This window comes from Natator depressus, chromosome 9, assembly GCF_965152275.1.
Source record: "Natator depressus isolate rNatDep1 chromosome 9, rNatDep2.hap1, whole genome shotgun sequence".
Lineage (NCBI taxonomy): Eukaryota > Metazoa > Chordata > Testudines > Cheloniidae > Natator > Natator depressus.
This window is the reverse complement of record NC_134242.1, coordinates 62,004,468-62,148,062: the sequence shown is the minus strand read 5'-3', so window position 1 is coordinate 62,148,062 and position 143,595 is coordinate 62,004,468. Positions and strand designations below refer to the sequence as shown.

Below are 143,595 nucleotides of genomic sequence, written 5' to 3'. Positions count from 1 at the left end.
TGTCATCCTCTGTCTTTTGTTGTAACTGTAGTTATTGAGTACAATAGAGCAATGAGACTCCACACCTAGAATGCTGGCTTGTGTGGCGTGCATTCCTGGGCTCCAGTCTCTGCCCATGCAGTATGTCGAGAGCCAAGGCATCTACCAAGGCTGTGTCGAGCACAGTGTGTTGCGATGATTTTTCTAGGTAGCTAAAAGTTGGGCAGTGTGCTGCTCAGCCTTGCGAGGCCTAAATCTCTTTGTGGATCTCACTTCCCACACCAGTAGGCCCCGAATTTTCAGGGTTGCAACCCCTTTACCTCTGTCTGCAGGCCCCTCCCTCGCCCAGGAGCCAGGGTCAGGAGCGGGGCCACAGCTTCTCCCAGGGGTGGGAGGCAAACAGGGCTAAGGGGGCTGCCACTGGGGTTGGATCTGGGGCTGCAGTTGGGGGCCAAGGCCGGGGGTGGGTCTGGACACGGGACTGGGAGCCAGGGCCGTGGCAGGGGATGGGGCGGACGTTGGGCTGGGAGCCAGGGCTGCGGCAGGGGATGGGGTCAGAGCAGAGCTGGGGTTGGATGGCGTTCCCGCCCCACCCCCTGTGGGGGCTGGCCTCGGCACTGCTGCCCGCCGCCTCGAATGTTCCTCCACACCCCCTAGGGGACTGCACCCCGCAGTCTGGGGACCTCTGCCTTACACAATGTTTTTTGGGTATTACTGTAACCCACGATAGGAGAGTGTGGATTATGAGCGCCCTCTACTGGCTGGTTCCCCACAGGTTTGAGTTTGTTACTATTTCCCACTAAAGGATTTAGGGACAGATTTTTCATGGTAATCAGGTGCCTACTGATTGAAAAATCCCACTATCGGCATCTTTAGGTACCGAAATGCCTTTACAAATTTGGCTCTTTGCCTTTTCATTTAAGCAGCAGAGGCTTATGGTTTAGCTCTGGAGCCCCAGCTTTGTCATCTAAGCGTGACTGCCCCATTTTGGTAGGACATTCCTTTGGAAAGTTAGCTCAGTCTTTTTTCAAGCCCTTCAGAGCTGTTGCAACTTCCAGCCACTCACTTTTCTTTCTTCTTTGCCCTTGTCACCAGCAAAAAGGTTTCTGGCTTGCTCTGACTTCTCCAGCCACGCCTCTGGACCCCACCCCCTGCCTGCCAATCACTACTGCCCATCCCCTTTCTCTGATTAAAGTAGTGCCACTCCAGGTGGGAAACTCCTTAAACATTGATATCATTTTCTCACGCACCACAGGAGGGCACCATGGATTAGTATTTGGAATGCCACAGGCAGCTAGTTCACACAGTACTGTACAGCAGTGCTGCTCAAACTAGGGCTGCCGCTTGTTCAGGGAAAGCCCCTGGCAGGCCGGGCCGGTTTGTTTACCTGCCGCGTCCGCAGGTTCGGCCGATCGCAGCTCCCACTGGCCGCGGTTCACCCCTGCAGGCCAATGGGGGCTGCGGGAAGCAGCGTGGGCTGAGGGATGTGCTGGCCGCCACTTCTTGCATCCCCCATTGGCCTGGAGCGGCGAACCGCAGCCAGTGGGAGCCGCGATCGGCCAAACCTGCGGACGCAGCAAGTAAACAAACCGGTCCGGCCCGCCAGGGGCTTTCCCTGAACAAGCAGCGCCCATAGTTTGAGAACCACTGCTGTACATGACTGTATTGTACATGACCCCAACCTGACTTTGTTTTTCCTCCTAAAAATGAAAAAGAAAGGACATTCCATTGACACTGATGTGGTGGGGAAAGTGGGGGATAAAGCCAGCTGTCTGTGGTCTGATTTTTTGATTGGGTTTTCATTCACAATATGTACAAATTACAATGATACGCAGTGTTAGCATGACATTTTATTTGAATATTGGTTAAAAAAAAGTCTACATAGATTTGAAAAAACTAATGTATTTACATAGAAATCACATTGTCAAAGCTAAAGTATAGAAGTGGTGAGTACCACATTGTTTCCACCTATAAGTAAAACTGGACAATGGTTACTTTGTATTTTTAAGTGACTTGGGTACATTTAGCATCTTGTGTGAGCAAATGCTGTAACACCATAGCTGCAAGTTTTCATGTGTTTGCTTTATGCATTATTGTGACAATATTAAGTCCCAAGCAGAGCTATTGTACCACAAGAATTAAAATTTAAATATTTTTATTTTCTTTGCGAACACAGCAATGGCCTGTGTCTGTTCTTTCTTTGGTGTGAATAAGGAGTAACTCCAAAGTTACCAGAGCTGCACTGGTGTAATGTTGGGGAGATCAGAATCAGGGCTTAACATTTTGCTCTTTGGAAAGGAAGAAAAGTACATCTACATTTTCTTGCAATTGCATTTATTAAAAACAACTAATGCTGTGTGGATTTTTTGTGAGCCTTTTAAAGGCTGAGCTCTCTACAAATGACCCAGGGACTTTTGCCATTGACATCAGAGCAACAGCAACAGGACTGGTGCAACAGAGGCTGGTCTTTAATGTTTACATTTCAGCCTCGCCCCAGTGTTTAGGTTTTTTATTCTATCGAGGCATGAACAGTCTGCAACAGGAATCACATCATGTTAATTTTGGGGTTGTATTTTCCAGCCACAAATGGCACATGGAACAAGGAGGAGTGAAGGCTGCCAGTGTAGGGGTGAAATTCTTAAATTAGATCTGATGAATGCGACTCTTGTATGTGTATTACAGAGTCTCATTCATCAGATATAGTTTAAGATTTTACCCCTACTAGCAGCCTTCACTCCTCCTTAGGCCATATTCCATTCATAGCTGGAAAATATATTCTATGAGTGCTTTTTCCAGCCCATTAAAACAAGGGAGGTCCAGGTGGGAGAGAAACTTCTTGCCTTTGGCTTCGACAGTGAAAGTTGGGGCTGCTTGAACCACTCACAGATCAAACTGGGAAAAGTTTTCCCCAAGTTTTGTTTTTTCAAACAGACACAGAATGTTTATTGCAGTTGGAGAGCAGCTGTTGGCCACCTCAAGGTGCAAACACACCCAACAGAGATTTACAAAGTCTGGGAATGTTTTGATTTCTCAGAGAATAGGTTCCTAGGGCTGTGCAGTATGCAAACTGAAAAGCTGCTTTCAGGAGGAGGTTGGGGAAGGGCTCACAATATCCCAAGACCTTACACAACAGACCTGCTGTGACACTGAGCACAGCCTTCTGGATCCCCATTTGAGTAGGAACAGATGAACTACACACTGGTCTCCTCCTGCAGGTTCTGAAACACATGTTCTCCAGCAGATGAAGCATTAGACTGGGTATAAATGTAAATTTGTTATATCCTTCTCCAATACATAGAGCCAAATTCCCCACCACCACACTCCATAGGCATGGAAAGTCTATGCAGGGGACTGTGACAGGCAACTGAGTAGCTGGAAGGAGGCCACTATATGCCATAATGAAGGGATTTGCGGTGGTTCTTGCGGCATCACCAGGTGATGGACTATTCCCCCAGTTGTCAGGAACTTCCTGGAACCCTCTTCTTGCAGGTTCCTGTTTGCAGCACTCCTTTTGACCCTGGGAGGCCAGAAGCAGTTATTTCCAAACAAAGCTGTTAATTCTGCTAAGGCATTAAGAAAAAACATATTTCACTTCAGTCCAGGGCCAGCCTTGGTTTCAAAATGTTCTTAAGTGCACTTAACCTGGCACTCTGCACAGAGGTGAGCTTTGCTCACACGGCTTTCAAGGAAACTGGGCTACCAGGGTTAAGGACTCATGTAGATTCAAGTTTCTCTAGCAACCACACTTTGTAAACATAACATGGCCAAAACACACACAGCCCAATCCCTTTTTCCCTATGCTATGATTTTCAGCCTCAGTGTTACAAGCTGTGTTTCCCATTGTAGCTTGGAGATAGGTTTTTAATAACTTTAAGTGCCCGTGTACTATGCAAATAGACAATATATTTAGAGAGAGAATATAAGTCTGAGAACTTATAATCTTAAAGCAGGGGTGGCCAAACTGCAGCTCGTGAGCTACATGCAGCTCTTTTACAGTTAAAGTGCGGCTCACAGAGCCCCCCAAACTTCTCCCATTCTCCGCCTACCAGACTGGGAGCGGAGAACTCGGGGCTTCTGCCCTGTAGTGGGGCTAGGGGCTTTGCAGAGACGACGGTGCTGGCTGAGGGAGGCCCTCAGGGGCCTTTCCCTGCAGCTCCCAGGTGTTAGTTCCACATGTGAGACAGCAGCAAACAGGTGGGAGCTGCAGGGAGGGGCCGCTGCTTTAGCTCTCCCTGCAGCTCCCAGCTGTTTGCCTCTGCCTCTCCCCACGGCTGCAGGTCCCACTTGTCGGCTCCAGCAGCTGCCGGGCAGAGAGAGGGCCTGGTGGCACCATGAGACTGACTTGGGCCAGCAAACCCTGGAGAATATATGGGGAGGCACATGACCCCACATGCCTCCCCCCACACACTGCCTCTGGCAGCGGGGAGGGGAGGCCTTGGGGCTTCAGCCCCGTGGGACGCACCTGCTCTCCAACTTCTGAAGTTTGTCATATGCGGCTCGGAGGATCAGTAAGTTTGGCCACCCCATTATAAAGCACACTATGAGCATCCAGCCAGCCTCAATAAATCAGGAGTCATCAAGTAATAAATTAATCCCATGCATCCCAGCTCACCATCCGGTCTCAAAAGCTCAAACAAATAGCTACACCTTCCAGTATGCTGCAGAACACATCAGACTGGAAGCAAGAGTGTGAGTTCCAAAAATCAAGTGGCCTGATGGAACATCTTTAAAAAAGGGAAGAAGGAGGATCCTGGGAACTACAGGCCAGTCAGCCTCACCTCAGTCCCTGGAAAAATCATGGAGCAGGTCCTCAAGGAATCAATTCTGAAGCACTTAGAGGAGAGGAAAGTGATCAGGAACAGTCAGCATGGATTCACCAAGGGCAAGTCATGCCTGACTAATCTAATTGCCTTCTATGACAAGATAACTGGCTCTGTGGATGAAGGGAAAGCAGTGGATGTGTTGTTCCTTGACTTTAGCAAAGCTTTTGACATGGTCTCCCACAGTATTCTTGCCAGCAAGTTAAAGAAGTATGGGCTGGATGAATGGACTATAAGGTGGATAGAAAGCTGGCTAGATTGTTGGACTCAATGGGTAGTGATCAATGGCTCCATGTCTAGTTGGCAGCTGGTATCAAGTGGAGTGCCCCAAGGGTTGGTTCTGGGGCTCGTTTTGTTCAATATCTTCATAAATGATCTGGAGGATGGTGTGGATTGCACTCTCAGCAAGTTTACAGATGACACTAAACTGGAAGGAGAGGTAAATACGCTGGAGGGTAGGGATACGATACAGAGGGACCTAGACAAATTGGAGGATTGGGCCAAAAGAAATCTGATGAAATTCAACAAGGACAAGTGCAGAGTCCTGCACTTAGGACAGAAGAATCCCATGCACCGCTACAGACTAGGGACCGAATGGCTCGGCAGCAGTTCTGCAGAAAAGGACCTAGGGGTTACAGTGGACGAGAAGCTGGATATGAGTCAACAGTGTGCCCTTGTTGCCAAGAAGGCCAATGGCATTTTGGGATGTATAAGTAGGGGCATTGCCAGCAGATTGAGGGACGTGATCATTCCCCTCTATTCGACACTGGTGAGGCCTCATCTGGAGTACTGTGTCCAGTTTTGGGCCCCACACTACAAGAAGGATGTGGAAAAACTGGAAAGAGTCCAGCGGAGGGCAACAAAAATGATTAGGGGACTGGAACACATGAGTTATGAGGAGAGGCTGAGGGAACTGGGGATGTTTAGTCTACGGAAGAGAAGAATGAGGGGGGATTTGATAGCTGGTTTCAACTACCTGAAAGGGGGTTCCAAAGAGGATGGCTCTGGACTGTTCTCAGTGGTAGCAGATGACAGAACAAGGAGTAATGGTCTCTAGTTGCAGTGGGGGAGATTTAAGTTGGATATTAGGAAAAGCTTTTTCACTAGGAGGGTGGTGAAACACTGGAATGCGTTACCTAGGGAGGTGGTGGAATCTCCTTTCTTGGAGGTTTTTAAGGTCAGGCTTGACAAAGCCCTGGCTGGGATGATTTAGTTGTGGATTGGTCCTGCTTTGAGCAGGGGGTTGGACTAGATGACCTCCTGAGGTCCCTTCCAACCCTGATATTCTATGATTCTATGATTCTATGAACATGCACTGCTTGCCTGTCTCTCTCCATTAACAGAGGAAAAGCCAGCTGAAGCAGCTCTGAGTGACCGCATCTGTGGCAAGGCTACACTGGGAGAGCGAAGGGCTCTCATGTCAGCAGGTTCAAGGCCATTTCGGACTTTGGTGTCAAAGCCAGCACTATACATTCTATGCAGAAGCCAACCAGCGCCTATGGAGTCCCTGATGCAACAGTCTATATAGATTTCAGCAAGGCATGTAAGACTATGGTTTGCTGAATTGGAGCCTGAGTCTGCCGCCTCATTATGCAGCCGTTTCAGCTTCTGAACAGTCTTAAGAAGTAGGCATATTTCAGTGCTTAGATCTGAGGTGACAAGGCAGGGATGCTGGAGGCAACAAGTTCCACATGCGGGGCAGCGGGTGTCAAAGGCCAGGGAGGCTAAGCCTCCCCTAACCCAGGCCCATGTTCTGCATCTAGGCCCCACCCTCACTCGCCCTTGAAGCTGGCAGGGGTTCAGCTCCAGCCAGCAGCCTGGAGCTTGGGCAGCCAAGGGCAGCTCAGGCCGGCCCGGGGGTTGGGCCAGCGGCCTTGGGCAGAAGGGGCAGGGCCAGCAGGTGGGGCCTCAGGCAGAAGGATCGGAGCCAGCGAGCTAGCTTGCCCGAAGGCAGGGGTCCACCTGCCGCCCATGTCCACAAGCGAGAGAAAAAGCAGTGCTCTTCCTGACTTCACCCACTGCTTCATAATTTAAACACAATTGTTGGTTCAACCAATGTCCCCCTCCGCCCTCACCTCCAATTTCTATACTTAGGTAACAAATACGGATGGTGACCGTAAAGGCTAGAAAGTTCTGCCACAGCTGCTGGTTGTTTTCCCAGCCAATCAAGGTCAACACAATGTCTAGCAAATACTCACCAGCAACTACACACCACACCACAGAAACACTAACCCAGGAACCAATCCCTGTAACAAACCCCGTTGCCAGCTCTGTCCCCATAGTTACTCTAGCCACACCATCACAGGACCCAACCACACCAGCCACATCATCAGGGGCTCATTCACCTGCACATCTACTAATGTGATATATGCCATCATGTGCCAGCAATGCCCCTCTGCCATGTACATTGGCCAAACCGGACAGTCTCTACACAAAAGAATAAATGGATGTAAATCAGACGTCAGGAATGGTAACATACAAAAGCCAGTAGGAGAAAACTTCAACTTCCCTGGACATTCTAGAACAGATTTAAAAGTAGCCATCCTTCAACAACAAAAACAGACTTCAAAGAGAAACTGCAGAGCTACAATTCGTTTGCAGATTTAACACCATTAATTTGGGCTTGAATAGGGACTGGGAGTGGCTGGCTCACTACAAAAGCAATTTTCCCTCTCTTGGTATTGACACCTCCTCATCAATTGTTGGGAGTGGACCGCATCCACCCTGACTGACCCTGTCAGCACTGGTTCTCCACTTGCAAGGTAACGCCCTTCTCTTCATGTGCCAGTATATTTATGTCTGTATCTGTAATTTTCACTCCATGCATCTGAAGAAGTGGGGTTTTTTACCCACGAAAGCTTATGCCCAAATAAATCTGTTAGTCTTTAAGGTGCCGCCGGACTCCTCATTGTTTTTGCGGATACAGACTAACACGGCTACCCCATGATAAGTAGCATAATAGCACCTGTGCAATGAGTACAGCCAGTAAAGTAGCTCAACACTGCAGCCCTTGCCCAGCTCAAAAACCTCATACACTCATTCCTGCCTGTACAGCCTAGCAAACTGATCATGTGTGCCCTTAAAGGCCAACAGCCTGGTTCTGGACGTGATTGCTTCCTCTTGGGCCAAAGGAGCCTCATCTTTACTAAAAGAGCCAGCTGGCTAAAAAATGTTCACATCAAAAAACAAAATTTTTGCAAAAAATGCTGGGCCAAAGAATGCAAACTGCATCATGAACCATCATGAGTTTTTCAACATTCTCATTTTTGTCAAACAAAAAAACGAAAACCAGTGGCACATTAATAAAGCGGGGGGCTGGGGGAGAGTTTTCCTTCTCTCTTCCCCCCACCAGTGAAAGTTCTGATGTATTGCTTGAGCACTGAACTGATTCTTACTGGTTGGTGCGGATTTAGTGATGAGGAGAGGTGTACCTTTATACTGTCATGTATGGAGCAAGTTTATGCTCCAGGTACCCAGTGTAAATGGCATGCCACAATCCCGCCCAAAATATGACAGAACCCTATATTTTATTTTTAAATGTGTTTTTACTCAACCAAAAAGACAAAAATCTCAAGAAATTAGTCTACCAGATTTTGGATGTGATTAAGAAACTGTATCAACAAATGAGCCAGTTAAACAAACAACCATTGTTCGAACTAGTAGCCCTACATCACTGTACTTGTTCTAGCTACTTTGTGGTCACTATAAGTGTAGAATCATCATACAGCCCACCAATATACTGTACCAATATGAGTACCTCTCATTAGGATTTCTATCATGTTTATAGTCTCCCCACAGCAGCTCCTTTATTTGGTTCCTTGGCCAAAATTTGCACCTGCCTGGGTATGACTCGAGTAGCAGCTTAAAATACCCAGAAGGTGCAGATTCTCTCAGCTAATGGCATATTCAGCGCGATAGCGAGCATTCTTGAGAGTAAAAAGCCCCCCACCCCCACCCCGAGCCTGCTGCTTCCAGTGGGAAACGATGCAGCAGCATGTGTCCACACGAGTTCAAAAAGCCGTGAAACAAATGTTCATATGGGCTAATTAGGAGAATTCAGTTTGTAGAGCAGTTGCTCAAGGGTAAGTACAGGCGAGAGAAGGAATTGCCATTGTCATGCCTGCTGTTTCCAAAGGTGTGGGCCTTGCTGCCACCCCTGGAAGATGAGACGGGGCCCAATACAGCAGTCCTTTGCTACCCAACGCCCCAGCCCCACTTAGAGGCTAGGCCCCGGGCTTGCCTTAGTCAGGCCCTATGTTCCAGCAAACTGAAGTCTGCCAGTGCTGCACTAGGCATGCCCCACTGCTGGTCTAGACTCCTCGGCAGACGCAGATGTAGGATTCAAGCTGTTTTTAAAAAGACTTTGGATTAGCTTTGCAAATCACGCCGTTGAAGATGGGGACAGGGTAGGTTGTTCTGCATGGGGGGCTCCAGAATCATCACGTGTACACACATGTGGAATTGTTCCCTGCAGCAGCACTAGGGCTTCTGCAGAGACAGGGGAGGTAGCTTGCACCTCTCCTATTAAGGCATTGCTGGGACTTGACTTAGCTCCTGGGCTGCATTCATTTACCTGCCCTGCTGCTATAGCTCCTCGGGGACTTGTGGCAGTGGCAAGGTACTGGGGAGCTGGACCAGCCAAGCCATGGTTCTTGCTACCTCCATCCTTCCTTACCCTCCTTCAGACTGCCCTAGAAGGTTGCATGACCCAGAGCATCTGACAGGTAGATGCAGTGCCAACTCTGTGCCAGGCAGGGGGATTCACTAATGGGGGCCCCAGGGGGCCACTTTGCATCAGTAACACCCGTGTGAAGTGACTGCAGCACAGGGGAAAATCCTCTCAGGCAGGCTTGAGAATCCCAATGCACCTGCAAGGAACCCCTTGTCTGCCTGATTTAGGCCCAGATCTTGGAATTAACACTACACCTGCAGGTCCCTGGTACCCGTGCAGGATGTAGGAGACCCCGAGTTTGTCACCCCTCTGCTTGACAGGGATCTGCCACTTCTCAGGTGTGCCCTAGCCACTGCTATGGACAGATCCCTGCACCTATTGACATCGAGGCACAATAATGCTGCAGCCACATGGAGGTCATTGCAGGCTGTGGTCCTAAATGTGGGGCAGGTAATCCCCATCACATGGTGAGCAAAATTGTCCGTGTGTGTCTACAATGCAAGGAGAATACTACACAAACTTTGACACACTCACACAATTGTCTTTTATTCTGCACTTTTATCATCACTTTATCATGGAGCTAAGCAAGAAACTGCTTCCCCAGGAGCAGAACTATGCAGCCATAGAGAAAGTATGTCTGGCCATGGTGTGGGCTCTTAAAAAGCTGCAGCCGTATCGATATCAGTGGTGTGTTACTGTGTATACAGGCCACTCTCCTCTGACATGGCTAATGCCAAGCTGCTGAGATGGTGTCCAATCCTCCAGGATTATGATATGGAGATGGTTTGTGTTAATGGGAGTTCAAATGTTATAGCTGATGCGCTGTTATGGAAAGGGGCACCTGAACTTCCACCTGAAGTGACCCTGCTCAGTTCAGATGCGAAGGGGTGAGAGATGTGACAAAGCAGGGGGATTTTCTTAATGGTTTGCAAGACTACTGTGTGCTGCATTGTTAATGTGGTGGTAGGAGAGGGTGTTTGTTGTTGCAGAGGATCAGGTTTGACCTAACCTAGCAGCTGGGACCCCATGCCTGGAGATTGGGTACCCTAGCAACTGGTGACCGGGAGGGCTACCCCAAGTTGGAAGTAAGTCAGTTCTGGGCAGTGGGAGTACAAGGGGCTGAGCAGAGTGGCCATTGCGGGAACAAAGGATGGAAGAGAGAGGACCCAGGGATCAGAGACAAGTATCTTCCTGCCTGTTACTAAACTGCTGCTTTATCAGTAGAGGGCACAGCACACCCTTTCTCATCTAGTTATGTTAGAATGTATTGAGCTATGTCCCCTGGTAGAACACCATACAGTTGGATAGACATGGGCGGCGCATGGCATGACACCCCCACTTTAGGGAGGTTAGCCTCCCCTTCTGCCTGAGGCCCCACTAGGGTGACCAGATAGAAGTGTGAAAAATCCGGACGGGGTGGGGGGTAATAGAAGCCCATATTTTAAAAAGCCCCAAATATCAGGACTGTCCCTATAAAATCAGGACATCTGATCACCATAGGCCCCGCCCCAACCCACCCCTTCTGACCCACTGCCCACCAGAGCTCCAAGTACCCACACACACACGCCTCCTGAGACTTACAAGCCCTGTGAGGTTAACCAATTAAATTGACACGATCAGTATGTTTCTGAGACACGGAGCGTATCATTTTAATCTGAACTGCCTTGTATTTCATTAATAGCAAAGCAGACAGGTATTTCCCTCCCACTGAGAACAACATCCTGGAATTGTCTTTAGAAGTACAAGGATGGGCTGTGATCCGGAAATAAGCTGCTAAACATGCACTATAGAGAATAACCACCCGGATGTTTTAGGTAGATTTTAGAGCAATTTCTAATCTTCACACACGATTTCCACCCTCTCCAAACCCCAGATAATCGATGATAGAACAAGAAACGTCATGTTAAATTTGGGATAGTTATTTAGTGGTTGTTATGATGTCTTTGGTCACTAAGTGTTAAAGCACTTGAAAGCCCATCTCCAGCTCTTATTTCTCAGGCAGTAGTGGGTGCTATTGACACACTGTGGGATAGCTCAGTGGTTTGAGCATTGGCCTGCTAAACCCAGGGTTGTGAGCTCAATCCTTGAGGGGGCCAGTTAGAGATCTGGAACAAAAATTGGGAATTGGTTTTGCTTTGAGCAGGGGGTTGCACTAGATGACCTTCTGAGGTCCCTTCCAACCCTGATATTTTATGATCAGCAGTACCCGGGGAAGCAAGAGAGATAATCAATCTTTATTGATTAATAACCGATTTGTTCTCTCTGGGCACTTCTATGGGGTGCACAGAAGGAGAAAGGGAGTTCCCCAGCATGGATGGGTCCATGGAACAGGCTGCATCAGAACAAATCTGCAGGATGGATAGAGGAAATGTGCATATGTCCAGCCCCTCTCTCCCCAGCACACTCACTCCTAGCCTGGGCTGCCCACACAGCCTGCTCCCTCCCTGCTCTGAGGCCAGAAAAATGCATGGAAATCTGGGTTGGGGAGAAAGAGGCAAAATCTGTCTCTAAGTCTAATATTAATACATCTAAAACCAGTCTCTAACCTGTTCTGCAGCTCGTTCAGCCTGACTGTTAGTTTAGTCAGGCATAAGACTTCAGTACTGGAAAGCTGCTATGCAAAGCTCAGCCCCCATGACTCCACGCAAGCTCCAGGGAATTAGCTTATCCCAAACACCCACTCATATTTGGAATCCTATGGCCACCTAGTTCATTTACCAGCCTTTATATTACAGATCAAAACTGAGCTTTATAAAATATATTCTATTGACTTATGGGGTCATATTGCGTCTTTGTCACTGGGTGTACGGGTATAGAACAGTCAGCAAAGTATTTTAAAATTAAAGCCAAAAAAATTATAACACAACAAAACATTTCTATATTACATAATCATAAACCAGGTTTGCTTTAGATGTTCCGCACAGAACCTGCCTGGAACCTGCCACAGGTTCATGATACTTGAGAGTTGCATGGGTTTTCAGTCACAGATCACAATCATAAAACATTTAATTTGAGGATTAGTAAAATGGTCAATAGTTTTAATCCAACACTTTTCCAAATTTATTTACAGAAGATACAGTATATTTACAATCTACTAGCTGAGATATTTGGCGACAGTTTCTATCTATAACCCAACTAAGACAGCAGGCAGTTTGTTAGTTTATTAGTTGATTTAAAACATTCTGGAACCTTTTGAGTTTGCGAGTAGCAACACAATGAACATGGCTTGTTTTATTACATTTTTTGCAATGAAGTTAAGTAGCTCCAGGAAGCGTGAGAGTCCGCTGCTCAATGGAAAAGTTGAGCTTGTAACAACTGATAGGAAGGCAGAGCAGCTCAATGTTTATTTTCCTTCAGTCTTCCCACAAAAAATAACGTGACTGGACACCTCGCAAAGTTACAACAGACAATAAAGGGAAAAAGGTGTAGATCGTGATAAATAAAGAACACATCAGAGATCTTCGGAGCAATTTGAATGAATTGAAATCAGCAGGGCCAGACACTATTCACCCACGGGTACTGAAGGAATTAGCTGAAGAAATCTCGGAACCACTGGCAATAATATTTACAAATGCATGGATGAGAGGAGAGGTCCCGGAAGACTGGAGAAAGGCTAACACAGTGGACATCTTTAAGAGGGGGAAAAAAGAGGATCTAGGGAAGCATAGACCAGTCAGCCTGGGAAGCTACTAAAGCAATGTGTAAAACATTCAATTTGCTAATACCTGGAGGATGAAGGGGTGATCACTAGCAGCCAGCATGGCTTTACTAAGAACAAATCATGCCAAATCAGCTCGATCCCTTCTTTGACAGGGTAATTGGTTTGGTGGATAGGGAGAATGCAGTGGACATAATATTCCTGGACTTCAGCCAGGTTTTTGACACAGTCCCACATAACATTCTGATAAGTTAGCAGGAGATATGCAGGTCTGGTGGAACTACTGTTAAGTGGATACATAATTGATTAAATAACCACAAACAAAAGAGTAGCCATTATTCAAATGATATCAGATTGGAGGGAAATCTCAAGTGGGGTCCACAGGGATCTATTCAGGGGCCGGTGTTGTTTATCATCTTTATTAATTGTTTGGATATAGGAATAGAGAGCATACTGATCAAGGTTGTAAATGACACACAATTGGGGGGAGGGTAAGCAAACACTTTGGAGGCTAGAGCTAAAATTCAGAGGGACCTTGATAAACTGGAGAACTGGGCTATAGCCAATAAAATGAAATTAACAGACAAATGTAAGGTGTTACACTTCCCTAGCGCACAAATACAGAGTGGTGGATAATTGGCTTGGCAGCGAGAACGATCTGAGAGTTCTAGTGGATCACAACCTCACCATGAGGCAGCAATGCAATGTTGTCGCAAAAAAAGCAAATGCAATTTTAGGTTACATTAACAGAGACATAGGATGCAAGTCACGGGAAGTGATAGTCCCACTCTACTCAGGGCTGGTTAGGCCTCAGCTGGAATACTGTGTCCTGTTGGGGTCACCTCTGCATAGAATGTAGAGAAACTGGAAAGGGTCCCGGGACAAATGACAAAGATGAACAAAGGGATGGAATGCAAAGACTGAAGGACCTGGGTATGTTTAGTTTGGAAATAAAGGAGATTAAGGAGGAAGGACATTATAGCGGTCTTCATATACTTGAATGGCTGCCATAAAAAAGGTGGAGAGAATTTGTTCTCTTTTGCCACAGAGGGCAGGGCAAGAGGCAATGCATCAAACTACAGCATCGTAGATTTAGATCAAATCTCAGGAAAAACTTCCTAACTGTAAGAACACTAGGACAATGGAACAGATATCTAGGGGGGTTGTGGGAGCTCCTTCACTGGAGGTTTTCAAAGGGAGGCTGGATACCCATCTATCTGGGATGGTTTAAACACAACAAATCCTGCATCTTGGCAGGGGGTTAGGCTGGATGACCCTTGCAGTCCATTCTAACTAGGGTTGTCGATTAATCACAGTTAACTCACACGATTAACTCAAAAAAATTAATTGTGATTAAAAAATTAATAGCAATTAATTGCACTGTTAAACAATAGAATACCAACTGAAATTTATTAAATTTTTTTGGATTTTTTCTACATTTTCAAATGTACTGATTTCTATTACAATCCAGAATACAAAGTGTACAGTGCTCACTTTATATTATTTTTATTAGAAGTATTTGCACTGTAAAAATGATAAACAAAAGTAGTATTTTTCAATTCACCTCATAAGTACTGTCTTGCAATCTCTTTATTGTGAAAGTGCAATTTACAAATGTAGATTTTTTTTTTGTTACATAACTGCACTGAAAAACAAAACAATGTAAAACTTTAGTGCCTACAAGTCTACTCAGTCCTACTCCTTGTTCTTAGCTAATTCCTAAGACAAACAAGTTTGTTTACATTCACAGGAGATACTGCTGCCTTCTTCTTATTTACAATGTCACCTGAAAGTGAGAACAGGCATTTGCCTGGCACTTTTGTAGCCGGCATTGCAAGGTATTTACATGCCAGATATGCTAAACATTCATATGCCCCTTCATGCTTCAGCCACCATTCCAGAGGACATGCTTCCATGCTGATGATGCTCATTAAAAAAATAATGCTGTCATAAATATAAAGGGAAGGGTAAACACCTTTAAATCCCTCCTGGCCAGAGGAAAAATCCTTTCACCTGTAAAGGGTTAAGAAGCTAGGATAACCTTGCTGGCACCTGACCAAAATGACCAATGAGGAGACAAGATACTTTCAAAGCTGGAGGGTGGGGGGAGAAACAAAGGGTCCTCTCTCTGTCTGTGTGATGCTTTTGCTGGGACCAGAGCAGGAATGCAGGTCAGTACTCCTGTAAAGAGTTAGTAAGCAATCTAGTTAGATATGCGTTAGATTCTGTTTTGCTTAAATGGCTGATAAAATAAGCTGTGCTGGAGGGAATATATATTCCTGTTTTTGTATCTTTTTGTAACTTAAGGTTTTGCCTAGAGGGATTCTCTACATTTTGAATCTGAGTACTCTGTAAGGTATTTCCCTTCCTGATTTTACAGAGGTTTTTCTTTTACTTTAATTAAAATTCTTCTTTTAAGAACCTGATTGCTTTTTCATTGTTCTTAAGATCCAAGGGTTTGGGTCTGTGTTCACCTATGCAAATTGGTGAGGATTTTTATCAAGCCTTCCCCAGGAAAGGGGGTGTAGTGCTTGGGGGGATATTTGAGGGGGGGGGGAGACGTTTCCAAGTGGGCACTTCCCCTGTTATTTTTGTTAGACACTTTGGTGGCAGCATAAAGGTTCAAGGACAAAAGGTAAAACAGTTTGTACCTTGGGGAAGTTTTTAACCTAAGCTGGTAAGAATAAACTTAGGGGGTCTTTCATGCAGGTCCCCACATCTGTACCCGAGAGTTCAGAGTGGGGAAGGAACCTTGACAGAATGCATTAATTAAATTTGTGACTGAACTTCTTGGGGAAGAATTGTATGTCTCCTCTTCTGTTTTACCTGCATTCTGCCATATATTTCATGTTATAGCAGTCTCGGATGCTGACCCAGCACATGTTCATTTTTAAGAACACTTTCACAGCAGATTTGACAAAAAGCAAAGAAGGTACCAATGTGAGATTTCTAAGGATAGACACAGCACTCAACCCAAGGTTTAAGAATCTGAAGTGCCTTACAAAATCTGAGGGGGATTATGTGTGGAGAATGCTTTCAGAAGTCTTAAAAGAGCAACACTCTGATGCAGAAACTACAGAACCCGAACCACCAAAAAAGAAAATCAGCCTTCTGCTGGTGCCATCTGACTCAGATGATGAAAATGAACATGCGTCAGCCTGCTCTGCTTTGGATCATTATCAAGCAGAACCCATCACCAGCATGGATGCATGTCCTTTGGAATGGTGGTTGAAGCATGAAGGGACATATGAATCTTTAGTGCATTTGGCACGTAAATATCTTGCAATGCTGGCTACAACAGTGCCACACGAATGCTTGTTCTCACTTTCAGGTGACACTGTAAACAAGACGTGGGCCGCATTATCTCCTGCAAATTGTAACCAAACTTGTTTGTCTGAGCCAGGGGTGGGCAAACTTTTTGGTCCTAGGGCCACATTGGGTACAGAAATTGTATGGAGGGCCGGGTAGGGAAGGCTGGGGGAGGCTATGCCTCCCAAAACAGCGAGGGGTGGCCTGGCCCCGCCTCCATTCCAGCCCCCTAGAACCCCCACCCAACACCCCCCCCCACTCCCCACCCCGACTGCCCCCTGTATCCTATCCAAACACCCCGCTCTCTGCCCCTGACCATCCCCCTGGGACCCCTGCCCCTATCCAATCTCCCCTGCTCCCCACCCACTGACCGCCCCCCTGGGCCTCCCCCACCCCTATCCAACCCTCCCTGCTCTCCCCACCCCACAGGTAATGTGGGGTGGGGGAAAGGGGGGCTCAGTCCTTTCCCTGTGCATTTCCCCTGCTCGTTTGGCTGCTCTCCCTAGCAGTCGGACAGGTCTCGCTCCCTGTCTGGGCTTGGCTGCTGGAGACAGGGGCCAAGCATGCTGAAGGTGGAGAGGGGCCCTGGCTTGCTCTGCCCCGTCCCCTGCAGCAGGGCCCAGGCCCCTTGACCGCCCCCCCAAACTCCCCCTGACCATGCTGCCCTGGAGCACTAGGTCTGGTGGCACTATAGCTGTGTTGCCTGGGCAGAGCTGCAGCCACTCTGCCCAGGTGCTGGGGGAACTGTGACTGTGAGGGAGGGAGGCAGGGGAGCAGAAGGGGAGGGGCCAGGGGCTAGCCTCCACCCCGCTCCCTGTGCTGCCGGGGAGTTGGGCTGGCTCCTCTGCAAGCCTGTCCTGACCCCGCTCCCTGGCAGGAGCTCAAGGGCCAAAGAGAAGGGTCCTGCGGGCTTGATGTGGCCCACGGGCCGTAGTTTGCCCCCCTCTGGTCTGAGCGAAGGGCTAAAGTAGGACTGAGTGGACTTGTAGATTCTAAAAGTTTTACATTGTTTTATTTTTGAATGCAGTTATTTTTTGTACATAATTCTACATTTGTAAATTCAACTTTCATTATAAAGAGATTGCACTAGAGTACTTGCATTAGGTGAATTGAAATATACTATTTCTTTTGTTTTTTATAGTGCAAATATTTGTAATAAAAATAAATATAAAGTGAGCACTGTACACTTTGTATCCTGCGTTGTAATTAAAATATATTTGAAAATTTAGAAAGCATCCAAAAATATTTAAATAAATGGTATTCTATTGTTTAACAGTGCAATTAATCACTTATTAATTTTTTAAACATGTGACTAATCACAATTAATTTTTTTAATTGCTTGACAGCCCTACTTCTAACCCTATGGTTCTATGAGTCCTTGTACCTTAATTACCAGCATTTAAATGCATGCTTTATTTTCCTGTACTGAAAAGAACTAAGCACCGGATGCTGTTCTATCTTACTCCATGTTAATAATGAGCTAGTGGGATTACAGTGGTTTGTAATTTTAAAAATTTACAAAAATCAGACAGATCAGAATCAGGCCCAAAACTGTCAAGTTTTTAAAAGGTGCCCACACTCACATTTTCTTGACATTTCAAAGAGATTAAATTCTAAAACAGTTTTAATCTGGATTTTTAAATGATTGCTCTATTAATAACCCACTGAAATTGATGGGACTTTTACCATTATTGATGTACATTTAATTACTACTGCCTCACTGCCCCAGATCATAATTTCAGCCTCTCCAGCTGTGTTTGTTTCATATCAGGTCAAAACGTGAATAATCCTGGAATAGAAAAGGGAATTCAGGTGATGTAATTTTTTCCCCCATAGACGTGAATGATCAATACCCATGTAATTTTTTCCCCCATAGATGTGAATGATCAATACCCATGACTCATTCTTTATGAGATTTTTTTTTAAACTCCAACATCTTGGCAGCTTGCAGCTGTCCCCCATGCAGTGATACGGTACTGATCTGCCATGAAAGCAATGGAGAAGTGGTTAAAAGATGCACAAGCCCAAGGCAACTCATTTAAATTGTGTTCAGTGCTGAAAGAAAGGGCATGACTTCACTGAAAAAACCAGGTGTATTTTTACATTGAGATGCTACATCTCACTGTAAACTCTGGGGAGGGGGGAGAGACAAAGGGCTGTACTTTTTACCAGGTGTAGAGACAGAGGGTTAATCTTGATTAGGTACATTGGGTGTGGAGGAGGAAAAAAACCCCACCTACCTGAGAAGATATGGCCAGAGTTTACAAATCCACAGGTGGCAGTGTGAAACCCTCAAACGTAGCATGCAAACAATATATACTCTCTTGTATGGTGGAGATTCTACAAGAACCTGGGCTATTGAAGAACACAGAGAAGTCCTGAGGATCCTATGCAATTACCAGCACCAGGTGCCTGAGCACCTTAGCTTGTGGATATTTGTAGTAACAGAAAAGTGTGAGAGTATTAAAACTATCACTGGGACTCCCATTGGCTCCCTTTCAGATACTTAATGCAACCCACCTTTACATGTGCACAAAGTTAAACATTCTGAGGCCAGCTGCTGGTGTCCTTAGGATAGAAATGCACCCAAAAGTAGTGTAGAATTATTAGCACAGTGTTTCGTTTTCACTGGGGATACAGCCCCAGTGCTATGTACATTCAGATGAAAACCTGTAACTTCTTTCTCAGTTACTATTTTATTTTAAACCATCCTTTCTATAAATAGAACAAAGAAAAGATTCCAAGGGAAAGAGCTGGGATCTAGAGACAAGACAGAAGCATGGGGTTGGAAAACCAGAGTTCTACATTCTATTCCCAGTTCTGACACTGATTTGTTCGGCTAACCCCTTCACTGCTCTCTCAATCCTCATGAATAGAAGAAAGAAACAAACTGAATATACTGGTTTCCTCCTCCAAATTCTCCTTCTTCGAAAGGTGTTCAATTAGCCCTAAATATCACTAGGGTAGCAGTGCCTTTTCCCAATACATTTTAAAGATCAAATCCTACCCTTCCCCTCCATGCTGTAGAAAGCCCTGACTGTACCAGAACTGCCATGGTTGGGCCATGAACTGAGCAGTAACAGCAGGTTATTGTGAAACTGCTTGAAGGACCATAAAGTGCATCACTGAACTTCTTGGCGAGGTAGCCAGCACAAGGCAGAAGCACATTTGATAATACAATCTGTTCCATTACACTCCTGTTGGCATTTACTTCATGCTCTCCATGAAGGCAAGGCTGGATCAGTCAGTATCAAAATAGTTTCAGATTTGGTACCTACCAGAAGGAAAGTTTCCTATAGCTTCAAAAGTCAGAAGTAAACATTCCGATTATCTTCTGACCTCCTGCCAACTACAATAAAATCTGCAAAACTTTTAGTATTCTCCAAGTAACAATTAGTAGAACAACAGAGTTATTCATTGCCCTTTGTTCTGGTGGTGGCTGGCAGACTGTAGAAGATTAACCAGCAAAAGTTGGCACTGCACAAGCATATTCATGATACAAAGGTCTGCTCTTTGGATTATTATGAAGGAAGATTTGGACTCAGAAAACATATACTAGAATAGGGCTGAAATGAACTACGAAGAGCAGGGGAATGAAAGCAGAAGTGGGAAGAGAGGTTTTTATTATTATGGGGGTCCAGTCACATGATGGGAGAAACACTTGGACCACCTGGCCTATCAGGATACAAGATCCGAAACATAAAAACAAGAGGAGATACTTTCATTTAGTATGTGGCGGTGTGTTGAAAAGGGGCTAAAATGTTAATGAAACCTTTGTTGACTATTAAACATTCATTGGAATACCACCACTAAGAAGCTCTTTAACCTTTCCTTAGAGACACAGAAAAAAGGAAAAACAGTATTTGGAATAAAAAGCATTAATTAACACTTTCCTTGTAACACTGTCCTTTATTTCCTTTAGCTGTGTAGAATTCTTTTTCAAGGGAGAAACCCATGTTTGACAGTTGTTTAAATAGCATGAAAGGTGGTATGGATTGTCCTTTAGGGGGAAGAGAAAAAGGTTGTTGAGGTGATTCAGAATGCTCCTGTTAAAGTCTGATTCTGTTTTCCTGAAGACAAAACAAAATGCACACAAAGACAGGAATAAAAGAAGAGCAAAGGGAGAAGATGCAGCTTCAGCCTTGTGCTTGATTCTTAGGCCAGGTCCACAATACATGCTTACTGTGGCATGACTACATCATTCAGGGGGGAGGGGGGGGTGTGTGAAAATCCACACCCCTGAGCAACGCAGTTATACAACCTAAACTCCCATGTAGGCAGCGCTATATTGATGGGAGAGCTTCTGCCGCAGACATAGCTACCGCCTCTCCGGCAGCTGGAGTACGGCCACGTCTGCATTACAAAATTAAGTCGACGTACAGCCACCGCAGTAATTAAAGCAGTGTTTCAGGTCCACGCTATGCTCCTCCTGGCGGCAGTGCGCACACTCACCAGGAGCGCTTCCACCAACTTAAGTGGGGCATTGTGGGGCACTGCCAGCCGCCAGGCTGCTAACAGGCCATGTAAGTAACACACTGTCTACATGGATACTGGGTTGCCCTAATTACACTGACCAAAGAGCTATGCCTCTTGTGAAGATGGAGTTAAGTCAATGTAGTGGACGACTTACATCGGTGGGTGCCTTATGTCGGTGCCCTACATTGACCTATCTCTGCAGCGTAGACCAGCCCTCACTAAGCTGACAGGAGAGCTCTCTCCCATTGGTTTAGAGCATCTTCATCAAAGGTTTATAGGATAGACCTGCCCTTAGCGATCTCTTCACTTTATAGCAGTGGTTCTCCAACTTATGTATTGACGACCCCTTTCATAGAGCAAGCCTCTGACTGCAACCCCTCTTATAAATTAAAAACACATTTTTTAATATTTAACACTATTATAAATGCTGGAGGCAAAGCGGGGTTTGGGGTGGAGGCTGACAGCTCGTGACCCCCCGCATAATAACCTCACGACCCTCTAAGGGGGTCATGACCCCCAGTTTGAGAAGCCCTGCCTTACAGAAACCTGAGCTCTTCATGGGGTTTAGCCCAAATCCCCTACCATCCACAAAGAAAAATCTCTGATCCAGGTTTGGAGGTACTTTAAGCCCATGCTAGCTGACCTAGCTGGGTGGGGTGAATTAGAACTAGGGGTACCAACCCTCCAGGGTTGTCCTGGAGTCTCCAGGAATTAAAGATTAATCTTTCAAGAAAGATTATGTCATGTGATGAAATCTCCAGGAATTTGTCCAACCAAAGTTGGCAACCCTAATTAGAACCCAGTCTCCTGTGTCACTCAGGCTGGAACCCACACACTTTGCAGTGAGGACCCAGACTAAAATCACTTGAGTGCTGGCAGTCCTCCAATGCCTTTCCACAACTCCCCCTAAAAGACACACAAGTTCTCCCATGATTGACACAGTTGCTCAGGAAAGAGTCCTAGAGCGTCTCAGCACAAAGAACCATGGGCTATGCCCCCAGACATGCACAGACAAGTGCAGAAACAGTGAGGACACAATCACATGAGTAGGGCTTTGCTGTGGGGAGGCTTGCAACTGGGCTCAGCTAACCTGGCTGGCAATTACTGGGTCTAACTGTGCAGACAAACCTTTACTCACAATCTTGCTGCTGCAGAAACAAGCACTGCCCTCATTAGGCACCCCAAGACTTGGCAAATGTGTACCAGCACTGGGCTGTAGAGGGCATTTCTTTTAGCTGCTGCTGGTCATGGGCTCACAGCTGTGTTGCAACAACAACAACAAATGCCGTCTTGGCCAGCTAAGCCAAACTCTTCTTAAACAGATGGCCCAAAGGAGAATGACAGGAAAGTGACAAAATAAGGTGGGGGAAGGAAAAAGGACACAAGAGGGTGTGACAGCAGGAACCCAGGTGTTATTCAGGACTCAGCTGAAGCCTGGTTAGGAGGCCTTTCAGAATCAAGAGGATTAAGGTCCAAGAGTGCCGCAGTGGTTTCTGGGGTCCCAGAAGATGGTGATGTTTGCTCCTTACAGTCCACGTGTCCCCCTGGTCCACTTGAGCGACCGCCAGAAAAACAGCGTCTAAGAGCTTTAAAATAAACCAATTGAAAAATAAACTGTTTGGTCAATTTCTACGATAAATATGTCTGCACTATTTCAGCTCATTGTCACGCCAGCCCATGACCTCACCAGAAGCCCTGCAGCCCCTTCACAGGTTTTGTTTCTTTGTTGTTTACGTTAAAAAACAATCCAGCTTGTCCCAGTCTATTTGTCTTTAACTTCTGCTGCCAACAGCTGCACAGAACCGGCTGTGTTGGACTCTTGTTACCTTGGGCCCTGGAGAGACCAGGTCTCGGCTCAGCAGTGCCCACCTCCCCCTCAGCCTCACTTCACAGCTAGCACAGCCCTGTTACAAAAGCCAGAGAGGCCGGTTCTCCCTCATCTCGTGGAACCCACGCCTGCTTGTCCCCCTCTAGTGGCACCCAGCCCAGCTAGCGACCGATGAGACTGTTACAGCTTTGGCTGAGAGCCGCATGGCTTTTACCTCACGCAGCGGAGGCTTCTACGCTGAGCTTCAGAGCTCCCATGTTTGATCCTGCCCGCTGACAACCGGGGTCTGTCAGCGTTACACTCATACCTTGTGCAACCAGTTGCACCCGTGCAAAGTGGAGATAATACTAGGGGCTTACACTTCTCAGTTTATATAGGCCAACCTCCATTCCACCTGCACAAGCCCCCTGCGTGCCACCCTCCCATCCCCCTCCATTTCAGGGACTCTCTGTCACTCCCCGCAATTTCCCCCCTGCCAGGGGTTCTATGCCCCCCATTCCCTCCTCCTCCTGCATGCCAAGCAGCTCTGTGTTTCCCTCAATCCCACTTCTTTCCATGCCCTCCATCCACATTCCCCCAATGTTTGAGGCTTGTGTGCATCCAATACCACCACTCATTTGACATCCACTTGGCACAGGTATACATGCTGGCAGAAAGTTCCAGGCAGTGGAGAACCGGGCCCTTTCCCTCCGTCTCCCATGCCAATACAGACCACCAGCAGATTTTGTAGCAAGATTTCAATCATTTTTCCCACATTATGAAAATTTCTCAACCATGACCAAACAGTGGATGTATTTATCCAGGAGCAGCAAACTCCTCTGAGCCACACAGCACACGTAACAAAGGGCTTGTCTATACCAGGAAGTTATTCCAGAATAAGGCACAGTTTGAGTTTAGAGTACTAGAACTATCCTGGAATAATTCCCTGTGTGGATGCTCTTATTCCAGAGTAAGAGTGCTTTTTTCTGAGTTAGCTTAATCCAAAAGTGGATTAATTTAAATTCAGGAATTCCCGAATAAGAGTGTCCACACAGGGAGTTATTCCAAAATGGTTTATTCTACTATAGTTATTCTGGTCAATTTCCCCATGTAGAAAAACCCCAAATGGCGTTAAGAAGCTAAATCGAGCCACTCATTTGTTGGAATACTTTGGCAGGCTTGGAAGTCTCTTGTAACAATGACCCTTTGTTTCCGTGCAGGCATCCCAATATCAACCCACCAAATATTTTCTGATTCTTATAAATGTCTCTCCATCAGGCCAAAAGTTATGCTGTGCAGCAGCTTTCCATTCCAATCCCTCATCCCCATTAAGAAAAAAAATGGAAGGCACACCATCAACTTAGAGAGAGAGAGAGAGAGAGAGAGAGAGAGATCACACTCTGCTGGAAGTTGGGGGGGGGGGTTGTTTTTTTCTAAACGTACTATTGTCAAAGTAACGATTAAAAAGTCATAGCAAAATCATTTCTCTGTTTCCAGTGTGTTTTCTTTGTGTAACTGTCAGAACTCTTCATCTAGCCAGTTTCACCCTTTTCCTGTATAGTCAGCAGTTTGCACTTCTGGTCATTGGTGTCGGTATGTCACAAAGGAACAGGTGAGGAAAAGAAAATATATACACGCACGCACACACAGGAAAATGTGATTGTAAAAAAAAAAAAAAGAAGAAGATTGGCAGGGGACTCAGAGCAAAAGTAGGCACTTTGAACTCATCTTTTGGGATGTAGTAGATTCCAAATGGACAGTTTTCCTTGGAAGAACATCTGATTTAATAATGAGGAAAAAAAACCACACACACACACAAAATGGAGTTACCAAAAAACACAAGCCCCCAAAGCAAGCAAAGGGATTATTTTAGGATATTTAAATACAGCTTACCAGAGTCTCCACAGAAGCACTGTGTTGGACACCTGAGATGTTTCCTTGAAACATATAAAACAGCAACTAAAAAACCAAAACAAAAGTAGTTGTAATTTTCCTGAAAGTTGACACTTGATACTTCAAGTCAGCACAGCCCAGAAAACCCCAGGTTCCTCTTTCTGTTGCAATTAGAAGTGGAGAGTGTGGAAAGCGGAGAAACTATATAAGTAAAGGAGTTAAAAGCAATCACTCGCTTACACTTGCAAAAAAGGGGATTTGATTGATTTGTTGTGTGTCTTGTTTTCCTTCATGAACATGTCACTGGTGAAACTTTCCCATCACTTTGCAGCAGCCACCTCCTGACTGGACCTGCAAGCCTTCTTAAGGCTCAAAACTCAGTAGAAATACTACAGCCCTGATGCGTAGAGAGCCAGCAGCTGAGAAAGTGCACATGGACACTCCCCATGCCACAGAGCCACGCAGCAGCTCTGAGCACAGCACCACAGAGAGGGCAAACAAGTGGCAGCAGGGCTCTGTGGACTAAAGCAATGGTTAGCATTGAAAGCGCAGATCACAGAAAATGCTAGGAGTCTCCCTGACAGTCCCAGAGTTGCCAGCTCTCGTGATTTCATGGTCACTCTTATGATATTATTGTTTTCCTTAGAGCACAGCTTCTGGAGCTGAGAATCTCAGCTTTCATCTCTCTCTCTCTCTCTCTCACACACACACACACACACGTTTCTGTGCCTCTGGTTACAGAGAAAAGCCAGAAAACAGGATACAAAACTAAGGCTCATAACAAGAAATTAAAAACAATAATAATCAAAAGAACCCCTCATTCACATTTATTATTGTTTAAAACTCTTTATTTTTGGTCCTGACTCTTGGGTTTTGAACTCTTGGGGCTGGTAATACCACAATCTGCCTTCCACTTGGGAAAGCAGCTCCACTTCAACGTGGCTGCTCTTGCATAAGTCAGCATACCGTGGGTGGCCCTAGAGAGTTCTCTCGTGGTCTCTGGTTTGGGGCATGGAAAACATAACAGCTGGGAATGTGCATAGCCAAGATGCACGGTACTTCCACTTCAATTAAATCCCATTGGACACATTCTGCAGTACTCACCCCTGCTAACTCCTGGGCAAAACTCCCAATGAAGGCCCACAAGTAAAGATTGCCGGATTAGGTCCCATGACCCCAAATTCTCTCTCCCTGATCTGGGCACACAGAGGACCTACTGTGTGATACCGCCCACCCTCAGCTCTGACTCGCAGAGGCCTCTCCGTGGGTCCAGCATCCACAATGGGAGGGGGAGAGACTGGGCCAGCCAATGTGGGCACACAACAGCCCTCCTTCAGAGGATGAGCAGAGGGGATCAGAGAGTCCAGGGGCTTTTTCCTAGAGACCGTCCACCCAGCTCTTCTATGTGGCTGCTGCAGCTTCCCCAGACACAGGGGCTGCAGTTGTACCTGTCCATTATTCAGGGAGTGCAAGTGACAGTGAGGGGAGGCAGCTGGTGCCCTGCCCACACACCCCCATGACAGGGGTTAGGCACTATCTAGCCCTCAAAGATCATCATGCTTTTGCTGCAAAGATCTGGCCATAAGTGGAGTCAGTGGCAAAGTCCCGTCAACTTCAGCTGGTGCCCGGGTTTGGCCTTAAGCCTCAACATGTACGAATATGTAACAATCAGAACTGATATGTGCAGCTGTGACAGCCATGTTTCTGTGTGTGAGATTTGGCAGTGTAAATACGACTTGCATTATTTCTGGGTCACTTATCCCATCTCTATTTGGCAAGCCTCCTGGAATTGATCTGCCATGTGAACTGCCAGTGGCACAATCGCAAAGAGGAAGCCACAAAAAAAGAGAAAACATATTACTTACCTAGTACAAAAATGACAATCACCACAACGACTCCCACAACCACATTTGAAGGATCTGTGAAAAATATATTGCAAGATCAGCCTCACTTGGGACATGGCCAGTAGAAAGTATCTTCTTCCCTACCTCCAGCCCCCACCCCCGAGCAAATCTTTGCGACCTGACTCTTAGAGATTTCAATATTAAATGTTGGTCTATAAAGGGTTTTGGAAACTAGAGTTGCAACCAGCCTCTCACACACTCAGAATTCCAGCTGCTCCCATCACTCAACCCTCCACGTTGAGATGACCTGCTGTTCTGGGGCTGTCTGGCTGTCCCAGACACTTGATTAGACCAAAGTTTTGAATTCATTTCAGTAGAACCACTTGGGAGAGTTACTAGCCCGTCCACCTCCCATCAAGGTTCCTCCAGTGCTTCCTCAACCACTGCTTCCCACCACCCCTCCTTATTGCTAAAGCCAGGCCCAGCTGCTAGCCTTGTGCTGGGTCCTTCTGGGTGTCCACACTCACCAGCCCTAATCTCCTGCCCCCACCTCCTCCTTCTGCCACCACACTTCAACTTGTACTCCAGAGTCCTTGAAAGAAGAGGTGTCAGCAGCTGACAAAAAGGCAACACATGAAGCCCAGTATAGAAGACGCTGTTGTGGTCAGCTTTGATCAGTAAAGTAGGAGGAGGTAGATATAGAAGCAGAAAGCAAATGAACCCAAGAGGAAGCTGGAAGGCAGTGGTGACTGATGGGGACAGGCCACATGTCCATCCCCCTAAATGTTACCTTCCCTAACCACACCCCATTCACAATGTCTCCCAGCTTGCCCTTCACCCACTTCTAAAGCTCCTCTCAATTACCAAACTCTCTAGCTCATCATGTGCTTGTCCCTCTCCAGCCTTTTGGCTTGTCATTCCCAGAAAGACATCCCAGATCTGAAACCCCTGCTTGATCTGGGAATTTACGTACATGGAGGAGAAAAGCTGTGTATATGTTATGAACTGATTATTTCATCAAGACCCTACAGTGAAAGTTCAATAGCCATAAAACATACAAAAACCAGAACTTGAGACACCCAGGCTTAATTATGATGCCTCCCACCCACTCCCAAAAACCCACATATGGCCAAATCATTCAAGAAATAAAATAAGCTAAGTAATGCACCAAAACACTTGGGGGTGGCTTTTTGTTATTTTTTTTCCAAATGTGGGTGCCAAGAGTTAAATTTAGGCACCTAAATCCTGCAGTAATTTCATTAGTAAGAAACCATGAACAAAGTATTGCAAAATGGTTTAATCAGACAAAAGCCTCAAGCACAAAGTCTGGGATGGGTCTCAAGTTCTCTCAGATTCTGGGTATATTTAGATTTGGACAGGTTGGTTCAGGTTTATTTAAATACATCCTCATTACTTCTGAGTGCAAATATATCACCTAAGCACAGATACTTGGTTTAGGTGTTAGATTATTTCAGGGTGCATCTACATCTTTAAATTAATGTCCACAAGTGAAGATAACCCACTTAAAATAAAAGAGGCACTTAGGCATGTGCTTATCTTCAAAATGCGAGTAATCCCATTGTCAGACTACTCAAATGCTTAAAGTTAGGTACGTGCTTAAGTGCTTTGCTGAGTGTTTTAATAATTCAGGGCCGTATTTAGGACCACAATAAGTGTTATGCTCTGAAGCACTGAATTACATGTATGTGCAATTGTGCATCAATAGATAAACAGTAGAGCAGATTGGTGGAAAAAAATCCTGCAGAAAATTTTGACTTTTCCTCAAAACAACACACATGTGCACATACGCACGCGCGCGCGCATACACACACACACACACACAAAACTTTTCAGGTTGTCTTGTGGGCGTTGGGGGGAATTAAAAATTTTTGCTTAAAAATTTTCATTTAGCCTAAAAAGACTTGATGGTAAGTTTTCAACCAGCACTAGTGCACAGCTCCAACATATCCACAATGCAATGGCTGGAAGCTGAAGCTAGACAAATTCAGACTGGACATAAAGGTGTAAATTTTTAATGGTGAGAGAGTAATTAACCACTGGAACACTATACCAAAAGCCGTGGTGGATTCTCCATCACTGACCATCTTTAAATCAAGACTGGATGTTTTTCTGAAAGATCTGCTCTAGGAATTGTTGTGCGGGAAGTTCCCTGGCCTATATTACACAGGAGGTCAGACTAGATGATCACAATGGTCCCTTCTGGCCTGGAATCTATCAATCTTCTTGAAAATGTAACCAAGTGTTATTCAACAACCTCTGATCATTTTCCTCCTCCTCCTCCTCACCACCGCTCCCCACCCCACCCAGAAATACCATTGGGGTCATTTGTTACTGGAATTTGATTTGATTGGCAATTCTGTTTCTTGCATTAAAATTAAATACCCACTTACTCTGGATGTCTAGTTTCAGGGAGGTTTCATTCCAGCTGACTTGATTGCTGACTTCGCAGGTGTACACCCCATTGTCAGACAGTGTTGTGTTCAGTATACGTAACATGCTGTCATTCTGAAAGAGCAGGAAGCGACTGTCTTCAGGGAGATGCTTGCCATCCTTCTTCCACTGATAGGAATCAACTTTCCCTACTGGCACCTTACAGACAACTTCGGTGGTGGAGCCCACCAAGGAAGAGTTGCTCCGGAGCTCTGGCTGAGACAAGGGCTCTGGGCGAGAGGAAACATTAACATTTCCAAATAAGGCCTTTGTTTTTAAGGGTCTATTAATTTCACTGGGGGTGGGGGGTGTTTTTAGCAATTTGAGTTTATTATAAAATTGGGGGGGTGGGAGTTGGTCTCTGTACATACTGTAATGAGTGCTCTCTTTGTAATGTCCCCTAGTGCGTTTTAACCAGGGGCACCGGAACGGGGGGGGGGGGGGGGGGGGGCGGAGGGGGTGTGCACTGGGCCAGGCATTGTACAAACACAGAACTAAAAGACTGTTCCTGACAAAGAGAGTTTATAATCTCACTCCTAGTTTCCAACCAAAGCAGATTTATGCACCTGTAAAAATAATAAATTACTTCTGTATTTGCAGGAAGGAAGCACAGTAGCTTTATGCAATACCACTCAGCTTCAAAAACCAAGGGAGAATTAAAAAAGTACTTGTCTCTCATGTCATTAAAAATTAGTGCAACATTTCTGCCAAAAATTCCACCCCCAAATCACAACACCACTTTGCAAAACTGGGCAAGCATAGCACAGTTCAAAAACAAAGTTTCAGGAAATAAAAACCCTTCAATATTTATAAAAAAAATATTTTTAAATCAAAAGCTTAGCAGTGCAAACAAAAAAACTCCTGTCTCTAAAGCTAAATCTGATCGGCTTAGAGCATTATGAAATAAGCCATTGTGCAACAAGACAAGTCATGGTGTTTGGAGGGAAATTCCCCATCATAATCAGAAGGGTAACTTCCCATTCATGCTCCACCTATAGGACACTTCCTGATTGCCACATCCAATGGTCTTGATAACTTTCTCCACGTCTATACTAATTCTTATTCAACCCTTGAATTAGATAAGAATGCACAACATAGCCCATGGAAAAAGCATCAGTACAGCTCTGTAACTCTACATTCCACTTGCCCATGGTGCACCTATAGACATGCACAGTTCCGTAGCACTTACCAATAACCCCGAGCTGGAACCAATTAGTTTCGTGGGAGCTTGTTCTAAATCTGTACAGTCCTCCATCTCCCAACTGCAATTTTATTTGGAGAGTCCAATTGGTTTTGCTGAACTCAACGTTCCCATTATATGAAGGATGCAAATCAACTTTTGATTGGTCCTTAAAATATACTAAGATGGACAGAACTGTGGAGGAGACATTTTTATAATCCCAGCGTACAATCCCAGTGCTAAAATTCAGGCCTGGTGGAGAGAACACCACAGTGCAGCCTACAGCAGAGATTAGCCTGTCTGATGTTGGTGTAAGATTAGCAGAGTAACATGGAGAAAGAGTCCGTGCTGAAAGACAAGAACACAGGATATTTCAGGTTAATTATTGTTCTGCACGATCCTTCATGTGGCGAAAGCTGGGGATCTAACAGCTCTGACCACAGAAAGCGTCCCCAGCTCAGTTGCACTGTGAGTCATGCCAAGACTAGAGTGAACTGGAGCTCTGTGAACAACAGGTTGGGTTTTTTTTGAATCACTGGCAATCAGGAAATAAAAATTCATTTTGGTTTAAGCCAAACACAACATTTTTCAAAATATTTGGTAAATCACAAAAATTTGAAATATTATTTTAATTCCAACCATTTTGATTTTCTTTTGGGGGCTGGGGGAGAGAATTAAGTTATACATGGCTAGATCCCACTCATATGAAGAAACTCACATGGGGCCAGGAAAATCCAAAGTTCCTTCTTCTGAATCATTCCATTTTTTCTGATGAAGAAACCAGGATAAAAGAGTGTCATGCAAGTCATCATTAGAAGATACTTGAAAAATGGGTGCACTCGACAGAAGTGTTTTTCTTTGGTTTTAAAAGGCCTAGTGCTAGTTACTGCTTGGGTAAGTGCTCTCCAAAAAAAAAAAAAAAAAAAAAAGGGGGGGGGGGGGTCTGGAATGTGTGCTTTGTGCCCCCCTTACAGGCGACAAGGAGGATTAGTAAGTGTAGACTCTCCCTTAGCTTGAGAGGTGTCCGTAATACTATTGGATGTACGGCCCAGAGGCTCAGCTGATGTAAACTACGTGCAGCCAGATGCCGATTTATCAGTTGAGGTGCATTGTTGAACTGATTCTCAGCACACGGTTATTTGGATACCTTCCTGGACAGTGCAATGCAAATGCATTAACACGAAGGATTTTTTCTTTTTTAAATACCTTCCCTAAAAGTCAGGAAATTCCATTGTTACAATGTCCATAACCATGGAACTCAGCCACATTACACAAACATGATACATATCCATTAAACAGCATTGGGCAATAATGAACTACGACTACATGGGCCCCCATTCTGCCTTCAGCTACATCTCTGCAACCCCCGCATTGGCTTCACTAAAATAAACCATGGTTGTTCGTATCTGAGAGCAGAATTTGACCTGCCATCTGCAAAAGGATCCCTTCAGCATTGCTGTGGGAACCATGACCTACATTTTCAAGTTACTAGTGATTTTGGGTGCTGGCCAAGCACCCAAGGTCAGAGACACCTAAAAATATTAGTTGATTTTGGAGATTTATCTTTTAGAATTTCCTGACTGTGGTGCTTATATTCTCAACCCGAACACTGCAATGAACAAGAACTGTGATGTGGCATTTTGCAGTAGTTTTCAAGCACTGCTATGTATTCTTGTCTACGTGCATGCGGACAGCTTGAATTAGTTTTTACCTGTAATGTGTGTGAAGTTTACTGCTGGAATTTCATGGACCCAGATCAACACCATGAGGAGAAAACAAACCAGCAGCTATGAGGAAGAAACAAAGTTGTTTTAGTGAAAAATTAGTAAAATATTTAAAGGCTTGTATGTAGAACCAGATATTTACACAGTGCTGCCTGAAGATTAAGATAAACTACTTGCTCCATGAAAACAGAAAACTCCAAAAATCTGCAAAGCCCTTCTATAATGTCATTGTCAGAGTAATGTGTGAATGCAGTATGTCAAAATGATAGCTATAATATGTATAATACTTGAGCATATACAAATTCATTGGCTAGGCAAACTTACAAACTAAGGTGAAAATGGCGTTATATCTAACCCCACAATCCTGCAAAGACAGTTAGGCATGTGCTTAGCTATATGAATGGAGTAATCCCACTGAAGCAAATAGGAGCACTTGCAGCATGTAAAGTTAAGCGGGTTGATCCCAGTGGGGTTCATTGCAGGATTGGTGCACTTTGGTCCCTCCTCTCCTCTACCTATGGCACACAATAGCTGAGTGTCCCTTGGTCTAATTACCACTGTTGGGTTTGATAAGGGATAGTATCAATGAAGCCGGTGGTGTTGGTGACCCCTTCTGGCCTTAAACCAATGTTTCCCGAACTGTGGGTCACAACCCTACATGGGGTCATAGCACCAGCAAATGGGGTTGTGGCTGGGCAGAGGATACTACACAGCATGATCGCTCACGTACAGTGCATGCGAGGCCATGATGCACAGAAGATGCGATTTTGCTCTACAAAATGGCATCCTCCATGATGTCTGTGGTCCTGGGAGGAATTAATTAATTAAAATGGGGTCATGTTGGCAAAAAGTTCGGCAACCCCTGCCTTAAACTCTATGATTAAGGTCTAAATAATCTTTCACTCTACATCCCTCCCTCAAAACTAATCAAAGAGAACCAATTTCCAGGCCCATCAGGACGGCTCACATTTGGTATGGCTAGGCCAAGATGCTTTGGATATTGTATGATGCAAGGAAGAGAGACGTTTCAGACAGAAGCGCCACCGTGCTTTTGCACCCCCCGTCTCTTCAGACTAACGAGTAAAATTTGCCCCAAGCTCTAAAAAAGTAAGTTCTACCGTGGACTAAGATGTGGCATGTGACATTTCCAATGGACCAGTTTGATTTTGGAGAAATTAGGCTAGGGAAGTATGCATGCACAAAGACTTTTCTTATAACAGGAATCTAATGCCCACCTTAACCACAGAGAGAGGACATCTCTCCATAACACAATGACAGACTGTTTGCACATTTAAAATACCATATTATGCAAAGTGTAATTTCTTATTTATTTTAATGTTTGCACAACAGTTTATTTTTCTCTTTAAAACCAGGAATTTTAGCCAGGCCTCAGGCTGATTGCAGAGGCCACACTGAGCCTACCATTTTGAGTGTGTGTGCAAGTGCATTTCTTTGCACCTTACATTCACATGGCTCACACACAGTTAGAAACCTAACCATGTGACTCACTGATACAAATAGACAGACTTAAAGGGCAAAACTCTGTCCTGAAATAGCCACAAAAAAAACTTTGATTGCAGCACAAATAAATATGCCTGAAGTTTTGTACCATCCACTTTTAAAAAAAAGCTTGCAACACTCATTTCCTGCTTTCAAAGCACTTCACTTTTTAACCTTTGGGCCAAATCCTGCAAACATACATACATAAATACATAGTTAATTTTACTCACATAAGTAAAAGTGCTTAAATGTTTGCAGCCATTCTTAAATATGAAGTGTGGGTACAAGGGTTGCAGTTTTACTAAATCCGGCAAGCACTTATTTACATGCTTAACTTTATGCGTGCAGGAAATGCCAGCTACACATGCAGGATCTGGCCCTAAAGTTCCACAAAGAAGTATTTTGGGAAAAAAAAAAAAAAAAATCAGAAAATGAGAAGACAGTAAGATGATGCTGTAATTATTATAGCTTCAAGACATGCCTGCACAGGTGAAGAGTGGCAGCATAGCAGAACTCATTTTCAAAGCACACTGCATGATTTATTTGCTCTGTAATTGGCACCCACCCAACCTGCAGGATGCCGAAGATGCCATTCCATTCTGAAACCTGCTTATTTCTGGTGTGATATGAGAGGAGTTCTGTGCTGTTCCCAGCCTCAGACTTTGGGGCATGGACTTTGTGTATAAACAGAGGCAGGGTGATTAAGATAACAAAAAGGTCTTATTAAATTAAATTAGGATCCTTAGATGATCCTGAAAGCATTGCCAGGCACTCCAGTTAAAAGATAGGAAACAAAGGGTAGGAATAAATGGTGAGAATGGAGAGAGGTAAATAGTGCTGTCCCCCAAGGGTCTGTACTGGGACCAGTCCTATTCAACATATTCATAAGTGATCTGGAGAAAAGGGTAAACAGTGAGGTGGCAAAATTTGGAGAGGATACAAAATTACTCAAGATAGTTAAATCCAAAGCTGACTGTAAAAAGTTACAAACCTCACAAACCTCACAAAACTGGGTGACTGGGCAACACAATGGCAGGTGAAATTCAATGTTGATAAATGCAAAATAATGCACATGGCAAAACATAATCCCAACTATACATACAAAATAATGGGGTCTAAATTAGCTGTTACCCATCAAGAAAGAGATTTGGGAGTCATTGTGGATAGTTCTCTGAAAACATCTGCTCAATGTGAAGTGGCAGTCAAAAAAGCTAACAGAATACTGGGAATCAGTAGGAAAGGGATAGATAATTTGACAGAAAATATCATATTGCCTCTATATAAATCCATGGTATGCCCACATCTTGAATATTGAGTGCAGATTTGGTTGCCCCATCTCAAAAAAGATAGACTGAATTGGAAAATGTACAGAGAAGGGCAGCAGAAATTATTAGGGGTATGGAACAGCTTCCGTACGAGGAGAGATTAAAAAGACTGGGACTTTTCAGCTTGGACAAGAGATGACTAAGGGGGTATATGATGGAGGTCCATAAAATCATGACTGGTGTGGAAAAATTGAATAAGGAAGTGTTTTTTATTCCTTCACATAACACAAGAACTGGGGGGGGGGGGGGGAAAAGGGGGTCACCCAATGAAATTAATAGACAGCAGATTTAAAACAAAACAAAAGAAAGTATTTCTTCACAGTCAACCTGTGGAACTCTTTGCCAGAGGATGTTGTGAAGGCCAAAACTATAACAGGGTTCCAATAAGAACTAGATAAGTTCATGGAGAATAAATCCATCAATGGCTATATTAGGCAGGATGGACAGGGATTCAACACCATGTTCTGCATGTCCCTAACCTCTGTTTGCCAGAAGCTGGGAGTGGGTGACAGGGGATGGATCACGTGAGGATTCCCTGTTCTGTTCATTCCCTCTGAAGCACCTGGTATTGGCCACGGTTGGAAAACAGGATACTGGGGTAGATGGACCATTGATCTTACCCAGTATGTCCATTCTGATGTTCTTATATAAAACCCAGATGTACCTGCCCCCTGCTGTAACCCACCAGGTCCCACCCCCCTCCCAGAGCTGAGATCAAACCCAGGAGTCCTGATGAGGTCTCTCTCTCCACAGAGTTAGTAACACAGTAAGGTTTAAAATGTTAATGTATATCTCTACAGCCTCCTGAAAAAGAGAGATCCCAGCTGCCTGGTCTTCGCCACGCTCTTCAACCAGTGTAAGCGATTCTGCCAGACTCCCAGCTCCTGGAAGAAGGCCATGACGGTGCTGGTGTACAGGAAGGGCGAGCAAGATGAGCCCAGCAACTGGAGGTCCATTTCCTTCTGCTCCCCAATGTACAAGCTCTATGCCAGCTGCCTGGCGTCGAGGATCACGGAGCAGTCGGTGAGCGGGGGAGCCATCAGCTCCATCCAGAAAGGCTTCATATCCTGTGAGGGCTGCTATGAACACAACTTTGTCCTCCAAACCACCATAGAAACGGCCAGAAGGGAGCGACCTGGCTAATGCCTTTGGGTCCATGCCCCACCACCACATCTTTGCCACGCTCCAGGAGTTTGGGATGCCAGAGAACTTCCTTCGTGTGATCCGAGAGGTGTACAAGGGATGCAGCACCACCATTTGCTCGGTCGAAGGGGAGATCGCCAAGATCCCGATCCGGAGCGGAGTTAAGCAGGGCTGTCCCCTCAGCCCCATCACCTTTAACCTCGCCATGGAGCCGTTGCTGCGAGCAATCTCCAATGGCACAGATGGCTTCAACCTCCACGGTGAGAGGGTGAGCATCCTGGCTTACGCGGACAACCTGGTCCTGACTGCGGATGACCCAGAGAACCTCCAAGGTATGCTAGATGCCACCAGTCAAGATGCCGATTGGATGGGGCTCTGCTTCAATGCAAAGAAGCGCACAACTCTCCACATCGACGGCAGCAAAAGGGACTCGGTGCAGACAACGGGATTCCAGATCCAGAGCGAGCCCGTCATCCCCCTGGCAGAGAGGCAGGCGTACCAGCACCTTGGCATGCCAACGGGTTTCCGTGTTCGGCAGACATCCAAGGACACCATCCAGATCTTGCAGGATGCCGCCAAGATCGACGCCTCCCTGCTAACACCGTGGCAGAAGATAAATGCCCTGAACACCTTCCTGATCCCCTGCACCTCGTTCATCCTAAGGGGATCCGCTGTGGCGAAGGTACCCCTCAACAAGGCAGACAAGATCGTCCAGCAGCTGGTGAAGAAGTGGCTGTTCCTTCCCCAAAGAGCCAGCAACGAGCTGGTCTACGTCGCCCACAGGCATGGCAGTGCCAATGTCCCCTGCATGGGCAACCTGTGTGACATTGCGGTGATCACCCACACCTTCCGCCTGCTGACATTTCCTGACACCACGGTAAGGAACATCGCAGCAAACGCCCTCCATGGCGCAACAAAGAAGCGGATCGGCAAAGCCCCCTCCAACCAAGACACTGCCACCTTCCTGAGCGGTTCCCTGGATGGCGAATTCGGACAGGACGGGCGCGACATCGCTTCACTGTGGTCCCGCACTCGCAATGCCACGCATTGCCTGGAGAAGCGCATCGGCTGCCACTGGGAGTGGTGTGAGTAGCGCCAGGAGCTAGGAGTCCTGGTGCCACAGATCAGGTCCGACGACAACACCATCACTCCGAGCACCAGGGGCATGCTGGAGAGGACCCTGAAGGCAGCCATCTACTCACTGTACATGGAAACCCTGAAGCGTAAACCGGACCAGGGTAAAACCTTCGAACTGAGCAGCAAGTGGGACGCCAGCAACCACTTCCTTGCCGGGGGCAGCTTCACCCGTTTCGCCGACTGGTGGTTCATCCGCCGTGCTCAGCTCAACTGCGTCCCGCTCAACGGGGCCGTCCGCCACGGGAACCGAGACAAGCGTTGCAGGAAGTGCGGCTACTCCAACGAGACCCTGCCCCACGTCCTGTGCAGCTGCAAGCCCCACTCCTTTTACCCCCAATCGGGGAGACTGCAGATTATGTATTCCTTACGCCACCCGCTCCTAAACCGAATTTCGCACCCCTTGATAATCTGTACCTTATTCCCTGATAACCAGAAACTTCTATGCTTAAACTCTGTCCCGTTTTCTTTTTACTTCAACATCATCTTAATCAAATTATTAAATCTAACCAGTGTCCCTTCAGTGACTTGCCACAAGATGTCAGAACATGTTAGAATTAGAGCTGAGTGGGTCTAATATTCATTTAATTTTCTTTTTTTGTATAGGAATTAGATGCAGTGTTCCTGTCAGCTAATTGCTAAATTATCTGGCAAAAAAATAGAGTTTTCAAGTGCCTAACTAGCCCCTGGAATCATGGCTCAATTCCCTCCCCCCTCTGAGATGATTTATTTCTCCCCTAACTACTCCACTCGGAGACAGCCATGGCCTCAGCAGGAACCGGTGCGAGGTTACAGCTTACCCACCTTCGAGCCAGGAACTGCTATTCCCCCCTAGGGAGGGAGACGCTCCTCCTGGAAAGTCACAGCCCGGGAACGCAAGGGCTGGGGGAAGGGCAGCGGACCAGAGACCAGGTTTTGCTTCTCAGCTACTTCTCTCGGCCGTGGTCACCGCACGCGCTGCGCCCCGGATCCCCGCCCGCGAGGGCTCAGCCCGGCAGGGGATTCAGAGCGCTAGCGATCGGCCCTGCCCCAGCTCCGCGCTGACCAGCGGAGACTCGCAGCCAGCCCCGGGGCCCGGCGCGGGGAGGGGGAGGGGGTCTCACCGGAGCTCCGGAACGCTCCATGCTGCCCGACCTCGCCGGGCTCAGCTCCCCGGCGCTCCCGCCGCCGCCGCCGCCAAGCCCGATCGGCTGCTCCCCAGTTCGCACTTCCCAGGTGCAGCCGCCTACGAACTTCCTCCAGTCCGAAGCAGAACCTGCCCTGCTCCGGTGGAGTCCAGAGCCAAGCCGCGGTACCTCCCTGAACTCCGAGCTCGCCCGAGGAAGCAGCGAAGTAAATACTGGCTTATTGTCTCCCCGCCCCCACAATAAATCGGTGAGGCTGAGGTCATGAGGCCAGCCCCACCCATGCCTTCCACCCAGCAACAAGGGCCTTGGAGGCCGTGGGAATTATCCCTGGTCTGACTGCAGGTCATGCTGCCCTAATTTTAGGATTGCCACCTTTGAGGTACAAAAACCAGGGCATCTGGTATGCTCCTCAATCCATAAAACCGGACAGCTGACCATGGTACTAAGTGTAAGCGGGGGAATGGTCCCGTTATTGTGGGGAACTTTCCTGGCTTCTGCACTACCCCGGTGAAGTGGGCTAGTAAAAGGATCAGAGTCCTCGCTCCCACTTCCTTTACCCAGTGGCCTCCCTGCCCTTGAGGACTCCCCTTCCACTCTCCTGTCTGGCAGAGTCCTCCTAACCCCAACAAGGCTGGGCCCAGGATTCCTGGGAGGCTTGACCCCCAACCCTGCTGTGGTCACCTAGGACAGGGGCTAGGGTGTCCCCACTCCGGGGTACTCTCTCTGCCCTGGGCACGTCTCTGACCCACTGACCATTACATACAAGTTAATGCAAATACAAGTTGTTTAATTAACAATTAATTTAAAAAAAAGAATAAGGAAAAAATGAGAAAGGTTAAAGGAAACACTTCACCCCGCTCTGTGGCAGGGAACATCACAAACAGTGTCTTTGGAATGTTAGGGCAATTCACAGTCTGTTCCTTGTAGATCCCAGGCCTTCTTCTCAGGCCCTGGCTGTGCTGCAGGGATGCTGTGGGTTGGACACTTCCAATGGCGGTGGCCACACACCTCTGGGCTTTGGGTGGTGGGACCCTTCTTCCCAGCATCAGCCCTCCCATCGGGTTAAGATCCCCCTCCCAGTCTGGCCTGCAAGGACCCTTGGCTGGGGGTGTCTTTCTGCGCTGGACCCTTTGCCCAGGGTCCCCCCTTGGCTGGACCCTGTTGCTCACCACACCTGGCTCTGTGCCTGCAGCTCTGCTCCCAGCACAGGATCTGCTCTCCATGGGCTGTGTCTCTGGCTCTGTGGCTGCAGCTCTGCTCCCAGCACAGGGTCTGCTCTCTCCCTGGGCTGCTTCTGTGACTCTGCTCCCAACTCTGACCTGCTTCCTGGGCTGATATTCTGGCTCCTCTGGATCTGGCCTGGCTCTGCTTCCCAGCTCATCTTGGGCCCCTGCTTTCTCCTTAGCTCAACCCCACTCTGTCTGAGCGAGACAATTCCACTCACATGGAGGATGGGACCCACACTGGCCTCCTGATTAGCCTGCCAGCCCTGTCAATCAGGCTGACCTGGAGCATTGGCCTCTCCCCATTGTTCCTGGGGACTGTCAGTCTCAGCTTCCTGATTTCCCATCAACTCTTCCCCTTTCTTTTGGTACTGGGAGCTAGCAATCAAAACCCCCGCACTGAGTTTTAGTAAGGGGACAACAGTCCCCTTACATAAGCATCCTGACAGATTTCCCTCCCCACTCCCCAAAAAAGGAAAACACCTTGAGAACAATGGTACAACCAGCAGTATTCCCAGCAGTTGCCAATTTGGATGCAAAAAGAGAACAGGTAGACAACTTAGCTAGTATGGGGCCTGATCCAAATCCCATTGAAATAATGGGAATCTTTCAGTTGATTTCAATGGGCTTTTGACTATGTTGAAGTACTGCAGAAAGGGATCTGGGGGTCATAGTAGATCACAAGTTAAGTATGAATCAACAGTGTAACACTATTGCAAAAAAAAAATGAAAACATCCTTCTGGGATGTATTAGCAGGAATGTTGTAAGCAAGACATGAGAAGTAATTCTTCCACTCTACTCCGTGGTGATTAGGCCTAAACTGGAGTATTGTGTCCAGTTCTCGGCGCCACATTTCAGGCAAGATGTGGACAAACTGAAGAAAGAGAAGAGCAACAAAAAAGGACTGGAAAACGTGACTTATGAGGGAAGATTGAAAAAATTGGGTTTGTTTAGTCTGGAGAAGAGAAGACAGAGGGGACATGATAATTTTCAAGTATATAAAAGGTTGTTACAAGGAAGAGGGAGAAAAATTGTTCTCCTTAACCTCTGAGGATAGGACAAGAAGCAATGGGCTTAAATTTCAGCAAGGGGCAGTTTAGGTTGGACCCAGGAAAAAATTCTTAACTGTCAGTACAGTTAAGCACTGGAACAAACTGACTAGGGAGGTTGTGGAATCTCCATCATTGGAGATGTTTAAGAGCAGGTTAGACAAACACCTGTAAGGGATAGTCTAGATAATACTTAGTCCTGCTTTGAGTGTGGGGGACTGGACTAGATGACGTCTTGAGGTCCCTTCCAGTCCTATGATTCTATGATGTTAGGACCCCTTTCTTGACTGCAACAGAAGATTTTTCCAACAAGCAGGAATAGCTGAACATTACACAAATTAAACATCTGTATGGGCAGTTTTTAGACTATAGAGGATCTGGAGAAGAATCATTAAAAGCTTCTTGCAGGTGCACAAGACAAACTTCACAAAGAAATGGCTGTTACAAAGGACCATTCTGATGGCCACTCAATACCAAGAGGTGGCAACTGTGAGAATGTCTCGAGTCCATGTTATTCTAATGGTTCATCGAAGAATGAATTTGTATCCTAAGGTCCTGCAAGCATATATGGACACATTTAGCTTAGCCATTTGCAAGTTGACTTCAGTGGGGCCATTCACATAACTAAGCCTTTGTAACAAACATTTATTATCCATGAAAAAATGGATCCATTTTTGTGGCTTTAAAATCCCAAGTTCTGTAAAAGTTCCTATGAATCAAACTATTACATGGATTCTTTCAATATTTCATGTTCAATAATACTGTTAATGAAATTGACCAAAGCCACAGTCTTATAAATGGAAGAAATTGATAACATGTTTTTTTTCTTTGAAAAAAGGTATTGTTTAATATTTCTTTAAATAGAAATAGAAAGCGTCTGAGTTGTGACACTAGCAGAAAGGAGGTTAATAGATGTTCACCTCCTGGAACAGGTTTTAATAAATAACTATGAATTGTTAGACCGTATGTAGCCCTATCATCAAATATAGAATCACAAAATTCCTCTCACACATTAGCAGCTGTCATAAAAATAAAGGGAAGAGTAACCACCTTTCTGTATACAGTGCTATAAAATCCCTCCTAGCCAGATGCAAAACCCTTTCACCTGTAAAGGTTTAAGAAGCTAAGATAACCTCGCTGGCACCTGACCAAAATGATCAATGAGGAGACAAGATACTTTCAAGTCTGGAGTAGGGGAGAAACAAAGGGTCTGTCTGTCTGTGTGATGCTTTTGCCAGGAGCAGATCAGGAATGCAGTCTCAGAAACTCTATTAAGTTAGTAAGTAATCTAGCTAGAAATGCGTTAGATTTCCTTTTGTTTAATGGCTGGTAAAATAAGCTGTGCTGAATGGAATGTATATTCCTGCTTTTGTGTCTTTTTGTAACTTAAGGTTTTGCCTAGAGGGATTCTCTATGTTTTGAATTTGATTACCCTGTAAGGTATTTATCATCCTGATTTTACAGAGGTGATTCTTTTATCTTTTCTTTAGTTAAAATTCTTCTTTTAAGAACCTGATTGCTTTTTCATTGTTCTTAAGATGCAAGGGTTTGGGTCTGTGTTCACTTGTACAAATTGGTGAGGATTTTTATCAAGCCTTCCCCAAGAAAGGGGATGTAGGGATTGGGGGGATATTTTGGGGGAAGACGTCTCCAAGTGGGCTCTTTCCCTGTTCTTTGTTAACACGCTTGGTGGTGGCAGCGTAGGGTTCAAGGACAAGGCAAAGTTTGTACCTTGGGGAAGTTTTTAACCTAAGTTGCTAAGAATAAGCTTAGGGGATCTTTCATGCAGGTCCCCACATCTGTACCCTAGAGTTCAGAGTGGGGAAGGAACCTTGACAGAAGCTTTGAAAAAACCCCACACAAAATGCATTTATGGAAAGATTGCAATTTAAATTTTCTTAACTAGAGCCCAAGGCTTTGTTCCCAGCTCTGTCTCTCACTTTTTACATGGTCCGTGGCAGGTCTTCTAAATTCTGGCCAAAATTTTCACACTAGAAAATGCCTGAGTTAGGCCACAAAATAAGTAGCCTTGTTTTTAGCAGATGCTAAGCACATGCCGCTCCAGTGAAGTCAACTTTAGGCATGGAAAAATTATTATTTTGGTCTTAATGTGATGCTGTATTTTAATTTTGAGCCCAGTCTGTCAGTAAATTAGGAGAGGTGCCTAGAAGGGAAAAAAAATCTGAGTTGCAAAATTAAGTTAAAATATTTTATTGAACAATTTTACAGGCACTTTTGCAGCTTTTTTTAAAAGGCACAATAAATTAGGTTAATAGCTAACACTATACTGACAATGAAATGTCTTTTTTTAAAAAAAGCATATAGGTGAGATTAAGTACAAGTTTATTTAAACACTAACAGGAAATCATTGATGGTATTGTTTCATGGGACAACAACAACAGAAGCAAACAGTGGAAGGAAGTGATAAAATATTTTTTTTATTTAGATTTAAATCTACCAATCCAAAACTCTAGGTGCCCTTACATAATTAATTACACAATAAATACCACTGAGTCTCAGCAGCATTAAAATTAGTTCCACAGGAACTTGGCCAGCTGGTCACCTCTCCACATTGTTTCCAGAGCCCTTATCAGAGAGATGTCTTTTGCAGCATGCCTAGGAAGTTACCAAATGTGGGCTATTTCATACCAAGAGGAGCAGGTTCCAGAGCCTTCACAGAGAATGCGCTGCCAGCTGCCGCCTCTCTTTTATAGGGATCCAGTCTGAATGCCCCTGCTGACTGCAGCTCCGGCAGCATGGCATGGCGAGAGAAGCAATCCCTCAAGCAGGCCAGCACCAAGACAGTTAGCCCTTTGTAGGTCATAACCAACACTTTAAATTCCACCAGAGACCAAGAGGCAGTCAGTGCCACTCTCCTGCTGACATAGCTACTGCCACTTGTTGGGGGTAGTTAATTATGTCGATGGGAGAGCTCTCTCTCGCCAGCATAGGGCGGCTACATGGGAGACCTTCCGGCGGTGCAGCTGCATTGGTACACCTGTGCTGCTGTAAAGTCTCTAGTGTAGACATAGCCTCAGTCTCCGACTGGTTTTAAAGTCTAGCCACCTGCAGAGTGCGCTGCAGTAGTCTAATCTCAAGATGAGAAAAGCCTGGATAACAGTAGCAAGGTCTGCATCCAACAGGCAAGGTCACAGCCTCCTACCCTGTGATGTGCCCAGTTTATAAAAACCCCATAAAAACAACAAACCTGACACTGACTGGGTTACCACTGTCATACAATCAAACAGCAGTTTGGGGTCTAAAAATCATCCCTAAGTAGCAAACTCTAAATAGACGAATTCCCCCAGAAGGGCTGATACTACCTCTTCCACTTCTCCCAACCCTCCATCACCTCTGGGTTTGACCCTCATCCATGCTCAGCTAGACACCAGCTGAGGTGAGCGGAACTCACTGCTATGAGATATCATTAAGGCCAGGACTCCGCTTAGAAGAATTAAAAACGGTTTGGATATTTATATGGAGAACAGAAACATCCAGCATTATAATAGTGAGGATTGAACACACAAGTGTTGAAATGGCTACTTCAAACCCTCCTTGACACTCAAGCCTTAATTCTTCACAGTATATGTTAATCCAACAATTGAGAGTTCAGAGACCTCCTTGCGAACGGATTGTCCCATAACTGCTTACTGCCTGGTTTCTTGCATCTTTCTCTGAAACATCTGGTTCTGCTCACCATAAAGTGCTTCATTAATTATTCCAGAAATTGACTAGGACACCTGTAATGAAGCTGCCTTTGGTGGGACACACCTGAGCATATCAATTCAGGACAAATTGCTTAGAGCAGGGCAGTTACAGCCCCAGGTTGGTGGTTCTCCACCTCTAAGGCACATTGAACCAGCCAAACAGAGAGGACTTCAGTTTCACCCCACTGGCTAACCGTAAGTCATACAAGCAATTCCCTTAGACACTCCAGTTTCCCAGTATCACTACCAGTGCCACTCATTATAGGGACGAATGGTTATGAAAACCAATGCCCCAGTAAAAGAAAAAAGGTTCTCTCGATCCCAAAGGGCCAAGCCCCAGACCCAGGTCAATATACAAATCAGATCTTACCCACAAATCACGCTGTTGCCAATCCTTTAGAATCTAAAATCTAAAAGTTTATTCATAAAAGGGAAAAATATAGATGAGAGCTAGAATTAGTTAAATGGAATCAATTTCATACAGTAACGGCAAAGTTCTTGGTTCAGGCTTGTAGGAGTGGTGTAATAAACTGCAGGTTCAAATCAAGTCTCTGGAGTACATCCATAGCTGGGATGGGTCATTCAGTCCTTTGTTCAGAGCTTCAGTTTGTAGCAAGGTTCCTCCAGAGGTCAGAAGCAGGATTGAAGACAAGATGGAGCAGTTTCCAGGGCCTTTTATATTCTCTGCCCATGGAAGGACACTCCTTTGTTCTTACTGTGGAAAAATCACAGCAGCAAGATGGAGTCTGGAGTCCCATGGGCAAGTCACATGCCCATTCATGACTCAGTCTGCAGGCCGATGCCATTGTTTACATGTTAGTTTGAACGTTCCCAGGAAAGCTCAGATATGGATTGGCGTCTCCCCAAATCTATTGTCAGTTAAGTGTTTCTTGATTGGGCACTTCATCTGCAAATTCCTTTCTCAAGAAGCTGACCAAATGCTTCACTGAGTCTACTTAGAATCAAAACACATTGAGATACAAGTACATAGCCAATTTTCATAACTTCAACTACAAAAATGATACACACATACAGATAGCATAACCAGCAAATCATAACCTCTTTACAGACACCTCACATGACAACCTTTGTACAATATTTGCTGCACATATATAACAGTGGTTGCAACAATGATCTATACAGTCACAGTTTATGTCAATAATATCACAGAGAGTTCAGAGACCTCCTTGGGAATGGATTGTTCCGTAACTGCTCACTGCATGGTTTCGTGCATCTTTCTCTGAAGCATCTGGTTCTGCTCACCATAAAGCGCTTCATTAATTATTCCAGAAATTGACTAGGACATCACACAAGACAGTCAAGGAAGTTCTGTTGCAAGCTCTTTTCCCCAAAAGATCCTTCTTCTGATAAAAGTCAGAATTTAAAAAAAACATACTCATGAGCTGGATTTAAAAATGAAGAAACCTGGAGAGAGAGAGAGAGATTGCAACAAAATGGATGCTTGCACGTTAGAGTTAAATGAAATGATGTAAGAAAACCTAACCCCCAGTTTTAATTAGTTAAAAACCTTCTTACCAGTGACAACATAGGCAATCATACATATTCCAACTGAGAGCAGCATCCATATTCTCTTTCTGTATTCTGCAAATAGAAGTTTTAAAAATGTTTCAGATTCAGCAATAGATTTTACTGAAAAATGTGAGATGTAAAATATTAAACCGTTTTGGTAACACTCTCTTTCCAAGCCAGGAAAGATATCTAGTGGCTTCTGGAGGGGATGGAACACACTCAACTCTTATTACAGTTAGACCTTAGATAAGTAAGAAATTCTCACCACAAATCTTTAAGTATTTCTGGGCAGAGATAGAACCAGACCTAATGCATCCAGTACCTTTGCCCCGCCCCTTTCCCGAGGCCCTGCCCCACCTCTTCTGAGGCCCTGCCCCTGCTCACTCCACCCCCCCGCCCACACTCACTCACTTTCACCAGGCTGGGGTACAGGAGGGGGGTGAGGGCTTCAGCTGGGGGTGCAGGCTCTGGGGTGGGGCCAGGGATGTATATTTATACATGTAAATCAGGTCCTTACAAAAAGTCAAGTAGTGTAAAATGTATTTTTGGAAAAGTTTATGTGCATTCTGCATGCAAAGTTCAATAATGTTGTTGTAAACTGGGACCAAAAATCCATTGTTAACAATTTATTGATAGCCTTGCTACCAGTGCTTCACAATTTCAGTTTAAAAGGTATATATGTCTGCCTGTTTACGGATATAGATGTAAAAATAAGCTAGATAGCACTGCGCAAGAATCTGGACATATTTGCAAAAGCCCCTCTCCCAAGAGACCAGGGTGAGAGCTCGTATACACTTAGTGATATTTTCTCCACACCTCCAAATATTTTTCAAAAAGTTCTTTGAAGTTTTCCTGTTTGCACAGCTTTACATTTTAGTAATGTAAGTTGTAGATATTGCAAATGCTTTCTCCATTCGTTATTTTAAGAGGGTAATTATGAATAGTAAAAGAGTAATAATACAACTGTGACATTGCACTCCATATGTTTTATGGAAATATGCTTATGAGTGTGAATATGATGTAACTGGAATATGCTTTATGCAAAAGGTCTCTTGTAAGGTATCATAAAAGTCTAAAACCTACTGAATATATTCCTCCTATTTCTATGTATGTATCATTCTTGTATCTGAAGCTAGAAATATGAAGTATAATTCTGACGTCCTATTGTAATTATACAAAGTATAGGCCATTAATGGTGGCTTAGAATCTTGATGGCTCCCATTGACTAGGACAACTGGTTGTGAATGAGTTTATTTACCTGCAAGCCTTCCTGTGTACTGTTGTAGGAGCAGCAGTGATCTGTATGCTCTGTATGATTATGCTATGTATAACCTCTATGCTGAAAAGGTCTCTTACACTCCCCTCCCGCCCCCGGTTTTGTCTCCTCTCCCTCTTTGAATACCTGTGAAGTGGCTTTCCCCCTCCCCCTCCCCCTCCCCCTCCCCCTCCCTCCTGGAATGCTTGTGGGATGAATGGGCTGCTTCAGAAGAGCTCCAAGGTAGACAACGTGTCTGGGACTCTAATTAGGCAGTGATCACACACCCAATGCATGGACACTGCCTGAGGTGGAGTGTGACCAACCAGATGCGGCCAAGTTATCTCTAGTTGCAGGCCATTGAGGAGCAGGTCCTTAAAAGGGGAAGTGGCCATGTGCTCAGGAGTGCACTCATAAAATTGTACCTCCCATGAAGGCCCTTTGCCCAGACCACCTGGCCAGTGTTCTGCTGCATTGCATTCCATCATGCCTTGGGAAGACTTACTTTCATCACACCATCCATTGCTGTGCTGTGGAACACTTACCTTGAAGGATCCTGACATCTCCAGTGTCGTGCCTGTCCTGGGAGCGTGAGTATGTGAGCATGACCCCGCCCCCTTTTCTTTTGAGCTTAGCTATCAGAATAATAAACGTGCTGCTTTCTGCCAAATTCTGGTGAGTCATTAGTCCTCCCTAAGCTTACTAGCTGGCCCAATTTCGGGTAACGTGTACATGTGGGCCAGCCTGTGGGTAATGAAGAATAAGGTCTCACAGGACATGTGACCATGTCACGTGATACTAGAATCCATCATAAAACTGGTACTTTTCCATTTAGAAGGAGGGGTGAGGACCCAGAGAGACAAAAGATTCCTGCCTTTTGCCAAAGCTATAAAAAGGGGGTGGAACAGAAAAAAGGAGGCTGCCAGTCATGAGAAAGCCCCTGCTTTCCACCTGAGATGTCTGCTGGAACTAACAAGGACTGTACCATGGGAAAGGATTGGGCCCAGACTAGGAAGGAGTCTAGTCTGTGAAAGAAGCTTATTGGAACATCTCTGAAGGTTAGATATTACCTGTAATCAGTTTCTTAATGTATTAGGCTTAGACTCGCATGTTTTTGCTTGGTGACTTACTTTGTTCTGTCTGTTACTACTTGGAACCACTTAAATCGTACTTTCTGTATTTAATAAAATCACTTTTGTTTATTAATAAACCCAGAGTAAGTGATTAATACCTGGAGGAGCAAACAGCTGTGCATATCTCTCTATCAGTGTTATAGAGGACTGACAATTTATGAGTTTACCCTGTATAAGCTTTATACAGAGTAAAACGGATTTATTTGGGGTTTGGATCCCATTGGTAACTGGGTGTCTGGGTGCTGGAGATAGGTGACCTGCTGAGCAGTTTTTGGTTAAAGTCTACAGATTTGGGGGCATGGACCAGACCTGGGTCTGTGTTTCAGCAGGCTAACGTGTCCAGCTCAACAAGGCAGGGTTCTAGAGTCCCAAGCTGGCAGGGAAAACAGGCTCAGAGGTAATTTCAGCACATCAAGTGACAGTCCCAAGGGGGTCCCTGTGACCGAACCCGTCACAACAACTATTTCCTTTTTGCCTGTTAAAGCATGTGTAACTAAAAACACTCATGCTGAGTTATTTCTGGGGCCAGACCTCCTGCATTCATGTTAACCACAGAGCTAGGAACATAACGAGTGTGAAGTTAATTAAAGTTGGGTATTTTTTAAAGAATTTTTTGATTGCATCTAATGTATTTTATTACTTCAGTTGCAAAAACATATGCACTCTACAGAACTGGAAAATAAGAACTGAGAGAAATGGAATGATTCATTTACTATATTATATTAACAACTGAAAAATCTCTGGCCTTGGAATCTATGAACCGGAGGAAACATGGGCGAGATAGGAGTAACTGAATTGAAACTGACAGAAATTTTACAAAAATAATGTGAAAACCCATAGGACTTATAACCTCATTATCTCAGCTCTCCCTGTCTCCTTACCTTATTGCCTTGTCTCCCTCTCTTTTAATGCTAATATAAAGTTATCAGCTATTCTGTTTATCTTTAAATAAAGTTTAATATTTGCTTTCTAACAACAAATATGCAATACAAATGTATAACTTCTATCACAGATTATTATAAAATATCATTATAAATAGTTAGGTCTCTTACAATTTCTTCTTCAATTATTTATGTGGGAAAACACATTGGAATGTTTTAGCTAACTATTTAGATTTATAAATCTCCCTTTTAAATCTCTCTTCCTTAACAGAAAGTTTAGCAAGTATTTGAAAACTTTCCTCTCTCTTTTCATTTTATCTGTTCTCATTTTAGCTGCCACTCTCTATCATTTCAAAGGGCTGTGCCACATATAAGTAATCAATTTAGGGTTCTGGGCCACGTACTAAATCCTGTGGGCTTCCCTCTCTAGGTAGCTGGTAGGGTCTTGGTCAGGCCCCTCTCCAATTAAAAGTCTGGCATAATTTAGTTTACACTTAGATTTATAAGCATCCATTTTTCCCCTCTAACAAATTCCTTTGTACATATTTTTAAATCTCTCTCATATCAGTGTTTCTCATGCCTTTAGCCATGGTTCTTTATCCTTTCTATGGGTGATGCTACTAATCAGTTGCTTGTTTAGCAGTTCTGGGCCACACACCAAACCCTATTGCTGGGCCCTGCAGTTGGAGTCGGGAGGCACAAGGAGTTGGAACAGGCCCCAGAAGGCAATAGATTGAGGTCGTATCACCACAGCTGGGGCATTGTCTTTCCTGTGACATCGTAGCCTACTGTTATCTCTCTCTCTCTCATCAGTTTCATTTTGACTACCTGGGACATACTATGGTGTCTAGGAATAGATTATCTGGGACATACATGGTGTCTAGATTTTATGATGGCTGACCCGTCCGTGCACCCTCCCCAAGCATACCTGCTTTTCCCAGCCATGTTCATGAATTTTATCCACAAAGGACAGCCATTCCATAAGTATTTGGGGGGGGGGGGCAGGGGAGGGGAGATTTTCAGAGGCATAAATGGGGATGAGAGGCCCCCAACGGTCACAGGCACCCAATTGCCACTGAAAGTCACACTGCCCTGTGGACCTTTAAAAGTCTCTCCTCCCCCCTCCCATGTGACTCAACACCTATCCATGTGAATTTTTATGGACAGGCAAAAAAGGAACATGAACCTGGATAAACAAAAAAGCTATTCTGAATTCATGAAAATGAATATGAACAACTTCGCTCACTATTCACCTGGTTTCACCTACAACAAGATCGCTCTTATTCTCTAGACTTCCTGGTTCCTTCTTCATATAATATTTCAATGCGCTCTTTGATGAAGTCATAACTACCATTGAATCTCACAGGAGGCTGGAGTGGAGCTACAGAAATAAGACAGGCACTCTTTCTACTGGAGAAGCAAAAGTGGATGGCAACCGGGAAGGCAGTGACCATGAGATGGTCGAGTTCAGGATCCTGACACAGGGAAGAAAGGAGAGAAGCAGAATACGGACCCTGGACTTCAGAAAAGCAGACTTTGATTCCCTCAGGGAACTGATGGGCAGGATCCCCTGGGAGAATAACATGAGGGGGAAAGGAGTCCAGGAGAGTTGGCTCTATTTTAAAGAATTCTTATTGAGGTTACAGGAACAAACCATCTCGATGTGTAGAAAGAATAGTAAATATGGCAGGCGACCAGCTTGGCTTAACAGTGTAATCCTGGCTGATCTTGAACACAAAAAAGAAGCTTACAAGAAGTGGAAGATTGGACAAATGACCAGGGAAGAGTATAAAAATATTGCTCGGGGATGCAGGAGTGAAATCAGGAAGGCCAAATCACACCTGGAGTTGCAGCTAGCAAGAGATGTTAAGAGTAACAAGAAGGGTTTCTTCAGGTATGTTAGCAACAAGAAGAAAGTCAAGGAAAGTGTGGGCCCCTTACTGAATGAGGGAGGCAACCTAGTGACAGAGGATGTGGAAACAGCTAATGTTCTCAATGCTTTTTTTGCCTCTGTCTTCACGAACAAGGTCAGCTCCCAGACTGCTGCACTGGGCAGCACAGCATGGGGAGGAGGTGACCAGCGCTCTGTGGAGAAAGAAGTGGTTCGGGACTATTTAGAAAAGCTGGACAAGCACAAGTCCAAGGGGCCGGATGCACTGCATCCGAGAGTGCTAAAGGAGTTGGTGGATGTGATTGCAGAGCCATTGGCCATTATCTTTGAAAACTCATGGCGATCGGGGGAAGTCCTGGATGACTGGAAAAAGGCTAATGTAGTGCCCATCTTTTAAAAAGGGAAGGAGGAGGATCCGGGGAACTACAGGCCAGTCAGCCTCACCTCAGTCCCTGGAAAAATTATGGAGCAGGTCCTCAAGGAATCAATTCTGAAGCCCTTAGAGGAGAGGAAAGTGATCAGGAACAGTCAGCATGGATTCACCAAGGGCAAGTCATGCCTGACTAATCTAATTGCCTTCTATGAAGAGACAACTGGCTCTGTGGATGAAGGGAAAGCAGTGGACGTGTTGTTCCTTGACTTTAGCAAAGCTTTTGACACGGTCTCCTACAATATTCTTGCCAGCAAGTTAAAGAAGTATGGGCTGGATGAATGGACTATAAGGTGGATAGAAAGTTGGCTAGATTGTCGGTCTCAATGGGTAGTGATCAGTGGCTCCATGTCTAGTTGGCAGCCAGTATCAAGTGGAGTGCCCCAAGGGTCGGTCCTCGAGCCGGTTTTGTTCAATATCTTCATAAATGATCTGGAGGGTGGTGTGGATTGCACCCTCAGCAAGTTTGCAGATGACACTAAACTGGGAGGAGAGGCAGATATGCTGGAGGGTAGGGATAGGATACAGAGGGCCCTAGACAAATTAGAGGATTGGGCCAAAAGAAATCTGATGAGGTTCAACAAGGACAAGTGCAGAGTCCTGCACTTAGGACGGAAGAATCCCATGCACCGCTACAGACTAGGGACCGAATGGCTCGGCAGCAGTTCTGCAGAAAAGGACCTAGGGTTACAGTGGACGAGAAGCTGGATATGAGTCAACAGTGTGCCCTTGTTGCCGAGAAGGCCAATGGCATTTTGGGATGTATAGGTAGGGGCATTGCCAGCAGATCGAGGGACATGATCGTTCCCCTCTATTCGACATTGGTGAGGCCTCATCTGGAGTACTGTGTCCAGTTTTGGGTCCCACACTACAAGAAGGATGTGGAAAAATTGGAAAGTGTCCAGGGCAACAAAAATAATTAGGGGACTAGAACACATGACTTATGAGGAGAGGCTGAGGGAACTGGGATTGTTTAGTCTGCGGAAGAGAAGAGTGAGGGGGGATTTGATAGCTGCTTTCAACTACCTGAAAGGGGGTTCCAAAGAGGATGGATCTAGACTGTTCTCAGTGGTAGCTGATGACAGAACAAGGAGTAATGGTCTCAAGTTGCAGTGGGGGAGGTTTAGGTTGGATATTAGGAAAAACTTTTTCACTAGGAGGGTGGTGAAACACTGGAATGCGTTACCTAGGGAGGTGGTGGAATCTCCTTCCTTAGATATTTTTAAGGTCAGGCTTGACAAAGCCCTGGCTGGGATGATTTAGTTGGGGATTGGTCCTGCTTTGAGCAGGGGATTGGACTAGATGACCTCCTGAGGTCCCTTCCAACCCTGATATTCTATGATTCTATGATACTATGGAACAGATCACTATTTAAAATACTCTTATTTTTATTACTTTAGAAATCCATGAAATATTTTTAAATGGAACTTGCATCGTCACTCTGGGCCAGCCTAGGCATGCAATGGGGTTCCAGAATGAGTGGGATGTCACCAGCCAAGGCATTACAGGACTCAAGATTTATGTGGGTGTAAACACCAGAAGGAGAAGGAAAATTAATATTAAGTTCATAGGTCTGATTCTGCAAATGCTCAAATCAGGTGAGTGATACTTACATGATACAACATCCCATTGAATTCAAGTGGGTCAGTGAACACAAGTAACTACTCACAAATGTTTGCAGGAGGGGGACCAGTGAATTATCCTTATTATTTATATTGTAGTAGTGCTAGGCACTATTCAAACACAGAAGAGAAAGACAATCCCTGTCCCAAAGAGGTTATAACCTAAGTATCCTCTCACCCCATCATTTGTGGCATTCAGAACATTGAAAAGAGGCTCAGACAGATGTATCAAAGAAAGGCTCAGTGAAAATCTCTGCTCGCTGTCAAGGCAGAAGAGCAAACAAACTGCCACTATGGGTAAGGAATAGGATAGAAAATAATACTGAAAATTTCATAATGCCACTACAGGGGGAAATGCCTAACTGCACAGCAGTTAAGGCTGCAGCAACAGGTTTTATAAACCTCTCTGAGCCCCCTCATTCAGCCATAGCTGTTTTGAGATAGGATGACTAGAACACAGTGATCCAGGGGAGGGAAGGACTGAAAAAACGGTAATGATTATAGGAGAGAGGAAGTGTACTGGAATGATTATATGAGAGAGGCAGTGTTTTTCTCCTAAGTTACAGTTTTGTAAATACAAAGTTGCAATGTCTAATATGGGACTTGTAACTGTCTCACGGTATCCCCAGTAAAGTTTTGGTTAAAACGGGAGGAAGGGGAGGGGGAAAATCAGCTTTTCCATATGTCAACCCCAGAGCAGAGAGGCAAAGAGAGAGAAATCTCTGCTCCCTCTATACAGGAAAAAAAAACAGCATTGGTCAGTCTTATTTACATTTAATTGGATCTGTATGTTCTGATGGCATAAGTGATAATAGGTCATTGCTGTGACTGTACTCAGGAAAGGGCTTAGGAATTGCACACGATATTCTCTGGAGTAAGTGGGTCACCGTGAATTTACAGAGAGTAGACTCCAACTTGGGAATGGGATTCAAGTTCACAGGGGCGGCGAGTTATATCTCCATGTGGTGCCCTAGCACCAGCAATATTCAGAGCTCAGAGGCCCAGCTCCACCAATATTTGGGGCCGGGTGTCCTCCCCGGCCCCACCTGCTGCCTCCACGTGCCTCCCCGGGCCCTGGAGCAGAGCGTCCCTGCCTCTGCCTCTTCCGTGCAACTCCATGCTGCCTCCCTGCAGCAACTGCTGCCGCAGAATCCTAGTGCCTCCCATCTAGACTGCCAGGGCAGACTGACTGAGCCTGCCCTTCCACCTCAGACCCTCCCCTTTTCCAGCGGGACCCTCCACCAGCACAGGGAGCCCCCCACCCACAGTCACTGCTCCTGTCCCATGCTGGGCAAGGGGCAGCCCCATCCCTCACCCCCAGTGAGGCTACAGTCAGGGGCAACAGCAGGGGAGGAGGTGCACGCAGCACCCCCTGGCAGATTCCTGGACCTGAGAGGGGCCTGAGGAGCACATGCAGTGACAGTGGTGCGGGTGAGTGTCCTGCTGGGGGGGCAGGAAACGGGGGCTCCTCCCCCAGAGCTCGCTGCTGCCGGCAGGGAAAGGGTTGGGGGGAGTCGTCCTCTCTGGCCCCTGTCCTGGAGCAGACTGCCTGCACCTCAAACTCATACCCAGGCCTGCCCCACCCCAGAGCCCACACCCCCAGCCAGAGCTTTCACCCCCCCACAGCACCCTCAACCCTCTACCCTAGCCCTGAGCCCCTCCCACACCCCAAACCCCTCATTCCCAGCCCCAGACAGAGCCCTCACCGCCTACACCCCTACTCTTGCCCTGAGCCCCTTCCATACCCCAAACCCCTCATCTGCAGCCACACCCCACTGACCTCACCCCACAGCTCTCACCCCTGCACCCCCTCCCACTCCCAAACTCCCTCCCAGAGCCTGCACCCTGCACCCCAATCCTCTGCCCCAGCCTAGGGCCTGAACCCCAGACCTCCTCTCCCACCCAAACTCCCTCCCAGAGCCTTGGGCAGGTAGGGGGGTGGAGTTTGGGCGGGGGCGGGTTCTGGGCACCACCAAAATTTCTACAAACCTGCCACCCCTGCAAATTCACCAAGGAGAAGGCAGAGGGCTCTGTCCTAGACAGCAGGAGCTCTATCCCAGGGAGCAAGGACTCCGACCACGGGTTTTGTTATTCTGGATTCCTCACCTGGGAATTCTGCAGTCTTGGAATCGGCTGGACTTGCAGCAGCAGCACTGAGTTGCTTCACAGCAAGGCCGGACCAGACTAGCAAAGTCACACACAACAGGACCATATAGCTGCAAATCTCAGCAGAACCTGCAGTGCTGACTCCTGCCTGTTGTAGGCCTTGCTGGAGCCCTAGGCATAACTAGCAGTGTGAACCAGAGCAGGCCCGGCCTTAGCAAAACACCACAACACTTGGTATTAGTTAACACCAAGGAAGCATATTCCTGAGTGCAGAGGATGGTACACAAAAAAGCCACAGATCTCTCAAGTAACTATGTAAACACATTCCTAAGAGATGGTACAAGAACACACCGATCCCTCATATGATAAGGAGGGGATGACAGCATAAGGGTGTTTTGTTCACACTAGTGGGTACAAGGATAAGGGTGGTAACTAACACCATCTGGGGAGTAATACATAACTTGTTTGTATCAACGTATAAAAGGAGAAGTCATAGGAGGGGCATCTTTGCCCAGCAGAGGGGACAGCATCCTGGTGAGCTGACTAAGCAGGTACCATTGTTGCGGGATATATGATGTTAGTTTACCTATAGCTCCTGTGGGGGACTATGAACCTGACTGAATGCCTTCACCACTGAACCGAGCCCGTGGTCTTTCTTATGAACAACACTGAGGTCTGCTGAATCAGCAAGCTGCGTCCTCTGCTGGTGGAGCTCCAAGAACAGCAGCACTGAGCAGTCGTAACAACTTAGCAGCCTTAACAACATTCCTCAACACTTGCCACCACCCACCTGCTCCAGTCCAGAGAGGAAAGCACCCCCTCCCCTTTGGGTGTATAATTTGGACCATGCGTGAGGCGGTTCCATCTATCAAAGGACTCTATTGCAAGTAGGGAAGAGCCAACTGCCAGGGTGACCAGGGAGGTTACACTTTAGTGTCCTATTGCTGGAAGTAGGAATCCAGCCCTGGCTAGGGGCTTGAGCCATGGTTTTATTTATTTTATACACTAGACTGAACCTAGCCATTCTAGGTGCCAGTGGCAGCAACAAGAGGGTTACACTTACATGATCATGTTGTCCGTAATGGTACAACCATGAAAGCAAATGGCACTGGTCTGCCTGGGAATGTAATTCATGTCATGGTAGTTCTAATCTAATCTACTTGATTTGTTGATGGTGAAATCCATTTGTTCCACTGTAAATAGTGCGAGATACGTTAAATAAATCCTAAATAACAGACAGAACACACTAAAAATGCAACAGTGAGACAAGGAACTTACGTTGAACAGGTAGCTCCAGGGAAACTTCATGCCAGTTGACCTCATTGCTGACATTACAACTATAGGAGCCTTTGTCAGACCAGGTAGTGTTTAGTATGAGTAACACACTGTTATTCTGAGAGAGCTGGTAATGGCTTTCTATAGGGAGGGGCTTCCCGTCCTTCTTCCACTGATATTTAGCCACTTTCTCAACTGATGTGCTGCACACCAGCTCAGTGCTAAGGCCGATCAAGGACAAGTTGCTCCAGAGTTCCGGCTGGGACACGGGCTCTAGATGAAAAGAAGCAATTATTTCACTGCCCTGCTGATAAGACTTCGTTCACTTCCCCTTTAAATCAATGGACGTCTTACAGTGGGATTTGGATTAGGACCAGCATGAGTTTTACAATTAAGAGTTTGGGTAAAAAATCTTAAAAGTGCCTAAGTGATTTGGCAATTCTAAGGGTACGTCTACACTGCAATTGGGTGTATAACTGCAGCATATGTAGATGTAACAAGGTAGGTCAGGTACTGATAGCAGGGAAACCATAGCAGCATGGGCTTCAGTACAGGCAAGCCACCTGAGTAATTACCCAGGCAGGTTTGTATAGCCCACGCTGAAGTCAGCTTCACTGCTATCAGTATCTGAGCTGGCTAGGGTATAGCTACATATGCTGCAGTCACACACCCTGATTGTTGGGTAGACATATCCTTGGTCTCACTGAAAGTCAAATGGAGAGTCCCACTGAAAGTCAAACTTTTAGAAAATTGAACAATTTTAACTTTTTTTTTTTTTTAAAAAGGGAAGCTGTTCTACTCCTGGTGCAAGTGAAAACTCCTAGAGTAGCTGCAGCTTTCTGGTACCATTCCTCAGTGAATTGCAACCGACAATGATATTCTGCCAGGAATGTTTTTCAGTCTTGCCCGTACTGAAGAACAGCACTAACAAGAGGCCGAGTTCTTCCAGGGCACTGATTCTGAAAGGTGTTGTCTATACAGATTAAAATAGAACCAGAAGAGTTCAGATGAGACCAATAATAGAGTAATAGGAGTTCCATTTTATCATCATCTTCTCTGACTTACCAACAACTTCTAGTTGGATGGATCTCTCATTTTGCTTCTTCATGTTTATTATTAGGGTATAGATCCCACTGTCATTCACTTTTAATCTACAGATCTGGAGAGATCCATTTGACTTCTGGAAAAGAAATCGGTCTTGGTCCACAACGTCAGGAAAACTGGAGTTATTGACATGATAAATCACAAGGTACTGCTCAGAAAATTTCCACTGCATGAGGCTAACACCCTGCAACTGATCCAGTCCAGGGAGCATAATGCAGGATCCTGCAGCTGCAGTCATCTTCTCTCCTGGGGGCCCAGCTATGACGGAACACCATGAAATCAACCATGCTACTGCAAGAGAAAAAACAAGCAGCTCTTGTTTGGTTTATTGTCGTCTGTAGTTACACCAGTATAAAACCAGTTCAAGAGAAAGCAGAATCAGGGCCTGAATAATTATTACCGTTGCAGAGCCAGGAGTGAAAATAAAACAATCACGTCAACAGAGAAACTGCATTTATGGTCTACTACAACAATCTGCAATCCTTTAACCCCCCTTTTTGTCCTAGGATTACAAAGGTATTAACCGGCCACCCTATCTGAATGGTCACTTACAATGGGTGCTACTACAGTCTGTTCCACTTTGCACGTTGCTGTGAAGCTGGGAGTACCTCTCCCAGACCTGAAGAAGAGCTCTGGGTGGCTCAAAAGCTTGTTTCAAGCTGGTTCAATAAAAGATATGACCTTGCCTTCCTTCTCTCTCCGGTATCCTGGGACTGCCACAACTACAACCACACTGCATCCTGAAGATCTGTCAGTTATAGGAACGAATCATTCATTACCGTTTGGAATGTCAAATAAGTCATTATAGGGTTTCTTCCCCCCACCCCCACATCCGGATGAGATTCACTCATATGCAGAGAGTCAGCATAAGGCCTAAATAGGACTTAAACTTTTAAGTGGGACTTAGGTGGTATGTTGGGGCTCATGCCAGAACTCCATACAGGGGTGAATGGCAACCTAAAGCACTTGAAAGTAAAGATGACATATCACTTGTCAAACTTTGACAATCCCCGAGGTTTACAGATAAGTTAATCAGAATCATTTGGTTAAATATCTATTTTGTTTCAGAGCCTCTGTGTGATATATTTTATCATAGGCAAATTATGGTTATTTTGAGCATCTGTCCCATCAGGATTGTCAGCAGAGTAATGGAAAGGCCCTGGGCCCAATTCTGTTCTCACACTGTGGTAAATTTGGAGTTACCAGACTGAAGTTACACCGGAGTAAAACTAGTTCAAGAGAAAGCAGATTCAGGGGCAGTGTGCTCACGGGTGCAGAGCCAGGAGTGAAAATACAGTAATCACTTTCACAGGCCCTCCAGGAAGGGGGGCATATTTTAAAATATGTTGCCAGTGAAGTGGTGAATTGAATGTAAACACCAAAAGATATTTACAATCAGGGGGACCTTCCCTGTCAGATAATAGCAATTAAAACAATATGGTATCATGTTAAACATCATATTAACATTGTTTGTTGTCTGAATTATTGATCAGTCACACAGATAGGTTTACGATCTCTTAATTATGCATGTAAACTAGTTTACACATTCATGTGCCAAATTATGGCCCAGCTAGCACAGTGGTGCAGGGGCTTCTGGGGAATAAAGTATCCCATTGTAACCTTGTGCCAGCTACCTGCATCTTGGGCAGCAGAGAAGACAAGCTGCATAGAACTACTATATTCCTCCCTTATGCAGATTGTTTGGGGGAGGTGGAACAGGGCAGGGACTGGCTAGAGCCCTGGCTCCATCCTGTCCCCTAGCAGGTATGGAACATAGCTGCACTGGTGCATGCACATGGTTTACTTTGACCCCAGCATAGCGCGGGAGCTGAGAAGCAGCCAGCGTCACAGCCGTCCTCCCAGATTCCCCCAATTTCACTGCCCCTCACACTGGAGGGATCATATAGTCACACTCTAGCCCCACATTACTAGAGAAAGAGAAGTCACATTTTGCCCTTGAACTATTTGACAGTACTCCTTATGTAACATGATCTACTTCATTCATTTCTGTGGGCATTTGTACCACAGCAAGGACTGACCTTCATTTCTACTCCCTGGTCAGCGACTACTCAAATGCTCAGAGTTAAGCACCTATGTGACCGGGGTCCTAGTGGGGAGCCAGCTATGGGCACTCAATTAGGGTGAACTGCAAAGAATGGGGCAGACAATCCCCATAAAGCTGGTGAATATTCCAATACTTAGATTTACCAAGCCAGCATAAAACAGCTTCTTTATTACCTTACTGGTTACTCAGAAGTCCAAACAACACAGTTCCCTTAAGGTGATCCAACCTCAGGCCTCCATCCAGGTACCCACGTCAAATATGATGAACATTTCTGTAAATCTTATTTCATCATATAAAAGAAAAGGTTCTACCAATCCCAAAGGATCGGACACATCACCTCTCAGGTTAATGAATGTTTCAGATCTTACCCAAATACATGCTACAGCCAATTCTTATTAACTAAACTAAAATTTATTTAAAAACAAAAAAGTACGGTTAAAAGATCAAGAACTCATGTCTGTATGTATAAATTCATTTAGGTGCAGATTCATAGCAGAGATGGTGAGCTTCGTAGTTGCAAAGAGTTCTTAGGTTATAGTCCAATGTCCAAATATCATGTTCAGAGCGTACCAGCATAACTGGGACCTCAGTCTTGCGACTCAAACTTCCCCTGATGAAGCCTAAGCAGATCTGAGATGACAGAATCAGGACCTAAGGATCTTCTATACAATTTCATGTCCTCTTTGACAAGTTGGGATTTCCTCGGGGAACAAAAGGTAATTAGGATGACCATCACCGGTACTTAGCTATAGGAATTAACATAAGGCCATTTGCTTGTTCCTCCACCATTCACAGTACATTTCAAAGAGAGATGAATACCGAGATATCCCATGTTTAAAATTCACCTAAATGCTAGGATGATCTCTGAATTATCAGAACACAGCATAGACAGGAACTGTTGATTACTCCAGCATTCAGCCATGAAGGCTGTGAGGTATTGTACCTCAGTTTCCCTTTTTGCACAGCAGTTCAAGCTTGTAGTAGTTTTTCTCTTGTGTACAGTTTCAAGATTAGATACAGGCATTAACTGTGCAATATCAGTATCACCAGGCCTTTTAACATAAAGTGTGTTGGCATATAATGAAACAGTACAGCCATGAAGGCTTTTACAACATAATGAATTCTTGTATCATTCCCAACATGTTCAAGGGGTTTTCCAAAAAACCCTGCATATTATACATTTTTACAGTTCTTGGTATCAGTACCACAGTCACAAAAGTTAACATTAGCATCAAATTTATTACAAGTGTACATTCACAACCATTTTTGTTATGCCATGCTTTGGCTCAACACCACTGCGGTTTTGGCACTTTAGGGTTAATCTCTGGCTTTCATTAGCATGACGAACTTTTTCCCTTCCTTCCTGTTCTGGAGGGTCAAAAGCTGAGCACTTTTGCTTAACTAAATCCATTGACTGGCTGGGTGTGTCCTTTTTGCTCACAGCTGCAGGCAAGTCTGTTTCCCGTCAGTCAGGTAATTTGCATCAAACATAGACAATAGCCTGTTTACCAGTTTTCAGATCCCCAACCTTTACTAATTCCAAGGCTGGACTCTGTCTTAAAGAGATACCATTCATTTGCACTAGCATGTTAGACTCAAGATTCTTTTGTCCTTCCATTTCCAACCTCTGCTTCCACATGGAATCAGATGTTAAGTCCACTAAGAGACTACAAGTCAAATCCAAAATATCTAGAGATGAGAATTTGCCTGCTCTTCCCGCATCCTTGTGGGTTTAGTTATAAGGCTGTTCTGCTCTGAAAAACCAGTAACCCGATCTTTCCTCAGTACCTAAGTCACAGACTGCTTACTTAAAGAATCAACATGGAGACATTCATCTTCCAATAACATTGTCTCCCCAACAAGCTGGTTAAGCTTATAGGGCTGTTTAAACTCCCTAACAATTTTTATTTCATCTGAAATCTTTTCAAAGCTATCCACACTGGGTCTTTCTGAAGCAAGGTCAGTGGATTCATACACATTTGAAAGACTTCGGCCATTAGGCACCAACACACTTTCCTCACAAGAGAGCCTGTTTACTATCAGCAATGGCCCATTAAGAGTCAATGGAAACAATTTCTTTTCAAAGACTTCACCAAGAAATTTCTTTTCTTTTGCAATATCATGCACTGCAACAGATTCTTTCTGAGCTTTATTTATGTCCAGAACCGACTTTGGCACAGCCAAATCACCAAACTCCTTCTGAGTTTCACACACATCCAGAATCACCTCTGGCCCCTCAGGAGGATCTTCACACAACCCCCTTTCAGGTAAACTACTAGACTTCATAGTCAAAAGATTAGAAGCATTCTCTTCCTTGTTACAAGTTTCCACACTGTCAGTGGGTAACATACTCAAATCACCTTCATGCTTTCCTTGTGCCCTGGCTCTGATATTACCCTGATCAGACTAGGTTGTCATATCTTTACCCAGCAACATACTAGCAACAGGCAAAATAAAAGCACCAGAATTGTCTGGTCTCTGGGATCTAGTTTAGGAATGACACCAACTGGAAGCAACCTAGTCACAATGTCCTTCTCCCTAACAGACACAAACTTAGGAACATTCCCTTCCTGGGCTTTAGTTAAATCCAGATCCAACTCTGGGACAACTGGTAAATTTTTAGCTAGCATAAACTGAGAAGCACTTTCTGTCTGCTCCACAGACAAAGGACTGGAGGTACATTCTCCTTTATTAGGCACACTGCTGTTTGCAACAATTTAAGATTTCCTCTCCCTTGTCCCAGCACACATGGCTATTCACAGACAACTGCTCGGAGATTGGGGTAGCTCCCTCCATGGGCAAGTCATTACCCCTAACAGACACAGGAACATTTCCTTCACTGTCACAATTCTCCACACCGGTAACAGGTAAGGTATACAGACACTCATGTTCCACTAACCTTGCCAACAATCCATCACTTACCGAGACTGTACCCTTTCCTTCCTCAGTTAGGGCTTTAACCTGATCATCAACTCTAATCTGCTTTAGAGAAACATTTCCCTGAGCCCTATCTAATGCCAGATTCACTTCTGAGATACCAGACAGACACTTAGGAATTTTTTCCACATATGCACTGCTTCTTTGCATAGATAAACAGCCATCTTCCTCAGACAAACATTTGGAGAAACCCTCCATAGGCAAATCCTTGCCCCTAAGAGACACAGGTTCAGGATTATTTCTTTCCTGTGACTGGTTAACCTGACTGAATAAAGCTTTATCATCATCCGCAATCAAAAGATCCTTAGGCAATAACTTTCTTACATCAGCTATAACTTCATATTTAACACCATTCCATTCAAGATGGATTCTGGCTAAAGGCACACTTACAGTAAACTCAGAAGATTACAATATTCACACTCTGATTTGGTAAATAATCTTCCTCTTTGACAAAAATCTGCTTTAACAAGGGTGACGTTAGAAACTGTAACTTGCCCTTAACAACTCTTACTATTTACTTTTGCATTCTCTGCACAAATTATGGGACTACCTTCACCTGAGCTGACAATAAAAGTATTTACATAAAAGGTGGCAGTGTTAGGATAGATTTGGCTACCTTCTTTTTGGTCATAGCAAAACTGACAACTGCTTAGAGTCAAACAACATACCAACATTGTTACAAACTGGATAGAGAGGAGCTGGCTTTTCAGGATGATACAGTTCCTGTTGTTCCTTTATTCTCTTGAGCTAGAGCTTAAGTTTTTCCACTTTAGCCTTAGCTCAGGGGCGGGCAAACTTTTTGGCCTGAGGGCCACATCGGGTTTCCAAAATTGTATGGAGGGCCGGTTAGGGAGGCTGTGTCTCCCCAAACAGCCAGGCATGGCCCGGCCCCTGCCTCCTATCTGACCCCCCGACTCCGCTTCTCACCCCCTGGCGGCTCTCCCGGGACTCCTGCCCCATCCACCACCCCCTGCTCCCTGTCCCCTGACCCCCCACCCCTGACTGCCCCCTGCCCCATCCAATCCCCCTGTTCCCTGCCCTCTGACCGCTCCGACCTCTATCCACACCCCCGACCCCTGACCACAGCCCCCGAACTCCCCTGCCCTCTATCCAACCCCCCTTGCCCCCTTACCGCGCTGCCTGGAGCACCGGTGGCTGGCGGCACTACAGCCACGCCGCCCAGAGCACTGGGTCAGGCCACAGCTCTGCAACTGTGCTGCCTGGCCGCCCAGAGCATTGCGCCGGCAGCGCGGCGCGCTGAGGCTGTGGGGGAGGGGGGACAGTGGGGGAGGGGCTGGGGCTAGCCTCTCAGGCCAGGAGCTCAGGGCCAGTCAGGACGGTCGCGCGGGCTGGATGTGGCCCACGGGTTGTAGTTTTCCCACCTCTGCCTTAGCTTCTAGTTCCTGCAATCAAATATATGCCATTCTTTGTTCATGTTCAAACACAGGTATTCTCTTTCAGCAGCTTCTCCTTCGTTATCAGCTATTTTTTGCTTTTCTAGCTGCTGGTTTCTCACTGAAAAGCATTTTTGCAGGGTCTGCTTCCTTATCACTGGCAATTAACAGATTTTTCAGTTCCTGCTCTGGTGCCTTTTTCTTAAAAGACAACCCCCTCTGTGAGCACAATTCTTCCAGGCTTTTTCTGTCAGGATCTTGATCATGGGTCACTCACTGAACTGATTTTTAGCCCTTAAACTCTCCAATATCAAAAATAAATTTTGACAAGCATGTGGTTCTGATCCAAAAATCCAATTAACCTGTGGAAATGTGTATCTGAGCACGATTACGCCACTGTGACCGGGGTCCCGGTGGAGAGCCAGCTGTGGTCACTCAATTAGGGTGAACTACAAAGAATGGGGCAGACAATCCCCAGCATAAACAGGGACTGTTGATTACATTGTTGACCCTACTCCTACATATGTAAATACACAAACACAAACTTTATCTCCCCACTTGTCTTTTGAGGGTTATTTATTTTGCAAGATGTTTAACCCTTTCTGGGCATATTGGATTGGAGCCAGAGTGAGCCACATCTTGTAGGATCCGGGCCTTGGAGTCTATCTCTGTAAGCACGAGGCAGCAGAAACAGTCCTCTAGGTCGTGAAGATGCTTCCTACATTCTCAGGAGGCTATCTAGCGTGGCCTAGTTGATAGAGTACTATACTAGGACTCAGGAGACCTGCATTCTCTTCCTAGCTCTGCCGTTGGCCCGCTGGGTGACCTTGGACAAGTCATTTCCCCACCTATACCTCAGTTTTCCTCATCTGTAAAATGGGGATAATGATCTTGATCTCCTTTTCAAAGCACTTTGAGACCCATGGATGAAATGTGCTAAATAAGAGCTAGGAGGTGGTATTAGCAGCCTTAGGAGGATAAGACAGATGATGGGAATGGTCAGTGGGCCCTGAAAACTCCCACTGCATTTACACAGCTGAGTGGGGTAATGGTAGTAGGGATGGAAGAGAGGGGTTAGGCGCAACCTTAAAAAGGAATCCATGGAGAAAAAAGTGGAAGACAAAACAAAATTTGGAATCCCATACCACCAAGCAGAATTGTTTGCAAGACTTAAGAGTAACTGGGTCAGTTATTGCAGGCAACACCCTGTCTGCACCTGCCACTCCTCAGCCAACCTCTGTGGGCCCTGCAACTGGGGAGTCCCCTGCCCAGGCCACTGCTGCTTTTAGGGTTGCCAATTTTGGTCTGACATATTCCTGAAGGTTTCATCACATGACAATCTTTAAATTAAAAAGATTCATCTTTATTTCCTGGAGACTCCAGGACAATCCTAGAGGGTTGGCAACCCAAACTGCTACTCTGGACTGGCACTTAAAAGAGCAAGCATCAGTACTTCCTCTCTCCCCCTGTAGCCTTTTTACGTATTACCTATCAGACAGTAGTCTCTCATATCCAGCTCTACAGAATAATGTATTCGTTACACACTACACACCCTCAGGTCCCTCCATCTGTAAAGCCATGCTCCCTTACTGTGACTCTATGGTGAGGAATTCAGCTGTATTAGAAAGCTCTACAAATATCTGAAATAACTTTTCCTAAATACAGGCACTAATTCAGGAAGTCACCTTGTTCAGCGTAAGCACATGCTGAAAATTAAGCATGTGCTTTCCTGAGTCAAGGCATCATTTCTTTATTTATCCTAGGCAAGATTGTATAGGTGGCAAAGTCTAATATATGACCTGGGACTCTACTATAATATCCACAGATCAGATTGGTTAAAAATAGTTTCCCCACTCATAGCTGGGCTGTATTTTAAGGTAAAATAACTCAAAGTCTCCCAGAGGTAGACACAAATGCTTAATACCTTTAGGACGGTCTCTCTAATCAAATCATGGTCCCATTTTTAACCCTGATGGGGAGTGAGATATCTGGCTTTAAACTACTCACCGGATCATCTAGTCTGACCTCCTGTAAATCACAGGCCACCAACACCACCCAGCCTCTGCATACTAAATCCAACAACCAAAATGAGACCAAAGCATTACAGCCCCCAGGAGACTAGACTATAATGTGCCACAGGCAGAGCATAGCTGGGACCAAGGTGCACCAGTGCCAAAGCCCCTGCAATGGCAGGGAAATGATTAAGTAAGATATATCCAGATAATCCAAGCAAGTGACCCACATGCTGCAGAGGTCCCACGGAATGCTCCAAGGTAAGCCTCACTTCAGTACCGGGCAAATTGGTTGAAACTATTGTAAAGAACAAAATTGTCAGACATAAGGATGAACATAATTTGTTGGGAAATAGTCAACATGGTTTTTGTAAAGGGAAATCATGCCTCACCAATCTACTAGAATTCTTTGAGGGCGTCAACAAGCATGCAGACAAAGGAGATCCAGCGGATATAGTGTATTTAGATTTTCAGAAAGCCTTTCACAAGATCCCACACCAAAGGCTCTTAAGCAAAATAAGCAGTCATGGGATAAGAGGGAATGTTCGTTCATGGAGTGGTAACTGGTTAAAAGATAGGAAACAAAGGGTAGGAATAAATGGTCAGTTTTCAGAATGCAGAGAGGTAAATAGTGGTGTCCCCCAGGGATATGTACTGGGCCCAGTCCTATTTAACATATTCATAAACTATCTCGAAAAAGGGGTTAACAGTGAGGTGGCAAAATTTGCAGATGATAACTAGCTTGAGTAGTTTTGTAAGTCCCAGGCAGACTGCGAAGAGCTACAAAAGGATCTCACAAAACTGGGTGACTGGGCAACAAAATGGCAGATGAAATTTAATGTTGATAAATGCAAAGTAATGCACATTGGAAAACATAATTCTAACTATACATATACAATGATGGGGTCTAAATTAGCTGTTACCACTCAAGAAAGATCTTGGAGTCATTGTGGATAGTTCTCTGAAATCATCCACTCAATGTGCAGTGGCAGTCAAAAAAGCAAACAGAATGTTGGGAATCATCAAAAAAGGGATAGATAATAAGACAGAAAATATCAGATTGCCTCTATATAAATCCATGGTACGCCCACACCTTGAATACTGTGTGCAGATGTGGTCACCCCATCTCAAAAATGATATACTGGAATTGGAAAAGGTTCAGAAAAGGGCAACAAAAACTATTAGGGGTATAGAACAGCTTCCGTATGAGAAGAGATTAATAAGAGTGGGACTTTTCAGCTTGGAAAAGAGGTGACTAAGGGGGGATATGATAGAGGTCTATAAAATCATGAGTGGTATAAAGAAAGTAAATAAGGAAGTGTTATTTACTCCTTCTCATAATACAAGAACAAGGGGCCACCAAATGAAATTAATAGACAGTAGGTTTAAAACAAACATAAGAAAGTATTTTCTCACGCAACGCACTGTCAACCTCTGGAATTCCTTGCCAGAGGGTGTTGTGAAGGCCAATACTATAACGGGGTTCAAAAGGGAGCTAGATAGATTCACGGAAGATAGGTTCATCAATGGCTATCAGCCAGGATGGGCAGGAATGGTATCCCTAGCCTCTGTTTGCCAGAAGCTGGGATTGGGTGATAGGGCATGGATCACTTGATGATAACCTGTCTGTTCATTCCCTTTGGGACATCCACCATTGGCCACTGTCAGAGGACAGGATACTGGCCTTGATGGACCTTTGGTCTAACCCAGTATGGCCGTTCTTATGTTCTTAAGGTCATTGCCAATCTGCCCTGGCGGAAATATCCTTCCCAATCCCACATACATTGACCAGTTAGACCCTGAGCACACAAGTAACACCAAGTCAGCCAAGCACCTGAGAGAGAGAATGCTTAGTGCCCACTCAGAGCCCTGGACCTCCCCATCTGATCTCCCATCTCCAGCTGCGGTCATCTCTGATGCTTCAGAGGAAAGGAAATTTGAAAACAAAACAAAACCAGAATACATGAGGGGATGGGGTGGATCCCTTCCTGACCCCTGCAGGTGTGGCTAAAAATCCTGAAGCATGAGCTTTTAGACACATAAAACAAACCAGAAGTGCTATGCCCTACCCCCTGCCCATCACGAGCATCGTACAACTGCACTAATACATTTGTCAAGCTCTCTCTTAAAACTAATTAAGTTGTTTGCCTCTCATTGGTCAAGGATTGAATATTCCCCATCCTGGATGGAAGAAATTCCTCACTGCGAAAGGATAGAAAGGAATTTCAGTGGCTGTGTGTTTAAATGCCAACTGTAGCTGCTCAAAAGTTTTGATATTAGAAGCGGTCCCGGTGCACAGAGTGCAAGAGGAGTGACATTTATTGTGAGAATCCAGTTTTTCACACTTGTACCACTACCACGTGTGATACTTATATCTAGGCATCTATATCTACATCCAAACATACTTGGCTGTAATACCCATTTAATAAGTTGCACAAGTCCAAATCTCGGAGCAAATTTCAAGACATGACCATACTTGAAAACAAAAACACACACACCCAGCCACACAATAACTTTTCCATCTTTCCACAAAGTGAGTGGTTTAACCCCACCACAGCTACTCTGGTATAAGATGTAGGATAGGCAGTTTTTAGTCCTGGACCAGCAACAGATTTAGGAGAGATTTTCAAAGACACAAAGGGCAGCTGGCCTCTGAACGTCCCACTGAAAATCCAATGCAGGGAGAGAAATAGATGCTTTACCTCATTTGGGAGCTGCAAATTGCATAAGGGCCCAGGGTGCAGACCTTTTGCACGGAAGCAGTTCTTACACATGCAAACCATCCCATTGTCCTCAGTGGTGTTTCTTTTGGACTACTCATGGGACTAAGTTTCAGAGTAGCAGCCACGTTAGTCTGTATTCGCAAAAAGAAAAGGAGGACTTGTGGCACCTTAGAGACTAACAAATTTATTTGAGCATAAGCTTTCGTGAGCTACAGCTTGTTAGAGAGCTTATTCCTTCACTCTCCCACTTCCCTGGTCCTTCTCGCATGAACAGAGAGCAACAATACCCGAAGTCCGAAGGTGCAAACAATTCGATGTTTATTGGGGGGAACTTCCAGCAAGCTTAAATACAAGTTCCTTTTTCCTTATTTTCGAATCCCAACTTACTTCCTGTTTGCCCCTAATTTATATAGTAATATTCTTAACTATACCTTAACCAATCATTCTACTGAAATTTAACTAACCAATCCTAACATATTGTAACAAGATTAGCTAACCAATTATATCCCACCACCTTAATTAGATTACACCCAGCAAAATTAATTATACAGCAGACAGAAGCAATCACAGAACCAGACAGAGATTATACAGACAAACAATAGCAAAGTGGGAACTATAATGACAAAACAATACAGAAGTGAGGATTTCACATCCCAGCTATTGATGTGAGTTCTTGCCAGACAGGATGCTATCAAACTAAGTTTCCTTTTACATTTTCTAGGCACTTCCCTTTCGCTGGAGGTGATAGGAATACAATCCTGTCCTGATAATGCCTGACAGCCCAATAGCACCTTCTTTCAATGTGACTAGTTTGGAATGTGAGGATGTGACTGTTCGCTTCCTAGCTTACAGCTGCCTCTGCTGCTTAGCCAAAGGCCTTAGCCTAAGAACAGGGTCTCAAACTGTCACAGTAAGAGAAGGCCCTTACACCAGCAGACAGTGATTTTGATTCTTTCTTTTATACCTCTAGAACTAGCCAAGTGATAAGAATACACCTAAATTCTTAAAGTACAGGCCTTTACAGACAGGCCTGAATATCTATATCCTAACACAGCTCACTTCATCGGATGCTCACGAAAGCTTATGCTCAAATAAGTTGGTTAGTCTCTAAGGGGCCATAAGTCCTCCTTTTCTTCATGGGACTAAGGTTTATCAGGATTGGGCCTTTAATTTCTAACCCTGGTTCAATCACAAAATATCTGCCCTTTAAAAAAATCACAGCATGATTATGCAGACTGGTAAACCAAACTCAGGTTATTTAGGGAGGTTTATAAGATGTATCAACTGCCCTTTCCTTCTGCTCCTGAAGTGTGTACAGTTTAGCTCGTGGCACTAGGAGAAAAACTGGCACTGCAGACAGAAGGGCATGAGAAATAACAGCAACAGCATTTAAAACAAACAAAAAAAAAACTTCTCTGAAACAGCTTTTCTGGGCCAGCCTGCGGTACGTACAAAGGCTTCGATGGCGTGGGCGGTTTGGTATGAAGGTTTCTCGGCGTTGTCTTTGAGGAGTAATGGGAGGACACCTGACTCAGGGAAGGACTGGGCTATGCCACACCACAGAACCCTTTTAAAGACCCCGGGGAACCCACAGACCCCCTGGAAGAAAAGGCAGCTTTGCAGAAAAAAGTTCTAGGCTTCACCACCGAGGCCCAGCCACGTTCCCCACTGCGAGCAACTTCCCTGCAGCCGGCAGGTTCAGACCTCACAGCACAAGTCGGTTACAGGCACGCAACAGCCCTTCACCGCTACCCGTTCTGGGCCAGGCCCCGCTGGCCTGGTCTACACGCCTGAGGCGCCCCTGGATGTCAATGGCAGCGGAGGGCTCTCCATGCCCGGGGGTAGGGCTTGCAGGGAAGAGGCAGCTGCAGCCCAAAACGCTCCAATCCCCCGCCCCCCACACCCGGGACAGATCCTGCTCCCCTCACTGACCCATGGCAGCCAGCGCTGGGGCTGGGAGGGGGCGTACGACAGACCTGACAAAAAGAATTTAATCAAGATCTGCCAGGGCCGGGTGTGCCAGGGCATCGAGCTCTGCGCCACAAGGGGCCGGGCCACAGGCGCTGCAAAACAGCCCCACGCCCGGCTTGGCTTGCGGTCGCCGGACTTTCCCGTCGGTCCCTCGCGACCCTTCCCCTCCACCCCAGCGCTGCCCGCCCGCATCCGCTGCTCGCGCCGGGCTGTGAATGCCGCGCGCCCCCCGCTCACCTGAGAGCGGCGCCCGCAGCCCCGCACCCCGCAGCGCTCGCATGGCCGGAGCGCGGGCCCGGCCGGCGGAGAGACTCGCAGGCACTAAATCAGACGCTCCGGCCGCCTGGGCTCGGGGATCAACCAACGCTGCCGCACGCTCACGAATAATCCCTTCACAAACGTTTCTCAGACACGGTGCGAAATGCCAAGGAATTCGGGGGGGGGGGTTAACCTGCCAGATTCAGGCGCTGTTCAAAACACCTGCTGCCCCAAATCGATGCGAGTCAGTCACACCCCCAGGCAGAGTGCTGCTATCCAACCCCGTGTTGCTCCCTTGTCCCTGACGAGTTTCTGATCAGAAACAAACTCCAAGCTGCCCACACCTTCTCCCCCCCAGTAAATTCATACCGCTCCCTGGCTGTTGATTTCAGTATCGAAGCAGGACTCTCCTGTTCCTGGCAGTAGGCATTCAGCTGAAATTAACTCACCTAGGTCACGCTGGAGTTGAGGAGTTGATTAAAATAAACCAAAGGGATTAGTTTGTGTGTCCTAAAGTTTAAGCACAGAAGGGCAGGGCCGGATTAACCTTTTATGGGCCTGGCACCAAACATATTTGTGGGTCCCCGTTTAGGCAAGGGAGCATGGCGTGGGGAGGTCAGACCCCAGACCAAGGGGCCAGCCAGGGGCCTGGCATGGCAGGGGTGGCCCCGCTCCGCCCAATGCGAGTGCACTTTTTACAAACTGGCAGATGCCAGACTCACAGTGGCCCTGTGATGCCAGCATCCCCCTTCCCCTCGGGAGGCGGCCCTGCCACGCCACAGAGACCCCCACCCAACCCCCCCCCCCGACTCCCTATGACCAGAGCCCCCCAGACCCACTAGGTCCAGCACTCCCCCAGAAATGCACAGCGCCCTACACAACATTACCCCTGCCCAGCACTCCTCTGCCCAAAGCCCCACCATAACTGCCCAGCACCCCCCACAGAACTCCCACTCCCAATTGCCCCAACACACACATCTTCCCTGCCGCCTCACAACCCAGCACACACACACACCCCAGACTCCCCACAGGCCTGGAGCCAGAGGTGCATTAGGGTCCTGCCAGAGGGCAGAGAGAAGCAGGGGGGTGAGGCAAGGGGGTGTAGAGGAGTTCTCTGCCAGCTGGCAGGCAGGCCAAGAGGAGCAAGTAGTGGGCAGGGGGAGGAGCAGGATCTCACGGCGCAGTGCAAGTGGAGTAGGCCGGGACCCCTTCTGAGCATGGGCCTGGCTCCACGGAGCCACCGGTGCCATTGTAAACCTGGCACTGCAGAATGGACCACCAAATATCATCTTGTCTGACCTCCCCCATGTCACAGGCCACCCACAACACCCAGTACCTGCACAGTCAACCCAACAACCGAAATTAGACCACAGTATTACAGCAGCCAGGAGACTAAGGTAATATGTCTCCAGAAATTGTGTGTTCATAAAGGCAAGAAATATGTATGGGAGGTGGGCAAAATTAAAATGAAAAAAAAAAGGACCTAGATTCTGGGCCTATAGATTGCATTGGGGGCCAATGCTGCTCCATATAGTTTTAAAGGGGTGAAAGTGAAAGCATTTTATGGGGCAATTTGGGGAGCATAGGATGTTGAAAATGCTTGCAGGAAAAGGGTTAATCAAAATTATTCCCTGGGGACAATCTGAGATCCCCTGTGATTAGGAGTTGCCCAATCCTCCTTCAGCAGTCACCCAGCACTTCCATTTAAGGCAGTAATTTTGGGGTTTATGTTCACCCCACAATTAACTCCACTGTTGCCAGGCACAATAACCCTTAATTTAAGTGAAGAAGTGCTTACTGGATTAGGATTTAGGAAACCTGGGGTCAATTCCCTGCGCGGCCACAGACTTCCTGTATTGGGCAAGACCTTGGGCAAGTCTCTTAGTGCCTCTGTTTCCCATCTGTAAAATAAGGATAATAATAGCACTTCCCTGCATCCCAGGGAGGATAAATACATCAAAAGATTGTGAAGGTTCTTTGAGAGCTACAGCTCAGAAGAGCCATATATGAGCTAGGTGTTATTATTTTAACTTGAGTTTGTTGTCTTACCAAGTGTGAGGTCAGTCTAACGAGACAATTCAATCGACAGCAGGATACCAAGGGAGGAAAAATAACTTTTTAAGTGGGAATGAGAGTGGCCCATTTCAGACAGTTGACAAGAAGGTGTGAGTAACAGTAGGGGGAAATTAGGTTTAGGTTTTGTAATGACCCGACCACTCCCAGTCTTTATTCAGGCCTAATCTCGCGTTTTTTTGTTGAAGAATTGCCACTTTTGGGTCTGTTATTGAGTGACCAGGCAGACTGAAGGGATCTCCCACTGGTTTTTGAATGTTATGATTCCTGATGTCAGATTTGTGTCCATTTATTCTTTTGCGTAGAGATTGTCCGGTTTGGCCAATGTACATGGCAGAGGAGCATTGCTAGCACATGATGGCATATATCACATTGATAGATGTGCAGGTGAACGAGCACCTGATGGTATAGCTGATGTGGTTAAGTCCTAAGATGGTGTCCCTTGCATAGATATGTGGACAGAGTTGGCAATGGGGTTTGTTGCAGGGTTTGGTTCCTGGGCTGGTGTTTTTGTTGTGTGGTGTGTAGTTGCTGGTGAGTATTTGCTTCAGGTTGGGGGGCTGTCTGTAAGTGAGGACTGGCCTGTCCCCCAAGGTCTGTGAGAGTGAGGGATCGTCCTTCAGGATAGGTTGTAGATCCTTGATGATGTGCTGGAGAGGTTTTAGTTGGGGCTGTAGGTGACGGCCAGTGGTGTTCTGTTACTTTCTTTGTTGGGCCTGTCTTGTAGTAGGTGACTTCTGGGTACCCTTCTGGCTCTGTCAATCTGTTTCTTCACTTCACCAGGTGGGTACTGTAGTTGTAAGAACACTTGATAGAGATCCTGTAGTGTTTGTCTCTGTCTGAGGGATTGGAGCAAATGCAGTTGTATCTTAGAGCTTGGCTGTAGACAATGGATCATGTGATGTGGTCTGGATGAAAGCTGGAGGCATGTAGGTAAGTATAGCCGTCAGTAGGTTTCCGGTATAGGGTGGGGTTTATGTGACCATCACTTATTAGCACTGTAGTGTCAGGGCTGGTGCAAGGATATTTTGCGCCCTAGGTGAAACTTCCACCTTGCACCCCGCCCCTCCTCCTTCCCTCCCCCCGGAGCATCGCTTATTATAAACTTTCAAAAATGAGTACTACATAAAGCGGCATTGTTCATTAGAATTAATATGTTTGGCTTGAAAATTTATTAATTTCATTATTTAGTCTACATATTTAATGAAAATAAAGGGCTTTGGGTCTTCTGCATGTGGCTAGAGTCCCTCCTGCTCCCCCCCCCCCCCCCCATTCCCCCATGGATCTGGAAAGGGCTGTTTTGGGGATCAGAGTACAGAGCTGGGAGTTGGGATCTGGCTTCTATTCTCCACCCTGGCACCAACTCACTGGACGACTTCAGGCAAGTTACTTCCCCGTTCTGGGCTTCAGCTCCCCCCAGCACTAAGGTGTGAAATGGTTCCTTGCTCCTGGGCTGGAAAGTGCAATGCAGGCGGGAGAGGGTGTCTGAAGGCCTGTCTTCCCCACAGGTGTGAGGTGAGGACAGAGTTTCAGCCTCCGTTGTGACTGTCCTGGTTACTTTACTCTGCCCCACGCCAGTCGCTGCTGAAGCCCCTTACTCACAGAGCTCTGGCCCAGGGCAGAGGCGTCAGTGTCATTCTGGGCCTGATTTTCAGAGATGCTGAGCACCTGTGGTTCCCCGATGTCTGTGAGAACTCCAGGGTTCTCAGTACTTCTGAAATTCAGGGCACTTTATTTCGAATGCTGGGCCAGGACTGAGCCTGCAAAGGCAGGTCCAGATACTTCCCTCAATCCACAGCAGATCTCCCATCAATCACAATACAAGCAATCAGGAGAATGATGAGGGGCAGTTGGCCCAGTGCTGGGAGTGGAGAGGATATGGCCCTAATGTGGTCACTAAACTTCTACCTAGGAAAGTTACTGGTGCATCTGCTGTCATTCAGTGGGAGAACAAAGATCTCTTGGGTGCTGCAGCCTGCCCAGGGTTCAGCTACACTTAACCTGAGTTGCTCGCACACTTGCAGTGGTTGTGCACCACACAACTGGTCACCCATGTTACATGAAAATCTGGCTCCGACGGTGTTGTAATTAGACTTAATAGTTACTGCCACATTTCCTAGAGCTGTTGTCCCAGGCTGGCTGCAGACTCAGGCAGACAGAACTGTGTCGGCTAGACGCCCATCACCTTTGGAAGATTTTCTTTGTAGCCGTAAGGGCTCGAGGCAGCCTGGTTTCTTCACTGAAAACTTGCAGTGTGCTGCCCCTGAATCCCAGATTAATACCTTGTGTGGGCAGGTGCAGAGCTCAGGGCTTGAAGGCCTCTGGTCTAACGGTCTGAGCCAGTGCAGAACTAGGAGCCTCAGTCTCCTGTGTTCAAAGCAGGACTCCAACAATGACTCCCTGGGTGACCTTGGGCAAGTCATGTCCCTGTTCTCTGCCTAAGTTTCACCAAAATGGGGCTCTATTTACCTGCTCCACAGGGCTGCAGGGACGGATGGAGATGAAGGCTTGGAAGGTGGCACGTGCTGAGGACAGTTACACTTTTGCAGCTCTTTAACCCTGTATCCTCTGGCAGGGCCATGATCAACCCCTGCAGGTGGACCAGTGGCCACGGTCTCCTCTTCCTTTCCCCCATCCCTGCCCCTCCTCCCGCCGCTGCATTGCTGTCAATAGGGCCAGCTGCAGGCGGACTGATGTCACCCGCTCTGATCTGCAGCTGGCAGCCCTTGGGCAGCAGCCGCTGCTGCGGCAGGGGGTCCAGGACTGCCAGAGCCGGAGGGAGCGGGCTAGGGAGCAATGTGGCAGCCTGGGGGCTCGGGAAGGAGGCGGCTCCGGGCTGGCAGGGGGGGCGCAGGTGGGCAGTGATGTGGGGCGTGGCAGAGGGAGGCGGCGGGGCCTGCAGTTGCAGAGGACTCCCACAGAGGTAGGTGCTAACGCAGCTGCGAGCGGCCCGTCCCCCCACCGGGAGCAACAGTGTAAAAAAAAAAAAATTGCGGGGCATTGCTTTTTGGCACCCCCAAATCTTGGCACCCTAGGCGGCCACCTAGTTTGCTTAGTGGTTACACCGGCCCTGAGTGTCTAGGAAGTGGACCTCTTGTGTGGACTGGTCCAAGCTGAGGTTGATGGTGGGGTGGAGATTGTTGAAATCTTGGTGGAATTCCTCAAGGGCCTCCTTCCCATGGGTCCAGATGATGAAGATGTCATCAGTGTAGTGCAAGTAGAGTAGGGGTGTAAGGGGACGAGAGCTTAGGAAGCGTTGTTCTAAGTCAACCATAAAAATGTTGGCATACTGTGGGCCCATGCGGGTACCCATAGCAGTCCCGCTGACTTGACGGTAAAAATTGTCTCCAAATCTGAAATAGTTGTGGGTGAGGACAAAGTCACAAAGTTCAGCCACCAGGTTTGCAGTGATGGTATCGGGGATGCTATTCCTGGCGGCTTGTAGTCCATCTTTGTGTGGAATGTTCATGTAGAAGGCTTCTACATCCATGGTGGCCAGGATGGTGTTTTCTGGACTATCACCAAAGGACTGTAGTTTCCTCAGAAAGTCAGTGGTGTCTCGAAGATAGCGGGGAGTGCTGGTAGCGTAGGGCCTGAGGAGAGAGAAGTTAGCTCATGTTCACCTGAGTCTTTACTGAAGAGTTTTTTCTTCACTGACACAGTGGCTTTGCCTTTGCTTTACTTTGAGGTAGTGAATTGATGTTAGCTATTCTGCTACAAAAACTTAGTGGAGATAAGGCACTGTAGTGTTGCCACAAGGAAATTAGGCAAGTTCAGCCAGGAATGGGTGGGTGGGTGTATATATAGTGCTGATTCTACCCAACAATCTCCCAGTCAGAACTATAAGTGCCTTGTCTTTGCTTATAGTTTTATAGCATGATAACAAATGTGCAATAACTATCTCCTTGTATAATAAACAACAAAACAAACCAAAAAACCCACATCTGTCAGTGAAAGTCAAGATGGGAAAGAATGTGACTGTCTGGGATCAGATATATTTCCTTGTTTAAAAAACAAAAACAACAAAAAAAACTGCACACATATATGGAAGAAAAGGAGAGTGTGGACTCACTTTTTTACAATTTTTCCAGCCTGATGATTGTCAGAATTCTCTGACAATTTTATTTACTGCCTCTTTTCACTCTCCTGTGTTGTTCTAACTCAGTTTTCCCCATAGTAACAATTGATTAAGAGCAAAAAGAAATCTTTTAACTATCCCTATAGGGACTCAGGAACTATGAAGGCATATAGATATATATATACTTAATTTCCCCAGCATGGCTGGAGCTATCAAAATGCTACATCTACCTGCTGATATAGCCCAGCTTCACCCATTTACAGCTTCTTCATCACACAGAGAATAAACACTTCTCACAATAGCACACTGTCACGTGATGATTTCCGTGATGATTTCACAGGACACAAAAAGTAGAATCCAGTCCGGTGCAAAGCTTCTTTTATTTTAATCCATTAACCAGCTCTGAAGGCCCAGATGGTTCTCCTGTCAAACCCAAGAGATTCATAGGAAAGACACACACACACCCTGCCCCTCATATCTTTATGCGTTATATAAGTGAGCAGCAGCACCTCAGTCAGTAAAACACATAAGCATATGCTTAAATCTAAGTGTCAGTAATCCCAGTGGAGCCATGGGAGGACTCAAGCACTTGCCTAAAGTAGGCCAGCAGCAGAACCATGGATAGAACCCGTGTCTCCTGAGTCTCGCTCTTGTGCTCTACCCACTAGGCCCTGCTGCTGCCCCTGCAACTAATTGAAAGTAGTGGGACTCCTCCAATACGAATAGCACATAGAAGATCAAGTGAAAAGTTTGTGAACCATCAATAGCCTAAAAGTTATTTGTTAAAACTGCTCATCCAATACTTAAGTAAAAACACTCCCAAAAACTAGGATGGGGTCATGAAACTTAAAATTGATATGATTTGTAGTAGGGCTGTTAATTAATCGCAGTTAACTCACGTGATTAACTCAAAAAAATTAATTGCAACTAATCAGTTTTAACTGCACTGTTAAGCAATAGACTATCACTTGAAATTTATTAAATATTTTGGATGTTTTTCTGTTTTAAAATATATTGATTTCAATTACAACACAGAATACAGAGTGTACAGTGCTCACTTCATATTGTTTTTGATTAAATATTTGCTCTCTAAAAATGATAAGCAAAAGAAATAGTATTTTTCAATTCACCTCATACAAGTACGTAGTGCAATCTCTTTATTGTGAAAGTGCAACTTACAAAATGTGGATTTTTTTTGTTACACAACTGCACTCAAAAAACAAAACAATGTAAAACTTTAGAGCCTGCAAGTCCACTCAGCCTTACTTCTTGTTCAGCCAATCGTGAAGACAAACAAGTTTGTTCACATTTACAGGACATAATGCTACCTGCTTTTTATATACAATGTCACCTGAAAGTGAGAACAGGCATTCACATGGCACTTTTGTAGCCGGCACTGCAAGGTATTTACATGCCAAATATGCTAAACATTCGTATGCCCCTTCATGCTTCGGCTACCATTCCAGAGGGCTGCTTCCATGCTGATGATGCTCGTTAAAAAAATGTGTTCATTAAATTTATGACTGAACTCCTTGGGGGAGAATTGTATGTCTCCTGCTCTGTTTACCCACATTCTGCTATGTATTTCATGTTATAGCAGGCTCGGATGACGACCCAGCACATGTTGTTTGTTTTAAGAACACTTTCACTGCAGATTTCACAAAACGCAAAGAAGATACCAATGTGAGATTTCTAAAGATAGCTACAGCACTCGACCCAAGGTTTAAGAATCAGAAGTGCCTTACAAGAGAGGAACGAGGTGTGGAGCATGCTTTCAGAAGTCTTAAAAAAGCAACATTCTGATGTGGAAACAACAGAAACCAAACCACCAAAAAAGAAAATCAACCTTCTGCTGGTGGCATCTGACTCAAATGATGAAAATGAACATGCATCAGTCCGCACTGCTTTGGATTGTTATCGAGCAGAACCCATCATCAGCATGGATGCATGTCCTCTGGAATGGTGGTTGAAGCATGAAGGGACATATGAATCTTTAGGGCATTTGGCACGTAAATATCTTGTGATGTGCTGCAACAGTGGCACGTAAATGCCTATTCTCACTTTCAGGTGACATTGTAAACAAAAAGTGGGCAGCATTATCTCCTGCAATGTAAACAAACTTGTTTGTCTTTGCAATTAGCTGAACAAGAAGTAGGACTAAGTGGAACTTGTAGGCTCTAAAGTTTTACATAGTTTTATTTTTGAATGCAGGGTTGTTTTTTTTACATAATTCTACATTTATAAATTGAATTTTCACGATAAAGAGATTGCACTACAATAGTTCCAATGGGGGAATTGAAAAATACTATTTCTTTTGTTTTTTACCGTGCAATATTTATAATAAAAAATAAATATAAAGTGAGCACTGTACACTTTGTATTCTGTGTTGTAATTGAAATGAATATATTTTAAAATGTAGAAAACTTCCAAAAATATTTAAATAAATGATATTTGTGATGGGTTGGATCACAGAAACCCCCTTGGGACTGCCACCCAATGTGCCAAGACTACTTCTGCCCCAGCCCTTCTTGCCAGCTTGGGACTCCAGAACCCTACCTGGATGTGCCAGATGCGCTTGCCGGCCACAAACACAGACCCAGGTCTGAACCATGTCCCACAAACTGCAAGCTTAACTGAGAGCAGCTTACAGAAGAGTTCCTGCCTTTAACACTCAGATGCCCAACTCCCAATGGGGTCCAAACCCTAAATAAATCAGTTTTACCCTGTATAAAGGTTATACAGGGTAAACTCATAAATTGTTCACCCTCTATAACACTGATAGAGAGAGATACACAGCTGTTTGCCCTCCCCCGACCCCCGCCAAGTATTAATATATACTCTGGGTTAATTAATAAGTAAAAAGTGATTTTATTAAATACAGAAAGTAGAATTTAAGTGGTTCCAAGTAGTAACAGACAGAACAAAGTGAATTACCAAGCAAAATAAAATAAAACATGCAAGTCTATGTCTAATATACAGATAAAACCTCACCAGTTCCAGTAAGCTTGCTTTTACAGACTAGCCTCCTTCTAGTCTGGGTCCAGCAAGCACTCACACCCTCTGGAGTTACTGTCCTTTGTTTCAGTTTGTTTCAGGTATCCTTGGGGGTGGAGAGGCTATCTCATTAGCCAGCTGAAGACAAAAAGGAGGGGTCTCCCAGCAGTTTAAATAGACTTTCTCTTGTGGGTGGAGACCCCCTCTTCTCTCCTATGCAAAAGCCCAGCTACAAAATGGAGTTTTGGAGTCACCTGGGCAAGTCACATGTCCATGCATGACTGAGTTCCTTACCAGCCAAGCCACATTCCTAGGAAAGCTCAGATGTGGATTGGCATCTCCAAGTTCATTGTTGGCTTAAGGGCTTCTTGGCTGGGCATTTACTGAGAATAGTTTTTTCTCAGGAAGCTGACCAACTGCTTCACTAAAACCTACTTAGAATCAGACAAGTATACAGCCAACATTCATAACTTTGAATACAAAAATGATATATGTATACAAATAGGATGAATAGATTCAGCAGACCATAGCCTTTTCAGAGAGATGTTACATGGCCTATGTAGCATAAAACATATTCCAGTTATGTCATATATACATTCATAAGCATATTTCCATAAAGCCTTATGGGGGGGCACTGTCACAGTATTCTATTAGTGTTTAACAGCACGATTAACCTTGATAGCCCTAATTTGTAGCAAATACTTTGATCAGCTCTTCAAAACACTGACTCCAGAGGGTGTGAGTGCTTGCTGGACCCAGACCCCTTGCTCTATAGGAAACAACCTGTCCTTTAAACACTCTCCCTTATAGGTCTATTGTTTTGTGCATTTTGTTGCTTGTTTGTTTAAACGTAGACTCAATCTGTTTCTACATAACTTGAAATGCTAAGTTATAATTTTCAGATGCCGTTGTGCTACTGCAGCTCTCTCTCTCCCCTTTGCTGGGCAGGCATTTTCTAAAAATAGTTCTGAGTGCTGGTATTGTTCATGGATGGGCAATTGGCAACTTTGTGTCAAAGAACCAAAACCCACAAGATGGACGGTTTCAGATGCATTTTCTGACGGAGAACACTGATTTGTAATTTGTGATTTGTAAGAGGTCTGATGACTGTCTTAAGCCTGATGAAGTGGTTGTTGCTGGGCAGACGCAAACTGTATAATTCACTTTCTGTTCCATTATGTCTCTTTTTAAAATTGGGATTGTTTCTTCATCCAGATGAAGGCACGGCAGAGTTTTTATTCACTGTGTAAGTCCCCATCTGCTAATGGAGAAGGAAAGGAAATCTTCTATTAGTATCGCCATATTCAATCAATGATCAGTAAGTCAGCAGTTACTCATTTCCTTTGGCTCTGGTGGTTGCCGATTCCCAGCCCAAATTCCAAACAGTCCTGACACTTGACATTGAGTATTAGTCACAGATGGTTCCCTGAAGGGGCCTCAGCCAGAAGCAATGGGTGCATTATTATACAGAATCAAAAAAAATCAAATACAGGTAATGCATTAGGAAAGGAATAGATAATAAGACACAAAATACCATAATAATGCTATATATGTCCACACCTTGAATATTGCATGCAGTTCTGTTTGCCTCATCTCAAAAGAGATATATTAGAATTGGAAAAAGTACAGAAGAGGGCAACAAAAATGATTAGGGGTATGGAGCAGCTCCCATATGAGGCGAGATTAAAAAGACAGACTGTTCAGCTTAGAAAAGAGACAGACAATTAAGGGGGAATATGATAGAGGTCTATAAAATCATGACTGATGTGGAGAAAGTGAATAACGAAATGTTATTTACTCATTCACATAATACAAGAACCAGAGGTCACCCGATGAAATTAATAGGTAGCAGGTTTAACACAGACATAAGGAAATACAGTGCTTCTTCACACAACACACAGTGGGGGGAGGGATAGCTCAGTGGTTTGAGCATTGGCCTGCTAAACCCGGGGTTGTGAGTTCAATCTTTGAGGGGGCCATTTGGGGATCTGGCCCAAAAATTGGGGGTTGGTCCTGCTTTGAGCAGGGGGTTGGACTAGATGACCTCCTGAGGTCCCTTCAAATCCTGATATTCTATGAACCTGTGGCACTCAGTTGCCATGGGATGTTGTGAAGGCCAAAAAAGAATTAGACACATTCATGGAGGATAGGTCCATCAATGACTAGTAGCCAATATGGTCAGGGATGCAACCCTATCCAGGGGATGGATCACTTGATAAACTGCCCTGTTGAAGCACCAGGCATTCAGCCACCATTAGAAGCAGGATACTGGGCTAAATGGACCATGGCTCTGACCCAGTACGCCTGTTCTTAGATTGTAAATCTATTGAGGAGGTTCCAGTGAGGTCATCCCAGAACAGCAAAGAGAGTTACCAGAACCCTCGGGAGGAAATAATAATTCCACAATTTCTACAAGTCACAAGATAGTTGTGGATGTCAGTAATTTGACCCCAACCCTGCTATGGAAATGTCACAGCAGTGAGAGAATGGCAGATTTAATTATTACAAGTGACTAACTGATTGCATTACATCACTGACAAGCTAATTCCAGCCACTGATTAGTTGGAATACTTTTGCCAGGTATCCCCCCCAACCCTAATCCTCGGTTTTGGTGCTGGCTTTTCATATATTTTCTAGCTGCCATATATTTTCTGATATTTATTCATAATCATTCAGTTCACTGAACCCGCCCAATATTTAACCAACTGAAGAGAAATTTTATTGAAGCCCCATCCTGCAGAAAGCAAAAAAATTAAAGGGACATACTTTGGCCTAAAAAGTTTTTTGCCTACTTCTAAGTAACAAAACAAAACAACAAAAATTGTATCTGAAAGATTAACAAAAAATAAGTTTCTCTGTTATTTTTTGCTTGTTTATTTAAGGTATTTGACATTAATTTAGAGAAATATGTTTGTAAAACCACAAAAATTGGCAGGGGGACCTAGGGCAGGAGCTTTAAACGCATCTTCTGAAATTCACTAGGTTTCCAGTTGACAGTGCCCCTTTAAACAATGTTTGATTTGTAAAGACAGTTGAAAAGAGGGGAAGAAGAGTGGAGTTGTTACTGAAAAAAAAAAAGAACAATGGCAGGAGAAGCATTAGCATTTGTAAAGAGAGTGTTCACTAGAACAGTAATTGAGATGGATTCTTTTTCCCATGTAAAATGTGTAACAGCTACACACATAAAGTGCTGTTATAATTTGTCTTAACAGTGAACATTAGTTTGACTTCTCTGACCTTAAGTATAAAAGGATGCTCAGTGCTGAAGGCTGGAATGTCATTGCCATGATAACACTGTCCAGAAGCTGCTTTGAGCTATTACTGATGCTCAGTGTTATCTCTGGCGCGCCAAGGTTGTTAACACCAGCACAGAATGCAGCGTGCTATTTCAGCAGACCTCCATGTGATTTATAAAGCGCGGCCACCAGCACAGTTCAGTGACAAAGGCACTCAGCCAGGTGTATTGCCCTCAAGGCACAGTACTAGTGCCCTGGCTCCGTGGTTACAGGTACACTAACACCTGAGCATCCCATGGCAGGAATTTCTGCTGTCTTCTCGGCCGTACAGAGGGCTAAGGGGAGGTACCCTGACATTTCTAACTGAGACAAACAACTTGCATACTGCCGGACATGTTTTATGATGACATCTACTTCTTACCTTCCCTTGTATTATACTCCAGTTGTCTCAGACAAAACTTCCTCTTATCTGGCGTTAAGTCAGGATGTCCCTGAGGTAATCTTCTAGAGAATGTTCCCACCCACCACAGTATCTGTTGCTACTTAAGGGTGTCTGGGTTTTAGCAATGCTAGCAATACAGTGAACTTGTAAATATCTATTTTAATACATGACCTGATTGTGGTTCACAGCCTCTGGTTCAGACCTCAGGTCTTGTCCCAGGCTCAGTGCTCCAGGCTCTCCTCTCCTACACTCTGCTCTACTTCAGAAAAAGCAGCAGCAGGCTCTTCTTCTCTTGCAATTTTAAGCGGAACTCTCCATTGAAATGAATGAAGAATTAAACTGAGGGTGCAATATAGCCTTGAGGAAAATTTCTTTCAATGCGTTATGTGGCTGGGTTAAAGGAAAAGTGAGGTAGTGAGCTAGCACAAGTGTCACATCTGCAAAAGCACCTAAATGACTTACACACATAATTCACTTTTGAAAATGGGATTTAGGAACCTCAGTCTACGTCTACATAGGGATAAAAGCCCCATAGCTCAGCCCACAGCTGCCTTGGGCTCGCAGGGCTCAGGATGAGGGGCTAAACATTTCCATCTGTAGACATTCAAGCTCAGGCTGGAGCCCAAACTCTTTAGACCCTCCATCCTTGCTGAGTCCCAGAGCCAGGGCTCCAGCCCGAGCCCAGAAGTCTACACAGCAACTGCAGCCCAAACCCTGCAAGCCCAAGATGGCTGGTGCGGGCCAGCCGTGGATGTCTAGATGCTCTATAGACATACCCTTAATGTCTACCAGTGTTCTAAAAGGAGATGTACATTTCTTTTCATATATTTTGTCTTTGGAGACAGCTTTACAAATAACCCAGACAAACCAGGTAATTTCTAACCACGGGCACCACTAACTAAACAGAACATAAAGTGAATCTTCTTGATTGTGCTAAATACAGCTTTAGAGCCACTGGCCCCTCTGGGGCAAGGTGCAGCACTACATTGTTCCAGGAAAAGCTGAAGGAGGGATTGGGCTGGGATGTTAAGCCAGGTACATGAGCCAGTGCAGGGGAGAGGTTTGTTCCTGCTTCCGACACACCCCTGCTGGAGCAGTTTGAACCCCTGAAGATGCTTGCAGGGAGCAGTCCCACACTCCTCTTAGCTGGGGGACTGGAATTAAGTCTGCTCCTTGTGCCAGTCGTTCATTTTGGAGGGAGGAGACCCCTTGCACCTTTCCTTCTGCACACCCACAAGAGGGCCAGGCACAATTTAGTCCTTCATGAAGGCTCATTTTCACCGTAAGAACCAAATCCTGATCCAGCTGAAGTCAGCGGCAAAATTCCCCAAGGATTTCGGCTTTAAATCCCATTGGGTACAAATATGTAAAACAGAGAAACTGATATGTGCAGCTGTGATCAGTTTCTAGAAGACAAGTGTTATTTTAGGTCACATAGTGTTATTTTAGGTCACACCTTCCCCATCTTTTTGATATAACTCATAGCATAGATCCACCATGAACCAAATACAGTTCTGTGATCAATGGCAAGGAAGTTGCAATCCTTTTACTCACCCATTACTAGACTTACGACAGCAGTTCTGACAGCAACTCCCAAAATGACTCCGTCTGAAACCACAGCTGAAGAATCTGTGTGAAGAAACAACACTTTCCGATCAGCCACTCTTTGAACCTCACTTGTGGAAAATGTCCCAAGAGAGAAATAGCCTTTTTCCTTTAAAACAACAACTTTGCAATCTGCCCTTTCAAGTTTGAATATTAAGTGCTGTTCTACAAGATTTTTTTTAAAAAAACCTGTTGCAAGTTGTCTCTCTCACCCTGGTAAACCTTACTGCCTCCAACTCTGTTGTCGTCCAGGTCTAGAAAGGCCAGATGTCCAAATTTTTCCATGACTCCTGCAGTTTTGATTAAGCCAGACTGACTTAGTTTCAGTACAACCAAACAGGGCAACAATTGTCCTTTCGTGCTCACTCGACTCCCGCAGTGCTTCCTCATCTGCCATCACTCAGCTCCTACCTATATACACTGGTACCTGCATTCTCCCACCTTTTGTGCCTTTCACTTCTGGTACAATGCACTAGTAGAATGATCTCTGAGGCGGGGCTTATGGTAGTTTATTTAGTTAGCTAAAAATAAATCACTTATAAAATAAAGGGTGATGCTACTGCTGTATTCTAGCCAGGCTGTATTCTCGCTCTCTAAAACTGGTGCATATCTCTATTTGCAAGCCAGAGTCTATTACTGCCACTAGGTAACATGGCACTGCATAGTGACCTATAGGATGGGTGGCAATTTTAAACATCCTACTTACTTACTTCTATAGCACATAGAAGACAAAGCTTTACTGAGATTTTAAATTAAAGAGCCCCCAACTCCAAAGTCTTCCCACAGTTCAGTGGGTTTGGTCTAATTTTTATTTTAAACCATATCAAAATATTTTCACATGAAAATGCATCATTTAAGTACAGATAACCAATACTGGTGTCAAGCTATTTCGAGAGGATTTATACTCCTAGCCTGGGTTGGGACCATTTATTTAACTCACTTATTCCTGGGCTCTCAGTTGGGTAATTATTTTTTGTTGGCACTTGGGGCCATATTACACCATCCTTTTTTAAGCTTAAACTTGATGGCACCAGTGGACCCTTGTTTAGGAGTGCAATCACTCCTACATTTGCTGAAGTCACTTAAGAGCATCAGAGCTCTGAAATGACCCATTGAAATACTGAAATGCATAGATGTGCACCTCAGATGAACTTATGGGTGTATTTTTTAAAATGTAGCCCATTATTCAATAAACACTGATCATTGCACATGCACACACACACACAATTTCATAAACTCCGAAGAAGCATGAAGTGAATTCCCATAATTAAAACAACAAAAACTATAAAATACTGCAAAGAGAAATTCCCACTTACCACTGATGGCCAATTCCAGGGAGGTTTCATTCTCACTAACTTCACTGGTAACTTTGCAGGAGTAACAGCCACTATCAGCCTGTGTTGCATTCAGTATGAGAAGTACATTGTTTTCCGAGAGAGTTGGTAGTGATCAGTCCCAGTGAGAGGCTTATGGTCCTTACTCCACAGATAGGAATCCACCCTACCTACTGTCACATTACAGACCATTTCAATGGTGCAGCCCGCCAAGGAAGAGTTCCTAAAGAGTTCCGGCTTGGATAAGGGCTCTGGAAAAGAGGGAACATTTTGCAACCATTATTCCTAAACACTAAAAAATGCAACAGCATTTTCCAAGAATGACTTAAAGATATCACTTAACTATTAATAGACACTATCTTCAGTCTTAAAGGAATGTGTTTCAATAGCACTGGATGGCACAACGAGTTATACAATGTTGATCTTTATTAGCAGCGTATGCTAAATAAATAAATCCCTACTAATGCAATATTATGATTGAGCTTTAAAAAATGTAAATCAAGTCATTTCCAATTATGGCTCCCATAGCATCCTTAATGCTCCTGCCTTGTAGTATGGTATATTATATTACAGTTCTGAACATGTCAACTTTAATGGCTTACTAAGCAGCTTGAGCCATTTGCTGTAGGAATCAGAACTTTGATTTTGCCCGTGAGAAAATTCCTCCCACCCACGACCATGAGACTGCCAGAAGATGGCACGTGAGACTCCGAAAAGATAAATGAACAGGTGAAGAATATAAATGAAAAGCCTTGCTCACTCTTTTTTCTGTATTTAGGCCCCAGTTCAGGAAGTCCATGGGAATTAAGTGATTCCAGCTATGAACCTAATTAAAGAAACATACAAAAACATCCATTTTAGCAGTTTGAGATTATAAAATGGGAAGAAAGTAAGGAACTAATAACATGTAAATAAAAAAAATCTAATTTATTTTTAAGATGGTACAAATGATTACTACACACTCAAAGGTATATTAATGGAGATAACATAAAATATTTTTCTCATAAATTTTTGCTAAATCTGGCTAATGTCAAATGTTTTATGAAGTCCTTTGGTTTGTCAATTTAAATTTGACCCACATTTTACATTTTGTTAAAACAAGTATAAAACCTAAAACTAGAATAATTGTTTTTAAAATTCCAATGAAACAATTTCAAACAAGTAACTTTCCCGTGTGTTATATTCACGGCATACACGTAAAGAAGTTAGATAAAAACAAATACTCTTACTGGAAGGTTGCCACTTAAAACTAAAGTTATTTCTTAGAATTCAGAATGCTAACACACCAGAACCAACAACAGAGAGACAAAGCAGGCTACTCCCTTAAAAAACAGAAGCACAATTCAGCCCACCTCTTTCTAAATTATCTGTCCACAGACTGACTCGATCAGACTCTTCCCTACAGAGCCCTCATCTACAAGTACAGCCAGAAAAACCCCAGAGAATGTAAAGTGATAGATCACAATTTTGACATGGATTTCAATACACCACACTCTGCAGTATGTGAAACCCAAACACTAGCAGCACTAGAAAATGAGAAAGCCAAACTGGCTTAATAGATGGTCAGTATCCTAGCTGAGATGACTGCAAAAAGAAATGGAGAATAAATACAGTTGGGACAAATTTTAAAACTTCTTTCATTTTTAATAAAGTGTTGTCAGTACCATTGACACGGGAATGAATAAAACATGATTTTTGGGCAGTATATCTGTAAGCAGTGTTTATTTCTTCTTTGTTGTTTTAGCTGTTTTAGACTGTGTGTGTAACAGTCCAGGAATCCTGGCGTTAGTCATGCTGTTGCTAATGTCTGAACACGCTTATCAGTATAAATAGGCTTCCAGGAATAAATTATGTGTCAGAGTTTAAGGCCAGTCAGGACCACCAGTTCATCTAGTCTGGCCTCCTGTCTATTGCAGGCCACCAGCACCACCTACTATCTGCACACTAAACCCAACAACCAAATGAGACCAAAGTATTCCAGCCCACAGGAGACTAAACGGTTACATCCTCGGCCCGTGCCATTTCCCGCAGCCCCCATTGGCCTGGAGCAGCGAACCGCAGCCAGTGGGAGCCGCGATTGGCCGAACCTGCGGAAGCGGCAGGTAAACAAACCGGCCCAGCCCGGCCCAGCAGGGGCTTTCCCTGCACAAGCGGCAGAACAAGTTCGGGAACCACTGATCTAGACAAGTCATCTTCAGAATTAAACGACAAAAATACCACAGAAATTAGTTCCCTTCTATGTCACACATGCAACAATTCCTCCTGCCCCACTCCCAGGAATACTGTGCTGAAGTCCTTTTTTGGGAGGTAAAGGTTGGAGAAATAGACCAAATCTGATATATAATGTGGATCCTTCTCACCACCTGAAGTAATGTAGATGGTGTAAGAATGCAGTGTGTGACAGTGCAGGGACACTATGTACAATATATGCCTATTACCTCTCTGCAGAATGTTGGCTGTGAAATCCTAGATAGCAAAAAGCTGACATGATATTAGCACAAGAGTGGAGGAAAGATTAATTAACATGGCACTTACCTATAACCTCCAACTGGATCCATTTGCCACTCTTGTCCTCCTCTTCTCTTCTTAATCTGTACAGGCCTCGATCTGCTAGTTGCAATTTCAGTCCCAGGGACCAGTTGGACATGTTAAATACAATACGATCCTTATACGCTGGTAAGATGTCCAGTTTCCATGATTCCACATAATAAAGTACGATGGACAGTTCAGTGATATTTTCATTTTGTTTATACTCCCACCATACAACCCCAGTGGTGTCAATGTGATCTGGTCCAGGGAACACCACAGTGCAGCCCACGGCACCAACCACCCTGTCTCCTGTTGGTGCAAGACCAGTGGATTCACATGCAGAAACAATCCCCACTGCAAGAACAGAACAGTAATATTTAAGGTTACACTCAGTTACTCTGGTGAAATAGAAGCCACCCCTCAATTAAAGTTGTAACCTGCCTTCCATTATAAGCCAGATTTTGCCCCCTCCCGCCTCATAAGATAATTTTTGCATCACATTTTTCATGTAACCATTATGATAGTTGTTTGTTAAGCACAGTCAACGTGTGGTGCAGTAAAAGAAAATTAATCATCGTCCAGAGTCTTTGGCAGAGGAAGATTAACAGTAAAACACAGGGGGCCCTGGCACAGGGCCCCTGCAATGACAAGGGGCCCCAGGGCCAGGCAGCTGCAGGGGCAGAAGCATGGTCCTGGTGGCTCCTGGGGCTCCAGTACTGCTGCAGGCTCCACACCCACCGGCAGCCAAGCTCCCTCCTCCCCCACCTTTCCCCGAGTGTGCCACGTTCCCACCCCTTCCCCTCCCTCCCAGCGCTTCCCCCACCACGAAACAGCTGTTTGCCAGCGCTCACGTCGCTCCGGGATTGAGGGGGAGGAGCGGGGCCACAGCGTGCTCGAGGGAGGAGGCGGAGAAGAGACAGGGGCAGGACCTTGGGGAAGAGGGTGGAATCGGGGCAGGGTGGAGCAAAGGTGGGGCCTCCGCACCCCCCCCACACACATATCCCCTCCCCCAGCCCCCTGCCATGAGCTGCTCAGGGCAGGTGGCTGGGCTGGGGAACGGGGCTGGGAGCACCCCCATGACCCCAGCCCACACCCCTAGCCCCCTGTCCTGACTCCTGCACCCCCACATCCCCACCTGAACCCCTCGCACCAAAATGGAGCTGCCCCAGGTAAGCGCTCCACACCCCAACCTCCTGCCCCAGCCCTGAGCCCCTTCCTGCATCCTAACTCCTGGCCAAACTCTGCACCCCAACCCCCAGCCTGCTCCTGCACCCAAACTCCCTCCCAGAACTGGCACCCCCAGTCATGACTCCGATACCCCTCCTCACACGCCCCAAGCCCTGACTCCTGTACCCTCACCCTGCAGACCCCTGCTCTCCCTCACTCCTGCAACCCCCCAAACCCCCTGCCCCCCACACCTCCAGCCCACCCTGACTCCTGCACCCCTTCACACACTCCCAGCCCTGACTCCTGCACCCCCTCACCCCACAGGCCCTGACCTCCCTGACTCCTGCACCCCCTTCACACAGTCCCAGCCCACCCTGACTCCTGCACACCCACATCACCACCTGCACTCCTCGCACCAAAAGGGAGCTGCCCCAGGTAAGCGCTCCACATTCCAACCCCCTGCCCCAGCCCTGAGCCCCCTCCCACACCCTAACTTCCTCCCAGACCCTGCACTCCCAGCCCTGAGCCTCCTCCTGCACCCTAAGTCCTGGCCAGACCCCACACCCCAATTTTTTTTGCATTTTTTTTTTTATAAAGCGCTCTTATCCAAAGCACTTTACACTAGTTAGCTAAGGGTACAAACAATATTTGGAAAGATCATTAAGTGGTCCACCGAGACCCTCAGCGATTCCTCAGCGATTTTCAAGTGGTCTGTGGAAAAATAAGTTAGACTACAAATACAATCAAGGTACCCTACTTTATTTTCATTTACTCCCTATTACTTACAGGAGGAGGAGGAAGAAAAAAAGCAAAAACGGGGCGCTGGGGAGATAAGAGAGAATGTTCTTTTTCTTGGCTGGGGGTCCCAAGGAGGGGCCCCAAAAAGGAAGCTGAGCAGAGGGCCCCGCCAATTCTAAATCCGCCACCCGTCTTTGGCGAGAAGAAAAAAAATTGGTGAAATACAAGTTCTATTTCAAATACCTCTGGGCCTGATCCAAAGCCAACTAAAACCAATGGTAGTCTTTCCACTGATCTCACTGGCCACTGGATCTGGCCCTAAAGATCCTTTCTGAAGTATGGGAGTTGGGAGAATTTCTGTGGTCACATCTAGAAAATTCACTGCTTTGTCATCATACCATTTCTCAAGGTTAGTTCGCCCTAAAATTTTAAGTTTTGGTGTATTCAAAATAGCTGGGTATGATTAACACCTTGTGCCTTTTTTTCAAGAAGCAGGATTGCATATTTTAGAAGCTATTAACTGCTGAATGTAGTCTAAAAGATTTCATAATAGCCATCAAAACTCTGACAGACCTGGTAAGGTTCACACAATGCGTAACAGACGTGTATGGCCCATAGCTGGTCAGTCTGTGTTTGGAAACTTCTCACAAAAGTATGTTGGAACTTCTAATGCTGAATCATGATGATATAATTTGCAAAGAGCTATGCTCTGTCCAGGGCCGGCTCCAGCGTTTTTGCCGCCCCAAGCGGTAAAAAAACCCAAACTTGCTGCCAAACGGGGAGGCGGAATCCTGCCCGACGAACACGCCGAACAGATGAGCTGAATGCGGAGGCTCTGGGGACTGCTGCTGCTGCTGCTGGAGGAGTGGGATCTCCTCAAAGACTGGCTTGAGGAGGACACTGCCTTGCTAGCAGCCCTGGGCTGGGACTAAACCTGCCAGTTTGCCCTTTGTCACAGGGGTAAAAATAAATTGCATGCGGAGTATTGTTCTTGGGATAGAGTCAAACAACGTGTTCTAATATGGCAATCTCTTAAGAGACAGGTAGAGTGGCTTGGCCCAGCCTGCCCTGGCCCACAGTGGGTGGCCAGAGGCAGCCAAGGAGTGTTTGGGAGGGGCTAGGGAGTGCATTGACTTTGGGGACACAAGGAGGACTTGTAGCTGAAGTTTATAGGCATCTCCAGAACATCTCCTAAGAGCTGAGTTTGAGGAAAGCCACATGTCCACAGGGAGGGAGAAAGGAAAATATTGCCCCGAAACGTTAAAACAACCCAACCGCAGGCTAGCTGGGTGCCTTGTGACACTGTGTGGGAATGTGACTGTGCTCGCCCAGGCTATGCTGCTAGGCACTTTGCTATTTGATTTCTTGGTAGAGACCTACATCTCCTACGTGTTTGCATGCCTCAGTCCAGAACTTTAGAACAATGGGACTGCTGGTAGAATGGGGTTTGGCGTGAGACTGTGGGAACCTTCCAGCCTAGTGCCCCATATAAATATGTGATGTGCAGTGCCACTTGAATAAATATGTAGACAGAGTTGGCATTAGGATAGGTTCCTGGGTTAGTGTTTTTGTTGTGTGGTGTGTGGTTGCTGGAGAGTATTTGCTTCAGGTTGGGGGGCTGTCTGTAAGCTTACAGCAACCACACACCACACAACAAAACCGGTAGGAGAACACTTCAACCTCTCTGGCCACTCAGTAAAAGACTTAAGGGTGGCAATTTTGCAAGAGAAAAGCTTCAAAAACAGACTCCAACAAGAAACTGCTGAGCTTGAATTAATATGCAAACTAGATACCATTAACCTGGGTTTGAATAGAGACTGGGAGTGGCTGGCTCATTACACATATTGGATCTATTTCCCTATGTTAAGTATCCTCACACCTTCTTGTCAACTGTCTAAATGGGCCATCTTGATTATCACTACAAAAGTTTTTTTCTCCTGATGATAATAGCTCCTCTTAACTAATTAGCCTCTTACAGTTTGTATGGCAACTTCCACCTTCTCTGTATATATATATATATATATATATATATATATATATCTTCTTACTATATGTTTCATTCTATGCATCCGATGAAATGGGCTGTAGCCCATGAAAGCTTATGCTCTAATAAATTTGTTAATCTCTAAGGTGCCACAAGTACTCCTGTTCTTTTTGTGTTAAGTAGTAGGGGGCCTGAAGATATACTGGTGAGCGGCTCGCAGGGCAGCTACCGGAGAGGAGCAGCTGGCAGAGAGGAGCGCCTGGCAGCAAAGGCTGCAGCAGAAACCCATGGAGAGGCAGGGCAGTTGGCCGTTGGAGCATGTAAGGTGCCCCTTTACTTTCCCCCTCCCCTTTCCACATAGGCGGGGGGGGGGGGGTGAAAAACCCTGCAGATCAACTTTTGAACTCTGGACTCACCAAGGACAGAGACAGAGACTTTTGGATTGCTGGACTTTGGCGTTGTTGGACTTGGGAACTTTGGAGGACTTTTGGGTTGCTGGACTCAAAAACCAAAGGGAAAGGACATGGCCCAATTTGCTTGGGGTGGGTTTTTTGCTAATGGTTTGTGTTATGAATCCTCTTTGTGGTGTTTCCCCAACATAATGCCACATTGTTTCTCTCTGTTATTAAAAGGCTTTTGCTACACTCAGACTCTGTGCTTGGGAAAGGGAAACTATTGCCTCTTGGAGGTGCCGAGCAGGGGTGGTGTATATTTGTCCCAGGTCACTGGGTGGGGGCTGGAGCCGGTTTTGCATTGTGTTATTGGAACGGAACCCCTAGATACTGAACCCGGCCCTTGTTGCTGCCAACTCTGAGGGGCAGAAGGGTTACAATAGTAAAAGGAGAGCCATCATTATTCCACAGTTCAGCTGCATGCTGGATGATAAGTCATTCACAGAGGGAAATCAACGTTCTATCAAGTTCTTTAGCACCCTCATGCACAGAGATGTAACAATTTCTCATTGGGTTTGCTGAGATTTCTCAGATAGCAACCAAGTTGTCTCATGTTCTGTGTAATTTCTCAACAAACCTAGGGAGATGTGTTCCGGAAACAATGCGCGTCATCTATTATCGAAGTTAGTAATGTTCCTATTTCCCTTCCGTTTAAAAGCAAAGTGGCGCATGGTCTCAAGAGCCCAGGTCAACTGTCTGACATCAGGCGACTCTGCCCGGCCGATAGGACGAGTCACTGCCACTCGGACCACAGGCTGCATTTCAGTGAACCCCTCACCTTTGCTACACAGCTGCAAGTTACCGGCCACAGCCAGCTAACCTCGCCGAGCCCAGAGGCTTGAAGGAGGGGCTAGGCACGTGGAGTCGGAGCCCCCGGGGAGGCAGGCGGGTACACAGCCATCTTCAAGCTGCAGCCCAGCTCCTTTGAAACAGCCACCGGTTCATCCTGCAGTGCCCCCTCCCGCGACTGAGGCCGAGACTCTGACCTGCCGCAGTGCGGGCCTTTTAAAGGCCGCCAGGCAGCACCCGGCTGCCCTCCTCTCTGCCGGGCAGCCCACGGCAGGGACCCGGCCGCCTGAACCCCGCGCACCGGCCTGATCTCCCCGCACCTCCCTCCCGGGACCGACCCGCCCCGGCGGCTCGCGCAAAGCTGGGCTCGGGCCGCCGCGCCCTCAGGGGGCCGAGTCACCGAGCGGAGCCCTCCGGCTTCCCCAGCTTTGCCGCCGCGCCGGAGAGCAGCGCCGCCGGCAGCCAGCCCGCAGAGCGCGCGGCGGCGGAGCGCGCAGGCCGGGGCAGAGCAGGGGCCGCTCTCTGCAGGCCCCGCTGCCCTCCCGGCAGAGCCCGGGAGCGGGACTGGCAGCCGCCTGCGCCGGCTCCCAGCCCGGCGCCTGGCGGAGGAGAGCCCCGAGCCTGCTCTTACCTGCTTCGGGGGGTTTCAGTTTTAAACCTCTGCCCCGAAAACACACCGCGGGGGAGGCTCAGCCCAGCCCCAGGAGCGCGTGCAGGGAGAAGCCGGGCCGCACTAGGCCGTTTGCAACCTGCCTTTTACTGTTGCAGGCATCCGATGAAGTGGGCCAGGAAAGCTTATGCTCAAATCGAAGTGTTAGTCTGTAAGGTGCCACAAGGCCGCCTGTTCTTTGTGCGGATACAGACTCTCACGGCCGCGGCTCTGAAACCTAATTTTACTTCTGACATTCAGCCCGAGCCCTGCACGTGAGGAGCCCCCTGGGAAGGAGGAGGTGGGTGGGGGCACATCTGGCAGCTAAGGAAACCCTGATGGAACCCAAACCCTCGAGCGGGGCTAGACGTAGCCCTTGGGGACAAGGAGCGAGCGGGAGACCAGCGTTAAACCCCGCAGCCAGAGCCTCGCACACGGCCTAACAGACGGGGCAACCTGTGCCTTTCATTACAGCGGACTGCTGGGACTGGAACCGCCCCCTTCCTTCTCAAATACAAGGCTCCGGGTCAGTGGCGGATTTAGAATTGGCGGGGCCCTGTGTTCAGCTTCCTTTTTGGGGCCCCTCCTTGGGACCCCCAGCCAAGAAAAAGAACATTCTCTCTTATCTCCCCAGTGCCCCGTTTTTGGTTTTTTTCTTCCTCCTCCTCCTCTAAGTAAGAGGAAGTAAATGAAAATAAAGTAGAGTACCCTGATTGTATTTGTAGTCTAACTTATTTTTCCACAGACCACTTGAAAATCGCTGAGGGTCTTGGTGGACCACTTAATGATCTTTCCAAATATTGTTTGTACCCTTAGCTAACTAGTGTAAAGTGCTTTGGACAAGAGCGCTTTATAAAAAAAAATGCAAAAAAGCATTGGGGTGTGGGGTCTGGCCAGGACTTAGGGTGCGGGAGGGGGCTCAGGGCTGGGGGTGCAGGGTCTGGGAGGAAGTTAGGGTGTGGGAGGGGGCTCAGGGCTGGGGCAGGGGGTTGGAATATGGAGCACTTACCTGGGCCAGCTCCCTTTTGGTGCAAGGGGTGCAGGTGGGAATGTGGGGGTGTGTGTGCAGGAGCTCCCATTTGGTGCTCAGGGTGGGGGTGGAGATGTGGGGGGTGCAGGAATCAGGCCTTGGGGGGGCTGGATATGTGTGGTGGGTGCAGGAGTCAGGGAGAGCTGGGGGTGTGGGGGGGGTGCAGCAGTCAGGGCTGGGGGTGTGGGCTGGGGTCATGGGGGTGCTCCCAGCCCCCTGCCCTGAGCAGCTCAGGGCAGAGGGCTGGGGGGGGGGTATGTGTATGGGGAGTATAAGGGCTGCCTTTGCTCCACCCTGCCCCATTCCACCCCATTCCCCAAGGCCCTGGCCCTGCCTCTTCTCCGCCTCCTCCCCCAAGCATGCTGCGGCCCCACTCCTCCCCATCCCTCCTGGAGCAACCTGAGTGCCGGCAAACAGCTGTCTGGCTGCGGGGGAAGCGCTAGGAGGGAGGGGAAGGGGTGGGAATGCAGCAGGCTCCGGGAAGAGGCGGGGGAGGGGAAACTTGGCTGCTGGTGGGTGCGGACCCTGCAGCATGACTGGAGCCCCAGGAGCCAGCAGGATCATGCTTCTGCCCCCGCAGCTGCCCGGCCTTGGGCCCCCAGTCGTTGGGGGGCCTGGGGCCAGGGCATCCTGTGTTTTACTGTAAATCCGCCTCTGCTCTGGGTTGATCTGTCGTCATTCCGCTGTGTAAATCCAGGAGCCAAATAGTCATCCAGCGCCATTACATATTCGTCAGAGAACATGCAACCATTGGAAGCCAGACAGGGGGGCTTAAATACACTAGTTTTACCCCAAATCGTATTTTAAATCGATTTATTGTAACAGATGTAAATGCTTGTGTGGACCCATGCAACCTGAGAACCTGCTCAGATTTATGTTAAGTGCTTAATTTTAAACATGCGAATTATCCCAGTAAAATCGAAGGGAGAACTTGTATGCCTAAAGTGCAGCATACAGGTAAGTCTCGCTCAGAGACTTACCAACGATCATTTACTACTTTTCTCTGGAGGCCATGGCCAGTGTCAAATACAGTGTCTAAGGACAGGCAAGTTACATAGGAAAACCACAACAAAATATGAAAATGACGAAGAAATTTACAAAAGTTGGAAGCCAGCCTGGCAGACTAAAAGCGTTTGGTGTAAAACATAAAAAGTTGGTGTAATTCCTAAAAAGGAACAAGGAAAGTCTTATTCTCCAACAGAGGCGGAGAATCTTATTCTCTCATAAGAGAAAGTCCATTATTAAATAGATCTCGTGTATACCTGGCAATAGGGTTATCTAAGAGGAAGGATGGCCCAGGGGCTGGGCACTGAGCTGGGTTCAAGTCCCCTCTCTGCCACAGACTTGTGTGACCTGCAGCAGGTCACTTATCCTCTCTGTCTCAGTTCCCTACCTGCGAAAAGGGCCCAGACTTGAGGTGGCTGGTAGTGTTGGTATTAAAGGCAGGGAACTGACAGAAATCCACTAGGTGCTGGAAACAGGAGGTGAGGAACAGGGTTCTGCATGCTGTGGCTGGGCTTGTTTTGCCATGGCACAAATGTTTAAATATTAAACAGAAATCCATCTGTTTCCCTCCATCCGCTCAAAGAAACTAAACATGCGAAAAAAGCTTTCACAACTGGCGTTTGTCAAACGTTTCCAAGATCCAATCCTTCCCTGAAAAAATACCATTCAGCCAGATCTGGTACACTAATTGAGGAAACCAGATGTGAGCAGCAAATTCCCACGGTAACAGATCAGAACAGCAGCACCTCTTAACAGTAGCTATTGAACTGATCTTTTACGGTGGCCTTATGTGATGATCACGAACTAAACCAGATCTACCAGTGTCAGATTTGGGGACTTTATGCAAACATAATCCGATGAGGTACAGTACAGACATTTGCCAGTCCACATGATGAATCACTATACATCTATAGTTCATGAAAAAATCTTTGTATTAGAGACACAGTAATGCAGCCTCATCCCCCAACACACACGCGGAGAATAATATAAACCTACAGTTCAACAATTGCATTGCTTCAGTTTTGAAAATAATCTCTTATCGACATACAGATTAAATGGATCAATTAATTCCGTTTCAAAGACACAATTTAACATTGAAAACCGGCATATGGCTATCGGTCAGACTCAAACCAGAGCCAGCTTTACAAGGGGAAAGTTAGAAATTGTAGTAATCCGATTCATTTATTATTTACATTATTTACAAAAATCGTGACAAAAACATATTTTATATCATTGTCCTCAAAAATTCCTTTTTTAAATGGGTCGTTAACAAAATACCCCCAAGAAATTATTAATCTGCCAGATTTTGGAGAGGATTAGGAAACCGTACCTACATTTTATTAAAAATTAGTCAATTACATCCACAGCCAGGGTTTTAATCTTTAGACCTACACTGCTGTACTTTCCCCTCTGTGTTTGTGTAAACTGTAAAATCACCCTGGATCTCCCCACTGTTTTGTAAAAGCGCTTCGGGTTGTTCAGGATTTCTAGCAGGAGTCGTGTTCATATTTAACCCACGACAGCTTCTCCATCTGAGGAGAAATAAAGGTGCATTTCCAAGTGGGAATTCCTTGCCCGAAATCGACACATTTGGCAGCTGGGCAAAATTTCGGAGCCCAGGATTAAAACAACCAAAAAGGACTAGTTTATGCCTCCATGGAGAGATTCTCTCAGGTCACGCTGTATTCAGAGAGGCAACGTGGTAGCGGGACTTTCTTGAGGGTAAAAAGACAAAGGGGGATCCTGATTCTGCTTTTTGCGGGTTTCAGTGGGAGTAGGTTCGGACACAAGCGGCTTCACGTGAATCCAATTGGATTAATAAACAACTTTCCTGCGGGTCAGCTAGGGGAGCACAGTTTGAATAACTGGACAGTATTTGTTGTAGAATTTTTTTTAATCCCTGTCATTTTGGGATGCCACCGTACCTCGTACTAGGACCCAGTCCCTCGGCACTCGCCTACCAAGTCACGGCCTAAATAGCTCACGTTAATGGAACTGCTGCCGGGTGTTCCACTCCGAACGCTCTCTTCGCACCCTGGCTGTGTGTAGACAGACCCTCTGCCTTGGTTAGCACTTTGATCGCGTCCAATGATAGCAAACAAGGCCAAGTGACTGATCTGACTCAATTCAGCTCCCTCGAAAGTCAGTGGAAGAATCCGATTGGCTTTCCTGCCAGCTGGAAAAAGCAGCATTGAAATTCCTGGCCAGGAAAGTGGGGAGAGACCCCTGTACGGTTCCATTGCGTTAAGACTTCACACATACACCTTCTTTCCCGTCGCCAGTGCACCTGTCACACGCCCAGAGATTAGCGTCCTTGCGGTTTTTTTGCTCTGAAGATCATAGCAATTGAGCAGATTAACACAAACAGCGAAGTTAGATGTATGTGATCGACACAGCCAGAGGCAGCCGCGTGCCAAGTGGACGGAGCGCTGTTTATAGCCGCTCGCGGAGACATGGGATGCAGCCCCGCGGCCCCGACAGGCGCAGAAGTGTAACAATTGAATCCGATGAGGCTGCTGGCCGCTTTGCGCCGGGATTGTCTGCGGGCCCTCCAGCGGCAGAGCTACGGCCCCATACATTGGTAACTACAAGCAAACCAGCTGCCCACGCGCATTGCGGAACTGTCCGAGCAAGCGGACGGAGAGCTTTGCCGTGCACACCGTGCGCTATGCATTACCAACGCTCCGATTTGCCTTGAATGAGGTAATACACATTTCGCCAGACGTGCAAATTGCACAAACACAGACTCGGCAGGGCTAAGCCCGCTGCCCGCTCCTTACAACCAACCGCAAGCAGGACCCTGAGATTTTAAAACCGGACCTCATCGTCAGGCACCGCCGAGCGGCGCGACGCCTTGCAGCGCGCTAAGGGCGGTGCTCGCGGCTCGCGCGTCGGAGGGCGCGCGAAGTCCTGATGCCCGCGCCTGGAGCCGTGCGGCCAATGGGCGCTTTGCCACTGACTTCAGCAGCAGCCTGGCCCGCGGTAGCGGCAACTAAAGGTAAGTGGAGTGCGGGGCTGTCACTTAAAGGCGAGCCGAGCAAGCACTGCATTCTGCAGTTCCTGCTGCTGATTTATGAAAGGCGTCAGGGTATCGGAAGAGCTCTGTTATTGTACAGCTCCGAGCACAATAATGAACAGATATTTTTAATAGGGATACACTCTCTGGTCACCACAAAACAGGGACCTGCCTCAGAACATCGTCACGGGAAGGGCAAAAGGTAGCAGCCCTGTCTAGGGAGCTGCAACTTTAATAATAGGATTCAGTTTGCTGTTACCTGAATTTTAATTGTAAAGAGTAGGGTGACCAGATGTCCCTATTTTAGAGGGACAGTCCTGATATTTGGGGCTTTTTCTTCTATAAGCGCCTATTACCCCCCAACCCCACCCCCGTCCCGATTTTTCACACTTGCTGTCTGGTCACCCTAGTGAGGAGTCTACTTTCCGAGAGCAGTTTCTGGTCAGGATGTCTGCTGCAGAAGTCACACAGGAATCAGTCTCGACATAAAAGCAGCCATACTGGGTCAGACCAAAGGTCCATCTAGCCCAGTGTCCTGTCTTCCGCCAGTGGCCAGTGCGAGGTGCCTCGGAGGGAATGAACAGAACAGGTAATCATCAAGTGATCCATCCCCTGTTGCCCATTCCCAGCTTCTCGCAAACAGAGGCTAGGGACACCATCCCTGCCCTTCCTGGCTCATAGTCATTGATGGGCCTATCCTCCATGAACTTAGCTAGTTCTTTTTTGAACACTGTTATAGTCTTGGCCTTCACAACATGCTCTGGCAATGAGTTCCACAGGTTGACTGTGCATTGTGTGTAGAAATACTTTTGTTTGTTTTAAACCTGCTGCCTGTTAATTTCATTTGGTGACCCTACTTCTTGTGTTATGAGAAGGAGTAGATAACACTTCCTTATTTACTTTCTCCACATCAGTCATGATTTTATAGATCACTATCATATCCCCACACACACACACACACACACCCCAAGTCATCTCTTTTCCCAGACGAAAAGTCCCAGTCTTAATCTCTCTTCACATGGTAGCTGTTCCATACTGGTAATCATTTTTGTTGCCCTTTTCTGAACCTTTTCCAATTCCAATATCTCTTTTTTTTGCTATGGGGCAACCACATCTGCACACAGTATTCAATATGTGGGCGTGCCTGGCATGCCTGAGGGAAGAGTTTAGGGATGCTATAATGAAGAAAGAAGATGTGTGTTTCCAGTTGAGGGAAACCGAGAAACAGCGGGATAACCTAAAGGGGCAACTCAGAATAGGGCAGAGCATGAGACCTCCTTACCACTGAGGGTTGTAGGCTTGAGGGGAAGGGGGTGTGATGGGGCACCTGCCCTACACTGGGCTCTAAGGGGTTAATAGAGCCCTAGGGAGGCTGCACAGGAGGCAGCCAGTCAGGGCCAAGCAGGTCCATATAAAAAGGGAACTGCAGGGCAGAGGAGGGCAGTTCTCTGCAGGGAGCTAGGACTGTGTCTCTGGAGGGTTGAGCAAACTGCCAACACCCTGGACAGAGAAGTGCTGCTAGCAGGGACCGAGGGACAGCTCCTGGCTGCCTGCTGGGGTTTGCAGGCTGCAGCCCTGAGGCAAGGACAAAGAGGATGCTGGAGTGTGATGTTGTTGACATAATCTGGGACTGTATAGATCATTGTTGCAACCAAGGTCCTGTAGTGGCACCAAATCTTGTATAAAGGGGGTCAAATAAGGTGTCTAAGACAAGGTTATGGTTTGCTGGTTATGATTATGCTGTTTATGTGTGTATCATTTTTGTAGTTAAAGTTATGAATATTAGCTCTATACTATCTGTATTTCAAACTTATGTTATGCTCCTGGGTGACACCCCAGACAAGTTGGTGTCAGCTCTGCCTAGCCTGCTTGCTGGCCCATTAAGGACCACCAGCTATACAACTGACTCATTCAGAGAAGGCGGATATGCCTTGTGACTCAGCAAAGTATGCAGGGACTTGCCCATGTGACTCCAAACTCCATTTTGCTATAATTTTCCACAGTAAGAACAAAGAGGTGTTCTTACACCTGGAAAAAGACTATAAAAGGCCGATGCCTCATCTCCATCTTGTCTTCAATCCTGCTTCATACCTCTGGAGGAACTTTGCTACACTGAAGCTTTGAACCAAGGACTGAAAGACCCATCCCAGCTGTGGATGTACTCCAGAGACTTGATTTGAACCTGTGGTTTATTACACCACTGCTGCAAGCCTGAACCAAGAACTTTGCCATTACTGTATGTAATTGATTCCATTTAACCAATTCTAGCTCTCATCTATATCTTTTTCCTTTTATGAATAAATCTTTAGATTTCAGATTCTAAAGGATTGGCAACGGCGTGATTTGTGGGTAAGATCTGATTTGTATATTGACCTGGGTCAGGGGCTTGCTCCTTTGGGATCGAGAGAACCTTTTTTCTTTTACTGGGGTATTGGTCTTCCTAACCATTTGTCCCCATAACGAGTGGCATTTGTGGTAATACTGGGAAACTGGAGTGCCTAAGGGAATTGCGTGTGTGACTTGTGGTTAGCCAGTGAGGTAAAACCAAAGTGCTCTCTATCTGCCTGGTTTGGTTTGCCTTAGAGGTGGAAAACCCCCAGCCTTGGGCTGCAACTCCCCTGCTTGAAGCAAGTTGTCCTGCATTGCCACTCTCAGTTGGGTCTCACCAGAACCAGCGTCGTTACACGGGGCCACAAGGAAGTGGCAAGAAAATTTGCTGCAGTAGTCACTAAGGGAAGTGGCTGAACGTGGACTGCAGGTCCCCTGGAAGCGGGGAGCACAGTGTGTGGCACGGCCGGAGGGCTGTGTCACTGAAGAGGATGCCGCGGGCCTTGGAGAGACGTGGGTCCTAGAGCAGGAGTGACGGCAGCGAGGCACCACCCAAAACGGGCGCACTAACATGCAGCGCTAATTCCCATGACAGACAACAGGAGGCGCCAGAATGGTGCATGAAGCCCATTACACTTGGGTAGTTCTGAAAATCCCACAAGGACCTACCTGCAACCTGAGGTTCCTAAAAACCTGGCCCCTATTGCTTTTTCTAAGTATCAGTTTGTTCCAGCGTCCATCCTCCTGCAACACCTGAATCTCTGAGAACCTCATTTTTATTACCAGAAAAGAGTGAGTCGGGTGTAGTATCTGCCTAGCATCCTCCGTATGAAGAAATCCTGTAGCTTCTCAGCAACATCTCTATTGCTCCTTTAACCCCTAGTGATCCAGTGGGCTCACTAAGTCTTTCACAGGCTCCCTGCTTCTGATGTACTTAAAGCTTCTCTTATTGTTTGTCATTACATTGTTTGCAGGGATTTTATGCTTTTTGTGCTTCAAAATCCATTCTGCTCTTTCTAATTTCCCTCTGACATAGCACCTGCTGTAACTTATGTTCTTGGTTTCACTAGGGTCAGCACTACAAATTTTGAAGGATTTCTGTCTGGCTCAAATAACCTTTCAAACCTTGCCATATTAGTCTACCCCTTGTCTGCCAGGTTTTCTTTTTGTTCAGTGGTATACATGGCTTTTGAGAATCTCAAAAGCCAATAGCTGGTGATTAGTTAGTGTTGAGGAGTTAAACTGAGAGAGAATTCCTACTAACAGCTACTTTAGTAGTTTGGATTCAAAATATTTAGCCCGTAGCAAAAAAATAAAAGTACCCACTGAAGATCTTTTATGGTATTTTGATTAAAATTGGGCCCTATATTGCAAAAATACTTACCTGAATACTCATTACCCATTGATTTCAAATGCACTACTGGTTGTAGGCCTTGCTGGAGCCCTAGGCATAACTAACAGCGTGAACCAGAGTTGCCCTGGCCTTGACAGAATAACAACAGGCTCGTGTCTGCAGTCAGCTAACACCAAGTAAGCACATTCTTGACTAGAGAGGAGGGTACAAAAACACACAGATCTCTCAAGTAACATTCCTAAGGAATGGTACAAGAACACACCAAGCCCTAAGGATGTTTTGTTCAAACTACCAAGTATAAGGGTGCTAACTAACACCATCTGGAGTGTAATACTGTACGTAACTTCTTTGTATCAATGTATAAAAGGATGAGCCATAGGTGGGGCAACTTTGTGTTCAAAGAGCGGGCCGCATCGTGGGGTGCAGCGTGAGCACGTACCTTGTCGCAGGCATACATGGTGTTAGTGTACCTGTAACTCCTATGGGACTCTGGGACCATGCTCTGTCAATGGAGGAACTAAAACCCGGTCTATGCCCCACCTATGCCAGGGACCTGAGTCTGCATGCACCAAGCTATTGGCACATCAGTGGCTCTGTGCAGGGCTGCTGCCTGATGTGCCATGGAACTGAGGTAGCAATGCTGTGGGAGTAGAGTCTTATGTACTGATAATGTCCGGGCAGATACAGTCTTGATTCCCTCTCCCAGAGCCCCATTCCCCCATACTGCAGGCTCCCTGCGCAGCCTGCTTTACCGCCTACTTTTCCACAGCCTCACTTGTTCCCTTCCCCCACTCAATCCCCCAGTGCCTTTCTTTCCTTCTGCACCTCCCTACTTCCAGTGTCTCCCAAGAGCCCCCTTTGCCCTTTATTGTCTATTTCGTCTCCCTGGATCCCCAGAGTCCGGAGTGAGAATGTATGTGAGGAACTGAGGTGGGCACTCTGATGTGCTGAGCAGTGCTGGAGCGTGGAAATCAAAGGGCTGGCAAAGATGACAGTTCAGCTGGCTCTTCTCTATGGAGATGCATAAGAAACCCAGTTCTTCTACTGTTCAATCAGATTAAGGCAGACTTATAAAGGGCATGTCACACAGGAGTATGGCGATCTCCCTTCTCTTCTTTCTGTGCCTATGTTTAGAAAAGGCTTATGGGGGTGGCTGGGGAACTATTGAGCAGTAAGCCCAGCATCTGTCTCTGGTGAACAAGTGGTTGAAACAATAGTTTAAAACAGTATAATGAAACACCTGGAAATTGTGATATGACAGAGTCTAACCAAGCATGGTTTCTGCAGAGATATTTATTGGAATTTGTTGAATGTGAGAAAAAAGAACCATTTGATGTAATTTATTGGGCTTTTTCCATGGTCCCTATCAAGAGGCTACTAAAGTACCTAAGTGTCAAGAGTAAGGACCCACAGCTAGCCTGCTTACCAGCTAGCTCCAACGTGGGCAAACTTTTTGGCCCAAGGGCCACAGCTGCGTGGGAAAATTGTATGCAGAGCCATGAATGTAGGGCTAGGGCAGGGGGTTGGGGTGTGGGAGGGAGTGCAGGGTGTGGGAAGGGGTGTGGTGTGCAGGAAGGGGCTCAGGGCAAGGGGTTGGGGTGCATGAGGGGTGCAGGGTACAGGAGGGGGCTCGGGGCAGGGTTTGGGGTGCAGGAGGGGAGAAGGGTGCAGCAGGGGACTCAAGGCAGGGGGTCGAGGGCTCAGGGCAGGGGGCTGGGGTGCAGGAGGGGTTCGGGGTGCAGGCTCTGGCCTGGCGCAGCTTACCTCGAGTGGCTCTGGGGTGGCAGTGGTGCGCAGTGGGGCTAAGGCAGACTCTCTGCCTGCCCTGGCCCCACGACGCTCTCGGAAGTGGCCAGCATGTCCAGCACCAGCTCCTGAGGGTGGGGCAGGTGGCTCCGCCACACACTACCCTTGCCTATGGGTACCACCCCCGAAGCTCCTATTGGCCACAGTTCCCCATTCCTGGCCAATGGAAGCTGCGGGGGGCGGTGCCTACAGGCGAGGGCAGCATATGGAGCCCTCTGCCCCCCCCCCCCCCAGGGGCCACAGGGATGTGGTGCCAGCTGCTTCCAGGAGTGGCACAGGGCCAGGGCAGGCAGCCTGCCTTAGTCTCACTGCGCCACCGGGCTGGCAATCCCGTGGGCCGGACTGAAAGATCTGATGGGCCGGATCCAGCCTGTGGCCCATAGTTTGCCCTCCCCTGAGCTAGCTTAACCCTCAGGCACTCTAACAAGCGCAGCGGGGCCCCAGTTCAGCCAGCTGATTGCCCAAACTGCCTGATTGGCTGAAGAGATCAACAGACCTGCTGTTAAGACCAGCAGCATGGTGCTGGCTGCTCTAAGCATTTGTCCATGCCTGCTTGTTCCCAGCCCTGTCCCTGCCTTGCCTCACTCTATGTAACCTGGGTCTGACCCTCAGCTCCAATTCCTGACTTCTGATTTTCACTCTACCCCTTGGCTCTGGCATCAGGTCTTACTCCACTTCTGAGCCTCTGTTGTGAGTCCTGACTTCTGCCTCCAGCACTGACCCTCAGCTCCGATTAGTGAGTGCCTGATGCATGCTCTATTCACAGTACCAGATTTACCATGGTGCGGGGCCCACTCTTCTCTGCCCCCCCTCTCTCTCTTCTGGGGGCAGAAGCTTGATGCTGCTGGCTCCTGCTGCAGCAGGGCAGACTCCGCCGGCAGCCAAGCTTTTCCCCCACCTCTTCCCCCAGCGTGCTGCGTTCCCTCCCCTCCCCCTCCCTGCTGCCGATCAGCTGTTTGCCCGCAGGAGGGAGGGGGAAGAGCGGAGCCTCAGCATGCTCGCTGCTCCAGGGAGGAGGAGGAGAAGAGATGGGGGTGGGACCTTGGGGAAGGGGGTGGAATCGGAGCTACCCCCTCCAGCCCCTTGCCGTGAGCACCCTCAGGACCCCAGCCCACACCCCCTGCCCTGACCCCTGCACCCCCTCACACCTCCCAGCCCCATCCTGACTCCTGCATCCCCACACATACCCAGCCCCCTGACCCTGCACCCCTCACACAGCCCTGCCCACTAGCTCCTCTCCACTCCCTAGCCCACCCATCACTTGCTTCCCCCCCGCTTAAAAATGATTGCTTCCCTCCCCTCCCCCCCGCCAGCTTTTCTGGCAGCCCTGTTGCCAGGTATCCAGTTTTACACTGGAAACTCCAGTAAAAACAGGATCTGAGTGTCCGGTTACTAGTGCTGACTGGAAACTAAAAGTCTGGTTATAGGAGTAACCACATTAGCCTCCGCTCCTCCCACTCCCAGCACCCACCCCAGAGGGCTGGAAGAGAACCTGTCCTGCTACTGCAGAAGGAGGGGCAGCTCAGTGCAGAGAGAGATGAAGAGAATGGGCTAGAACCAGGTAGGTACCTGCTCTATGTGGGCAGGGGTGGCGGTGGGGGGGGATCCTGTTTACCCCCTCCCCAGCCCTGCTGTGCTTGCAGTTTACCCATGCCCTCCCCCCTCTCCCCCCTTGCTCCAGGGACCAACCCTGAGACATCTGTTACTGGTTGCTGTCAGAGACAGTATTGTGTGACTTGACTCTGAGTCAGTCTGGCAACCCCTGTGTTCCTCTCTGAGAACATAAGCATGGCCATACTGGGTCAGACCAATGGTCCATCTAGCCCAGTATCCTGTCTTCCCACGGTGGCCAATTCTAGGTGCTGCAGAGGGAATGAACAGAACAGGTAATCATCAAGTGATCCATCCTGTCATCCATTCCCAGCTTCTGGGAAACAGAGACTAGGGATACTTCGGAGTATGGTCATGCATCTCTGCCCATCCTATCTAATAGCCATTGACGGACCTATCCTCCATGAACGTATCCAGTTCTTTTTGAACTCTATTGTAGCCTTGGCCTTTAAAACATCTGCTGGCAAAGAGTTCCACAGATTGGCTGTGCGTTGTGTGAAGAAATACTTCCTTTGGTTTGTTTTAAACCTGATGCCTATTAGTTTGTTTGGTGACCCCTAGTTCTTGAGAAGCAGTAAATAACACTTCCTTATTTACTTTCTCCACACCAGTCATGACTTTATAGATCTTTATAATATTCCCCATTAGTCAGAAAAATCCCAATCTTTTTAAATCTCTCCTCATACGGAAGCTGTTCCAGACCCCTAATAATTTTTGTTGCCCTTTTCTGAACCTTTTCCCATTCATCTTTTTTGATATAGGGTGACCACATCTGCACGCAGTATTCAAGATGTGGACACACCATTGATTTGTAAAGAGACAATATGATATTTTCTGTCTCATTATTTATCTCTTTCCTAATGATTCCCAACATTCTGTTTGCTTTTTTGACTGCCACTGCACATTTAGTGGATGTTTTCAGGGAACTGTCCACAATGACTCCAAGATCTCTTTCTTGAGTGGTAACAGCTAATTTATCCCCATCATTTTATATGTATAGTTAGGATTATGTTTTCTAATGTGCATTATTTTGCATTTATCTACATTGAATTTCATCTGCCATTTTGTTGCCCAGTCACCCAGTATGTGAGATCCCTTTGTAGCTCTTCACAGTCTGCTTTGGACCTAACTATCTTGAGTAGTTTTGTATCATCTGCAATTTTTGCCACCTCACTGTTTACCCCGTTTTCCAGATGATTTATGAATAAGTTGAACAGCACAGTCCCATTACAGACCCCTGGGGGACACCACTATTTACTTCTCTCCATTCTGAAAACTGACTATTTATTCCTTCCCTTTGTTTCCTATCTTTTAACCAGTTACTAATCCAGGAGAAGACCTTCCCTCTTATCCCATGGCAATTTACTTTGCTTAAGAACTTAAGATGAGGGATCTTGTCAGAGGCTTTCTGAAAAACTAAGTACACTCCATCCACTAAAACAATGAGGAGTCCGGTGGCATCTTAAAGACTAACAGATTTATTTGGGCATAAATTTTTGTGGGTAAAAAACCACTTCTTCAAATGCATGGAGTGAAAATTACGGATACCGGGATAAATGTAATGTCACAGGAAGCGAAGGGAGTTACCTTACAAGTGGAGAACCAGTGCTGACAAGGCCAATTTAGTCAGGGTGGATGCAGTCCACTCCCAATAATTGATGAGGAGGTGTCAATACCAAGAGAGGGAAAATTGCTTTTGTAGTGAGCCAGCCACTCCCAGTCCCTATTCAAGCCCAAATTAATGGTGTTAAGTTTGCAACTGAATTGTAGCTCTGCAGTTCTTCTTTGAAGTCTGTTTTTGAAGTTTTTGTTGTTTAAGGATGGCTACTTTTAAATCTGTTCTTGAATGTCCAGGGAGATTGAAGTGTTCTCCTACTGGCTTTTGTATGTTACCATTTCTGATGTCTGATTTGTGCCCATTTATCCTTTTATGTAGAGACTGTCCGGTTTGGCCAATGTACATGGCAGAGGGGCATTGCTGGCACATGATGGCATACATCACATTAGTAGATGTGCAGGTGAATGAGCCCCTGATGGTGTGGCTGGTGTGGTTGGGTCCTATGATGGTGTCGCTAGAGTAGATATGGGGACAGAGTAGACAACGGGGTTTGTTTCGGGGATTGGTTCCAGGGTTAGTGTTTCTTTGGTGTGGTGTGTAGTTGCTAGCGAGTATTTGCTGCAGGTTGGGGGTGCTGTCTGCAAGCAAGGCCTTGCCTCCCAACGTTTGTGAGAGTGAGAGATCGTTTTCCAGGATAGGTTGTAGATCGTTGATGATGTGCTGGAGAGGTTTTAGCTGGAGGCTGTATGTGATGGCCAGTGATGTTCTGTTATTTTCCTTGTTGGGCCTGTCCTGTAGTAGGTGACTTCTGGGTACCAGTCTCGCTCTGCCAATCTGTTTTTTCACTTCCCTAGGTGGGCACTGTAGTTTTAAGAATGCTTGATAAAGATCTTGTAAGTGTTTGTCTCTGTCTGAGGCATTGGAGCAAATGCGGTTGTATCTTAGGGCTTGGCTGTAGACAATGGATCATGTGATGTGTCCTGGATGGAAGCTGGAGGCATGTAGGTAGGAATAGCGGTCAGTAGGTTTCCGGTATAGGGTGGTGTTTATGTGACCATCACTTATTTGCACTGTAGTGTCTAGGAAGTGGATCTCTTGTGTGGACTGGTCCAGGCTGAGGCTGATGGCGGGGTGGAAGTTGTTGAAATCCAGGTGGAATTCTTCAAGGGCTTCTTTTCCATGAGTCCATATGATGAAGATGTCATCAATGTAGCGCAAGTACAGGAGGGACGTTAGGGATAATCTATCAACTTCATGAAAAAACTCACACAGATACAGACAGATATTATCTTCCTCTCAAGTGCAAACAGATGGACATCATACCAAATGGACTGAAGGTAAAAAATCCATTGCAATCGACATACTACACTGACTATGGTGAGAGATTGTGCCACACACTCTCAAAGAAACTGAGGAACCACCTAATAAGCATCCTGTACAGCAAACAGGAGAAGATCAAGAATGAACTCTCAAAACTGGAGACTCATACAAAACCAACCTTCCACACAAACTTCCACGTGGCTTGGCTTTACAAAAATGAGACAAGCCATTTACAATTGCACACTTTACTTCTCTACAGAGGAATAAGGACAGTAAACTAGGAACTGAGGGAGGGCCAGCCGCATCGTCACTGCAGAAGTCGCAGAGATCCTGGAAAGTCACTGAATCCATGACTTCTGTGACTTCCATGACAAACTCGCAGCCTTATCTATGAACCCTGACCCTTAGGCTGGATGGGGCACCAACCATCAGGGGCTCTGGCCTGCAGTCAGGGGAGAGCAGCAGAGGATCTGTGAGCCCAGGCCCTCAGTCATGGCAGGGCAGCAGAGAGGTCAGAGCAATAAAGGGTCTAGCATCCTATAGCTCCGGTGGATGGTAGACTAGCACAGACCTCCTGGCCTCTGGTGGGGAGGCTGCCACCTCAGCAGGGGTAGAGGGACTTGGGTCAACCCAACTCCACCTGGTCCCAGCCCAGGGCCCTAACAGTAGCAGTGTTTCGCCCCTGGGGTCAGCAGGAAGTCCAGCTGCAACACCCTGACCTACCAGCAGGCAGTACCACAGTCAGACTACAGTCAGCTGTCCCTGGGCTACTTCCTCCCCTCCTGCTGGGGTGTACCTGCATGTAGGGATTGCTTTCCTTCTCCCCAGGATACACTGCCAATGGTAGTCCCAGCAGCTTCTCAGGTGTCTGAAGTGGCAGGGTGCTCTGGAAGCTCAGGCAAGTCCTTGGGACAGCAGCAGTCCTCCTCAGCATCCTGCTCTGGCAGCAGGGGAGAAGCGTCTGTCTCCCTCAGCAGCTCCAGCCCAACAGAGCTGCAGGGCTCATCTTTTATACTTCCGCTTCAACATCCTGTCCCACGCCTTAGCTTCCGGCAGAGCAGGCGGAGCTCCCCTGGCTCTACTACCCAGGGAGTGGGTTGTGGTCCCTCCTGGTCCATCTCTGAGGGAGGCCATGCCTCTTCTCTACACTTTCCCATAAGTATTCTTTTAATATTGGTTTAAAACTGTTCACATGAACATTCCTGACAGTAAATTAGAATATTTAAGCAAAAGAGAGAAAAAAAGTGGGGGGAGGGGCGGGGGAAGGGAGGGAGCGCATGAACACAACCAAAACAAAGTCAGTATTCAAGACAATATTCACAGAAGGTGAACTTCACCTCTGTGCAGAAGGGCCATTAAGGTTTACACACTACTTAAACCTTCAAAACAGAGCTGGTGAAGAACACACGTGGTGCAGGCTCTGGGCAGGCCCATGTTGCTAAATGGGAGCGAAGACCCTCCTTCCACTTAGCTGGAACCTGAGTAGGGGGAGTCCTGGCATGGAAAACATTGAGAAACTATGGATAGACTTGGAAGGTTTATATTGTTATTGATACACGTCAGTTTCACCGTAAGCAACACAAGGTGGGTGAGGCCATAGCTTCCTCACAAACACAAGTTGGTCCAATAAAAGAAATAACCTCATCCACCTTGTCTCTCTGATACCCTGGGACCAACACAGCCACAACACCACTGCATGCAACAAATGAAGAGATCAAATTTTACCCTCTGAAATGGTAATTTCACTGTACCTACACAAACAGACCCAAAATATTTCTTTCTATCCCTAATCACTGAAATTGACAGGCAGGCAAAGTAAGAAAAATGCTGCTTAAGAACATAGAGTCTGACGGAAGGATGTTTCCTTTGTATATTCTCACATGTGATTTGACAATTTGGGTTTTCATGGTCATAAAGCGTTAACTCTTTGACTCTCAATATCTACACTCATTAAATAATTATCTGACACCCCTCCATAATTTCCCACAACAGCAGGAGTGTTGTAAGCAAGACATGAGAAGTCATTCTTCTGCTCTACTCAGGCCCCAGCTGGAGTACTGTGTGCAGTTCCGGGTGCCACATTTCAGGAAAGATTTGGACGAATTGGAGAAAGTCCAGAGGAGAACAAGTAAAATGATGAAAGGCCTAGAAAACATGACCTAAGAGGGAAAAAATTTGGTTTGTTTAGCCTGGAGAAGAGAAGACTTGGAGGGTGGGGGGGGCAGACATGATGACAGTTTTCAAAATACATAAAAGGTTGTTACAAGGAGGAGGGAGAAAACTGTTCTCATTAACCTCTGAGGAGAGGACAAGAAGCAATGGGCTTAAATTGCAGCAAAGGCTGTTTAGGTTGGACATTAGGAAAATCTTTCTGTCAGGGTGGTTAAGCACTGAAATAAATTGCCGAGGGAGGTTGTGGAATCTCCATCATTGGAGGTTTTTAAGAGCAGATTGGACAGACACCTGTCAGGGATGTTCTAGTTAATACTTAGCCCTGCCTTGAGTGCAGGGGAATGGACTAGATGACCTCTCAAGGTCCCTTCCAGTTCTATGATTCTATAATTGCAGTGGAGAGGGAGAACTTGATTTAGGCAATATGTTGATATGGCTGGAGGCAGGGCTCTTCTGAAATCCCTGGGACTCATCAGCTAACACATCAGTGGAGGTCTGGAGCATCATCAATGAGGACCAAATCCTCTACCAGCACCAATGCCTTTCACCCTGTGCCAGCCCCCGCCATTCCCTAAGGAAGTTTGACCATACAAAGTGGAATAACATGGGAGTTAATGCTCAGAGGATCAGTGTGGCAGACTAGCATTCGCAGAGGGCTGTGCCTATGGAGTTCTTTCAAAGAAAAAAGAAAGAAACCAGGAGTTTTTCTTCATGGGCAGAGATTGCAGGGGCATGTATGGGCATTCCTCCCCCCTCAAAACTGTATACCACAGGTTTTCAACCTGTGGGGCATGACCCCTAGGTGGGTTGCAGAGGAACGTTCACAGGGACCAGCCCTGCATGGCAGGGCTCAGGGAGGAAGCGTCTTCTCCACCCTGACTCAGCTCAGCGGGCCACCCAGCCTATGGGTCAGTATCAACATCCGCCATGACCATGCCAATTTCCACTCCCGGCAGCCTCCGAGCCCATGCTGGCTCTGCCCCAGAGACCATCGCACCCTGAAAACCCAAGGGGGGCAGGTATTGGGGGGGTGCAAACCCCAATATAGAAGTCAAGCTACATCCTGCCCCCTCCCCCTGCCAATATAGAAGTCAAACTATTCCTATGTTTTTCTTTCTCCCAGACATATCTGCTGAGATATTCTGAGGAATGGCGCTCAGAGTCCAAAACAAATAAACTACAGCCTGCATTAAAGTTAAAAAAAACCCCTCTCCCACAAGCCAGTTCCTTTGTGACATTACTGCTGGAGTTACAGATCTGGCCGTCAGTGTCCAAAATATAAACAGAACTGCCCTGGCTCGGAGAGAATCTGTCAGCAGCCCCAGTTCCCACCATCATCTCTCCCTGTCATGAAGGAGGAGTCTGTTTACATCCTGACCTGGTGTGGAGGCCTACCCACTCTTACAGCCCTATGACCCACTTTCCAAGGGTTCCTTCTGGCTGAACAAATACGGGAACTTTCACCCACCCACCCACTCTTCAAGGCTCCCGTTCCTGATCCTAGATAGTCATCAGCCTGGATTTCTTCACAAACCACAAATTACTAGTCCCAGGCCACTTTCTTCCTCTAGGTGTTTGCTTTCTTTTTCTGATAGGTCTGACTGGTCCATACAACCCCTGGAATGGGGTAGCATGGACCTAGAGACTTCCCCTCTCTGCCCGTATGTCACAATCTGCATTAGTTCTCACTGGAATTTCCCCACAGTTTAGATAAGGAATGTTTTTGTTGAGTTTCTGCTATTTCCCGTCCATTTCCTGCCACACCTTGCCAAACTCACTCCTGCCCATTTCCCACCTTTGAGTAAACACACGGAGTTCATACAGAGAGTTTTCCAGAGGATTCAATGCCATTCACTCATTTCCCTGCCCTCCCGTTCCCCTCCCACACAAGACACTTGAGCATTTGAGTAGATTTTTACCATTGTTTCATTCCCTTTCAGTTTCTCCTTAACAGCCTCCTTTGATGTAACTCTATGCATTCAGGCGGGATAATACAAACGGGTAAACTGAGGGGCAGATGATATTTATAAAAAATAATACCCAGCACTCTGTCATTCTCCATGGGTACTGCAAGGAGTTAACTAGAAGCAACAGGATTAAACTAAAAATGGATAATCAAAACTTAAAGAGCAGGAAAGGTTTTCGGCTGACAGTTGTCTGTTCCACAGCCCAGTGAAGAGAAGAGTCAGAAGCCCCATTGCTTGGCACGCTTAAAATAAGGCTGGACCATGTAATAGTGAGTGTGCTGTAGGGACTACTCCTACACCGGCAGGGGGACAGATGAGATGACCTCATTGTTATTTCCAGCTTTATCTCCATGTGATATAATCATAGATTGCTTTGACAAGTGGTGCGGATCTGGCACTGTCTCTGTCTTGGCAAGGTTTGCTCACACCTCAAGATGTTACCCTAGGCTCCTCTCTAGCAGAACATCAAACCCAGTCTCCTGTCCTCCCAGATACACCAGAACAAGGATGTAAAATCAGCTTTGCCTCACTAAGCATAGGTGCTACTGAAACACAGTTAAAGTTAACCACTAATAGAACACCATTTATTTAAATATTTTTGGATATTTTCTACATTTTCAAATATATTGATTTCAATTACAACACAGAATACAAAGTGTACAGTGCTCACTTTATATTTATTTTTATTACAAATATTTGCACTGTAAAAAACAAAATAATAGTATTTTTCAATTCACCAAATACAAGTACTGTAGTGCAATCTCTTTATCATGAAAGTTGAAATTACAGATGTAGAATTATGAACAAAAATGCATTAAAAAATAAAACAATGTAAAATTTTAGAGCCTGCAAGTCCACTCAGTCATACTTTTTGTTCAGATAAACAAGTTTGTTTCCATTTGCAGAAGACAATGCTGCCCACTTCTTGTTTACGTCACCTGAAAGTGAGAACAAGCATTCGCATGCCACTGTTGTAGCCGGCATCACAAGTTGTTTACATGCCAGATGCACTAAAAAGTCATAAAAAGAAAAGGAGTACTTGTGGCACCTTAGAGACTAACCAATCTACTTGAGCATAAGCTTTCATGAGCTACAGCTCACTTCATCGGATGCATAAAGTGGAAAATACAGTGAGAAGATTTATATACACACAGACTGTGAAAAAATGGGTGTTTATCATACACATTGTAAGGAGAGCGATCACTTAAGATGAGCTATTACCAGCAGGAGCGTGGGGGGTGGGAGAGAAAACCTTTTGAAGTTATAATCAAGGTGGGGCATTTCCAGCACATTTCCAGGAGTTAACAAGAAAGTCTGAGTAACAGTGGGGGGGGGGGGGGGGACAGGAATAGACAAGGGGAAATAGTTTTACTTTGTATAATGACTCAAGCACTCCCAGTCTCTCTTCAAGCCTAAGTTAATTGTATCCAATTTGCAAATTAATTCCAATTCAGCAGTCTCTCATTGGAGTCTGTTTTTGAAGTTTTTTTGTTCAAGAATAGTCACTTTTAGGTCAGAAATCGAGTGACCAGAGAGATTGAAGTGTTCTCCAACTGGTTTATGAATGTTATAATTCTTGACATCTGATTTGTGTCCATTTATTCTTTTACATAGAGACTGTCCAGTTTGACCAATGTACATGGCAGAGGGGCATTGCTGGCATATGATAGCATATATCGCATTGGTAGATGTGCGGGTGAATGAGCCTCTGATAGTGTGGCTGATGTGATTAGGCCCTGTGATGGTGTCCCCTGAATAGATATGTGGGCACAGTGGGCAACGGGCTTTGTTGCAAGGATAGGTTCCTGGGTTAGTGGTTCCGTTATGTGGTGTGTGGTTGCTGGTGAGTATTTGCTTCAGGTTGGGGGGCTGTTTGTAGACAAGGACTGGCCTGTCTCCCAAGATTTGTGAGAGTGATGGGTCGTCCTTCAGGATAGGTTGTAGATCCTTGATAATGCGTTGGAGAGGTTTTAGTTGGGGGCTGTAGCCAGACAGCCAGCCACCCCCTCTCAGACCAGCATTGCGGAAGCCAAAACAGGGCACTTAACATAAATTCCAGCACAGCCTTTGAAGCTGTGAAAAGCACAGGTGTGCTGCTACAATGTGCCTCTGGGAACATATACAACGATTAGGCTCACAGCAGGCAGAGGCGCTGTGACATACATGGCTCTTAGCCCCTACTAAATAGCATGATGCACACACACCAACATCCTAGATGGGAAAAATATTTACCCTAATAAAAGGAATGTCCAGTAGTCGAAACTTATTGTTTCTCTCCTTTGCAAGTGTAAACTACTCTTGCGAGAGCTGGCGTCGCCCAGACAGACCAGCCCCAATTTGGCATAAGAAAGGAGAAAGAGAATAAAGGAATACAGAGGTATAAGTAGGGGACCTACAGCACCATGATTTTTGAGTGCTTTTCACTATCTATCTGCTGGTCAGATAAGTGACAGCCTCCCAAGGCTTCTGCAGCTAAGAGGGTCCCTAAGCCTTGTCCCTTATTCGTCTTTCCGCGGAATTGAGTGACCGATCCTGGCTTGGCACCACTGGAATCGAGAGATGCAAGGAGGGTAAGAAGCACCCACACCTGATCTCCTATCTTTAGTGTACACATATTTTGAAATAGAGCTCTATACTTTGTTTTCTTTCTTTGGGATTGTAGCTTCAGTTTTGTAACTTGTTTGTGTGTGTAACATCTCTACATTTAAATAAGTAGGCACTAGCAATTTTGTAACCACATGATTAAAATCTAGTTTAATACATTTTGGTAACCATTTGTGCATAAGCCTGACTTGTTTCTCCGGTTTTCTGTAAAGCAGCCAACACAATTAAAGAACCTCAGCCGTTCTGGCTATAAAGCCTGGCCATTAGGTGAGAGTACTAAGAGCCTAGCGTTGAGTTGTGCCGCCTCCACGGGGCAAACTCTTGGGGCACCTGTCAGTCAATCCTGACTGCCCGCTGCGAAGGAGCTCTGAGCTCTAGCAGTTAAAGTCACGGGTGGTTAGGACCTTGGGGCATCCGTCAGCCTAGCCTGGGCTGCCCGCCGCGAAGGGACAGTGCGTCCTAGTGGTTAAAGTCACGGATGGTATAAACGGGCATAGCTGGCACCTCACCAAACATCCCTGGCCATCGGCTAACAGGGGCTGAAGGTGACGGCTAGTGACGTTCTGTTATTTTTTTTGTTGGGCCTGTCCTGTAGTAGGTGACTTCTGGGTACTCTTCTGGCTCTGTCAATCTGTTTGTTCACTTCAGCAGGTGGGTATTGTAGTTGTAAGAATGCTTGATAGAGATCTTGTAGGTGTTTGTCTCTGTCTGAGGGGTTGGAGCAAATGCGGTTGTATCGTAGAGCTTGGCTGTAGACAATGGATCGTGTGGTGTGGTCTGGGTGAAAGCTGGAGGCATGTAGGTAGAAATAGCGGTCAGTAGGTTTCCGGTATAGGGTGGTGTTTATGTGACCATCGCTTATTAGCACTGTAGTGTCCAGGAAGTGGATTTCTTGTGTGGACTGGTCCAGGCTGAGGTTGATGGTGGGATGGAAATTGTTGAAATCATGGTGGAATTCCTCAAGGGCATCTTTTCCATGGGTCCAGATGATGAAGGTGTCATCAATGTAGCGCAAGTAGAGTAGGGGCATTAGGGGACGAGAGCTGAGGAAGCGTTGTTCTAAGTCAGCCATAAAAATGTTGGCATACTGTGGGGCCATGCGGGTACCCATAGCAGTGCCGCTGGTTTGAAGGTATACATTGTCCCCAAATGTGAAATAGTTATGGGTGAGGACAATTAATTTGCAAATTGGATACAATTAACTTAGGCTTGAAGAGAGACTGGGAGTGCTTGAGTCATTATACAAAGTAAAACTATTTCCCCTTGTTTATTCCTCCCCCCGCCCACTGTTCCTCAGACGTTCTTGTTAACTCCTGGAAATGTGCTGGAAATGCCCCACCTTGATTATAACTTCAAAAGTTTTTCTCTCCCCCCACCCCACTCTCCTGCTGGTAATAGCTCATCTTAAGTGATCGCTCTCCTTACAATGTGTATGATAAACACCCATTTTTTCATGGTCTGTGTGTATATAAATCTCCTCACTGTATTCTCCACTTCATGCATCCGATGAAGTGAGCTGTAGCTCATGAAAGCTTATGCGCAAATAAATTGGTTAGTCTCTAAGGTGCCACAAGTCCTCCTTTTCTTTTTGCGAATACAGACTAACACGGCTGCTACTCTGAAACCTAAAAATTCATAGATCCCTTCATGCTTCAACCACCATTCCAGGGGACATGCATCCATGCTGATGATGGGTTCTGCTCAATAACAATCCAAAGCACTGCGAACCGATGCATGTTCATTTTCATTATCTGAGTCAGATGCCACCAGCAGAAGATTGATTTTCTTTTTTGGAGGTTTGGGTTCTGTACTTTCCGCATTCGAGAGTTGCTCTTTTATGACTTCTGAAAGCATACTACACACCCGCTTCCTCTCAGATTTTTGGAAGGCACTTCAGATTCTTAATCTTGGGTTGAGTGCTTTAGCTATCTTTAGAAATCCTACCTTCTTTGCATTTTGTGAAATCTGCAGTGAAAATGTTCTTAAAACGAACAACATGTGCTGGGTCATCATCCGAGACTGCTATAACACGAAATATATGGCAGAATGATGGTAAAACAGAGCAGGGGACATATAATTTTCCCCAAGGAGTTCAGTCACAAATTTGATTAACACATTTTTTTAATGAGATTCAACAGCATGGACGCATGTCCTCTGGAATGGTGGCTGAAGTATGAAGGGGCATATAAATGTTTAGCATATCTGGCATGTAAATACCTTGCAATGCTGGCTACAAAAGTGCTATGCAAATGCCTGTTCTCACTTTCAGGTGACATTGTAAATAAGAAGCGGGCAGCATTATCTCCTGTAAATGTAAACAAAACTTGTTTGTCTTAGTGATTGGCTGAACAAGAAGTAGGACCGAATGGACTTGTAGGCTCTGAAGTTTCACACTGTTTTGCTATTGAGTGCAGTTATGTGACACAATTTGTTTGCATTCATCGGGTGAGTTAACTGTGATTGACAGCCCTAATAATAATAATACTTAGCTCTTAAAGAGTTTTTCCATCATCAAGCTATGGGAGAAGTTGATTAGTATTGTTATGCACATTTTATAGCTGGGGAAACTGAGGCACACAGCAGTGAAGTGACTTGCCAAGGTTCACACAGAAGGTCAGAAGCAGATCCAGGAATAGAACCCAACACACCTGCACTCCAGTCCAATACCTTATCCACTAGATCTGTGTAGTCCTGGCATGTGCATCCTTCTCCATTTGACATACATTACTTCCACTCCACCCAATTGTGTTTCAAAGGACTGAAGGTTGTCATGAGTCATTTGATTTAAACAGCATCAGCTCACCACCAATAACACTTTAGGATGACTGTACATCTTTTATAAGAAAACGTTGATGTTAAAATGTGTTTACATCATTCAAATATAAATACAACATATCAAACACATTTGTGCACCTCCAGCTGCAGGTCATATTATTTTCCAGAGAAAAGCTACGATGTAAAAATGGTGCCTTCTCACTCAGAAGATCTACTTGCCTATTCAGATGCAGGTCTGCTGACTTCAATGACAGATGTAAACTATTTTAACTTGTTTGCCCTGCAGACCCAACACGCTCAGAAAGAGAGATCTGGAGTCTATCCTGGCTCGTGCATCCGCAGCAAAATTATTAACTAAGTGCCAGATGCAGAACTTTTACTGCTGGGGAAGACAGGCTAGCTAGGAAGAATCAAACTGGACTCTCAATCCCTGGTTAGTTTTTGCAGATTAAAATATAAAAGAGATTCCATTTTTAATGTGTATACTGAGCAAATATCAGCTGGCTGGAAGTCTTGAGATCATCAATAATCAAGCCCCATTATGTGCAATTTTTGTTCCTGTGTCCTTTGAAGAGCAGTTTTATAAAAAGGACATGAAACGTGGCTGAAAAACCAATGGTACAACACAGCCATGCTAGTGCCTGTCGCACTGGTTTAATCGGGGCAGATGTCCAAACGTATGTAAGTGGGAGAATAGTCCCGCTATTGTGGGGAACTTTCCTGGCTTCTGCACTACCCTGGTGAAGTGGGCTAGCGAAAGGATCGGAGTCCTCGCTCCCACTTCCTTTACCTAGAGGCCTCCCCGCCCTTGAGGACTCCCCTTCCACTCTCCTGTCTGGCAAAGTCCTCGTAACCCCAACAAGGCTGGGCCCAGGATTCCTGGGGGGCTCAACCCCCAACCCTGCTGTGGTCACCTAGGACAGGGGCTAGGGTGTCTCCACTCCGGGGTACTCTCTCTGCACTGGGCACTTCTCTGACCCACTGACCATTACATACAAGTTAAAGCAAATGCAAGTTATTAAATCAACAATTAATTTTAAAAAGAATAAGGAAAAATGGGAAAGGTTAAAGGAAACACATCACCCCACTCTGTGGCATCACATCACGATGAAGTGAGCTGTAGCTCACAAAAGCTTATGCTCAAATAAATGTTAGTCTCTAAGGTGCCACAAGTACTCCTTTTCTTTTTGCGAATACAGACTAACACGGCTGCTACTCTGAAACCTATCACAAACAGTGTCTCTGCAATGTCAGGGCACTTCACAGTCTGTTCCTTGTAAGTCCCAGGCCTTCTTCTCAGGCCCTGGCTTTGCTGCAGGGATGCTGTGGGTTAGACACTTGCTTTGGTGGTGGCCACACGCTCTCAGGCTCTAAGTGGTAGGACCCTTCTTCCCAGTGTCGCCCCCACCCTGTTGGGGTTATTATCCAAGCCTGGCCTGCAGAGCCTCTTGGCTGAGGCATCTCCCTGTGCTGGGCCCGCTGCCCAGGGTCCCCCTCGCTCTCCCCAGCTGCTCACTGCACCCAGCTCCGGACTGCTCCAGCCCCAGCTCCACTACTCTGTCTCTGCACTGCTGCTGCTCTGCCTCCAGCTCCCTGGGCTGCTTCTTTGGCCCCTCTGGCTCTAGTTGCTGCAACTCTGCTCCCAGGACAGGTCTGCTCTGCAGGCTGCTTCTGGGACTCTGCTCCCAGCACTGACCTGCTTCCTGGGCTGCTTTTCTGGCCCCTCTGGCTCTGGTTGCTGCAGCTCTGCTCCCAGGGCAAGTCTGCTCTCTCTGGGCTGTGCCTCTGGCTTTGGGGCTGCAGCTCTGCTCCCAGGACAGGGTCTGCTCTCTCTGGGCTGCTTTTCTGGTCCCTCTGGATCTGGTACAGCTCTGCTCCCCAGCTTAGCTTGTGCCCCTGCTTTCTCCTTAGCTCAGCCCCACTCTGTCTGATCCAGGCAAATCCAGCTCACATGGAAGATGGGACCTCCCTGGCCTCCTGACTCCCTGATTAGGCTGCTCGCCCTGTCATTCAGGCTGACCTGGAGCATTGGCCTCTCCCCATTGTTCCTGGGGACTATCGGTCTCAGGGTCCTAGTTTCCCATAGACCCTTCCCCTTTTAGTACTGGGCGCTAGCCAACCAAAACACCCCCACTGAATGTTAGTAAGGGGGCAACAGTCCCCTTACACGTGGTAACAATTCCTTAACAGGATGTAGGAGTTCACCCATCCAATGGATGCCTCTTGAGAAGTTAAAAGAACAGGGAGTACTTGTGGCACCTTAGAGACTAACCAATTTATTTGAGCATAAGCTTTCGTGAGCTACAGCTCACTTCATCGGATGCATCCACTGAATGCATCCGATGAAGTGAGCTGCAGCTCACCAAAGCTTATGCTCAAATAAATTGGTTAGTCTCTCTAAGGTGCCAGAAGTACTCCTGTTCTTTTTGCGAATACAGACTAACATTGCTGCTACTCTGAAATTTATTAGAGCATAAGCTTTGGTTGGCTACAGCTCACTTCGGCATACAACAGCTCAACATTTGCGCAGCAATGTTGGGGGCGGGGCTAACCAGCTGTACCCCGACCTCTCCCAAATTCTGCGGGTTGCGGGTACCTTGTGGGGTCAGGGGGTTTTTGCTAGTAAGTGGAAGAATGGGGGGAGTAAGGAGGGGGAGGTTCTGCTATGGTAATTTTCCAGGCATGACACCTGCAATCTCTTGCTTAACCTTTCAGCTTCGGACAGCTTCGGGGCGGGGGATTGCCCAGCTGCCTGACGAGTCCAGTCGCTGTGCTGACTTCCCTCCGGACGCACACGGGCCGGGAAGCTCGGAACGCCTCTTGCGGCCGGGTCGGGGCTGGGGGCTGCGAGTCGCCGGGCGCTGCCCCGCGCGAGGCTCCTCCCAGCGCCGGCGGGACCCCACTCCGGCCGCGCCCACTGACTCCTCGCTACCCGCGGCGGCGGCGGGTCTGCAAGGGGCGGGGGAGGCCTGGCTCGGCGCGGTCAGTCCCAGCCTTTGCGCCACCTGCTGCTGGGAGTTCCCGCCCCTCGAGCTGGCCGGGGGGGAGCCCGGATCCAGGCCCGCTCGTCCAGCGCCGCTGTGGGGCTGCAGCCTGGCTCCCAGGACAGCCTCTGCCAAGGGCTTGGCCACGAGCCGGATTGCGGCTTGTTCGCCCCGGGCCGGGCGGCCCAGCACCCCGGGGGAGGGCAGGGGAGACTTAATGGGGCTACTTCTGCTGCCCTGGGTGCGGTTACCCCCCTTTTGGGGAGCAGGGAGTGTACTGCGCTGCGCTCCGCTCCCGCGCGGGGAGGCGAGCCAGGCTGCCTTGCGCCCTACTGGAGCCATAGGCGGTGACTTGCCCTCCGCCTGATGGGTGCTCGACACCCTCCCCCTTCCCTAAAGTCCCGGCCCCACCTCCCTTTTCCCATCCTAGCCCCACCCCTTCCCCCAAGTAACCACCCCTGCCCTGCCCCTTTTCGTCCCCCCCCCCCCCCCCGAAAGTCTTAAACCTGCCAAACAGCTGTTAGGCAGCAGGGGGAAGAAGCGCTGGGCGGGAGGGGGAAGAAGGCGAGGAGGGAGAACTTGGCTGCTGGTGGGTACAGAGCACCTGCTGATTTTTCCCTGTGGGTGCTCCAGGGCTGGAGCACCCATGGAGTTGGCGCCTATGACTTGAGCTGCCCTTGATAAGTAGAGCCCTAGAGGGGTTCGCCCTGCAAAGCTATAGCAGGAAAGAGAGCCCCAGGCATCTCCCCCAGGCAGAGGTGGTCTGATCTTCTCAACCATCGCTGCCTGTTACAACCCTGCTCATTGTTGTTCTTGGCTAAGACCCTTTACAGGGTTCAGAATAGTGAGGGAGGGGCAGGCAGCTCATCTAAAAATAGGCACACAGGTAAAGTTACATCTATTTTAGCAGCTGAAAAGTACAAATAAGAAGGATTGTTTTAACTGGGCACAAGGTGATAGTTTATTAAAGGCAGCATTCAAACCTGGAGAGAAATGTGAGAAAAAAGAGAGAGAGAGAGAGGGGCAGGATTTAGCATAGGCATAGTTTGACTTCTATATTTTTTGGAGGGTGGCTCCAGTCAGGCCAAGGGGACTGTTTGTGAAGGGTGTGTGTGTACCACAGGGGCACCATGACAGATGGGGGGACAATTTTAACTGGGATTTTAGGGCTACTTAGGCAACTGAAAACTCTAGGGTTTTTTTTCAGATGATAATTTCTAAGTTGTCTGACAGGAGCACTGTATCTAGTTCCTATATAAAAAAAGAAACCTAAATAGATACTAGACCCACTCAGCTCTAATACTAACAACTTCTGACATCTTGTGGCAAGTCACTTAACACAGTGGTTCTCGAAGCTGGTCCGCTGCTTATTCAGGGAAAGCCCCTGGCGGGCCGGACCGGTTTGTTTACCTGCCGCGTCCGCAGGTTTGGCCAATCGTGGCTCCCACTGGCCACGGTTCGCCGCTCCAGGCCAATGGGGACTGCGGGAAGGGCGGCCAGCAAGTCCATTGGCCCACGCCACTTCCCGCAGCCCCCATTGTCCTGGAGCGGCGAACCGCGGCTAGTGGGAGCTGCGATCGGCCAAACCTGCGGACACGGCAGGTAAACAAACCGGTCTGGCTCACCAGGGGCTTTCCCTGAACCAGCGGCAGACCGGCTTTGAGAACCACTGACTTAATGGACACAGGTTAGGTTTAAAATTGTAATGTATATTCCTACTCAGATACTCTTACTAAAGTCAGAAGGGACCATCGTGATCATCTAGTCTGACCTCCTGCTCATTGCAGGCCACAGAACCTCACCCATCCACTACGGCAATAGACCCCAACCTCTGGCTGAGTTACTGACATCCTCAAATCATGGTTTAAAGACTTCAAGTTAGGGAATTCACCATTTACACTAGTTTAAATCGGCAAGTGACCCATGCCCCAGGCTGCAGAGGAAGGCAAAAAAACCCAAATCAGGGACTCTGCTGATCTGACCCAGGGGAAAATACCTTCCCAACCCCAAATATGGCGATCAGTTAGACCCTGAGCATCTGGGCAAGGCCCACCAGGCAGATACCTGGGAAAAAATTCTCTGTAGAGAACTCAGAGCCCACCCCATCTAGTGTCCATCACTGGCTGTTGGGGATTTTTGCTACAGGAAGTCAGTGATTGGCCACACACCATTGTAGGCAGTCTAGTCCCACCATTCCCTCCATAAATTTATCAAGCTCAGTCTTGAAGCCAGTTAAGTTTTTTGCCCCCACTGCATCCTCTTCACTCCTCTGATGGTCAGAAACCTTCATCTAATTTCAAGCCTAAACTTGTTGATGGCCAGTTTATATCCATTTGTTCTGGGGTCTGTATTGGTACTTACATTAAATAACTTCTCTCCCTCCCTGGTATTTATTCCTCTGATGTATTTACAGAGAGCAATCATATCTCCCCTCAGCCTTTGCTTGGCTAGGCTAAACCAGCTAAGAAATCAGCTGTTGCCACCAGCTAATTAAAGAACATGCACAAAGCTCTTAAGACACAAAAATCCAATCCTGTTCTTTAAAAAGGTAAATATTATTAATAAAAAAAGAAGAAAATACATCTGGGAATTTGGGCTTTTGCTAGATTAAAAAAAACACTACAAGGATTAAGCATCAAGAATAGCTCTCTTGAAGTCCAGTTTAAAGGTTACAACCAAAACAAAAGCACCTGGGGTTAGCACAGAGGAATCCACAAGCCATAAAGAAATAAAAGGGATAAACTTAATCACGTCTTCCTAGACATTTCCTGATCTATTTACATATCTGGGGTTTTAGATGAGTAGTTTCTAGGTAAGATACCAATGATTTTTCATACCTGGCCCAAGCTTCTCACAGTATAACTGCTCCCTGTCTGCCTCTCCCCAAGAACAACAACAGACAGACAAAAGGGAAGTCTTGTTTCAATTTTAAAAAGTTCTAGCCTTCCCATTGGCTCTTTTGGCCAGGTGCCCACTCACTTCCTTTTACCTATGCATAGCAGTGAGACTTTTTAACCCTTTACAGATAGAGCAATTAGAGAACAGCTACTAAGAGGGATTTTATAGCTACTGGCTGGCTGAGTGTCCATAACAGGGAGCTAACCCAACCACCTTCATTTATCACAGCCTTTTAGAATTCCAACTTCCCTGTCTCTACTGGAAATACCTCACCTGATACATCCTAAGACTCCATTAGCCCTTTTCACAGCTGCATCACATTGACAGCTCATAGTTATCCTGTGATCAGCCAATACACCCAGGTCTTTCTCCTCTGTCCCCAGTTTATAGCAAACATTCTTGTTGTTAGTCCCTAAATGCATGACCTTGCACTATTAAATATCATCCCATTTCTATTATTCCACGTTACAAGGTCATCCAGATCTTCTTGTATGATATTCTGGTCCTCCTCCGTAATGGCAACACTTCCCAGCTTGGTGTCATCTGCAAATTTTATTAGCACACTCCCACTTTTTATGCCATGTTCAGTAATGAAAATGTTAAATAAGGTTGGTCCCAAGACTGATCCCCAAGGAACTCCACTAGTAACCTCCCTCTAGCCTAACAGTTCACCTTTCAGTATGACCTGTTGTAGTCTCCCCTTTAACCAATTTCTTATCCACCTTTCAATTCTCAGATTAATCCCCATCTTCTCCAATTTAACTAATAATTTCCCATGTGGAACTGTATCAAATGCCTTACTGACATCCACGTAGATTAGATCTACTGCTTTCCTTTGTCTAAAAAATCAGTTATCTTCTCAAAGAAAGATATTAGTAACTCTGTTACTACCTTTCAAATACAACCATTGAAACAATTGTAGAAAAATCTATGATTACTTTCTATCATTTAGGCTACTTACTTTTTGCAGTTCACCAAGCTTGGAACAGGTCATTTAACTTTAGGAAACATCCTAACAGCCCTTTCTTATCTTCATCATCATGATCATGTTCCCATTACGCCTCTGGCGTTTAGGGCAGTGACAAAGCTCCTCCACTCCTGTCTGTTTCTGGAAAGTCTTTCAGTGTTTCCCCAGCTGTGCCCCAGGTTTTTCAGGTCAGTTTCCACAGCTCTTCGCCATGTTGTTTTTGGGCATCCTCGTTTTCGTTTGCCTTCAGGTATCCACCTTATTGCTTCTCTGGTGATGGAATCAGTTTCCATCTGAAGCACATGACCAATCCATCTCCTCCTGACAATGATGGTGCTCAGATCCTCTTGGCTGCACTGTGTCAATAGATCTTGGTTTGAGATTGTTCAGGGCCAAAAGATATGGAGGATTTTTCTGAATCACCTGTTAAATTACTCTGTTTATAACAACAAAATTCTGACTCCCTGCCTCAGGGAGCGCAAGCTGAGAGTAGCCCTTCTCCTGTCTCCTCTGCAGAACTCATTACACTGCACACTCAGGCTGCCTGCCTGAGGCTTGCAGTTTGGGGTGGCAATGCCCGCCCCCCTCCCCTCCCCCATATCCTCCAAACCCTGCCTATAGGATTTAGGAAGATGAATGAAATAATTGATTTAATTCAACCAGCTTTCACACTGATCTTTCACCTCATAAATCCACTCAAATTATATATTTATACTCTTCAAACAGATATATACTTTGATGTCTCTAGGTTTGGCTTCTTTCATTTCAGAAACGAATTACAAATAGGCTACAGATAAAAGCATTGTCCATTGCAAATTAAAACAACTGTACAGTAACTAGGTTTTCTTATTTGTTCTCCACCACACACACTGAACAATTATTTACTTTCATTTATGTTTACCTTAAGCAAAGTTCTGAGTACAAATTAAAGCCAATGATATTTCAACTCTTAACAGTTACATACATCCAACCAACCCCACCCCAAAGTAGTCCTCCCTCTGATTTTGGACAGTCACCCTAAAAAAAAAATACCTTGCTAAATTGCAGGATATTATTGCCCAGACCCAGCCTTTCCTCCGCCACCAACATACACAGCCACAATTGTGCTCCTTTAGCTACCAGTTCAGTCGTACTTGACTTACTCTATAGCCTCAGCATAGTAAAAAAGGGACACTATGAAACTAGAAAGCTCATCCCTAGGGACTGAGAGCGAGTATTTTCATATCCAGTGTGCAGTTTCAGATTTCACTGCCACCACCTGGGGAGGGGGGGAGAGAGGAGGGGGTGCGCAAGAGGGGGAAATCTCAGCCTGATTTTGTTACTCTCACAGCTTAAACCCCTTCTGCTTTAGATGCTTGGATAGTTAATAGCCTCCATTCTGCATTGCTATTCTTAGCAGCTTTCTGATCTTGTCCCCCTGCCAGAGGGCAGGGATCCATCCACCTGCAGCGTTTGCCTTTGCTTAGACTCCTTTATGCTTTGTTCAGCCTAGTCCTGCAGTGTTAGTCCATCGCCACTCCAGACATCTCAAGCTAAGCATTCAACAGGCTCATCGAACCCCAGCTGAGAGTAGAAGTCACTTCCGCAAATTTGGTCCAGATCTCAGCTCCATTGCCAAATACTTCAGGGACTGTTGGATATTTAAAAGATTTAGTCCCCTCATCTACAAACCTTACTCCTGAGTAGTCATCTCACAGCCATAAGCGTTACTCTCAGAATAGTGTGACATACGCCCTGTTTTAAGCCCTGTTCTAGCCTTCCCGACTTTTTTTGATTAACTGGGTATTTGTCCCATTTGCTCTTGCCAGCTTATCATCACTGGGCAAGAGCAAACTGGACAAATGCAGCTTTGCCAATAAAGTGGAGCGCAACCCCTAGGGAAGCACGAAGGAACGTGTGTGTGGTGGGGGAGAGGCAACACCAGCCCTGTGCAGGATGGAGGGTTTGGGAAAGTGGCTGGGTCTGGGCCAGCCCCATGCAGGCAGGTGGCAGGGGGTCTTGGGCCGGCCGCAGGTGGCAGGGGGTCTTGGGGGTCTCGGGCCAGCCCTAGGCAGGTGGGGCTTGGACCTGTCCAATGCATGTGGAGAACAGGCAGGCCCCACAGGCTGGGGGGGGGGGAGGGGAGACGAGGGGGCCTTGGGCTCGGCCCCTGTGGTGTCCTGTTTTCCCTTTGGGAAAACATGGTTACCCTATCACAGAAGCAACCCTTGGGGTTTCCTCACTGAAAGGCTTCCACCTATATCCCAGTACAATGCTGCCACCTGGTGGTCATATTGGTTGTCAGACGTTTGACAAGGGGGAAGTAATTCAATGTCTGTCAAAGCTAACAGCACTTTTTTATAAATCATCTGCACTCACACGTCTTTGAGCCATCAGCTTTTAACTGGGGTGCAGAATTTAAGTGGATCCTTCCCTTCTCTCAGGGGGACACTGTAAAACTTAGCGAGCTCAAGATTTGAAACCCTTTCCTACCCATTAGATGTTTGAAAATCCAATGTAACGATATTGTTTTCTGAAGGGCCAAAATCCATTTGCTGTGGATGTAAGATCTTAACTGCAGTTTCTGCTAAGAGCTTTTCATCTAGGCCCAGAGACCACAGCTTGGCCTGGGCGTGAGAGCCAGCTAATAGAGAACAATACATGGCTATGAGAAAGCTGGGGTAAACAGATAACCTTGTGTGTGTTTCAAGTCAGTGAGCAAAGTCAGCATAACTCCGAATGTAATAGGGTGTCCTCATCATGAGTTATAGACACAGGAAGCACTCAGAAAGGCCTCAAAGCTAACTCTCTAATGCAGGGAGGAGATAGTGGTAGAATACCCCACAGATCCCAGACAGAGGCCCAATATGATTGACATCAGTTATGACGCCCTCCCCTCATAGATGAATGCTAATCCTAGCTCACAGAAATGCAAGGGTAAACTTATAAACAATTGTTATTGTTAAGTACTAATTACTGCCTTCTTGCTTTAAATCTCCAGGACTGCACCTTATTGGTCAACCAGGAGAGCTGCTACCTCATTGCCCTGGACCCCAAAACTAGGATTTAACCTATACATTTTAATAGACATAGTTTGGGGGTAATTACCTGTGTGTCAGCAAAATGTTAATTTGGGCCATGGGTGGAGCCATGATGTAATCTTTTAGACCATTGGTTTATTGTGCTTATCTTGTCTTGCTGCTAGAACCTATCCCAGAGGAGGGGAAAAACCATCCCTGTTTCTCCTCTCCGCCCAAAGAGCACAATGTATAACATATTGTAATTAATTATTCTGCAGTGTCTCTGAGCCTAATAAGCAAAGTGACACTCCGCCAGCGCTGTGTGTAATAAATTCCTGTGCTTGACTACTAACAGTATTCAAGGTGATAGACAGAGCCTACAGACTAGAGGAAAGTCAGGGGCTTGTACTCTGTCTCTAATAGTGCCTGCATTTTTCAGCTCGATTCATTTCTGCAATAATTCTACCAATACAGAGAAAGATGCCAGCTAAAATAATGTGTACATTCTAAGTCTAGGTAACTTAAGTGTCTGCCAGTAAAGTCTGCTTACATTAAAAAGGTTCGCAACCACTGAGTGATTTGTGTACAGAAGTATAAATAAAGTGATTTATATTCAACGACATACAGCAGCAGGGTATATAACTAGAATAAGTGTACCTAAATGGCCTTCATTTAGTGTGACTACATAGGTCAGAATAAGGCTCAAGCTCTCATTTACACAGCAAAAAGAAAAGGAGGACTAGTGGCACCTTAGAGACTAACCAATTTATTTGAGCATAAGCTTTCGTGAGCTACAGCTCACTTCATCGGATGCATTTACACAGCTGTAATCAAGGGCTTGCAAAGTCAACAATGTTACGCATGTGTAATCAAGAGGAGAATCCAGCTCCCTAGTTATAAAATTAATCTAGATGCTTTGTGCAATGGTGATTGCCTCCAAGAATTCCACACCACTTACTCTACTGTTGATTCGGCATTTTGCCTGTATAAGTGGGGAAAGAGACTGCAAAATGGGAGCATTTATCAAATTGTTACACCTACCCACTGTCATATCCCAGGATCATTAGGTTACAATTGCTTCTTCCTCCTCATTCAGAAGAGATCACTCCATCTCCACAACAGAACCAGGTTCTTAATTATTTTACATCAGCAGACAGTTTGAAAGGACTGTATTCTCTCCCATGGAGAATCTACTTCAGTGGAAAAGCTTCTTCCATTGTATTCCACAAAGCAGCTCTTAAACCACACAGACTTCCCCCCACAAAACTTAGCAGCCAGAAAGACCTTGAGGAGAGACCTTTCCCTGGCCTGTATGTACTCCTTAAGTGAACAGGCTCCAGCTTTGTGTTTCCAGAAAGCAGTGGGCAAATTAGAATCATAGGACTGGAAGGGACCTTGAGAGGTCATCTAGTCCAGTCCCTGCACTCAAGGCAGGACTAAGTATTATTCTAGACCATCCCTGACAGGTGTTTGTCTAAGCTGCTCTTAAAAGTTTCCCATGATGGAGATTTCACAACCTCCCTAGGCAATTTATTCCAGTGCTTAACCACCCTGACAGCTAGGAAGTTTTTCCTAATGTCCAACCTAAACCACCCTGCCTGCAATTTAAGCCCATTGCAGAAGCCAGTTGTGAAATTGGAGCATGAAGCCAAGAGCTTGAACAATCCCATTCCAAATGACTCAGCAGGGCAAGTGTCAGACACAAATGGTGGACAGGAGATGGCACTAGATGATGCAAGAGCCTTTGGCAATATTGGTGTGACAGTATCTAGTGTCATGTCTCTTCCAGAAGGAATCTCTCCCAATTCCTGCCATGTACGTTCTATGCACAGATCTCTCAGTTTGCTGGCATTCACATCCCTAACAAGGCCTCCAATCTGGCTTTTGTTTTGACAATGCTGCCATTAGCAGCAGAACAGAAGTTGCAAATGCCATGTGGAATGGAGAGAAGTGGCAGGCTGCAGTCTTCCACAGAGCCCAACAATCCCACCTGTTGTGGGATCAGACCCTCCACTGGGGTGACACTTTGTACTCTTCTACACTTGAAGAAAGGGCTGTCAAGCCATTAAAAAAATCAATTGCGATTAATACACACAATTAATCCGCACTGTTAAACAATAACAGAATACCATTCATTTAAATAGTTTTGGATATTTTCTACATTTTCAAATATATTGATTTCAATTACAACACAGAATACAAAGTGTACAGTGCTCATTTTGTTTTTTATTACATATATTTGCACTGTTAAAAACAAAAGAAATAGTATTTTTCAATTCACCTAATAAGAGTACTGTAGTGTAATCTCTTTATCATGAAAGTTGATCTTACAAATGTAGAATTATGTACAAAAAAAACTGCATTCAAAAATAAAACAATGTCAAACTTTAGAGCCTACAAGTCCACTCAGTCCTACTTTTTGTTCAACCAATTGCTCAGACAAACAAATTTGTGTACATTTGCAAGAGAATGCTGCCTGCTTCTTGTTTACAATATCACCTGAAAGGTGAGAACAGGTGTCCGCATGGCACTGTTGTAGCCGACATCGCAAGATATTTATGTGCCAGATGCACTAAAGATTCATATGTCCCTTCTTGCTTCAACCACCATCCCAGAGGACAAGCGTCCATGCTGATGATGGGTTTTGCTCGATAACAATCCAAAGCATGCAGACCGACGCATGTTCATTTTCATCATCAGTGTCAGATGCCACCAGGAGAAGGTTGATTTTCTTTTTTGGTGGTTTAGGTTCTGTAGTTTACGCATTGGAGTGTTATTCTTTTAAGACTTCTAAAAGCATGCTCTACACCTCACCCCTCTCAGATTTTGGAAGGCACTTCAGATTCTTAAACCTTGGGTTGAGTGATGAAGCTATCTGTAGAAATCTCACATTGGTATCTTTTGTGTTTTGTGAAATCTGCAGTGAAAGTGTTCTTAAAATGAACAACATGTGCTGGGTCATCAGCCGAAACTGCTATAACATGAAATATATGGCAGAATGTGCGTAAAACAGAGTAGGAGTCATACAATTCTCCCCCAAGGAGTTCAGTCACAAATTTAATTAATGCATTTTTTTAACGAGCATAATCAGCATGGAAGCATGTCCTCTGGAATGGTAGCCGAAGCATGAAGGGGCATATGAATGTTTAGCATAACTAGCAAGTAGATACCTTGCAATGCTGGCTACAAAAGTGGCATGTGAACGCCTGTTCTCACTTTCAGGTGACACTGTAATAAGAAGCGGGCAGCATTATCTCCTGTAAATGTAAACAAACTTGTTTGTCTTAGCAACTGGCTGAACAAGAAGTAGGACTGAGTGGACTTGTAGGCTCTAAAGTTTTACATTGTTTTGTTTTTAAGTGCAGTTATGTAACAAAAAACCCCCCTACATTTGTGAGTTGCACTTACACAATAAAGAGATTGCACTACAGTACCTGTATGAGGTGAATTGAAAAATACTGTTTCTTTTGTTTGCCATTTTTTCAGTGCAAATATTTCTAATAAAAAATAATAAAGTGAGCACTGTACACTTTGTATATTGTGTTTTAATTGAAATCAATATATTTGAAAAAGTAGAAAAACATCCAAAAATATTTAATAAAATTCAATTGGTATTCTAATGTTTAACAGTGTGATTAAAACTGCGATTAATAGTGATTAATTAATTTGAGTTACTTGCGGGAGTTAACTGTGATTAATCGACAGCCCTACTTGAAGAACAAGTACTCTCAGATTTGATCCATCCCTCCTGCCACAGACCTCAAAGCTTTTTCTCAAATCCTCCCTTCTCAGACTTGCACCCCTCCTTGGGGGGTCATCCAGCTTTGCAAGAAGCTTTCCTCTCATCCTTGGCATTGATGAGCAGCCTCGGCACAGGTGACAACTCAGATGCCTAGGGAGGGCCCATGCTAAAGAGAGGCAGAGCCTGTTGCAAGGGCCCAGCCCAGGACATGGGGGTACCTTCATAGATGCGTCGAGTCTGACTTGTAAATTCAGCTCTGAAATTGCAGCGTTGTTTGACCCAGAGCACCTCAATCCAGGAATGGAGTGGGGGGGGGGGGGAAGGAGAGAGAAGGTCGCATATATTACAGCTACACAAGCTGCTCTCTGTGCTTAGACCAGAGACCATGGGCCTGCCAGTGGGGATAACCCAGAGCTAGTGTTGCCAACAGTCCATTATTGGAAGGGACATTCCTTATTTTTTCATCTCTGTACAACAAGATTGGGAGTTGCTGAGTGGTGCTCTAACTTACACCCAGCTGCCTGAGGCCCTAGTGGTCTGTTCCAGTAGCTGGAGAGTAGAAATACTTTTCCCCTGGCCACACCCCACCAGTGTTTTCCCCAGGAATTGAAATGGGGGCGGGTTCGAATTTACAGGGGGGGGTGGGTCAGGGCCGATGGGGGTGAGACTCTGAGGGTGAAGATGGGCTGTATGGCACCATAGTAAAAACTGAAAAATGTTTCATGACCATTTTATTAGATTTAACTCATGTTTTAAAATCATCACACAAATTAAAGTTGGCTACTCAAGCCTTCTATGAAGCACTACATCTACATCCTTCTTGGTTTCTTGTTACCATTTTGCACAACTCTGTTAATGAACTTCTTGAATGCAATGCGTTCATCTTTGGTGGCTCCTTGTGTGTCCGGTACTTCCATTCCTTCAATTGATATGCTCATTAGTTCATTCACATGATCAGGCAGAAGGCGACTTCTTTCAGAACACAAAATTCTCTTCAATGATGAAGAAGAACACTCAACTGTAGCTGTTGTGACTGGGAGTAGCAAGAAATGAATTCCTACTTCCTTCATCCCAGGAAACATAGCACAAAGATTGGGTCGAGCCACTAGTGATGATAAAAAAAGAAGTTGAAGTCAAATCCTCATTCATTCGTCGTATGGTATTCCACTCTGTGTTCAAATTCTCTATTCTGTCCTGAGCACAAGGCAGCCCCATTGCTGGTAGTGCCTCACGCCACTCAGTTGTCGGTGTTTTATAGGACCGAGATCTGTAAAAGCTACATAGAGGTTGAGTAGAATCTAGAAGTCGCTGTTGTAGATTTTTAAGAATCCAGTCTGTGTACTTTTTCAGTTGTCTTAACAAACACTTCTTGTCCTATTCACTTAAGGATTTAATATAAATGCCTTAATTAGTCAACTTCTGGACTGAAGTCTTTGCTTCTTCAAAGTACTTTTTCAACGGATAGCTCTCTCATTGATCCAAAAGTAGCTTCTATTGCTGGACAAAGATCTACTACCGTTGTAGCAGATGTCTGGATGGCATTGTTTAATGACCCAAGTGATTTCAACAGTAGGCTTACAAGAGAGAGAATGGCAATAGTCTTCTCTGAATGTAGTAGCAAAATTAATCCACCAGCCTCACTACTTAGATCCATCCCATCTTGGTAGATACTTTCCAAAGTCAGTAATAATGGCTGGAGTAATTTTAAGACAACAGCCAAGGATCGCTCATGAGAAAGCCGGAGGGTTTTCCCAGCTTGGACTAATTTGAACTTCAGTCCCAGTGTATCTTCCATATTTTCCAAGATATTCAGTCTTTTTGGACTCTTGCTGAAAAAAGAATATAATGAAGACATTAAATTTATAGCTTTTTAAATGTCTTTTGAAGAGTCTGCAGCTTGTACTAGCTCTAGTTGGAGTAGATGGCCTCTGCAGTGTGTATAGGAGAGATTAGGGTTACACTTTTCTCTGAGCAAAGCTTGTACTCCACCATGTCTTCCAGAGAAGTTTGCAGGTCCATCAAATGCACAAGCAGCCATCTGTTTGGGGTCCAACTGACAAGCATTTAACTCTTCTAAGATGTGGGTTGTCACAGATGCAGCCGATCTGTCTTCTATAACTTGAACATCTAGAAATACATCTACTGGCCTACCACGGACATCAAGATAACATACACAATGACTTAATACTTGATGCCCATTTGCATCCGTGCATTCATCAGCCATGTATGCAAATGTTTTGAATGTGGTGAGAGTGTTCTTCACTTTTTCAACTGTTGAGTCTTTCACTGTTGCACCACGTGCTTCTAGCCAGTCAGTTGAGTTTCTTGCAGAAAGATAGTGAGCATTTGCTGGTCTTGTTCAGAACCAGTGTTCAACTTCAGGATGAACAAGTGACAATGCACTTAACATTGGCCTCCAGTTTGTAGTGTGTGGTATCTCTTGCTTAAATAGAAAGTATGATGCCACAGCCATGTTTGTTTGCATGAACTATGTTGTGTCTCCAGTATTCTTAACAGCCTCATTAATGCTCACCAGTGTTGTCCTTGGTCAGTGGAGACTCAGAGTTCAGAGGTGCTTTCACATGAGTTCACCTCCCAGGTGAGGAGCAAGAAGGCACCTTGCTCGTTCCTCCAGCTGCTCACTGTTCGCTCTGGCCACTGTTGTTCATTGTGCCACCGTTCACTCCATTGCTCTGTTGCCAATGGCCCTGCACCATCACCTTCTGCTGCCACCTGCCACTGTGACCTCTGCAAGTTTGTCTCTTGAGGTTCCACCCAGCTCTCGGTGATTTCAGCTGAGCTCTCAGTGGGGGAACCTCGCTGCTAGTGCAGACTGGGCCATCTCTTCCACAGAAACACTGTCCCACAGCAGGTCTAAGCACTTAGACCTGATTATCAGTGATTTCAGCTGTAGTGGTCACTTAACAGAACAAAAGACTCTCTATGGAGCCTAATCAGCTCTGTCTTTAAACAGTGGAGAGGGGCAGTCAAATAGTACTTGTGACTCAGGCAGACCATCAAACAAAACACCTGTCCCCACCCTCTCTCTTGATGCCCTCAATCAGCACAGGCTAAGTACAGTTCTACTGCCCTTTACTCAGACAATAAGAACAACAACATTTCATTACCCCCACATTCAAGTGATTTGTAACCCAACCCCAGCCAAAATCTATCACTTGGGCAACAGAGCTCTGTTTGCTGGATACCTAGGTAGATTAGGTGTGAATGTAAATACAATCTGGTCCTGAAGCCTTTCCCCCCAGCCCCCAGCTCATCACTAGCTGTCAGGGAGAGCTCATTTAGACTTTGCTTACCAGGACCGGCTCTAGGCACCAGCAAAGCAAGCATGTGCTTGGGGCGACATGTTTCCAGGGGCGGCGTTCCGGCCACCCTTTTATTAAAAAAAAAAATCCACTATTGTGCGGGGGAAAAAAATACATGAAGATCAAAAAAATCTCCAGTAGTGCGATAAGAGCGTGATGTGAAAAATATCATGTCATGTTGTGACACAGTCACTCATAATGTGAATGTGCTTAAATGTGTAAACGTTAATGGTTAATAATTAAATCAGGAATCACGATTACTTGTGTGCACTGTGCAGCCCTATCGGCACCAATTTCTGTGTCGCGTCGGTGCCAGTGGCTATAGGGCTAAAATGCCGGGACAAAAACAAAAACGACTTTCCAGTGCTGCCTACCGGCAACAAAGAGAGAAATGGCAAAAAGAATTAGAAAAACTATCTTATACTTCAAATAAGTATTTTTAAAAAGTCAACAATCAAGGAGAAAGCTCTAAGCAATGCATTGAAAGTGATTATTCATCAACTGATGAAGACCAATTGAACCAAAGATTATCTTTATCAACTGATAAAGAGGAACGACAATCCGACCAAGGCTTATCTTCGCTAACTGATAAAGATGAACAATCATAATCCATCCAAAGATTTACTTCTTCAGCTGAAGAGTTCAGAAACGAAGAACTGTTATCCAAATCTAAAACTGAAGAACAATTATTGAAAGTTGGAGAGACTGACATAGGATCGGATCCAAGTACATAGCCGACAATAACTACTGATGCGATGTTAGTGACTATTGTGAAAAAAGGTCCTTCAAAACTAGATCCTACATTTGAATATCCATTTAATGAGTCGAATTGTCGATTTATGCCATCCAGTATGAAGAAAAAAATGAAAAATGGGGAACAAATTAATAGATGGTGGTTAGTGTATTCACAGACCAAAGATGTAGTTTTTTGGTTTTGGGTGTAGCTATAACTTCCATTGAAGAAAGAGATTTTATCAGTTGCATGGTCAGTGTGAAACTTTTGAATTTTTATACGATATTGGAAATATTAATCACTTTTCCAAAGAAGACCTCATGAAGCACTCCCAAAACCTACATTTAGCGCTCAGTACTGATAACGCTGCTGACACTGATGAAGTAGAATTGTATGAGGAATTAATAGCTTTATTGGAGCTAATAAGTCCTAAAACTTCTCCTCTAAAAGTATTAGAATTTATAGCAAGAAATGATTTTTTCACTCCAAACACTGCTATAGCATTACACATTCTTTTAACATTACCAGTATCAGTGGCTTCTGGTGAGCGCAGTTTCTCAAAACTGAAATTACTAAAAAATTATTTGAGGTCCACCATGTCTCAAAATCATTTGTCAGGACTCGCATTACTTTCAATTGAAAGTACCATTGCACAAAATGTAGATTTCACTGAATGATTAAAAGACTACGCAAGTATAAAAACCAGAAAAATTCAGTTAATATAAATTCTTTTAATTTATGAAAAACTGGGCACACCGGAAGACACTAATGTTTTTCATTACAGTGTATAGTTGAACCCAGATTGTTTGTAATTGTGATTTTGTTAAAATTAAATGAGTACACTAGTAGGAAATTGTTTTATTTCACTAACTACAAATTCTCTGTTTTCTTTTTTTTTTATTTTAAAGTAAAACAAAACAAAACAAAAACCATTGCAAAGTGCAAATATGTGTAAAAGCCAAAAAATGGAGGGGGGGGGCCTAGAGCCGACCCTGGGCATAGGAATCAGTCTTCGCCCCCTCTACAGGCGCTTGCAAAGTGAGACAGTCTCTCTCTCTCTTTCACACACACACACACACACACACACACTACTTGTTTGGCAGCAGACAAAAAATATCAACAAGGACCTTGTTCTGAGCAGTGCTGCGAAGGTTTCCAGTCAGGAGGACTTCAGAATTGTCTAAAATGATTGCAAGTCCCTGGATCTGCCTACACCATTATTCCCATGGCAGGTATGTGGTTGCATGATAACCGGCTGTTAAACACACTGTAAAATAAGTTTGTCTGAACCATACACAACAGTTTCAAGTGTGACTCCTCAATGGGAGAGATGATCGGCATGAAGCCCAATACCAAATGACTCCTCCTGCTTCATAACAGCCCAGGGCACTTCCAATGTGCTCCCAGACACCCATGTTAGCCTCAGGGGGGCGGGACACTGATTCTCTTCCAACCCAAGCATGACTTTCAGTATCATACCCACAGTTGTGGCTATGCTGCTTGTAAGCTGTGCAGGCTGGCGTCTCTCTCTCTGTCTATGTCATACCACTTATTCAATAGCTGGGGCTGACATTTTTAAACAAGGGTCTATAAAAGCAGCTAGATTTTCACAAAGGGGTGGGGGGAGGAGAACAGACAACACATACATCTGTCTGCATGGAGCCTCCCTGCTTTGACCAGCTGACAGAGAGCCTTGGCTTGGCTTAAATGGGACGGTGTCACTGCCATAGTCAGGCAGCCTCACTCCAGTCAGGAGCAACCCAGACTCTCGTAGTTTAGAGGGGATATGGGAAGAAGGCCAGTCTTCCCATAAGGGCCAGGCAGGCCAGTCCCTAGGCTCTTTGTACCCGGCAGCCTCCTGCTGTCATTACCCATCCTCAAGAGGAAGGTAGAAAGACAAGTATAGTCTCTTCATAGGGTCTTCATACTACCTGCTCAGGGAGGTAGCTGGATCTTCAGACTGAGTGGATCTCCTGGGGCTTTGAGAAAGGACACTTGGACCCTTTCTCTTTAGATACTTGCCTCAATGAGCTCAGTTGGAGGATCTCCCTTTCCAGCCAGCAGCCTACCAAACATCTCCGAGGTGGGGCAGGCTGCCTGCCTCGTCTCAGAAGGCAAAGAGCCCCCCGCCCCCGCCTGACTTTGGCCCTGAGCCCACAATGAGCTCCACACAAGCCCAGGGGCCTGCTCATTGCAGGATCAGGACCCTGGCTTGGGATCTGTAGTTTTCATCACAAGACACTTAAAACTGCCTCTGAGTTTGTACAGCACCTAGCACAATGGAGTGCTGAGCTGTGACACTACCGCAATGCACATATATAACCATTTAGCTGCCTGACTTTAAGCACCCATATGTGAAAATTTGGGCTTTACAAACACTGCCTAGGGAAAATGAGAGGTGCTGAAAGGAAACATGAACTGATCTGACAGCCTGGGCCAGTGATGGCAGCAGGAACCTAAACGATCTTTGAGACTCACCAAGTTGACTTTTATTTGGCACATTCCTCAGCTTATGGGACCCACAGGGCAAACCCCTGTGGTCTGGCAGAGACTCTAGTGCTGCTGCTTTGAATCCAGCAGAGGGCATGGCAGATTCAGTATCTGTACCTCCCAAGTAGCACACTGAACTATGCAAAACTGGATAGGTGCACAAGATGGTTGATAATTTGCTGTAAAAACAAGCTACTACAAGCTGAATTTATTGACTGTTTCAGGTACCTCCTGGGACTTGCAGGTCTTGTGAGGGTCATTGGTGAAAACTGAGTGCCCAAGATCTTTCTGTACAATGTAGAATTATTGAGCTATAAAATAATTTTAATCTAATTTTCAATATATTTCCCTACTAGCAAAGTAGACAGGCTTTTCTCTCCCACTGTGAACTATAGCCAGGAGTGTTTTCTTAATAGGAACCATCTTTATGTCCAGAAATTATATCCTACCTTCTCTGATGTTCAGATGAACTGAAATGCATACAGCAGACAGAGAATCGAGAACCAGATTTGCTAGGCAAGTTTTGGAGCAAGCTTTAATCTTTACAGTTGACTTTGACCCTCTCTTCACTCATGCACATAGGCTCCACATCGTCTGATGAGAACAGATGCTGGATGCCAAAGGCCGTTGTGAGAAGGAAGTGTGAATGGTGTGTCCATTATAATGAAGTCAGGCCCAGAGAGACTTATCTTTACCTAGTAGGTAGCTCACCCTTGGTTATCACTCTGCGCGTCTTTACTAACTCTCACATTGGGTCATCAGGCAGGTTTGAACATCAGGCCTTGAAGGCTAAAGCATGAGCCTCTATGATTTGAGCTTAAGATTAGCCAAAGGCTGTAGTAGACTCTTATCTTCTTAAGTGGAGTAGCCACTAGAGGTGGACAAAGATTCACACACTGCCAGTGCAGGTTACACATTCATATCAAAACTGCTCACACCACACAGCAAGACAACAAGAAAGCCGGCGTTTGGTGCCCTTGATAAGGTCTGGTATCCCATAGGACAAAACCCAACACACAGGCTAGAAAAGGTCTCTTGCTGTAGTTATACTGGGAACCCCTCCTAGTGTAGGTACAGCTTACGCTAGCACAGGAGTGCTTTTGCTCATAGGCCATGGAGCTGGGGGTCCGGCCAGACCATGACCTGACCAAATCCAGGGGGCACTGTGACCCCGTGTGCCAGGTCTCAATGCCACCCACTCAAATTTGGAGGGGGTGGATATAGGGGCACATGGGCTAGGGGGCAGAAGGGGGCAGGCTGCTGGTGGGGGGTGGCAAATCTAGCCCCCCTTTCAATGGTGCTCTACAGCCCCTGCTTTTTCTGGTATAACTGACAGAAGATCCCCAGGCACAATAAGCTATACTGGCAAAAGGACTTACGTCAGTATAATTATCTATGGATATTACCTCACCCATCTTGTCTCTGATATCCTGGGACTGACACAGCTACAACACTACTGCATACGCCCCTATGTGACATTACTATACCAGCAACAGTTTTAAGTGTAGATCTAGCCTCACTGTGCATGGATGGAAAGGCCCCTATTAACTATGAGCAGACATCAGCACCATGGAGAGTACAAAAGCCACAGACCATGGTCAGGTATCAAAGTAGCAGCCGTGTTAGTCTGTATTCGCAAAAAGAAAAGGAGTATTGTGGCACCTTAGAGACTAACCAATTTATTTGAGCATAAGCTTTCGTGAGCTACAGCTCACTTCATCGGATGCATAAAAGTGGAAAATGCAGTGAGGATATTTTTATACACACAGACCATGAAAAAATGGGTGTTTATCACTTCAAAAGGTTTTCTCTCCCAATGCACGGGGCATTGGTCAAACTGGACAGTCTCTACGTAAAAGAATAAATGGACACAAATCAGATGTCAAGAATTATAACATTCATAAACCAGTCAGAGAACACTTCAATCTCTCTGGTCACGCGATTACAGACATGAAAGTTGCGATATTACAACAGAAAAACTTCAAAACCAGACTCCAGCGAGAAACTGCTGAATTGGAATTCATTTGCAAATTGGATACAATTAACTTAGGCTTGAATAGAGACTGGGAGCGGCTAAGTCATTATGCAAGGTAACCTATTTCCCCTTGTTTTTTCCTACCCCCTTCCTTCCCCCCGTTCCTCAGACGTTCTTGTTAAACCCTGGATTTATGCTGGAAATGGCCCACCTTGATTATCATACACATTGTAAGGAGAGTGATCACTTTAGATAAGCTATTACCAGCAGGAAAGTGGGGTGGGGGGAGAGAAAACCTTTTGAAGTGATAAACACCCATTTTTTCATGGTCTGTGTGTATAAAAATATCCTCACTGCATTTTCCACTTTTATGCATCCGATGAAGTGAGCTGTAGCTCACAAAAGCTTATGCTCAAATAAATTGGTTAGTCTCTAAGGTGCCACAAGTACTCCTTTTCATGGTCAGGTAGCTCATCTTTCCATTACATTAACCAGTTTCGATAGCATGTAGCAGTGCTTCCCAGACTTCTGAAAATTGAGCTCTTCCCAACCTCACCTGGAAAATGAAGCCATTTACACCTCCTCCCCCCCCCACCCGCACCACCATGTGTTGTTAAAGGCCTAAACATCTTAATGGATACATCTTCTGTCCCCTCACTTTGAGAAATACCTGTGTACATCTTCATAATAAACTTAATCTTCTTTCTTACCTCTGTTGATAAACAGTGAGATATCTTAGGTATCAACACTGTTAACTATCATCACTGGCATCTGAGTTAGCATCCATTGACGTAAAGTGGGGCAGCTCACACCTCAGAGCTATTGTTTCAGGCTCTCTACAAACCCAGGTTTGTGTCTCTAATTGGTTACACTCAGGTCACATTTTCAAGATTTTCTTTCCCACCATGACTAGAGTTGGCTTTAATTCTTTTTTAAAAGTTGAGACTGGAGGACAACTGAGAGGCCTGTCTGTACCCACTCAGCTAGTCCTCCACCACCCACAAGTGGGGACACTCCCCACTTGGGGAAATGGAGGATAAATAGCATCTCACCCTTACATTCCAGTGCCTTTTTGCCAGTGTCATGTATCCTTTTTGATGTGATGAGAGCTGGGTTTTGGAAGGGAGTATAAATTTCATCCTCAGAGGTGCATCCTCTCCAACAAAAAAGTTTGGGATTTGTCACTGTGATTGTTTGAGTGTTATTGCAGATTTCCCAAAATTCAATGGGATTATGCAGGATGTGACTCAGCAAAGAAATGTTTTATGGCCTCAGACCTATTTACCATTTCATGTAAAGCAGTTAATTAATCTAATGCATCTATGCTACACATACAGCACAGGTCCTTAAGGGGGCGCTGCGTATCAGCCATTATAACCTACATGGATTGAAATATATAGAAGAGAGTATTACAACAGGTCGTAAATACCAATACAATGGGAACTTAAGTATCCAGTAATGTCCATATTGGCCAGTAGAAGTGACCCTGCTATCTCTCCTCCTTTGTGCTACTTAAAGTGCAATTTATTTACACCAACGCTGTCAAGCCAGGGTTGGATACTACTCCAGTCATGCATCCGGTAAGAAATACCTAGTCTGAACCTCCAGCAAGGTAACCTACTCAGTTTTCCTACAGTTGTGTGAGGACAAGGAATCCTGAGTCAATGGTACTAGGGTAGCAAATAGACAATTAGCTAGATTTAGTATAGGCTGGTTTTGCGGTTAAGGTACTGGATGGGGACTTAGGAGAACTGGGTTCCATTCCCAGCTCTGCCACACGCTCCCCTTTGGCAGCCATGTAATCTCTCTGGGCCTCGCTTCCCACATCTGAAAGATAGGAATAATATTTCCTCACCTCACAGAAGCACTGTAAGGATAAAGCCCTAAATACTGAGGCAGTGCTCAGAGCCTGCAGTGATGATGACCGTGTCAGATGCTTACACTAATAGTTTTTCCAAGTCATCCCATACTAGCCAGTGAGACATCCAGGAAAGAGCCCTCCTGAGCCCCTGAACTACCTTTCCCTCCCTCCTCCCAGTTACAGGGCACAATCTCTGATGGGACTATTAATATCTATCTCAGTCACCATTGTGCAATTTTGGTGCAGGGCTCTGTGGCAGGGTTCATCTTTGTGATGCCCCCTGGTGGCCCAACATGGCATTACTCACCCTGCCAAAAGCTATCTCAGAAGGTCAGTCACCACCTCTCACAGGGTCCAGGCTTGTGGAGCCTCAGCCCTGCAGCTAAGACACTGTGTTC

The 143,595-nt window shown here is 46.0% G+C and overlaps 2 protein-coding genes and 1 pseudogene across 4 annotated transcripts; all 3 read right to left on the bottom strand.

Annotated features, from left to right (window-relative positions):
* Window positions 1-19,343: 19,343 nt before the first annotated feature.
* On the bottom strand, window positions 19,344-38,269 carry LOC141993540 (hepatic and glial cell adhesion molecule-like). Its single transcript, XM_074963085.1, has 7 exons — window positions 38,019-38,269; window positions 31,801-31,876; window positions 30,099-30,437; window positions 28,870-29,139; window positions 26,480-26,533; window positions 24,615-24,680; window positions 19,344-22,500 (listed from the first exon to the last, which is right to left on the bottom strand). The coding sequence occupies exons 1-7, from the start codon at window positions 38,037-38,039 to the stop codon at window positions 22,331-22,333; spliced, it is 996 nt and encodes a 331-aa protein (XP_074819186.1). The 5' UTR covers window positions 38,040-38,269; the 3' UTR covers window positions 19,344-22,330.
* Window positions 38,270-42,677: 4,408 nt separating this feature from the next.
* On the bottom strand, window positions 42,678-71,072 carry LOC141993539 (HEPACAM family member 2-like). 3 transcript variants are annotated; one of them, XR_012640883.1, is made up of 6 exons: window positions 70,589-70,921; window positions 57,802-57,997; window positions 57,211-57,540; window positions 56,149-56,418; window positions 45,559-45,624; window positions 42,678-45,447 (listed from the first exon to the last, which is right to left on the bottom strand). XR_012640883.1 is itself a non-coding variant. In XM_074963083.1 (5 exons), exons 1-5 carry the CDS (start codon window positions 70,629-70,631, stop codon window positions 45,419-45,421), a joined length of 738 nt encoding a protein of 245 aa, XP_074819184.1. In that variant the 5' UTR covers window positions 70,632-70,921; the 3' UTR covers window positions 42,678-45,418. The 3 variants fall into 3 exon arrangements, 1 of the variants encoding a protein (XP_074819184.1); XR_012640884.1 differs by lacking the exons at window positions 57,802-57,997; window positions 70,589-70,921 and adding an exon at window positions 71,059-71,072; XM_074963083.1 differs by lacking the exon at window positions 57,802-57,997.
* Window positions 71,073-80,559: 9,487 nt separating this feature from the next.
* Window positions 80,560-126,129, bottom strand: LOC141993538 (leucine-rich repeats and immunoglobulin-like domains protein 1; annotated as a pseudogene).
* Between the last annotated feature and the right edge of the window lie 17,466 nt (window positions 126,130-143,595).

Bases quoted from the DNA above. Each gene is read 5' to 3' on its own strand.
- LOC141993540 (XM_074963085.1), bottom strand. From the start codon at position 38,039: ATGGAGCGTTCCGGAGCTCCG. The intron at 30,438-31,800 runs GTAAAAACTAAT...CTTGTCTTTCAG, and splicing joins AAACTTCACACACATTACAG to CACGGACTCTTTCTCCATGT. The intron at 22,501-24,614 runs GTAAGCTGTATT...TTTATTTTAAAG, and splicing joins GTGCTTCTGTGGAGACTCTG to CTCTTAGACGCTGTTTTTCT.
- LOC141993539 (XM_074963083.1), bottom strand. From the start codon at position 70,631: ATGCGAGCGCTGCGGGGTGCGGGGCTGCGGGCGCCGCTCTCAG. The intron at 45,625-56,148 runs GTAAGTTCCTTG...TTCTATTTGCAG, and splicing joins CCTGGAGCTACCTGTTCAAC to AATACAGAAAGAGAATATGG. The intron at 45,448-45,558 runs GTAAGAAGGTTT...CTCTCTCTCCAG, and splicing joins GATTGCCTATGTTGTCACTG to GTTTCTTCATTTTTAAATCC.